This window comes from Malania oleifera, chromosome 4 (genome assembly GCF_029873635.1).
Source record: "Malania oleifera isolate guangnan ecotype guangnan chromosome 4, ASM2987363v1, whole genome shotgun sequence".
Lineage (NCBI taxonomy): Eukaryota > Viridiplantae > Streptophyta > Magnoliopsida > Santalales > Ximeniaceae > Malania > Malania oleifera.
Genome location: NC_080420.1, coordinates 102,478,485 through 102,622,663, shown reverse-complemented (window position 1 = coordinate 102,622,663; position 144,179 = coordinate 102,478,485). Strand labels below are relative to the sequence as shown.

The 144,179-nt window shown below is 34.7% G+C and overlaps 2 protein-coding genes, 2 long non-coding RNA genes and 1 other non-coding gene across 9 annotated transcripts; 3 read left to right on the top strand and 2 right to left on the bottom strand.

The window, feature by feature from the left end:
- Nucleotides 1-31,572: 31,572 nt before the first annotated feature.
- LOC131154467 (uncharacterized) lies at nt 31,573-73,503 on the bottom strand. 4 transcript variants are annotated; one of them, XR_009136445.1, is made up of 9 exons: nt 73,122-73,503; nt 59,374-59,643; nt 58,824-58,950; nt 37,697-37,758; nt 37,336-37,566; nt 36,829-36,950; nt 36,256-36,394; nt 35,609-35,951; nt 31,573-31,883 (listed from the first exon to the last, which is right to left on the bottom strand). XR_009136445.1 is itself a non-coding variant. In XM_058107270.1 (8 exons), the coding sequence occupies exons 1-8, from the start codon at nt 73,479-73,481 to the stop codon at nt 35,907-35,909; spliced, it is 1,356 nt and encodes a 451-aa protein (XP_057963253.1). In that variant the 5' UTR covers nt 73,482-73,503; the 3' UTR covers nt 35,453-35,906. The 4 variants fall into 4 exon arrangements, 2 of the variants coding, with proteins under 2 accessions (XP_057963253.1, XP_057963252.1); XR_009136444.1 differs by having other exon boundaries at nt 35,609-35,947; XM_058107270.1 differs by lacking the exon at nt 31,573-31,883 and having other exon boundaries at nt 35,453-35,951.
- A 15,257-nt stretch (nt 73,504-88,760) lies between these two features.
- Nucleotides 88,761-90,047, top strand: LOC131154057 (uncharacterized). The gene is made up of 3 exons (XR_009136316.1): nt 88,761-88,813; nt 89,246-89,309; nt 89,950-90,047. It is a non-coding gene; the product is annotated as an uncharacterized LOC131154057 (long non-coding RNA).
- Nucleotides 90,048-90,133: 86 nt separating this feature from the next.
- Nucleotides 90,134-90,834, top strand: LOC131154056 (uncharacterized). The gene is made up of 2 exons (XR_009136315.1): nt 90,134-90,189; nt 90,712-90,834. It is a non-coding gene; the product is annotated as an uncharacterized LOC131154056 (long non-coding RNA).
- An 8,508-nt stretch (nt 90,835-99,342) lies between these two features.
- LOC131154669 (small nucleolar RNA R71) lies at nt 99,343-99,449 on the top strand. The gene has a single exon (XR_009136585.1). It is a non-coding gene; the product is annotated as a small nucleolar RNA R71 (small nucleolar RNA).
- A 19,501-nt stretch (nt 99,450-118,950) lies between these two features.
- Nucleotides 118,951-124,183, bottom strand: LOC131153110 (protein WVD2-like 2). 2 transcript variants are annotated; one of them, XM_058105167.1, is made up of 7 exons: nt 123,992-124,183; nt 121,410-121,925; nt 120,677-120,765; nt 120,470-120,563; nt 120,307-120,378; nt 119,998-120,108; nt 118,951-119,456 (listed from the first exon to the last, which is right to left on the bottom strand). In XM_058105167.1, exons 2-7 carry the CDS (start codon nt 121,863-121,865, stop codon nt 119,154-119,156), a joined length of 1,125 nt encoding a protein of 374 aa, XP_057961150.1. In that variant the 5' UTR covers nt 121,866-121,925; nt 123,992-124,183; the 3' UTR covers nt 118,951-119,153. The 2 variants fall into 2 exon arrangements, with proteins under 2 accessions (XP_057961150.1, XP_057961149.1); XM_058105166.1 differs by having other exon boundaries at nt 121,410-121,869.
- Nucleotides 124,184-144,179: the final 19,996 nt, after the last annotated feature.

The following is a 144,179-nucleotide window of genomic DNA, read 5'->3' as shown; positions in this document are numbered from 1 at the left end:
TGACAAAATTTAGAGCAGCCCGAAACCTTCTCTCGGTATTTTCTCGTCGATGAACCCCTGTATTCGTTGACGAAGTCTACTGCCTCCTTCTGTTCCTGTTTCCATTTTCCTCCCTTTTATTATTAAAATAATATTATTTTTTGGGTCACTACATAGCTCTACTTGGGTACTGAAACTAAACCTCAACCCAAATGTTTAACAAGCTTTTCTTGAATATTAAAATCAAGCTCTAGATTGGATATGAAGAAAAAAGCTCTACCTGGGTTTATAAAATTGAGTCATGGGTCATATGGAAGAATCAAGCTTCAAATCGAATGCAAATATTAAGCTTTGCTTAGATTAAAAGCTCGAGCTTTTGCATGGAGTAAGGCTTCAATCTCGAGCCTAAGAAACAAAGCCCATGGAATAGATGGAAGAATCAAGATTTAGCTCAGATGCAAAAAATTGAGTTCTTCTTGGATTAAAGGCTCGAGCTCTTGCTTGGAGCAAGGCTTCAATCTTGAGCTTAAAAACAAAGCACACATTAATTGTGCAAATGAGAACATTGTAGATACACTCTTGAATTCAAACGTGCATTTAAAGCTTAGAAATGGAGGGCATTTGATGGATCCAAAATCAACACCTGTGCAATGAGTTGGAGGGGAATCGAAAAGAGCATCCTTAAAGCCTATGAAAGTCATTGGTAATGATCATAATTAGGGGAGTAATCTACCTATCAATGTGGGACATCATGAAGATGAAATTCCCTAAATGTTAAGGGTCACTTTGCAACAATTTTGGTTATTCAATCCCTTAAAAGAAGCCTATAAAGGGACACCTAGAGATCATATTAACAATTGTCATTTTTCTTGTACTATTACGACTTCTAATTTTAAACTAATAAATTCTTACATAATAGTTACTTGGGAATAAAGTTCGAAGTCACAAAAAACAATACAAACATGCAAACACACACTTTGCATTTTCAATAATGAATATGAAAATTTAGGTTTTAAAAATTATTTGGATTTACATTAAATATAATTTGTTGAAAGGAAAATTCGGGTCAAAAAGGTTATTCCCATATAAAATAATACAAAAATATTTTTATCCATTTACATACATAGATGGACAGCATGTTAGTGTGGGTCAAGATTCTCTTCTTGGTAAGGGTTGTAGAAGACTATCCTCTATATACATATCCATAAGACACATTTATAATGATTGGTCCAACAATCGGTGGTAACCTTATTAACATTCTATAGTTTATCCCAAAATGCTATGAAAATTAGCATGCTAATGTGGGCCAAGATTCTCTTCTTGGTAGGGGTTGTAGAAGACTATCCTCTATATCCATAAGACACATTTATCATGATTGGTACAACGATTAGTGGTAACCTTATTAACATTCTATATTTTATCGGTGATCATTGGATCGCCCATGATAGAAATATGTCATATAGGTGTTGTGCGTCTAGAGCTTCCTTTTGCACGCCTTACCAACAAGAGAATTCTTAACTTGCTAGCGTGTATTATGAACTCTAGGTATTTATTGAATTTAAGTGAAGTAAGAGGAGAGAGTGGCCATTTAGAAGTTTGAGATATTGCAAAATCCAAATATGATGAATAGAAAATAAGAAAAAGAATAAGAAAGTAGAACAAATCTTGTATTATGGAACTTTCAATATTTTTAAGCATAAGGAAAGTTAAAGTCATTTTTGAATATTATGAATTATTTTCATTGCAAAATGACTTTTTAAGGATTTTGAAGGAATCTTTTCATAAAAGAAAATCATATGAAAAAAAAAAAAGATTTTTGATGGTTTTTGGCAATGTTAAAATGAAAGAAAGGGATTTGAACGCTTGTCGAATTTTTAAAATGAAATAAAATCAAGTTGGCATTTTGGGATTTTTATGGACATAAATTTAATGCCAAGAAAACTAGTTTAAATTATTTCGTACAAATTTTAAATCAAAAATTGGAATTTCTGCTAATGAAATTAATTTGGCTATTTTTGAGCATTCTAAATGCAATGTGTGTGTGTGTACACACAATAGTTTTTTTTTGGATGTTTTTACATATATATATATATATATATATATATATATAAATGTCATTTATTCTATAATAAAGTAAAGAATTTGAAATAAAAGGAAACTGGTGAAAGAGAGGTAAATAAATCTCATAAACTAATACAAAATAAATATAAAGATCGAGATGCGATTTCAAAATTTTGCTAGGAATACATTGACTAACAACTTGTCTAGAGAATTAGAAAGCATAACGTTAATTCTAAGGGGAAAACCTCTTATCGTGTACTACTTAATATGGTTTCTAATAAAAAAAAAAAGAATTTATAAGATTGTAGTGTAAAGTCTTGTTAGGTGTACGATGCTTTCAAACCTTCGTTTCTTTGTATTTCATGTTTCTTATGAGAAATCTCAAAGCCGATTTAGTGTTAGTACTAATACTTTTTAATCGTTGATTCCATCATTTTGCTTTCAATGACTTTATCTACTCTTAAAATTTATTTGAAATCCCTATAAGAAAAATATGAAAATTGAAAAAGATAAAAAAGAAAGTAATAAGGAAACTCATTATTATTATATTTTCTCTTTATATCAAATACTATTAAAAATAAAAATTAATTCTAATATGATTAAAAGTTAAGAAAAAATCAAATGTTAATAACGTGAAAAAATAATTTTTAAAAAAATTTATATGATATAGTTTTTATTTTTCTTTTCACTTTCTTTGTTAGTGCTTGGTCAAAATGAGTGCCCAACCACCTTTTAGAGTCATTTATTGAGGTGAAAAAAGGTTAAATTGGGATCTTATGCCTACCTCCTCGGGGTGCAGAATACTAATACCAAGTAATGGGGTCTTACTAGATAAAGGCAATGTGATAGAGAATAAAAGAAAAAATAAAAAGGAGAAAATGAGGGAGGTGATCAGAAATTGATTAGAAGAGATAAGAAGAGGAGAGAAAGAAATAGAGATTAGGATTGACCTAATTAGTGTAATTTCAAATAACTTTTTTATTATAAAAGGTCCCTTTCTATGCACGAACTTATTGTGAGTTTCACCATCCATGGTTTTCTTTTAATAACTCCTTTCCTTTTAAAAGCTCCGTACAGAACATAATTCTACTCCCTGGTTGGGTGATTGAATCTGTGCAGTTTCTTTCCCTAGGTCAACTCTTTCAATTTGGGTGACCTAGGTAGATTCAATTGCTCACCCTAACTATTTTTATTGGATAGAGCCTCATTCACTTTGAAGGAGAATTTCAACTCATCACACTTATCAGTCCTATCTCACTTTTTCGATTTATGTTTGTAGAGATCCGGAGGATTTATAGTAATTAAATAATAAGAAAAGGAAAGAAAGAAAGGGAAATTTCACAAAAAGGACAGAGTCTCATCAACGAATTATCTTCTTGAGTTCATCAACGTGGACGCGTGTCTCGTCGACGAGAATTTACCAAGAGATTGTTCTCAGGGCTTGAATTTCGTCAACGAGAGCACTGTCTTTGTCGACAAACTGCCTTCATGGACTTGTTGACGAGGCCACGTGGCTAGCTACCTATAAATACGAAGAAAACGAGTTTTCAACGGAAAATTTCTCTCTCTCTCTCTCTTTGGAAAACTGTTTCTCCCACTTCTCTCTATATTTTTGGTTTCGATTCTCCCCATTTCGACGATCAGAAGCTACCATGGTGATCCTGGGGAGTTTCTCTACAACCTAACTGGAGCGAAAATTCAATTTGAATAGTTTGGGAACCATCCCAAAATTTGGGTAAGTAGATTTTTAAGTATTTTCAGTATTATTTGGGGCCATATTTTGTATTATATGAGGATATGCTGGTGTTTTGTGAAATAAATTTGGAGTGTTATATATTTTCAGGAATAGGGTATTTTGAGCCCCATAGTCATAAGTCGAGGACCCCAGCAAGTACCTGTTCGTGAGCCTAGGTCAATTATAGTTCAAGAAATTATGAATAGACAATTTTAGGAAATATGAGTGTATTGATTTACTGGAGAATTGGTACATGTAAATGCAGGTTTATGGGGTTGGTACACCGAGACTGCGAGAGTTGAGTAGAGGCTAGCTTCCCAGTCATATAGGTAAGGGAAATATGCTATGTTAGGAATTTTAGAAAGTTTATCAGAAAATTATGTATATATATCAATTTATTATTCAACTTTTTCCAGAATATTATTATTATATTAAGAGATGCAAATTTTAGAGCATGAGATTTTAATTACTTAATTGTGTGGCATGAGTTCATAATAGTTTAGTATAGTAATTATACAGTTTTACAAATATCATGTTTTACAGTATATTAGCAGAAAATATCAATGTGTAGTTTTCAGAAAATATGATTTATAGTATTTTTCATAATGCCATGATTTTAGAACCATAACACTCAATTATTTCGTTATTCAGTCAGATATTCAGATTATGCAAATCAGTTTAAAAATATTATGGTTATTTCAAAATCATGGTAAAAATAGTAAGATAATGATAAGTATCAGTACTAAATAGTATCAGACTCTGATGAATTATTCATTCAGATTCAGACAGCAGAGCACGGTACCGTTGTTATTTTCAGATCAGAGTGCAATCACATATCTCAGATAGTATGTGGATTCCGTTAACTGTGTCTATGGAGAGATTGCAGTCTCCCTAGTGTTCAGGGTTGAGGAGGCTAATTTGATGAGGTAGAGACTAGTTATTGTGCCCAGAGAGATTGGAGTGGGCCAGATTGATGATTGGTAGAGTTTCAGATTGACTTACTTGGTGGGCCAACCAGTGTTAAATTCCGCCTACAGGCCGCACAATCCTGTCATAAGAGGTTAAATCACGACATTCAGATTCTAGGGTATTATCACAGTTGTTTCTATATACATATATTTACAGTACAACAACAGATTTATTATAATACTAGAATTATGTGTAACTAGAAAACTCAGATATACAGTTGTATTTTAAATTATAATAAATGTAATCTGTATGATATACTAGACTATCAGTTTTACAGTTTCAGTATTATATCAGTATATTACATGTGTAACTTAGTTGCCACACACTAGTAATAGCAAATCACCTCTTACTGAGTGTTGTCTTATATCAGTGACTTAACATTTTTCAGGTGATCCAGTTTGGCGAGCAGATCAGACTTGCAGGTAGAGACGTTCTTGCGCTGCCCTTTTTGAAGGGTGAGTGTTTCCTGGGTATTGGTTATTTGGATAGATTCTAGGGTTTTGATGGATGTCACTGGGAGTTTTGTAATGTATTTGGTCCTTTTAGATTTCTGGTATTGTAAATATAGTATACAATTTTATGTTTACTGCTGCTTAGGAATGTAATGTGTACAAAGTTTCCTCAGTGCTCCCTTGGGCCTGAGATGTTTTTAGCAGATAATACAGGGAGATTTGCTATATATGTTTAAGTGGAAAAAAAATGGCATGAAAAATTAGGTCGTTACAGTGTTGATAATTTTAATATCATTTCTTTGTATAAGTGTACAAAAATGACATCTCTCGCTCTTTTGGGTTATATTAACCATCTTGTTGACTTTTTGGTCACATCCCTATTTTGATTATGACAAATCACAGTATCTCATTTGTGTGCTTTGAGTATTTGAGCAGGTTTATGTTTCAGTTAGCACATATGCAATTTGGAAGCCGTAAAGAGCACCTAAATAAGCATACCTTGACATATTCCATGGAACTGCAAAGGAGTAGCGCATGAAGAATGAATTTTTTTTAAGTTGCATTTTTATATTTATCTTTCCGATCTGTAATAATAATGTAAGGTCTATAATAATTAATGCATCTGCATGCATGGTAGGACTATAAGCTCAACAATAACTGTAGACAGACCATAGGTTTATCAAAGACCTTAGACGAAGGTCGACCGATGCTAGGTTTTTTAGGCTAAATTAAAGAGTCTTGAACTTAGATAGACCCTAGGTCCCTGCATGTAACTTTAAACTCAAAACAAGACCTAAAACTTAAAATTAAAAGGGATTCGGGGGACCGAACCAGGCATGTTAAAAATGCCTTGGTTGACTAAATGGTTGAAAAGTCAGAAGGTTGACTTGGGTCGGGCGACCGAACCAAATTGAACTGAGCGTCCTTGGTCAACCAAACATATAATACTAACTTTTCCACCTTCCCTGGGCGCCCAAACTTCTCGTTGAAATTAACTTCGGGCAATCGAATCCTCAAGTTTGGTAAACTGAACTTAGAACCATGCGACCAAACCTCGAGTAGTTTGAAAATCGCCTTGGTTCAACCACCCGAAGTTCTCATCGGGCACCCAAACTTCAAAATTGCACTTTTCGTCATGTGTTTGTTCGGGAGATCGAACCCAAGTTTCAGGCGACCGAAACTCTCGTGTTACCCAAATTTTACCGTAGGTAATTAAGGGTAAATTAGGGTTATTTTGATTAAACATGTTTAAAATAATTTTAAATATTACCCTTATGTCCCCAACGATTATTTTTTTTTGGGTATGTCTATAGATATGAGCTCATTTGCAAAATTAAGAAAAGATTAGGGAGTTTGATTAATAAAATATCATCTGAATTTTTGAGAGCTCCTTCTTCACACTTAAAGCCCAATACTCATTCTTTGATCATTTTTCTACAAAACCTATTTGAGTGAGAGTATTTTAAATCATCCTACACTACTTAAACTCTCATTGTTGTGTTCATTGTTGATTTTCTAAAAGAGAGTTAAGCAAAAAATTTTCCCCATAAATTTAGTTCATAAATTTATTGTGTGGGAAAAATCTTGCTAACTTGTGAGCCTTTGCATTTTGATTGCAAGACTCTTAAGCTTGTCTTGTGTTGTGAAGCAAATATTTTTGACAAGTTTGGTTTATAAAATGTCTTTTGTGCTTAAAGTTTTTGAAAATCATTTTAAGATATTTGATTTTTCTCTTGAAAATCTTTAAAACTTTATTTGTGATTGATATATTGATATGCATTGTTTCAAAGATATTGTTGTAGCACACTCTCACACTTTGATTGCATATTGACAATATCTTGAGAGTAGGTTCACACATCTTCACTAAGCTTATAGATGTATCATTTGGAAGTGCATTGATTATTGCATGTGTGCATTGGTACAAATTTGCTTGTGTTTAAAAGCATTAGAATTGTACACAAAAATTTGATACTCATTGTTGTATTCCAAGCGTGGCCTGAAGGGGTGTTGGTCTACCCCGTAAGGATCGATAGAGCCTTCTCCGCCCCGTACAGAGAGTTTGTAAAGGTTCAGGTCAACCCTAGGAATTTGATTTGATTGTAACCGGTACCGCTCCACCCGTTAAGTGAGTATTAGTGGAATCCTCGGACTTGCGAGCTGAGGCGAGGACGTAGGCACAGTTGGCTGAACCTCGATAACATTTCTTGTACCTGCTTTTAATTTCCGCAATTTAAATTTCAACACTTGAATGTTTATGATTTATTATTGTGAATGATTGGATTTATAATTGTATAAACAGATCATAAGTTGTGTTATATTGCTGCTGGACGTTAAACTTAGGAGAAAATTTTTAATACCCAATTCAACCATCCTCTTGGGAATGCACCAATTCCAATACGTCTTAATTTGATTCTTCATATATACGTATAAAAATGATAAGTAAATAATCAAAAATAGAAATATAAATATATATATATATATATATATATTTGTGAGGGAGGACAAAGCATTTTCCTCTTTGCGTTGAATTGATTGATTGCCAGAAAAGCATTTTCCACCTTTTTTTTGGGTACACTTTTGAATAATAAATTAGTGCATTATGGGGATTGTCTCCTTTTTACTTTTTAATTTCTAGGTTTACTTTAGGGGGGAGCCAACCTCATTCTGTGATGAGTGCTGCTGTAGGACTCTTTCTACTTTCCATTTTTCACGCGGATACTGAAAAAGAAGTAATTGTCTAAATCAAGGAGGGTTAAAAAAATTTATAGGATGAAGAGGTAAGGTACTCTATGTTGTGTAATCTAAATTTAATGTGAGTTTTAATTGATAATAAAAAAATTATTTGAATAAGAATACTAATTTTCTAAGAACTTTGTTAAAAATTGTGAGTCTTTCATAAATTTTTTGAATTTTCAAAGATTTTTTTTGAATTATCAATATTTAAGATGCTTATATTTAATTTACTATTAAATAATCAAATGAAATTTTAAAAATTATCTACACTGTCCCCTTTATTTGTCTTTAAGATAATAACAATGATTAGAAATTTATTTCTACTTTCCTAGCGGGGAGTATATACTATTTTTTTTTGGGGGGGAGGGGGTATTACACAATTTTGATTGAAAAATATACAATAAAGAGTTTTATTCTCCTTCCCCTCCCAAATTTTATGGTTCGTTTTTCAAGATTTGCATAAATTTCTAGATATAGCTATGTTGTTCCACGTGTCAAGAGTAAAAAATGAGCGCAATGGTCAATTTTTTTCTTTTTAAAATTTTTTTAGTTACTTGATGGCAAATTATTAAAAGACGTATGAGTGTCCAAGAAAACAAATTAACACAAAGGGCATAAGCGTCCTAAAAATCAAATGTTCAAGAAAGTTTGTGTTGCCTCTAAAATCTCGAAAATATTTGTGTTTGTGTCAATGTTAAAGAGGTGTCTTTTGTCATAGTTATTTTTATGAATAACTTTTCGGCCCTCTTTCCTTTGAAATATTACTTTCTTGCGTAGTTTTTTAAAATCTCAAAAAAAGATTCATGTCTTTGTCTTCGTGCCAAATATTAAGGTGTTTTTCGCATTAGTTATTTTGTAAATATCTTTTTCCCCTCTTTTCTTTAAAAGGTTGTTTCTTTATGTCGTTTTTAAATTCTCAAAAAAGATTCATGCCTTTGTGTCAAATAATAATACCGAGAGGGTGTTTGGTAAAAATAAGATTTAAGTTCTAAATATTGAATTTAAACATGATTTTGTGAACCGGTTTTGAATTGAATTTGAACTGGTCATTGAATCTAAAATTTGAATTATTTTAACTGTTTGTAATCAAATATCTGAATATATGTTGTTTTTCAATTTTAACCTTTTCAATGCTTAGAAATATAAATATTTGATTAAATTAATAAGCAATAACATGAGCTAAAGTTTTGAATTTAACAAAAAGTAATTTTTTCTTGTCATATACTTTACTAATAATTATAAATAAAAATAATATGATTTATTGTTGTACAAAAATAAAATTTATTATGTTAATTTTAATCACTTGGTTAATAAGTTTTTTACCATTTCCATTTTATGTAAGGGATAAAACTAGAAAAGAGACCTCTCAATTTGAATCAAACATGTTTTCATGTTTGGCTTTATGGAGAAATTTTAAGAAAATTTAGAATTGCCACTAAATGTTCTAATGTCTAATCAATTCACTTATTTAGTGAATCAGTTTAGACAAAACCTTTATTCAGAAGCCATTCAGATCAAACAAACGCCTTTTGAAGAGGTGTTTTTGTCTATTAAATAAATGGGTTGGATTCGAATTAACCCGATTATAAATGGATTGTAGACATCCCATTTTGTCTGGGGCTCTATATAACAAAAATTAGACTTACCATTTTATCAACCATTCAATTCAAATTCATACATTATCTTATAAATATTCATTTGTACCATTACAAAAAAATAAAAAAAATATATGAAAAATGAGAAGAAAAAAAAAGGACATTTTGGTGGGCTAACGTCTCTATGCTTACACCTACACACAAGAAAAGATTTCAATTATGGATTAGTAACTGCAAATAAAAATTAAAACAAAAAAATCAATCAATTTATTTTTAATTTGATTTAACAATCATAGTTAATTAGGTTGCTTTCCTCTGGCCTTATAAATAATGATCTTTAGAAAGTTGAGGGGGAAGAAAAATTAGAGAAGAATTGAACAATGAAATAGTGAGAGAAGAAAAAAAAAGCTCAGAGATTGAGAGGTTGAGATTTGAAGGTGAGAGAAGCTGGAAGGTTGATACATTAGGAGTTCATTGGGCTTTGGATTTTAGAGTGAAGAATAGAGAAAGAATATTGGGTAAAGACAACAAAACTAAAAGGCTTATGGAGGCTTAAAAGGTTAGTACACTTTTCTTTTAATTTTGTTTATTTTAAGTTTGTGTTTAAATTGTTTATGAATAATTCAAGAATGGGTTCAAAACAGTTTCAGTAAATTCAAAATTTGAAGATTAAAAATTCAAATTGAATTCTTAAAATTTTGAAAAAAAAAATTCTGTAATAATCCCCAACATCATACCCTAATATTTGTCTTGGATTCAAAATTTTTACCTAAGACCCGAATACCCATATCCAAATCTAAGATTCGAATACCTAAGATCCAACCTGGGGACTTGGGTCAACTTGATCTAGGTCCAAGTCAATTGACCCGTTTACCCAAGACCCAGGTCAACTTTGACTTGGGTCCATTGATCTTAGACCCTGACCTAAACTGACTTAGTCCATTGATCTTCGATCCTAGAACCCAAACCCATGTTTCACTAACTTAACCTTATTCAAATCCAGACCATTCATAAACCCAAACTGAATCCCATTGGGCCCTACCCAATTGGCCAAGCCTTATTTGACTTAACCTAGCTCAGCTAATCAAGCCCATGAAGCCCAATTGGGCTTGACCCAAAAGCCCACTATTACCTAGCCACCTTAGTCCATTTCCACATAAGCCCACTCCTATATTGAGTCCCACTAGGCTCGACCCAATTAGCAAGGGCCTCATTTAACTTAACCAGGCTAAAGCCCATAACCTAATAAACTGAAACCCTAAACCCAATTTGACCCCTAGCTTAAACTAACCCAAGTTAAACCCTAGTTTAACATGGTCACCTAACTTAGGATTAACCCCATTCCCAAAATTTTTTGTTTCAAAAGAAAACACAGGAAAATGTAATTAGTTTTTAAGAAAATAAAAAAATATATAAAAAGAGATAGTAGAAAGGGAATTGAGGGCATAATGGTTTACTTGCTTTGGACCTCCTTGTGGATTTGAGGATCGAAGGGATAGAAAGAGAGCTTTAAGCTCTCTGTCACTATGCGTTTTGGCTGAGACCTGCAAAGAAAATAAGAGAGTTAGAAAGAGAAAGATTAAGAGAGAGAGAGAGAGAGAGAGAGAGAGAGAGAGAGAGAGAGAGAGAGAGAGAGAGAGAGAGAGAGAGAGAGAGAAATGAGAGTGATAAAGAGAGAGATTTGTGAGAGGGAGGATGAGATAGAGAAAGAGAAAGATGCTAGGGGTAAGAGATCAATCTGTGAGAGGTAGGAAACAGAGAATGAGATGAATAAAGAGAGATAAAGAGAGAGCTGTGAGAGAGAGAGAGAGAGAGAGAGAGAGAGAGAGAGAGAGAGAGAGAGTTTGGAAGGAAAAAAAAACAAATAGTAATATAAAACTTTCAAAAAATAATAGTGGGACATGTGTCACTATATGGATGGTGACATGTGGCGTAATTAGGACTGTGCATTTGGGGGGCAACATGACACATTCCTGACCATCCAATATGTGTTTTCTTTGTACAATTGTATTGTTGCCACATCAACAATCCATGTTAAGTCCTTTGCACCAACTAGCTTTTGCCACTTGTCGGATGACGTCACATTGACGTCACCCTACCATGTGTCACTTTCATATTTTCAAAAGAAAAAAAAAAAACTATTGTTTATGGTATAGATCTTATACTTGGGGTTTATAAACAATGGGAAGGAAAAACATATGGATGCTTCTTGGTTTGGTGTAGTAGCAGGGACTCGTCGACGAGTGTCTTGTGCTCATCGACTAGTAGATACTGAGAGTCAGAAATTCTCAGAGTTGAAGACTCGTCGACGAGAGGACAGGCTAGTCGACGAGTGGTCTTCTTTGGTTCGTCGACGAATCCCCTATACTCGTCAATGAGTGTGCCTGGGCTGCGAGCAGTTTTTTGGATTTTGAATTTGAACGTTAGGGTGGTTGGGTAATTGGAGGGAAACCTCTGAGAGACTTATATATAAGTCATTCTGGGCATGTATTGACAGTGTCAGTGATCATTTGTGAAGTGTACTGTGTACTTTGATATTTCCTTAGTGAAATTCTTGTGCCATTACTTCCGTGGATGTAGGTTTTGCCGAACCATGTAAATCTTGTTGTTGTACTTATTATTTCTTGTTTACTAGTTGTGATTGATTTGCTTGTTGCATTTTTATTTCGCTGTGCATCTTATTTATCCTATCCATATTACAAAAAATTGGTATTAGAGCGATTGTTGTTATGGCATCAGGATTGCCTTCTGCAAGAATTAACATCGTCAAATTTGATGGAACCGAGAAATTTGGTTTATGGTAGAGGAGGGTGAAGGACATTCTTGTGCAACAAGGAATGGGAAAGGCATTACTTGGTGTTCAACCAGATGGAATGGATGAGGCAACATAGGGAGAATTGCAAGCAAAGGCCGCTTCTACAATACGCTTGTGTTTGACTGACGAAGTACTCTATTGGGCGATGGAAGAGGATTCTCTAACGGCTTATATGGCGAAAGTTAGAGAGCCGGTACATGCCAAAATCTCTCAATAATAAACTTTTTTCTTAAGCAATGTTTGTGTTGACTTAAGATGGTTGAAGGATCAAACTTAGATCAACATATTAATGCCTCCAATCAAATTATTAGTGATTTGATAAAAATTGATGTTAATGGGTATATAAGAAGAATGAGGCAATTTCAGAAAAGGAAGGATAGAAATTCAAGGCACGTTTGGTGGCAAAAGGATACTCATAGAAGAAGAGGATAAATTATAATGAGATCTTTTCTCCAGTGGTTCGACATACTTCTATCATAGTTGTGTTGGGGCTGGTAGCCCATTATGATTTTCAAATGGATGTGAAAACGACATTTCTTCACGGTGACTTGGAGGAACAAATCTACATGGTATAGCAGGAGGGATTCATTGAACTAGGAAAAGAAAATTTAGTTTGTAGATTGAAGAAATCTCTTTATGGGCCGAAACAATATCCAAGGCAATGGTATAAACAATTTGATTCTTACATGATCAAGATTGACTACAAAATGTGTGAGTATGACTGCTGCGTATATGTGAACAAACTTGAGGATGGTTCTCTTATTTTTGTATTACTATACATTGATGACATATTGATAGCTGCAAAAGATTTAACTTAGGTGAATCAGTTAAAGGACTTGTTGTATAAGGAATTTGATATGAAGGATCTTGCCTTGGCCCAGAAAATACTTAGGATGGAGATTCGTCGTGACAGAACTGCAGGGAGACTATGACTATCTCAGGGTGGTTATATGCATAAGGTGTTGGAGAGGTTTAGCATGAATGATACAAAACCAATTTGTACACCTTTAGCGAATCATTTTAAGTTGTCTACTGCAAGTTGTCCAAGTACGGATAAGGAAATCCAGGACATGTCAAAGGTCCCCTATGCTAGAATTGTGGGGAGTTTAATGTATGTCATTGTGTGTATGAGGCTAGATTTGGCTCATGCTATGAGCGTGGTAAGTAAGTTTCTCTCTAATCCAGGAAAGCAGCATTGGGAAGCCGTTAAATGGATATTCAAATACTTACGGGGTACATCGGGATATGGCATCATATTCGGCAAGCAACAGGGTTGTCCTTTAGTTATGGGGTTTGTAGATGCTAATTATGTTGGAGATATGGATGACAGAAGGTCTACAACGGGATATGTATTTACCCTTGTAGGAGGACTGGTATGTTGGAGATCCATGGTAGAGTCTCTAGTAGCATTATCTATGACTAAGGCGGAATATATGGCAGTTGCCAAAGTTGCAAAGGAAGCCTCATGGCTTACCGGTTTAGTCAGAGAGTTAGGATTATAGTAAGATGGAGTGGTGTTGCATTGTGATAGTCAAAGTATTATTTACTTGGCAAAGAATCAGATATACTATGCTAGAACCAAGCACATTGATGTGAGGTTCCATAGGGTTAGGGAATTGATCGCTTCGGGTGAGCTTGTGTTGGAGAAAGTTCACACGTCTAAAAATGTAGCAAATATTTTGATGAAATCGGTTACTTCTGAGAAGTTCAAGCATTGCTTGGACTTACTCCATGTCTCCAATTGATAGAAGGGAGACAAACCCAATTGAGCGATTCAAGTTCAAGGTGAAGCATTTGAACATGTTTTTCAGGATTCTCCTAAGGGGCGTATAATCGCCAAGGTGGAGATTGTTGTTTACGGTATGACTCTTATACTTGGGGTTTGTAAACAAAGGGAAGGAAAAACATATGGATGCTTCTTGGTGTGGTGTAGTAGCCAAGACTCATCAACGAGTGCCCTGTACTTGTCGACGAGTAGATACCGAGATTCAAAAATTCTCAGAGTTAAAGACTTGTCGACAAGAGGATAGACTAGTTGACGAGTGGGCTCGTTTAGCTCGTCGATGAATCCCTTATACTCATTGAAAAGTGCGCCTGGGTTGCGAGCAGTTTTTTGAATTTTAAATTTGAACATTGGGATGGTTGGATAATTGGAGGAAAACCTTTGAGAGACTGTTATATATGTCATTCTTGGCATGTATTAATAGTGTGAGTGATTATTTGTGAAGTGTATTGTGTACTTTGATATTTCCTTAGTGAAATTCGTGTGCCATTGCTTTCGTGGATGTAGGCTTTGTCGAACCACGTAAATCTTGTTGTTGTACTTGTTATTTTTTGTTTACTAGTTGTGATTGATTTGCTTGTTGCATTTTTTTTTTCCACCGTGCATCCTATTTATCCTATCCATATTACAACAAAAACTTCCCGTTGCCACATGTTGCATTCGATGGCTAACACGTGACAACCCCCCTTTTAGCCTTTCCCAAAATCGGGTCAACTTGGTTTGACCCAAGCCAACTCATGTTGACCCATTGGCCTGGTTTAGATCGATTGAATCGATCTGACTCCTTTGAACCACCCGTTTTATTTTTGAAATTATCAATTGGTTTTTAATTTATTTTTAAATTTTAAAAATTATAAAAAAGTAAAAAATTAGGATAAATAAATAAAATTAATTTTAACCATTTTTGGACCGGGGAACAAAAAAAAGTAGAAAAAATACCAAAAAAAAAAAATAAAATAGAGAAAATTTTCTAAAAAAATCCTAGAAAATTGTAATAAAAATCTTGAAAAATTTTAGAAAATTCTAGAAAATTTTTGGAGCTTGGAGAATGTTTTGAAAATCATTTTTCCCTTAAGTATTTGCATGACTATTTTTGCATGTTCTATAACTGTATATATCATGTTTTGTGTGCATGTGTATATGTGCGACTCGATGATAAAATAAAGGGTAAAGAGGTGTTTCAAACCTCACCTATATAAGTTCAGAGGGGGTTTATCTAAGAAGATCCCCTCCTTCGAGATTTTATTAGACATTCCTAAATCGAACTTGATTTTACATCTTTTTTTTTATAAAAGATTCTAATGTTTATTGGTTTGTTTAAGAGTTAATTAAGGACTATTTGATTTAATTTGGGATTATTCATGATTAATTAGTTACCTTTACAATGGGTGTATAGAGGGTGCTAATAGCTTCTCCTCGCATAACTATACTTTCAATCCCAATTTTGGTAAAAGCAGATTGAGACTATTGGTTTCTTGGCCTTATGATTAATTTAGACCAATCAACGAGTAGTAATTAGGTGAACTAGCCGCACCTAAGAAAATAATAGGTTAGTGGCGATTCCACCAAACCAATATTATTATCATCCCTTGTCGTAACGTCTCGGAGAAGGGTCCGGACATTACGACGGGTCATAACATGAAGTTACATTCCGGAACCTTCTCCGAAACGTTACATTCCGGAACCTTCTCTGAAACGTTACATTCCGGACCCTTCTCCAGGATGTTACATTTCAGACCCTTCTTCGGATGTTACATTCTGGATCCTTCTCCAGGACATTACGACATAGATCAATACCTTAAACCCGAACTTCTTTTAGATGTGTAGGTCATAAATATGTTGGGCATCGTCTTGTTTTGTCACCCCTATTGACCCTATCCATCTTCTCCAACTAGGTTGGTTGAACCCTTCTCTCTTTTGTTATTTTAGTTGCGCACATCAGAATATAAGGACATGATTTTTGCTCCCTTAATCACTCCCTTAGTCCCCTTTTCATTTCCCCCTTTTATACTCTCTCTCTCTCTCTCTCTCTCTCTCTCTCTCTCTCTCTTCCTACCTATCCAAATTTCTCTCATTTGCAGATTCAAATCTCGCTCGTAGTTCTCTATTTAGTACATGTTTTAATATGACAAATCACTCCTACACCTTAACAGTTGACTTCTACTCACAACAGATAAACTGTTAATCTTCCAATTCATCATGACCATCATCATATGTATGATGATCATCTAATTGAAATTTAAGTGTTAGTGTTGCTGATAGATTCTTATAAGTCTTCAAAATTAAGATCCTACACATCAAGAGGTCTATTGTTGAACCTACCTCCTTTCAAGAGTGACAACTGCCAAAGTAGGTGAAATTACCGCCACAACCTCCTTTCTTCAATAATTTGCTCATAGTGGTGCCCAATTTTTTTGTCTCTCCACACATTCAGGCTTAGCTTCCCCTGCTAAGCATTATACCCTTTTCCTGAACTAATATATATATATATATATATATATATATATATATATAGAGAGAGAGAGAGAGGGCCAAAAATAAGATATGAGGAGATGCAAAGATTGGGAGAAGAATCATGTAGAGAAGAGGAAATGACAAGAAATGGAAAGGTTGGGAAAATAATTTTTTGGAGAAGAGGAAAGGGTAATAAGGATGAATGTAAGTGTAATTAAAATTGAAATTTTATTAAATATTAAGGACAAAATATATATTACAAATTTTGTCACAATGGACTACCAAGAAAAAGGTTTTGTGCTTGTAGAAGTAGAATTAATTTACATGCTTGATGAAATAAGAGTAGAAAATTTGAGTATTTTTTAAAAGTATTATAAATTTTATAAAATATTTTTATCTACAAAATTAAGTATTCTTATAGAAACATATGGATTTAATTTGGTGATTTTTGAAGCTGGAAAAGATGGCTTTTTTATTTTTCAAAGTAAGTGTTGAATTCTGGGATGCCCAATTCAATTAGTAGAACTAAAAGTCAATTTTAAAAATCAAATTTAGTGGCCAAATGATATTGTATGGATACAAAATTTGTCTCTAAATTTTATGCATAAAACACAGATCATTTTGAGATAAGTCTCATACTTTTTTGAATAGCGGTTTATAAAATACAAGTGAATTTAGGATTAGACCCTTGAGGGGGTTCAAAGAAAAATTAAAATTCATTTTCTAAATCATGGATTTGTGGTTATCGTGTGATAGGTTAAGGATTTACTAGGAAGTTTTCAATTTCTAGAGGAGATCAAGGTAAGTGAGTTTGATTATGTTAGCATTTTATAAAATATACCTGAGTTTATTTTTAAAGAAAAATATTTTAATTCGCTCAAGTAATTTATAGCATTATGTTGTTCTATTGAAAATAAATATTTTTAGCATGAAAAACATGTGACATGAACTTATTTTTATTAAAGTGCATTACATGTTTTATGAAACAATGAGCAATGATGATATTTTTACGATGCTATTTTTATTGTATGATATATATATATATTAGTATGTTTTAAAAACCCTTATGATTAAGAGATTACAGAGCTACAGATGTTCAGTACTGTAGTGTTGGCTTTTTTAGTCCGATATCTGTTTTGATGCTGACAAACACAAGTGTCTCTTATGAGTGTGTTTTAGTATGTGAATAAGTATTATTCAGGTCACACATAAGATTAAGAGAACATGGAAGCTAAGACAGGTCTTAAAGCACAAATCTGACTCATTCCACGATGTCAAAGAGCAAAGGAGATGAAGAAAACATGTTTTGAATTGTAATTGCATTTGATTTTATTATTTGGTCTGTAATAATGCATGCATCTGCATGATATGAATTGAATGCTCAGACAAAACCGTAGAATGATCGTAGGGAACCAAAGGCCATAGATTGACCTTATGGATCGGTCGACCGTCAGATTTTTGGGGTTAACTCAATGACCATAGATTGACTTTAGGTCCCCATAAACACTTCATGAAAAATCTCCTTTAACCTAAAGTTTATACCATATGTATCAGGGGTAAACTCTAGTAAGAATCAGGACCTAAAATAATATTTGAAAGGGTTTCAATCGACCAAACCTAGCCAGCTATATTCAGCTCAGTCGACTGAACCATTTAGGAGTCAAAAGTTTGACCAAGGTTCAGTCGATCGAACGTAGTATGAATGTATCTTCCATAGTCGACCGAACTGACTCATGTTTGACACCCAACTGTTTGATCGGCCGAACTTCTAGTTCATATATGATTAAGTCGACCGAATCATATAAATAGTAGACTGAATTTCAAAAATAGTCGGCCATACCTCGAACGTTCTCAAAATCACCTAAATTCAATCGACTATATCTATAGTTCAAAAGTTCCTCGGTCGATCATAATTATCAATGTAGTTGACTGAACTTAAAATACAGTCAACCGAACCTCTCGGGTTAAAATTTGTTAAAAGCGCTAAAACGTAATTAACTTTTAATTAAACTTTTTCAAAATACCGAGCGTGCCCCCAACGGTCATAATTTTTGAAAAATCTATAAATACCCCCTCATAACCTCAAATTAGCAACTTTGATTAATTCTAAATTTCTCTCTAAACCTTTGTTAATCAAAATTCTCGCAAACCAATTTTTATTGTTAAAATCTCTTCTTTGAGGCAAAATCTTTTAAGTAAAACTCTCAAACTTTCTTCCACTCTTTCATTTTAAAATTACTCTTGAAGTGTGATGACCCAAAAATATATATATATATATATGATTAAAGTACAATAATAATAAAATAATAAAAATAGTCATTAAGTTAATATCAATACAGAAGTGTTTTTCTGTAGGATCCTTGATTCCATGTTTGATGCCTAAGAAAGACCTTGTCTTAGCGAGTGCTCAGAGACCATTGCGGCTCAGTCGCTCCCTGGAGGTCGGCCTGGTCAAAATGGAATTTCATAGGATAAACAGGATAGACACTATTTGTACACGTAAATAAGTATATATACATAAAATAGTGTTTTGACAGACATAATTTGTCGAAATACATAATAAGATAATAATAATATAGGTATCATATGTGGGGCCCACAAGACTATGTGGGGTCCACATGAGCTCGGAGCCACAAGACACTGTTTATATACGTAAATAAGTACATAAAATAATGTTTTAACTGATATAATTTGTAGAAATATATGATAAAATAATAATAATATAGGTATCCTATGCGGGGCCCACAAGACTGTGTGGGGCCCACATGAGTCCCGAAGCCGTATGGAGGTTTTCATAAGTCTCAAAGCTATGTAGGATGCATAAAATCGTATAAGAGTTATTCGAGTTACGTAGGATCCATTCGGATCTCGAAGTTGTGTGGGGCCCACAAGACCATGTGGGGCCCACATGAGTTTTTAAAATTTAAATTTAATTCTTGTTCAAAAATAAATAATAAAATAAATAAATACTAAAAGTAGTTTAAAATTATTAACAATGATAATAATAATGATTAGAAAAAAAAATAATAAAATAATAGAATAATTAATTAAGTTATTGATTAATTAATTAGGTAAGTAATTAATTAAAAAAAAAATTATTTAGTGGGAATGGTGGCAAGCACTCCCACATGGCTTCCATCCCTATCCCATACTCAACCCATACCTTGCCCATCTCTCGCCCATTCTTTAATTTTTAAAAAAAAAAAATTATAATTTCACCCATCTCCCCACACTTTTATAAATTCTATTTCTTCCCCAAAATTTTCCTATAAATAGGGAGCTCTCAACCTTCATTTTTCACAACAATTTTCTAAAGAAGAGAAGGATTAGTGAGTGAAAGAATTTGTGGTGGAGAGAGAATTTTTGAATAAATTCTCAATTACCCACTTTTTCCGATCTCATTTCTTAAAGATAATTATTGTGTTCGTAGCACACGGTAAAAGAAGAAGGTAAGTAAATTTTGATTATGTTAGTTTCTTTTTATTTTAAATTCATACCCGAGTTTATTTTGTACGTAAATTTTAATTATGTTATTTAGTTCCACAAAATTTCCATGAGTTTATTTTTACGCATATTTAATTATATCAATTCTATCTTTAATATACTTGCACCTATTTTTGGGTTAAGAAATGTTCTAATCCCCTCGGGTAAATTTTCAGCATTTCTTTCTATTCAAAAGTAAAATTATATATATTTTTAACACAAAAATTGTGTGGCATGAGTTTATTTTTACGTTACATTTTTATGAAAATATAAGTAAAGATGAGATTTTCACGATATTATATTAAATTGCATAAATTATAATAAGATGATTTTAAAACCCCTTATGGCAAACGAAAGTTCAAAGTTACAGATGCTCGGTACCGCAGCTTAAAGTTTATATGGATCAGAGTGCACCCACACTGTTTACAGAGTGGTTATTTATGTTAGTGGATTTCTCCTGAGTGCACACCTGGTTCCGGACCAGGACTTAATAAGGAAAATCTCACTTAAAGTTTACGTATGTTGATTTAGTTTGGTCGGCCAGCCAGCTAAGTCCAGTCTTCGAACCGCACAACCCAGTCATGGGGGTAAACATGACTTACGGCAAACAGGCCTAAGGGTGGTTTTTACAATATATGTTTATACATATTTAATTACGTGTACAAAGTTACTGATAATTTGAAGGAAAAGTGTAAGTTTACGTGAAAAGGATCATTTTGGTGCTTATATGATGATCTAAGGAAAACGTATAAGGAAAAGTATATGTATGTTTATCATTAAATATTTTTACAGTTTTAAAGTTAAAAGTTTAATTTAACAGTTATAGTATATGATTTAAAAATTTACTGTTGAAATTGATGACAAAAGTTTTATGTAGAAATTGTTAAATTTATGTTTATTCTAAAAGAAATCTTGAAGTTATAGTATTCATTATTGTTTTACGAAATTCTTTAAAAACTCATTTTGACCACACACTAATAATAATCTTATTTACTTACTGAGCGTCGTCTCACCCCAATCATATTTTATTTCAGATAACTCTGAAGGACATGTCGGAAATCAGGCTTAGCAAGCATGCGGGTGGGGATTAGAAAAATAAAGATTAATTAGAAACATTAGTATGATTTCAGATATTTACGTTTGTGTAATTTTCTTCTTTTGAAATAAGTGATTGTAACATGAATAATTAGCGCTCTGGTTTAATAAGAATCGAGTTTATTTGCTTCCGCTGTAAATCAGTAGTAAAGAGTTAATATCCCAGGCCCCTCGGGGTCGGGGTGTTACATTTGGTATCAGAGCAATAGGTTATAGGTTCTGTAGACTTTAAAGAAATAATTTTACCAGAGCATAGGATATAGGTTCTGCATAATCTAATATATAAATTTTATCAGAGCATAGGTATAAAATATGATTTGGGTAGGATTGAGTAGTTTAGAATATTTATTTTAGTTTGTTATATTATTATGCGTTAATAATAGATTTATGATTTTAAAATAACATTTGATCATTATTTAAGAATGGATCCTAAAGATAGTAGCATTTGAGGAAATGAGATTTACATGAAGGCTCCCAAAGACAGGTAATAATTATAAATTCTCTAAGAAAAATAGTACTATTATTGAAGACACGTTAATTAATTTAAATATGTTATTTATGTTTGTAGAAACACGTACCCATATTGATGATTCATAATTAACTGTCAAATGCAATTAATAATTTAAATTTTTTTTTATATATAAATATAATAATAATATCTGAGATTTAATTATTTTTACTGTTGTTATTTTCACTAAATTTATAAGAAATAACCTATTAGACCCTACTGAATTTAGAAGTGCTACACATACAAATAGATATGAACAAATGGTCTATTATGAAATCTGAATTTACCCAAAATTTCTTTGCATGTATAAGTTGGATATGAATATGTATTTTTACATTACATATTCAGTTATCAACAAAACATTCAAGCTTAATTTAGGAATATATATTTTGACAAAATCTTTAATTTTTATTTCATATTAGTATATAAGGAATTAAATATCATTTAAATATTACTTATTATATTTAAATTCAATATATATATAATCCCTTAGCATGTGCAAGTTAAATATGTATATCTATTTTTTTTTCCCATTACATATTCAATTTCCATCAAGTATCCAAGTTTAATTTAGGAGTACAAATTTTGATGAAATTTTTAATTTTGTATAAATTTATAAAAGTTAATACAACTTAAAATTTTCTATATAAATATATATATATATATATATATTTTATGAAAACAATATAAAAGTTTACTAATTTCCTTCAAATAACTAACCAATGTCAAATCATCAATCGGCTAAACATGCCCAACATTTATTTGATCTAATAATAATAATAATAATAATAATACTAATGTTAATGGAATATATATATAAGGGGTACTCTTGTAGTTATAAAAAAAAAAAAAAAAAAAAAGGGGGCCTCATGGGTGGAAATCATCGGCTATAGCTCACTTACCCCCGAAGCAAGGTCAGGGCATGAGACCACTTGGGCGTAGTGGGGACTCGAACCCGCGATCACATGGATGCACGGCCGGTTCCTTACCACTAGGCCACCCACCCAAGTGGTGATCTAAGGATGAAATTAATTATAGTTAAAGCATTAATAAAGATGTAAAAACATAAAAAGAACCTAGAGTTTGCAAATTTTGCAATATGTATCACTCGCTCAATTTCCGCGACACATGTCGCTATCTCTCGATTTGTGCAAAACGCGTTGCTCAATATCTGTGACACGCGTCGCTCTCTCTCGATTCTTGTGACACACGTCGTTCTCCCTCGATTTGTGCAAAACGCGTTAATCGATATCTGTGACACGCATCACCCCCTCTCGGTTCTCACGACACACATCGTTATCCCTCGATTTGTGCAAAATGCATTGATTGATATCCATGACACGCGTCACCCCCTCTCGGTTCTCACGACACACATCGTTATCCCTCGATTTGTGCAAAATGCGTTGATTGATATCCATGACACGCGTCGCCCTCTCTTGATTCTCGTGACACATATCGTTCTCTCTCGATTTGTGCAAAATGCGTTGCTCGATATCCGTGACACACGTCGCTCTCTCTCGATTTACACAACACGCGGTCATCCCCTTATAAAAAGGGTACGCCCTCCTCGAACTCTAAGCATCACAGTTTTCTATCATCTTGAACAATCACATTTCGGTTTGTAGTGATTAGCTCTTCCCAACTTGTCTCTTAGTTGTCTCATTACTCGAAAATGTTGCCAAATCACCCAACTCCCGAAGTTGCTGAGAGCAGCACTAGATCGTCGATTCAAAGATGGAAACCCGGTAAGGCACAGCTGGAGATTCTAGAGGAGGTCTTCCACAACAGTCAAGGGGAACTCCCTTCAGTGGAGCAGACTATCTTGCTTGCAGCACAACTCCGACGGTATGGTCCAATCGAGCCGAAAAATATACGCTTTTGGTTTGAGAACCGTAGGCGTAGGAGGGGATCAGTTGGAGAAGCCACTATTTCAACTACTGCCCCAACAATTCTCCATATCACTTCCTCCGCCACTACCGACCCAAGCAGTGCCCCTGCCATTCTTCCAACCCTCTTCCCTATCGAGAATATTCCGACTGTGAAACTTACAACTAATATCTCACCAATGAGCCATATCCCTTACAATGGCAATATCGCAGTCACCACACTAAGGGTTTCGGATAATGCTGGCCTACTTCACCATTTCAAGGAAACCCGATTCGCAATGAGACTCATATATGGGCCACCAATAACTCGGGAAGAGAGTAGCTCTTCCTCCTTCGCCGAACAAATGGGCATCCTCTCCCTTTTTCCGACCCAAGCCGGCGACATTATAAGAGGTCAACTCTGCCAAAAAAGAACACAAGCGGTTAGCAGTGACACCGCTAGTACTGCGATAGATGTTGACGTTGATCTAAGGCTCTAAAGGCCAGATCTCGTATATTTTTTATTTATTTATAGGACATGTATAATATATGTACATATATATAATTATCCTTTTCCACATCTTCTGAATTTCTTTTCCATTTCAACCACTATTAGACCGACGATTCACACTTCAATTCCCAAAATAAAATACTTAGTCAAATTGACCCTCAATCTATTCTAAGACTTAATTAAATCATTAATCAATTTACTCTTTCTAATAGCGCAAACCAATTATACAGTACTCATTTCAAATTAGCAAATTTCGAGGACGAAATTTTTATAAGGAGGAGAGATTGTGATGACCCAAAAATATATATATATATGATTAAAGTACAATAATAATAAAATAATAAAAATAGTCATTAAGTTAATATCAATACAGAAGTGTTTTTCTGTAGGATCCTTGATTCCATGTTTGATGCCTAAGAAAGACCTTGTCTTAGCGAGTGCTCAGAGACCATTGCGGCTCAGTCGCTCCCTGGAGGTCGGCCTGGTCAAAATGGAATTTCATAAGATAAACAGGATAGACACTATTTGTACACGTAAATAAGTATATATACATAAAATAGTGTTTTGACAGACATAATTTGTCGAAATACATAATAAGATAATAATAATATAGGTATCATATGTGGGGCCCACAAGACTATGTGGGGTCCACATGAGTCCCGGAACCACAAGACACTGTTTATATACGTAAATAAGTACATAAAATAATGTTTTAACTGATATAATTTGTAGAAATATATGATAAAATAATAATAATATAGGTATCCTATGCGGGGCCCACAAGACTGTGTGGGGCCCACATGAGTCCCGAAGCCGTATGGAGGTTTTCACAAGTCTCAAAGCTATGTAGGATGCATAAAATCGTATAAGAGTTATTCGAGTTACGTAGGATCCATTCGGGTCTCGAAGTTGTGTGGGGCCCACATGAGTTTTTAAAATTTAAATTTAATTCTTGTTCAAAAATAAATAATAAAATAAATAAATACTAAAAGTAGTTTAAAATTAATAACAATGATAATAATAATGATTAGAAAAAAAAATAATAAAATAATAGAATAATTAATTAAGTTATTGATTAATTAATTAGGTAAGTAATTAATTAAAAAAAAAATTATTTAGTGGGAATGGTGGCAAGCACTCCCACATGGCTTCCATCCCTATCCCATACTCAACCCATACCTTGCCCATCCCTCGCCCATTCTTTAATTTTTTTAAAAAAAAAATTATAATTTCACCCATCTCCCCACACTTTTATAAATTCTATTTCTTCCCCAAAATTTTCCTATAAATAGGAAGCTCTCAACCTTCATTTTTCACAACAATTTTCTAAAGAAGAGAAGGATTAGTGAGTGAAAGAATTTGTGGTGGAGAGAGAATTTTTGAATAAATTCTCAATCACCCACTTTTTCCGATCTCATTTCTTAAAGATAATTATTGTGTTCGTAGCACACGGTAAAAGAAGAAGGTAAGTAAATTTTGATTATGTTAGTTTCTTTTTATTTTAAATTCATACCCGAGTTTATTTTGTACGTAAATTTTAATTATGTTATTTAGTTCCACAAAATTTCCATGAGTTTATTTTTACGCATATTTAATTATATCAATTCTATCTTTAATATACTTGCACCTATTTTTGGGTTAAGAAATGTTCTAATCCCCTCGGGTAAATTTTCAGCATTTCTTTCTATTCAAAAGTAAAATTATATATATTTTTAACACAAAAATTGTGTGGCATGAGTTTATTTTTACGTTACATTTTTATGAAAATATAAGTAAAGATGAGATTTTCACAATATTATATTAAATTGCATAAATTATAATAAGATGATTTTAAAACCCCTTATGGCAAACGAAAGTTCAAAGTTACAGATGCTCGGTACCGCAGCTTAAAGTTTATACGGATCAGAGTGCACCCACACTGTTTACAGAGTGGTTATTTATGTTAGTGGATTTCTCCTGAGTGCACACCTGGTTCCGGACCAGGACTTAATAAGGAAAATCTCACTTAAAGTTTACGTATGTTGATTTAGTTTGGTCGGCCAGCCAGCTAAGTCCAGTCTTCGAACCGCACAACCCAGTCATGGGGGTAAACATGACTTACGGCAAACAGGCCTAAGGGTGGTTTTTACAATATATGTTTATACATATTTAATTACGTGTACAAAGTTACTGATAATTTGAAGGAAAAGTGTAAGTTTACGTGAAAAGGATCATTTTGGTGCTTATATGACGATCTAAGGAAAACGTATAAGGAAAAGTATATGTATGTTTATCATTAAATATTTTTACAGTTTTAAAGTTAAAAGTTTAATTTAACAGTTATAGTATATGATTTAAAAATTTACTGTTGAAATTGATGACAAAAGTTTTATGCAGAAATTGTTAAATTTATGTTTATTCTAAAAGAAATCTTGAAGTTATAGTATTCATTATTGTTTTACGAAATTCTTTAAAAACTCATTTTGGCCACACACTAATAATAATCTTATTTACTTACTGAGCGTCGTCTCACCCCAATCATATTTTATTTCAGATAACTCTGAAGGACATGTCGAAAATCAGGCTTAGCAAGCATGCGGGTGGGGATTAGAAAAATAAAGATTAATTAGAAACATTAGTATGATTTCAGATATTTACGTTTGTGTCATTTTCTTCTTTTGAAATAAGTGATTGTAACATGAATAATTAGCGCTCTGGTTTAATAAGAATCGAGTTTATTTGCTTCCGCTGTAAATCAGTAGTAAAGAGTTAATATCCCAGGCCCCTCGGGGTCGGGGTGTTACATGAAGAGAGTATATTTATTTTGGGCATTTATTTTTACATGCTTACGCTCACTTATTATTTATTTTTGAAAATCTTTTTAAGAGTACAACTCTGGTTTCTCCTAGTTATTTCCTTGATGAATATTTTTGGGAGAAAGTTATTTATTGCACAAATTATTTTCTTGAGCTTAAATTCCTAAATTCTCCAAATATTCTTTATGTTCAAAAATATTTATAGGATAATAATAATACTTATATTTCATATATATTTTATTTGTGCAAAATTATTTGATAGCACCCTTACTCTACTGAGCATAATGCATATCATTAAAGAGTGCATATATTTTATGAGCTTAAATATGTACATCTCGGCTTATTGTTTGAAGCATGTAATATGTACAAAAATGTTTTTATTGCATCGGTTGGTTTTAGTCTAGAATTGAACTGGAGAGTCTCAACTCCATAAGTGAGACTAGTTTGGTTCAGCCCGAAAAATGAACCGGGGAGTCTCAGCCCCGTAAGTGAGACAAGTTGGGCTCAGCCTTGTAATTGAGCTGAGGTTTTCCTCGCCTCATAAGGAGAGGATGTAAATGGCTTTTGCTCCGCCCATTTAAATGAGCAGGTTTAGTGGAATCCTTAGGGGGTATGCCCAAGGTGGGGACGTAGGCTGGTTTGGCCGAACCTCATTAAGAAATATCATGTGTACTCTCTCCTTATCTCATTTAATTTATGCACTTTAAATTCAGCATGTGTATGCTTGTTCATTTATGGTTATAACAAATTGCATGTACACATTATTTTAATTGAGATACACATGTATGTTCACACTTATAATTTAATCATTTTTCATATACGTTATTATATTGAATGGGATATGATATGTGGTGAATCGGCGTAAATATTTAATTTAGCCAAAATATTTTAAAAACTCAATTCACCCTCTCTTGGGATCACACCAATTACGACACGTAGCTTACAGTTAACAGTTATAGAGATCAAAGTGCACACATACTGTTCTATTGAATGGTTTTTAGAGCAGTAGATTTATCCCGAATGCACACCTTGTTTCGGACCAGAACTTAATAGGGAAAATCTCACTTACAGTTAAAGTTTGACTTAGTTTGGTTGGTCGCTGGTTAAGTCTAGTCTTTGGACCGCACAACTTTGCCATTGGGGTAAACATGACCCACAATAACATGCTTATGGAATGTTTTACAGAACAAGTATCAGGGAAAGTATATATATATATATATATAAGTATTACAGTATTAAATGTTTTAAATTTATAAATGTTCTATAGTTTTACAAATACAGTTTTGAAACTATAGTATTAAATGTTAAATGTTATAGAATTATGGTATAGTAAAACTCATTATAGCTACACACTAATATAATCTTTCTTCCTTACTGAGCGTTGTCTCACCCAATTATTCTCCTCCTTTACATATAGCTTTGAGGAGCATATTAAGAATCATACATAGCAAGCACGTAAGCGGGACTAAAGAGAGCATTTTAGAATAAATACTAGTACCAATTGGAAACACTTTTATGTTATGGAATTTTTAAGAATTTTAATTTTGATGTTGGAGATACTCCTGTAATACAGTTGTTTAGAACTTTGGTAGAAAAGTTTATGAGGTTTTTATTTACTTCTGCTATTCCTATTTTTTTTTTTTTTTTGTCACCTGTTCAATATTTATAGAAAGGCTCACCTTAGACCCTACGGGTTTGGGGCGTGACATTCACCATCCATGATTTTCTTTTAACAACTCATTTCCTTTCAAAGGCATCGTACAAAACATAATTCTACTCTATGATTGGGTAATTGAATCTGTGCAGTTTCTTTCCCTAAGCCAACTCTTTAAATTTGGGTGACCTAGGTAGATTTAATTGCTCACCTAATTGTTTCTCTTGGATAGAGCCTCATTCGCTTTGAAGGGGAATTTTCAACTCATCGCACTTATCAGTCCTATCTCGCTTTCTCGGTTTATGTTGATCATATTTGATAGAATTCATAATCCAATACAAAAAGGAGAGAAGGGAGAGAGAGACAAAGATTGCAAAGAGGGAGAAGAAGAGTTGCGCACAGGCAAGCCTTCATAGTCTACAGAGCACACTAACAAAGAGCAAAAATACATAATAATAGAAACCTAAACCTAATATATGTACAAAGACTAAAATACCCCTAGTGAAATATATATTATCTAACATCCCCCCGCAAACTCACGATGGTGCACCAAGAAGCATCGAGAGTTCGCCGAGTAGAAACTGGAAGTGACCAATAGTGTGAGACTTTGTGAAGAAGTCAGCCAGTTGCATGGTAGAGGAAATGAATGGGAGAGAGATGGTACCAAGGTGAAGATGATGACATGTGAGATGACAATCAATTTCAATATGCTTAGTGCATTCATGAAAGACAGAGTTATGAGCAATCTGAATAGCACTGATGTTGTTTCAATACGTAGGAGTGAGTTTAGTAAGTAAGACACCCATGTCAGCAAGTAACCAACACAACCAAACTATTTCAACAATAGTTGAAGCCATGACATGATACTTTGCCTCAGTAGAAGAACGAAAAGTTAACTATAAATTGCTTCTTGCTTTTCTAGAAAATGAGAGAGTCACCAAGAAAAATACAGAAACCAGTTGTGGACTTGTGGTTTGTAAGATCTCCAACACAATTAGCATTAAAATAAGTATGAAGTTTCAAAGTAGATGTAGAAGGAAGTAATATACTCTGATACAATGTCCCTCTGATATAGAGCAAGATACAGAGAACAACAACCCAATGAATCGTAGTGGGGGAGGAAACAAACTAACTTATAATATGAATTGCATATGTAATATTAGGTTGAGTGATGGAGAAATAAAACAAACTACCAACAATAGTACAATATAAAGTTGGATCCACCAATGGAACCCCATCAGAAGAGGTATAATGAACATTGAGTTCAAGAGGAGTCTCCACATTTCGAGTATCAATAAGACGAGTTTTTTGGATGAAATTAGCTGCATATTTAGACTGAGAAAGGAGATGACCTTTAGAAAAATAGGCTACCTCAATACCAAGAAAGTATCTCAGGGGTACCAAATCTTTCATTTTAAAGTGGTGGTGTAGCTCGGATTTCAATTTTGCAATCTCATATGTATCATCTCCAGTTAAAATCATATCATTTACATAAAGAAGGAGAATGATACGCCTAGAAGATGTATAACGAGTAAACAAGGCAAAATCATAATCATTTGAGCGGAAGCCAAATGAACAAAGTACTTCAGAAAACTTCTCAAACCAAACCCTAGGAGCTTGTTTAAGACCATACAAAGCTTTTTTTAGTCTACAGACCTCCCCTGGACGATGAGAAACACCAGGGGGTGGAGACATAAACTTCCTATTTGAGATCCCCATTTAGGAAGACATTCTTTACATCTAGTTGTGAGAGATTCCACTGGTTAATAGAATCAACCGCAATCAAAGTACATACAGATGTCATCTTAGCAACTAGTGCAAATGTCTTCTTATAATCAAAACCAATTTGTTGAGTAAACCCTTTGGCAACCAAACACGCCTTACATCTTTAATTAAACAGATCCATTAGACTTAGTTTTGATCTTGTAGACCCAGCGACATCCCACTACCGTTTTACCAGGGGGAAGATGTACGAATTCCCATGTGCTGGTCTTATACAAAGCAACAAGTTTTTCATTTATAGCCTGTTGCCAAAGAGGGTCAAGAGCTGCTTCCTTATAGGGAGCAGGTTCACAATGAGAATGAAGAGAAACTAAAAAAGTAGCAAAAATAGAAGAATAACAAGAATTAGATGCAAGAACATATGAATCGAGATGAGAAGGGGGCTTATGCAATCGCGTTGGATAACGAGAAGATGTAGGGTCCACAAGATCGGAAGATGAAGAGGAGTCCGTCAAGGAGGATGGGGGATCTGTAATTGCAAAAGAAAGTGAAGAACAAGGATGAGAAATAGGAGCAACTGGGGAAGACTCTAAATCAGTATCACAAGCAAAAAGATCAATATTAATAAGTTCAGACTCATTCAAGATGCTAAAGCTAGTTGGAATAGAGAAGAAAGGAATGTGTTCAAGAAAGGTAACATAACGAGAAACATAAAGTTTTTGTGTTGCCAGATCATAACAACGATATCCTTTTGTCCATCACCATAACCAAGAAACACACACATATATGATCGTGCAAACAACTTAGAGCGCTCAGTATGAGGACAAAGGACAAAGCATGTGCAACCAAACACTCTTAAACGAAAATACTTTGGGGCCTTGCCATACAATTTCTCATGAGGAGAGACTCTCAAATTAAGAGCAGTAGGAATTCTGTTAATCAAATTTGTGGCAATAAGAATAGTCTCTCCCCAGAAAACTTTGGGAACATCACCAGAAAGAAGAAGGGAGCGAGTTGTCTTAATGACGTGTCAATGTTTTCTTTTAACCACACCATTTTGCTCAGGAGTGTTTGTGCACAATGATTGATGAATGGTGCCATCAGAGGTAAGTAGAGAGAAAAACTCAGTAGAAGTAAATTCCCCTCCCAAATCGCACCTAAAACATTTAATGACAACTGAATGTTGTGTTTGATTCGAAGTATAAAACATTTTATAGATGCTAAGGAAATCAAAACGTTTCTTCATAATATATATCCAAGTAAAACGAGTATAATCATCAATGAAAGAAACATAATATCGGGACCTTCCTTTTGAGACAATAAGAGCTGGTCCCCAAACATCAAAATGGATTAGATCAAAGGGTGAAAGAAATACTGATGTACTTTTATTAAATGACAAAGCATAGAATTTGCAAGCTTACAACCACTACAATCAGAAATATCATGAGAAGATAAATTTCTTAAGACACCTGTGGAAGCCAAAAATCTCAGTCGAGAACTAGAAACATGTCCAAGGCGTGAATGCCATAAATAAAAGGTAGAAGAATGGGAACTCAAACGAAAAGAAGAAAAGTCAACACTAGAAGCAGCAAATTCCTTGAGTCGAAGCTCTTCTAACACATACAGTCTCCCCTTCCTATGGCTTGTCCCAATCAACTTCTTAGAATGTGGATCCTGCACAAAACATGAGGTTGAAGTAAAAGAAACATTGTATCCAGAATCACAAAGTTGGCTAATATAAATCAAATTCAATGAAAGTTAAGAATGCAATAAACATCAGAAAGACACAAACAGGATGAAATGATAGAACCAGTACCTACCAATGGCATTGGGGTACCATTGGCAGCCAAGACATACGAAAGTGTCAAGGTAGAAGATATTGATGTAAATAGATAAATGTTATTTGACATATAATCAGTAGCACTAGAATCAAATACCTAAGTAGACGGAGATATACTTGAAGTGGATGAGGAGGACAAACCTATAGAGGAAGAAATAGATAAGACATTAGGTTATGATGTAGAAAGAAGCTTCTACAACTGTTCTGCAAGAAGAGATAGTGTAGGCACGGTGGGAAACGACTCTTCTAATGATGTAGTGGCTATAGTGTGATAATGCTTAACCTTCCAAGTTGTTGTTGTCCCTTACTTAGTAATAATGGACATTAAACTTTCCAACGTCCGTTTTGCTTGCAGCAACAACACTCATCAATGGCAACAACCATCTTCAAATGACAAATAGCACTGCACTTATTTATTACAAACTGCACACAATTTCAAGCAAACAGAACCCAAATGCTCTAGAACTAGCAAATGCTAATGCGGCAAGTCTTAGTTGCTACAAATTCAACAAATCTCCATTCCACATTGAACACTGCCTCATTTATACGATTGCTCCAACATGAACCCATCCAATCAGAAGGAAACCCCCCCACAGCTCACTCCAACGCTTTTAGCTTCCACCATAAGCTTCTCTACTCCTCACTGTATATCAAAAAAACACAAAAGAAATTCCGATTGATTGCTAATTCCTGCAGCGTCTTCTCAATACTCCGAACCCTCTTCTGCAGGCTTCTCATGCATTGTAGTTGATAAACAAGATGCAAAACAATAAAAGAAAACCAAAAATTACAAACTCCAAACAAATAACGTTGTTTCGATCTGAGGCCGACTAGCAAGACGACACCTAATTTCCGATTGCCAACAGACAACGTTGTTTCTGATTGCCGTCGCCGACTCGTCGATCTGCGACTCTGCGTAGTGTTAATCCGATCTGAGATTGAGAGACCAGAGACGAGACGAGAGGGAGACGAAAGTAAGACCCACGGTGCAGAACTCCAACCGAGACCAGAGACGAGACGAGACGAGACGAGACGAGAGGGAGACGAATTGCAGAGATGCAGTATTCGGAGAAGCACGACGACGGCGTCTGCAAGAGCTCCGAACGACCACGATGACGGCTTCAGTGCTGGGAGGAAGGTCACGACCACGACAACGGCTTCAGTGTTGAACGACGACGTCGCCTGCGAGAGCTTCGTGCTTCAAACGACCACCTATCAGCGAATATTCACGAAGAAGATCGGCTGCTCTATACCATGATAGAATTCATAATCCAATACAAAAAGGAGAGAGGGAGAGAGAGACGCAAAGAGGGAGAAGAAAAGCTGCGCACAAGCAAGCGATCACAGTCTATAGATCACACTAACAAAGAGCAAAAATACATAATAATAATAATAATAATAATAGAATGACAAACCTAATATATCTTCAAAAGACTAAAATACCCTAGTGAAATATATACATTATCTAACAATCTTAATATCATTTCTTTGGATAAGTGTACAAAAATGACATCTCCACCTTTTTTGGGTTATATTGACTGTCTTATTGTGGTTCTTATATATATATATATATATATATAAATTCCCACTGTCTCTCTCTTTTACTTTCTATTTTCAAGGTTTTCCTTAGGGGGTGGCCAACCTCATTCTGTGATGAGTGCTGCTGTAGGAATGTTGCCCTAATCAGGGACTGTTGTAGGAATGTATACAATATTAATTTATATTGGCGGTTATACAAATTTTTAATTCAACTATCAGAAACTGTAAAAATTAAATTCTAAATTTTTGTCGCGACGATTTCAAAATATTAATTTTTAATTGATATGAAATGTCTTTAAATTACATAATAAATAAAAACAAACTTTCCACTTATTTTATAACTAAATATTTATTAAAAAAAATGTGGCGATGGCTAGATTATAAATACAAACTCAACAATAGCATTTTGCATAACTTAAGAACAGAATAGAGATTAAAAATGCAAAGCTATTATAATTATGAATTTTGTATGTGCATTATAATTTCCAAGTAAATGTTCTATTTAATCTCTTGAATATTGATCCAAACAAATTGAATAAATGACATCAGACTAACATCCCTTTATCATCCTCTTTACACAAGATCGCCTATACATTTAAATCTTAAACATTGATAAATCAGATAGTGAAAATTATATGACATTCAAGATCAGAAGTTTACAATTGTATACAAAATAAAAGACTAAATTTTAAAGTTTGACAAAAGAACGATTTATTGTGCTATAGCCTGTCACATTCGATCGAAAAGAAGATAAAATATAGCACATATATGAAGCAATGATCCATTATATGATTTATACTAATAATACAATGCATAGAGTTAGCAGATGCAAATAAATAATTGTTGTTCTCATAGTGATAAATTTACAAAAGGTGAAGGTTACAAAAATTTTTTTACTCCAATTGTGATTCGTGAATATAGAAAATCTTAACTCTAATCATTAGTTGTTATAAAAATTAAATTACTAATTTATTTTACAGTTTCATAATATTAATACTTCTATTTATAGGTTAGTTTAACAATATTAATTAGCTTACTAAATTATAAATTTATTGAATAATTTCAAATTATTAATAATAATTTTTCAAAAACAGCCCAACGCTTCCACCGAAGCCGGATGTAAGAAAAATATGGAATATGTTTTCAAAGGTTTGAGGTATATATCTAATTACATGGTAAAATTTCATGATTTAATACATAAAAATAAAATTTTGTATATTTTTTTTTTCAATAAACTCTTATATTTAATAATCATTTTATAGATTAAATCATAGAATCTGCTAAGTTTCTCTTCTAACAATTCAACAAACCAACTTTAATTCAATAGGAAGAAAACCACTATGCATATGGATTGAGCTGCAACAAGTAAAAAATTATAGGCCTTTTTGTATTGAGCCCAAGTGAGTGTTTGCCGATGAAAAACCTGGTTTGTATGGATCCAAATAAGAATTACAAAATTTCATTTAAGTTTTGTCCAAATCCATACAATCTAAATCTAAGGCGTAAAATTCATACTACCAAACACAAGCTTGTATTTCTCAGCACAATGCTACAATATTATTCATCAACTAAAGTACCAAGTTTCAATGAGAACTGCATTAGAAGCAAAAATGTTGAAATGAGGTACCTCATTATAGTACAGCCACTGATGTCCTAAGTCCCTCTATGGCTCTATTAAACAACAAATACTCCAGTAGATTTTCCCCCTCATTCATCCAACAATCTTAAACCACTATCCAGAAAGAAAAAAAACATATATATATATATATATATATATATATATATATATATATATATATAGTTAGGTCTTTTGCGAATCGAGATGTAAACATACTTCGAATAGAAACACCTGCAGCCGGTTGTATGTGTGTCACAAGTCACAACTAAAGGGTATCTCACATTATACCTAAGAAAGAATGGAAAATATTATGCAAAAAAACATATCAAGTACTGATGGCAAACTGCTGGTACTTCACAAAGAAAAAGAAGCATATTTCTAATGTTGCTGAGAAAAACAAACCTTCTCATAGGTTCCCCAGGGAAGCTTTTAACAGCCTCAAAATCTTCACGCAGCAGCAGCACATCATTCTAGTTGCTTTCATAACATGAAGCTCAGGATCTTTCTTAGCAATTAATGCAACTCCTGATTGCCTTTTTTACTAAATAATGCTGAAAATGAGCCAAAGCTCAGGACCTTTCAAGTGCTAAGTTGATAAGCCCGAGCCTCATTTGTTTGTTCTTTGGATTCCAACCCCAGAAATTGTCCGATATCATGTCCTTCAAGTGGCTGAAATTCATTATTTAAACCAATGGCAAACTCATCTGGACAGGCTCCACCACTCTGGAAGTAGTCTGCAATCTGACTTGCAAAACCCAATTCAGGCAATTTTCTTAATTAAATATAATCATGGTAATTTTTAAAAGCGTATAATTCTTAAAACTTTTCATTAATTCCAACATTGGAATCATTGCCTGATGACTGTAAATTGATTAACACAGTTTTCTTTTTTCCCTGCTGGGCCACAACAGCTAGATACACATCAGCACTTGAAGAGATGGCGTGCAGATTTGGATATTATGATGGACAGATATCTTTCATCATGGAACTTGACCATAGAGGAGCTATTAGTAGAAGAAAGATGGAGAATACGAGTCATAGGGACTTACATGATTGGCAAGAGCCATGCCACTTAGGGCTGCCGCTTCCATACTTGACCCTAGTAGCCAATCACCACAAATACCTGCTCTTCCATGAGGATCAAAAATGCAAGAGACAGCTGGAGTATTGGTGGGAAGGGCCGCACCCCTGCGTATCCAGAGGATGGGAACTGTGAGAAAGGGTTTTCCATATTTTTTAAACAAAATTAGTGAAAATAGCCAGAGTTAGACCCAAATTTTCCTTTTCATTTCAACTGTACATTCCAAAAAAAAAAATCCAAAGGTGGCTTAGCAACATATTACACCAAATGAATGAAAATTAGAATCTAAAATCAATAAATCTTCCATTCTGAGGAAAACAGACCAAGGATCCCACATTACAATTTTATAAGTTCTTTGAGAGGGCGCTAGCTTACCAACCTTTTCATTACAAAGTTTCTACTTGATCACTAAAAGTTCCAACAAATTTCCAATCCCAAATCACTCCAAACCACAGTTTATTGCTGGACCTGAATCCGCGTGATCCGGTTTTCATTCATAATGAAGCAGCTACCAGTAATATTAGTAAGATTGGTATCTTACCACAACTGCACTCGAGTATAGAAGGGCTTTTTCAGTGATCCTTCTGATAGTCCTAGTGCAATCTCAACACCCTTGAGCATGCTTGCCTTCACCTTCTCGGCTGTGGCAGTGGGGATATTTTCCTGAAGATGAAATACTGAATTAACAACAAAAAACAAAAATGAAATACAACCTCAAGACTATCAGTAACAGTGAGGCTACAATTATGTATAAAAGGTAAATAAATTACTACTATATTTGCAATAGCTGGGGCATTTTAGGCAATCACACCAAAAGGGCTCCAATACTCGAACAATTCTTCTCAACAATGCCACTGCCCACCTCACATTAACTAATAGCTAAATCAAAACTTGGTTTGCCAGTTGACTCTATCATATGTTTTACATTGTTATTCTTATGCCTAACAAACTACAACTCTATTTAGTCTTATATATGTCTTGGTCGAATACTCTGTTTTTATGAGCAAGTCTGAAGTGACTCTGAACATATATTTATGTCTTTACCAACCTGTGGAACCTTATTCTGCTTTCCAAAAGCTGCTGTGCTGAGAAAGGTCCAACAGTGAGGCCCACTGCTGCTAGAACCTGATAGTTTCATTGTGTTGTTTGCCATCCAGGAGAGAGAATCAACTCCTTCTACAAAAGCTCCTTCAAAATGCAAATTAGATGCACTGCCTAGGATAGGAAGAGGATCCTCAAAAGCAGCAAGAAGAGCCCATATGGAACTCAATTCCAGCCTCTGCAAGCATAAAAAATACAGAGTAAAGCAAGAAACACATCAAAACCCTTTTCTACTAATGGCAGGAAGCCAATAGTGTTTCAGTGTGATAGATTATTGAATAACAAAACTAAAATATCTTCGGATATACCTTCATCTGTCTTGCAATAAGTGGCAAGCCTGAAGAAGAAACCAAGCGATTCGCACATTTCCCTTGTGGTATCAAATCACATGCCACCCAAAAAAAGAAAAAAGATGATTAAAATCTATAGATTAAGCTACATAGAAAAGATCAGTGTCAACATAGAAATGTGCAGGCAGTGGATGAACGTACCATATATCAAGTGGAGAAACAAAAATTGGGATGTAGTAGAGGATCATCATCAGAAGTACAATTTGATTTGAGGACAACTCAATCATAGATAGATTCAAGAAACACTTTCTTTATCAGAAATTATAGCACAAATAAACACTTCATGCCTAATCATTTGATTATTTGAACTTGCTCTTTAAACTCCTCTCTCTCTCTCTCTCTCTCTCTCTCTCTCTCTCTCTCTCATGTTAGATTCTCTCCCTCTCCCCCCCCCCCCACAATTACTTCTCCCTTCCCATTCTCTCTCCTCCCTTTTTTCTTCCTCCAATTATCTCACTTTTTTCTTTTCTCCTCGCTGTCCTATATCAATTGGTGTCATGAGCCAAGCTATTAAGAGCATTATGTTTGCCTGTGACTGCTTATCTTGTGCACGTGAGATGGGTATCATGTAAATACTAGCGATTTTATTCATTTAGGATAAGGCCTTAGGATAAAGGTGATTATGATTCTCAGTCAAGATGATGTTTAATAGTGCTAGAGTTAGGTTTGCATAAATAAAAAAAACTCTTTAAAAGAGGACAGGTGTTCATAAATCATTGTATAACTCACTAGCTTCTGTAATCATGTTTAGCCTATTGGCTTCCTTTGCTCGACACGTTGCCTACGGAGGCTTGATAATAAGAGTTGTGCTTTGTGTATTTACCATTTGACTTGTGTTTACATTCATGTAATCATGTTTGTTTATTGTTTCCACTTACTTTGTATTCAACGATTTGTTCTTGAGGCGACTTACAGTTTACATTCAACTAACTAGTTAACCATGCATGATAGAACTAGTGTTGCACAATCTTTCATGGTGTGAAGTGTTCAACTAGTGATTGTTGTATCTCAGCTTGGTTAATTGCCTCATGATTCATTTGCCATCAAATTGTGGGATTGTATGAAGCGTTGGTGGGAGAAATGTGCCATGCACTAAGACTGAGAGATTGATGCACTAGAAGTGCAGGCTAAGATAGCCAACAATATGGCCATAGAGATGTCCTAACTTACGGAACGTTGATTTATTGAAGGGATCCCATAAAACATCAACAAAATTCCATTGAGGAATTAATGGAAGATTTCCATGGAACTGTAGAAGTGCTACAACATGAGCTTGCTGCCAAGATGAACATGATGGTTCGTGCTCTTGTGAACAATCTTAAATATCTTACATATTTCCTTTTTCGAATGTGATCTTGTTTAATAGTATAAGACAATGACTAATTCTTTAAACCAACCTAACGATGGATTCTCAAGGAAAATTCAATAGCACTTTTTAAGGGATTCTTGAAGTGGATCCTTGCCACCCAACTACACTAGTGGAAGGTGTTGCAAGGTGAGTCAATATTAAAGGAAACAAGATAAAAGTAGTTGCGAAGATAATTTATTTAAGTGATAATAATGCGGTTAAATGGTATCATTCATGGATAGAAACAATGGAGGCACTAATACCTTCACCACACAAAATTGTACTACCAAACCCAACTTTGTTGCATAGACCAAACCCTACAATTTTTTCATGAATCTAGGTTAAACATAGAATTTCATTTGACTTGGTACTTAATTATGTAACATAACCTCATCTAGGGACTAGGATTAAATAAAATATGAGTGGTCACTATAATAAATTGGAGATATTAAACCCAGATTCTATATTTTCTTGCCATTTGCCAAGTAAGGGTGGGCATGGTTCAGTTAAGCCAAATTCGAATCGTTGACCAAACCAAAGTTTTGATTTGCCAGAAAATGCGAATTGAAACCAAACCGTTTCAAATAGTTAACCAAAATTCAATTAACTAGTTTTTATGCAGATATCCAATAGGTAGCTAGACTAAACAAATATCCAATTTAAAATTTTAAAATTATTACAATTTAATGTTTTTCTTCCATTATATTCAAACTTTTATATTTTAAAATTCAAACATTAAAATTTGAGCATGAGTAAAAAGTCATAAATTTATAAATTTTAAATTAATATCCTACACAAGCTTAAAAACATCCAACATGAATTGAACATAAACAAAATCCACAATCCAAGTTCTAATTCTAGAAAAATAACATAAAAGTAACCAACCACATTCTAAATGGTTATTGAAAAACAAATTTTTTTTATTTAAAATATTAAAATATGATATAATAAATAATTATATAATATATTTTTATATTTTTACAATGACTTGGTTTGGTCTGATTTTGCAGTTTGGTTTGGCTTTTCGGTTTTTCTTGCCCACCCTTACCATCAAGGTGTTAGATCCCTAGAACTGTACATCACAACCAAAGCCTCCAATGTCCTTCAATAATGTAACAAGACCTCCAAATGAGAACTTGCTTCAATATCCAAATATAATGGCAAATCAAGTAACTGCATTATAAATCAAGTAACTATGCATCATATCCACATTTCAAAATTATGAGAAACATTTCATTGGATTTGGTTAAAGAATATGTGGAGGGGAAAGAAAATGGTTTTTTTTTTTTTTTGGATAGCAAAAGAAGGGATTTAATTGATAAGAGAATTTACAAAAGGAGAAAAAGACTTCTCCAGCCAAAGTACTGGAAAAAAAAAAAAAAACAAACTAATAAAACAAAAAATAGGAAAAAATTAAAACATCAAATTTAGAGCAGAAGATTCCTTGTTTTGCTGAATATCCAAAAAAGTAACTCCCTTAGAGAAATTGAATCCAATTCAATTCTCTTCTTGAAAAAATACGTGCATTAACTCCGCCTGTGATGCACTTAATGTCCTAGTTTTTTCACACACAGTCGGTCCCAAGCCTAGGTAAAGGAGAAGGGTTGCATTAGGTAGCTGACAGCCAACGTAAAATTTGTCAGATCACTATGATATGAATCCTTACCGAATATTTGTTGGGACGTCCCCTACGAGTGACGCGTTGCACTTGTACCACCAGGGTGTAGCGAAAAGTGGGCGAGGGTGGGCTAGGTCGTTGCCTTGAAGCGACACGCCGTGTCGGTGCCTGAGTACGGTGTCAAATATGCAATGGCTCCTGCATCATTCTGGGCGTAGGCAGATAAAGATGTTAGTTCAAGAAACTAGGATTAGATTAGCAACTTGGAATATAGGGACACTTACGGGTAAAAGCAAGGAAATTGTGAACACAATGATCAGAAAAAGAATTAATATAATTTGCCTTCAAGAAACTAAGTGGGTGGAGGAGAAAGCTAGAGAAATTGATGAATCAACATTTAAACTTTGGTACACTAGAAAAGAAAAACATAAGAATGGAGTAGGAATTATTATACACAAAAACTTAAAAAGATAGCGTTATTGATGTAAATAAAGTAGGGGATAGAATTATAAAAATCAAGATGCTGTTAGGACAAGAGATAATAAATATCATTAGTACTTATGCTCCTCAAGTCGGCTTAGTAGAAAATCTTAAGAGACAATTTTGGAAAGATATGGATAGTATTATACAAGGCATACAAGGGACTGAGAATATATTTATAGGAGGAGATCTGAATGGACACGTTGGAAGGGATAATAAAAATTATGAGAGGATACATAGAGGATATGGATATGGAGACAAAAATGAGCCTGGGGAGATGATCTTAGACTTCGCTATGTCATATGATTTTAGTATAATGAATACTTGCTTTAAGAAGACAGAAGAACACTTAATAACCTTTAAACGTGGACAAAATAGAAGTCAAATAGACTTTTTTTTTTTTAACTAGGAAGGTAGATCTTTTATCATGCAAGGATTGAGTTATTCCAGGTGAAAGCCTAACCACACAACATAGAGTCTTAGTGTTAGATATATGTATTAAAAAATGGAAAAAAAGTGATAAAATAAACCAGTGCAAGAGAACTAGGTGGTGGAACCTAAAAGGAGAAAATATAATAAAATTTAAAGATAAAATGATCAAAGATGGGGATTGGACTGTAGAGGATGGGATAGATACAAATACTTTTTGGAGTAGATTAGCTAACTCTATTAAAAAATAGCAAAAGAGATTTTAAGTGAATCAAGAGGAAGATTCTAGAATAGCAAAGAAAGTTGTTGGTGGGATACAGATGTACAAAAAGCCATAAAGACAAAAAGAATTTGGTATAAAACATGTCAAAAATGTAGAAACAGTGATAACTTTGAAAAGTATAAGGAGGCAAGAAAAAATGCAAAAAAGGTCATTAGTGAAGCTAAATACAGATCATTTAATAGTTTGTATGATAGATTAGATACAAAAGAAGAAGAAAAAGATATATTTAAACTTACTAAAGTTAGAGAAAGAAAGAGTAAGGATTTAGAAATGTAAAATGTATAAAAAGTGAGAATGATATTGTGTTGATTAAGGACGAAGACATTAAAGAAAGATGATGAAGTTACTTTAATAAATTGTTTAATGAAAACCAAATAGAAGGTTTAAACTTAGAATTGTCAAATGAGGAAAAGACTAAAAATATGAGATTTATTCGCAAAATTAGAGTTAACAAAGTTAAGTTTGCACTAAAAAAGATGAAAAATGGGAAATCTATGGGATCAGATAACATCCCATTTGAAGTTTGGGAATGCTTAGGTAAAAACGGAATTATATGGTTAACTAATTTATTTAATGCAATTATAAAAACTAAGAAAATGCTCGATGAATGGAGGAAAAACACTTTAATACCTATATACAAAAGTAAAGGAGATATTCAAAATTGTAATAACTATTGTGGAATTAAATTTATGAGTTATACGATGAAATTATAGGAAAGGGTAGTCGAACAAAGATTAAGAAAAGAAAAACGAAGGTATCTGAATCCCTAAAGCCAGGCTTTCCGCTTCTTTCCCCCTCTCCCAACCACCCATCTGCCATTCAATCTAACATTCAAAGAGGAAAATAAATATCGTACCTTGAACTTCTGTTGGACGAAGCTAAAAAAGAAGGATTCACTCCTTCGAAACCTGAGAGTGAGATCAGATCTACTCATCTACGCCCTCAAGCAGTCGCATTCGCAGCCTTGCAGAAGTTGCAGACTTGCAGCAGCTTCGCGAGTCACTGGCGATAGCCGTGCAGCAACTCCGTCGCCTCTGTGAATCGCCGATAGCCCTTCAGTAGCTCCCTCCGCTAGTCGTTGCCACACGCCACCGGCCAACCCTTCGATTCAGCTACAGAGCTTGGAGTCATCGACTGTTCGTGCTTCGACTCCTTCGAGGCTCCTCTCTCAGTCTCAGACTCTCTGCTTAGCACTCCACTCTCAAGACTCAACTTCTCCACTCTTCAGCGCACGAGATAAGTTTTAAGAGTCAATTAGTCAACACCCACTGGCCACTTAAACTTTTCACTATATTTTTCTTTTAAAAAAATTATATTTTGTTGTAAGTGTAACTTGTATTATGTATGTTAAATTGAATTAAAAAAAAGTAATTTAATAGAGTAAAAAATTAGAAATCAATAATAATCATATGTAAAATAAATTTTTCTTAATTTATGAATATTTTAATTGTCTTATTTTTTTGAAAAGTAATTATGAAAATCTAGTTCCATCACATAAATCTTTACATGATCTATTTTTTGCTTTTAGTTATCAAATAAAGTAAAAATTGATAACTTAATAAACAAAATTTTAACTTAATAGTTAATATATTAATAATTCTGATTTTACTACTAGAATTTCTAGAAAAAATTTATTTTAATCCATATACTAAGAAAATGCTTAAAAGTTAAATAGTCAATTTGTATTGTATGGATTTATATTAGTGATGTATATGAAAGTAGAGCTAAAGTCTTTTTCACCTTTAAAATTACAATGTTAATTTCTTATAGTTTAAATGAAAATAAAATCAAGTTAAAAAAAATAATGATAATATCTTAATAAAGATAAAGGAATATATTTTTTTTGTAATTATTTACACACTTTAAATATATGTATTTATTGAAATCCTTTCAACAAGAGAACACATCCCTTAAATATATGCATAAACACTCTTATTTTACTAATAAATAAAATATCTAATATTTTATAATTTAGTTTATTTAAATATTTGAAATAAACATTACTTATTATTTTTAATCAAATATTATATTTTATTTTTACGTAATAAGTATTTAAAATTAGAAGGACTATTTAGTACTTACTATTTAATTTTTACTAAATTACTAATTATATTATACCTGTCATTTTTTTTTTTTATAAAGGTTGTAACTTTGTATTTTCTCTATGTTTTGTGTAGAGATAATCAAATCAAATCTATTAAGATGCCACATGAGAGAGGAAATGAGAACTTACCTAGTGAAGATATTGGATGACATTTTGGTACTACGGTGGAAGGTAATAGACATGTTATTATGTGTAAGTTATGTGGGAAGATAATTAAAGGAGGCATTAAACGCTTGAAACAACACTTGGCACATAAAAAATGTTAAGTAACTGGATGCTCAAATGTGACCACACAAGTAAGAGAACAAATGATGAAACATCTACAATAGTATGCTGAGAAGAAAAGAGATAAATAAAAAAGGCAAGATGAAGCAGAAGTCCAAATTAGAGGAAATTTTGAGAATTTGAGCAATAAAGAAAACTTTGAAGAAGAAAGTATGAGATTTGTTCGACAAAAAAGCACACAATCACAGCTACAATGAGAAGAGAAACAAAGATTTCAAGCAAGAACAACTAGAGGGGGTAATATTTATGAAGAGGGAGGTGGCTCAAGCAATGGTGCTACCAGTGGTTTCAGTAGAGCAGGAGCTTGATCTTATAGAGGTTGAGAAGTTGGAGGTAGTGGACGACAATGGATCAATCCCGATGCCCCTGAAGTTAGACTAAAGGCAATAAAACCAATTTTAGAAAGAAGCAAGAGTGCAAAACAACCAAAAATCAACACTAAGTTACTGAAAGGTTTAAGAAGTAAATTAGGAAAAGCAGTTGGAAAATTCTTAATTTATAATCGGATTCCAGCGAATGTAGCTGACTCTTCATTTATGCAGCCTATGCTTGATATTGCTACAGAGGTTGGAAAGGGGGTGAAGGGTCCATCATCCTATGAGGTATCTGAAATTTATTTGGAGCAAGAGTATCAAGAAATGAAAAATTATATAACTTCTTTTGCTAGAATTTGGAAGGAGAGAGGTGTAACCTTTATGTGTGATGGTTGGTTAGGACCAAGTAGAAAAAACATTATAAATTTTTTAGTTTATTGCGATAGAGGCACTGTATTTCATAAATCAGTTGATGCCTCTGATGTGTCAAGTAGAACAACTAAATATTATTTCAAGTAATTTTCTAATTTTAATTGTATATGCAAATAGTATTATGAACTTGTATGTTTTTAATTAAGTAGTAATAATTTTTGAATATATAATTTCATTTCAGATTAATGGACGAGGTGGTTGAAGAAATTGAAGAGGAGAATGTTGTCCAAGTAGTGACTCATAATCATGGTTCGAAATCACGATCACGGGTAACGTCGCGTAACGGTCGCGGGAGACGCGAGTGTTACATAATGGGAAGCAGGCATAATAGTCGTGAATTTTTTTCACACATGCACAACCTTGCCAAAATCGAAAAATAAGCATGAAATCCATTAATACATGATTTTTAATGAATTTTGAAAGCTTTCATTCAACCTACAAATGCTTTTTAATAGGTATTATGATTTTTATATTAATTTTAGTGCGCTGTTTACAAAAAAAACATATATTTTTAATAGTTTACATTACTTTAATGAGTAAAAAGATGTAGAAATGTAATTAAAATGAAGACTCAATTAATTAAAGACATAAAGTTACTAAAAATGAGTCAATAGACTCAATACTCAATATATACATTACACATACATGAATTTAAAAAGTGATTGATATCAAATATCAATAAATAATTGAAAATACATTAATACAATATTACAAATTTATAACATAACATGTCACCACCAAAAAGAATGACATGGAGGATCTTCATAATTTGCATTTGTATCTCGAGATTGGGATTAAAAATTATCTCCCCATCCTTGTGGAAATACATAGCTGAATAAATCCAAATTTGCGTCATTTTGTTGTTGATCTTGAAAATATACTGGTAGTGAAAATTCAACTAATATAGGGGGTGCATAATCTCCTTTTTGACCATCTCCTGAATAATGTTCATAAGTTGGGGTTGGGACTAGCTCTAGGTAGTGTGTAGAAGAAGACTCACTAGATCCTAAGATTCCTGATCCACTAGGATAAAAACGCAAGTCACAAGACGTATAATGTGGATATGCTGGATGAGATTCATATGATTGTGATGATGAACCATCTAAACCAAAGTCGCCAAAACTACAAACCACACCATATGAATCTTCAGCAGAATCACTAGGGTCACCATGAGCACTCCTTCTCCTGGGTTGTGAAGATTGGTTCCCTGGAGGAATACCCAAGTCATAATTTTTAGGTATATCATGTAGTCCATAATAATTAGAAGGATATATATCCCTTACAAATGATGTCCCTGTGTCATATCCATAATTATATTCTACATCGCTGCCGCCACCCTCCCAACCCCAGCTCCAGCACACACCATCACTTGGTGGGCTCAAACCAAGATTGTCATCACTTTGCGTTTGTTCAGGGCTTGAACTTTAATCATCATGCACGTTTATCGGTGGTTGATCACCTCCTTTTGCAGTACCACCAACTTCTTCATTTAACCAATTTGAATTGTCTTGATCGTCGAGTAGTGGTGTCTCTCTCTCCTCTAACCATTGACTCATAACCATCGACTTAAATGATCATCTTCTTCGCAAATGTAGTCCAAATTGATAGGATTGAAACCATCTTTAGTTTCCCGTTGGCTTCTTCTCATTGTACATCTTAACTTTAACCTCATGTTGTAATGTACGAAAACAAGTTTTTATAGTCTCATCTACTTTAATCTATTTCTTATTTTCGTATGGATGGGGCTAAAGGTGCTCCAATTACACCCACAGTTTGAAGCTGATGTGGTCTGACTAAGAACTCCGATTGCTATTCTTTGGAGCTCAAGAACACACAACATAATGAATCCACCATTCGACTGCATGAATAAAGAGAGAAAATAGAGTCATTCATCCATTATTTAGCTATATAGCCCATATTTACAAGGATTTGTTTGTTTCACTGCCATTTGAGCCAACGGGGTTCCAAACGTCTCCTGTCTATCTTGATATAGCAACAACTAAAAAAGGATGATTGTGAAATATAATTAATTAATTAGATGTTTTAATAATTATTCTAGAAAGTATTACAGAATACTAGAACAATACATTATTCAATTTAATGGAACCAATACTTACTTGATTAATAGCCCGAATTTGAGTATCTATATCGGGTACCAACTTGATTATCACTTTTTTAACCTCATCCATGACTTCTCTAGTAACTTCAGGTGATGGTGAGGCACCATAAAGAAATTGTGGGTTCAAAAAATATCCTACTGTTGACCTTATGGGTCATACCCTGTTTTGATTATGATAAATACTCAAGTATTTAATGTCTGCCGAGTTGATGTGCAGGTTTATCTTAGCAATATCGTTTGATGGCACTTGGAGACTCGGAGAAAAATGAAGACCCTAGTCGATCTTTATTGTTGTAATTCTTATACATTTGGGTCTGTAATAGTAATATAGGAAAAGTCAGTAATATTTAATGTATATCATGCATGTAGGAACTACAAGCTCAAAGACCTTAGAACGACTCTAAGTCCCTACACATCACTTGAAAATCAAATGACCTTAGACAAGACTTTGATCGACCGACGCTAGATTTTTTCGGTGTCCTCAAAAAGACCTAGACTGACCTTAGGTCCCCCATGCATGCATAAAATAGTGCCCTATTAAAATTAAATTAATCATCATATGAATAGGGAAAATATTTTAAAAATAAAAGGACCGAAAATGCCGAAATTGGCACGTTCGGTTGACTGAACTCCCACGGGGTCAATAGGTTGACCTCTCGGTCGACCGACCAAATATATACAGGCAAGCCCTTGTCGACCAAACCTCCCTGGGTCAACAAGTTGACCGCTCAGTCGACCGACCAAAATTATATGGGCAACACCTTGGTCAACCGAACCCCCACGTGGGAATTGCCAACCTCCCGGTCGATCAAACCCTGTAGTTCAAATTGAACTAGTCAATCGAACTGCGCGGAATTGGAAAATCGCTCTTGAACCATGCTAGTCTGGTCAACCAAACTCTCAGTTCATTTTTTGCACGATTGATCGAACTCTCTCACTTGCTCAACCGAACTTTAAGTTCGGTCGACCTGTGCTCTCGGGTTGGACAATTTTTTATCGAGGTTAAAAGTTTTTAAACGGGGTTAACTTTGCTAAATTGTTTTAAAACAATTCTAATAATTCCCTATATGCCCTAAATGGTCATAATTTGGCCTTTGTCTATAAATATGAGTTCATTTATGAGGATTAGAACTGATTAGCAAAAATCATTAGCCAAAATCCTATCTATTTCAAAATCCAATTTTGCTCAAATACTCTCATATTCCCATTCCCTTGATACATTTTAGTAGTGTGAGAGCATATTGATTGCCTAGATTGTTTATTGATATTGATTTTGGGGGAGTTTAGTTAAAGTATATCCCACAAATTTGAACATTATAAATCTTGTGTTGGGATAGACTAACAAGCTTAAGGATCTTTGCATAGTCATTGCAAGATTCCTATAGCTTTGATTTTATTGTGCAAAATATTTTTCTACAAGCTACAATATTTTTAAAACTACTCCTGTGTTCATTTCATTGAAAGAAATCTTTTGAGGTAGTTTGAATATCTGCTTAGCATCTTTGAAACCCCAATTTGTCATTGAGATTCGACATAACTTGTTTCAAAGATATAACTTGTTTAGAACACTCATGAACATTCTAGTGATCATATCTTGTTGAGTATTGTTTGCACAAATATTCACATCACTGAGGTCATAAATCCTATATTATTGATGTGCATTGATTGATTCGTATTGGTACATATCTGCTTATCGGAGAAGCATTATATTGTACACAGTTTGTATTGTAATTCGGTTGTATTCCAGCCACGGCCTGAGGGGGTGGGGATCTAGCCCGTAAGGATAAGTAGGGTCTTCTCTACCCCGCAAGGAGAATTTGTAAAGGTTGAGGTCAGCCTTGTGCTAATTGACCTGATTGTATTAGGTGTCGTTCCACCCCTTAAGTGAGTCTTAGTGGAATCCTTACACTTATTAGCCAAGGCGGGGACGTAGGCAGTATTGGCCGAACCCCGATGACATTTCTTGTGTCATATTTAATTTCCACACTTGAATGTTGTCATTTTAATTATGGTGAATGGTTTAGAAATACTGAGATTGCTTCAATTGCTTTACATTCTTGCTCAGTTTGATTTCTGCTAAATTGGTTAATGGTTAGAAGGACCCCATGTTGGGAAATACTGATTATGATTTTAATTTAACCTAGGAAAGTTTTAAATTTCCAATTCACCCCCCCTCTTGGGAATACACCAAAGCCAACACCTACAATTAAATTTAGAAACATATTAATCAATAGTTTTTAATGCAACTATGTATAATTTAAAACTTAAAATAATAAGAAATTGTATTTGATTTACACTTACCAACAGCGTGCAAATCTTAGTGCAATTGAAAACTCCACTGGTTGTCAATAATTTTCCAATAGTCTTTGCAGAACCGACAATCTTTTTGAATGACCAACTTCGCCCTATCAATTGCCTCGTATATGAAACCCATGGTTGGTTTTTCATCACTATCAACCAATTTAAGAACTTTCACTATGGGTTTCTGCACTTTAATTATATCGGAGGTATTTTGCCAAAACGCTTTGCCTAAGATAATCTTCTTCGAATCATATGCTTGGCCTGATTTTACCATCCCAAACCTTGAGTTTTTCCAAGCATCAGATGTAAACATTTCCCTTAATGCTTGTTTATGCCTGACAATAGTCTCCAAAGCAATGAAGTTGGTGGCAAATCAAGTGATGGCAGGGTGAAGTAACTCTTTATTATTTGTGAATTTCTTCATGAAATTCACTGTCCATATGTATACATATGTCAAGTTTTATGAACTCACATTCTTCTTGTGTAGTCCTTATAGTGAATTCTCCATCATCCCAAGATTCCTCACTTTTATCATCATTTGAGACTTGCATACGGCCAGCTCTATCAAGAACATCCAACTACCTTCCATTTGGGTAGAAGAGTAGGACTTCTCTTTTGTTACCGATTCATCATCAAATGGGATATCAACCAAACACAAATTCATAGCTTTAGAATCAGCCTTGCCTTTCTTTTAGCTTCAAATTTTACATACCAAAAACCAAATCATTCATCCTCTTTTGGTGTAAATGATTTTTCTCTTTGTATATACCTACATAAGTACACAATTCTACTATAAGTTACAAGATTATAATTCAAAAGTTTTTCATAATCTTAAATACTACATAAATTTTAATGCAAATAGATTCAAAAAGTTAGTCGTTCTTACCATCTCAAATTTCTCTGGCACCCAAACGAACTACATGTCAAGCTTAATATTCAGATTGCAAGCCTATTCAACTCAGGACACTCATCACCATAAGATTCCCACCAATCACTCGGAGATTTTTCGTTCATTGTTGTTATGTCGATTCAATGCCAAAGAGTCCACTAGCATTCTTGAATTTATCAAGTTGCATATTTATTTTGACTTTTTCTTTAGGAACATGCATCACTCTTTGGAGGCAATTGTATAGGCCTATCTTAAGTTGGGCTATAATGATAAATGGGGATTCAAAAAGTAGGCTATAGCATGTAATGACCTATGGAGTTGAAGCTCCCATCTCTCATCAATGATGTCCCAAATTGGTTGATAACTGCAACAAAAGTTAAAATAAAAACAACTAAAATAATAAACTTAACATTTGAAAAGTACTCTAGTTGTATATTTAAAACAAACCAAAAGATGCTTGAGCAACCTCCTTTGAACATTGTAGAAGTTCATATCAAATTTTTATTTTTTGCACAATCCATTTGCTCATAAATAAACTCATTTCCACTGTTGCATACGAATCTACCATCCTCAACACCTTGATTAGTGGGAATGCAGCTTGTAGACAAGAAGTGGCATGAGAACAAAAAATTTGAGCGTCCAACACAATTTTTTGAATCTTCTTCCCTTTTGTGAAGCTGCAATCCAACTAGAGGTCCACTTGTTTGAGGGATTTCTACCTTTTATGTGCACAAAGGCAAGATAAAGTCAAGTCTGCAAGGACAAAACGTGTCACAACTGGTCTAATGAGATTCATCCCTTCGGTAAACTCCTTCAACCAAGCAATTAGCATGGTCCTAGAGCTCACCTCGAGCTCTAGCCTCTCCCAACACCTAGCCCTCTGCGACTTTGCACCTCAACATTCACATCCATCCTCATCGAACCACCCTCATCTCGAGCTCTTGCCTTACATGACACTCAGCCTTCTGCGGCTTTCCTCCTTTGTTTTCAGGAGACGATTGAAATTCTAATTCAGTCCCTTTAATTAAGCGCATCACAGCTGTGGTGCAATGTTCAAAATCTATAAAGCAAAATGAATTTAAAGGGCTGGCTTTGAGTGGGCCCTAACATACAGAGGACAAAGTGAGAAGGGCTTAATAAGCCAAATTAATGTGGGTTGAGAAAACAAGGACCTTTCTCCTCAATGAGACCCAGAAGGTGTGATTCAGCTGTCAACATGAAGCACACCAGATCTGAAGTTGGAGAGATGGACAAGCAAGGTCATGATAGGATGATTTGTATGGTCGGGCAGTAGGAAGTAGCAAAAGGAAGAGGGGTTAATTGAGAATAGCTCAGAGATTCTTGGTACCTCTCATAGTAGGGAGGAAAAGCTATATTCAGAAAAACAATTTCGGTTTGAACTGCAGGAACTCTATTGTATTTCGAATCTGCAATGTTCTCCTAAAAAAGCATGGCTAGAGTTACTAAAGTAGTGTTTGGTTTACACTTAAATAAGTACTTATTTCAAAAAGTACTTTTCTAGACAATTTTTTTTTTAGAGAAAGACAAAATATGTGCTTTTTGAGAAGTGGGGATTACTCATTATAAGTGCTTTTTTAGATAAGTACCTTTTCTAGAAAAGTACTTTCTTAAATAGTACTTCTTTAGATAAGCACTTTTTTTCCGAAAAAGAACATTTTTATAAGTGATTCCAGACAACCCTTAAAGACAAGTCTAAGGGCTCATCATGCATAGAAAACTTATGGCACATATCACTAAATGGTTAGAAAATTGTGCAGAAGTAATATGTAAATCATTCACGTTATCATGATACTGAACTATGCAACAATTTGCATGAGCACAACTACAAGTGGAATAAATATATCCCAATGATTTTTGTTTCAAGAGTGCTTTGACCACAGTTAATTACTGAATGCTTTGAATTTAAGGTCTTGTTCTTATGATAAGATAACCGGAGAAATCTCTCAGCTTCCAAAGCTATCTTGACCTTTGGTGAATGCACTGAAAATTTCCGTTCTCTCAACCATATCATACCTAAATATGAGATCATTAAATTTAGAAAAATATTTAGACACATTAAATTACAATTATTTAATGTTATGCAATTGATCTACTAATTGTCTTAAAAAAGGAGGGATAATTTCTCTTCCAAAATGTATTTCATTTCAGATTAAAAGTGGAAATAGAAGGCTCAATAAAATGCTCGATGTCCTTTTCAATGTTTTGCCAAACCAAAAACAAATAGGACGCGTTGTCAACAAAAAATCCAAGCTGATCAAAATAGCTCTCTATGCTCAACATCTTTTTCAATATTTTGTCAATCCAATAAGTCTTAGAAAATAAATAGGATGCATTACAACAACAACAAAACCAAGCCTTAAGTCTCACTAAGTGGGGTCGGCTATATGAATCATTTTCCTCCAATTTATGTGATTATGGACATTTCTTTTGACAAATTCAGGACTATTCAATTTTTATTCACTATCTCATTCCAAGTTATTATAGATCTACGGTACCACTATCCCTTCTACTGCTCCCCACAGTAACTAACTCACTTTTCCTCACTGGCGCACTATATGACCTACGTTGCAAGTGTCCCAATCACCTGAGTCGTCCCTTCCTTATCTTATCTTCTATAGGAGCTACACCTAACTTACCACGAATATGTTCATTCCTTAATTTATCTTTCAGTGTTATACCACACATTCATATAAGCATTCTCATCTCGGTAACTTTTACTTTTTGGATATTTTGTTTTTTCGTCACCCAACATTCGGATTCATATAGCATAACTAGACTTATAGCCGTCCTATAAAACTTTCCTTTTAATTTTAAGGATATTCTACGATCACAGAGCACACTTGAAGCACTTCTCCATTTTACCCAACCTGCTTTAACTCTATGCATTACATCATCTTCAATTTTTCCTTCAGCTTGCATAATAGATCCAAGGTATTGAAATCTACAAGTGTTATTTATTTCTTCATCATCAAGTTTAACATTTTTTTCAATTTTCCTCCTCCCATTTTACTGAAATTATATTTCATATATTATGTCTTATTTCTACTTATCCTAAAGCCTCTAAATTCCAAAAGCTTCTCTCCATAATTCTAACTCAATCTCTACTCCGCCCATAGTTTCATCAATCAATACAATATTATTTGCAAACAACATATACCATGGAACCTCATTTTGAATGCTCTTAATCAATTGGTCCATCACTAAAGCAAAAGGACAATGGCTCAAAACAGATCCTTGATGCACACCTAAGGTGATTGAAAATTTTCTAGTTTCTGCATCTATAGTCCTTACACTAGTCATTACTCCATCGTAAATATCCTTAATGACATCAATATATCTACTACATACACAATTTTTTTCTAAAACCCACCATAGAACTTCCCTAGGTACCCTATCATATGCTTTCTCTACGTCAATAAATACCATAAGCAAGTCCCTCTTCTTTTCCTTAAACTTTTTCATTACTTTTCTTAAAAGATATATAACTTCTGTGGTAGATCTCCCAGGCATAAAACCAAATTGATTTTCTAAAACCTTCGTTTTAAGCCTTAATCTTTGTTCAACTACTCTTTTCCACAGTTTCATCATATAACTCATAAGTTTAATCTCACGATAGTTATTACAATTTTAAATATCTCCTTTATTTTTGTATATAGGTATTAAAAGTGTTTTTCCTCCATTCATCTGACATTTTCTTAATTTTTATAAATGTGTTAAATAAACTAGTTAACCTTATAATTATGTTATCACCTAAGCATTTCCAAACTTTAATTGGGATGTTATCCGGTCCTATAACTTTTCCATTTTTCATCTTTTTAGTGCAAACTTCGTTAACTCTAATTTTGCAAATAAATCTCATATTTTTAATCTCTTCCTCATTTGTCAATTCTACGTTTAAGCTTTCTAATTGGTTTTCATTAAACAACTTACTAAAGTAACTTTGCCATCTTTCTTTTATGTCTTCATCCTTAACCAAGACAATATCATCCTCACTATTTATACATTTTACATTTCTGAAGTCCTTACTCTTCCTTTCTCTACCTTTAGTAAGTTTGAATATATCTCTTTCCCCTTCTTTTGTATCTAATCTATCATACAAACTATTAAATGATTTTTGTTTAGCTTCACTAACAGCCTTTGTTGCATCTTTTTTCGCCTTTTTATACTTTTCAAAATTATCTATGTTCCTACATTTTTGCCATATTTTATACCAAATTTTTTTTGTCTTTACGGCTTTTTAGACATATTTATCCCACCACCAACTTTCTTTACTATTCAAGAATCTTCCCTTTGATTCACCTAAAATCTCTTTACCATCTTTTTAATAGAGCTAGCTAATCTACTCCAAAGAGTATTTGTATCTATCCCATCCTCTATAGTCCAATCCCCATTTTTGATTATTTTATCTTTAAATTTTATTATATTTTCTCCTTTCAGGTTCCACCACCTAGTTCTCTTACACTGGTTTATTTTATCATTTTTCTTCCAATTTTTAATACATATATCTAACACTAAGACTCTATGATGTGTGGTTACGCTTTCACCTAGAATAACTTTGCAATCCTTGCATGACAAACGATCTACCCTCCTAGTTTAAAAAAAAAATCTATTTGACTTCTATTTTGTCCACTTTTAAAGGTTATTAAGTGTTCTTCTCTCTTTTTAAAGCAAGTATTCATTATAAAAAAATCATATGACATAGTGAAGTCTAAGATGATCTCCCCAGACTCATTTTTATCTCCATATCCATATCCTCTATATATCCTCTCATAACCTTTATTATTCCTCCCAACGTGTTCATTCAGAACTCCTCCTATAAATATTTTCTTAATCCCTGCTATGCCTTATATAATACTATCCATATCTTTCCAAAATTGTCTCTTAATATTTTTTGCTAATCTTACTTGAGGAGCATAAGCACTGATGATATGTATTATCTATTGGCCTAATACCATCTTAATTTTTATAATTCTATCCCCTATTCTGTTTACATCAACAACACTAGCTTTTAATTTTTTGTCTACAATAATTTCTACTCCATTCTTATGTTTTTCTTTTCCAGTGTACCAAATTTTAAATCTTGATTTATCAATTTCTCTAACTTTCTCCCCCACCTACTCAGTTTCTTGAAGGCAAATTATATTAATATTTCTTTTAATCATTGTGTCCACAATTTCCATGCTTTTACCCGTAAGTGTCCCTATATTCCAAGCTGCTAATCTAATCCTAATTTCCTAAACTAACTTCTTTACCTGCCCATGTCCAGAATGATGTAAGAACTCTCGCACATTTGACACCGCACTCGGGCGTTGACATGGCGCGTCACTTCAAGGCAACAACCTAGCCCACTCTCACCCACTTTTCGCTACAACCGGGTGGTACAAGTGCAACGTGTTACTCGTAGGGGACGCTCCAACAAATATTCGGTAAGGATTCATATCATAGTGATCTGACAAATTTTACGATGGCTGTCAACTACCCAACGCAACCCTCCTCCTTTACCCGGGATTGGGACCAACTGTATGTGAAAAAATTAAGACGTTAAATGCATCACAGGTGGAGTTAAAACAAAGAGGATGCATTGTTAATAAAAAATCCACGCCAATCAAAATGGCTCTGTATGTTGACTAGCTAATCTAAGAAAAAATGAGGGTCTAGACAACCATCAAGTCAATGGGACGCCTTAGTTTTCAATCACTCATTGAAAATATAAATATAACAAATAAGTCAAAGTGACCCATTTTTTTTTCCTTGGAATACATAAAGAATAAAGGATAGGTTTGAAGAGATAAAAATGAAAGAGAAAAAATTAAGATTTGGTGCAAGAAGCAAGGAAATAAATTCATTTTTCAATACTGAAGAACAAGAATGACGAATACACTAGAGAATGGAGCTCATAAAAACTTTCAAGCATAACAATTAGATAAGAAATATTGAATTAATTTTCAAGGGAGTACAAGCACATGCTGAGGTCCATGCAGCCTTACCAAAAGATCCTTAAGTTGTTTTCTTGTAATTCAAGAATCAGATAAATTTTGCAGCAAGTTTTTGATTTCTCAAAGCAATCTTCAATTTCTCATTGGAACAATCCAAAATATTGTGGAAAAAAACTCAAAATGATGCTGGCAAGATTAATTTCTCTTAAAAGTTCTTTAAAATTGGTAGTGAAAAATCAATTTCTCTTCAGATCCTTCAAAATCTCACAGTAGCAGTCTGAATATTACTCTCAACTTAATGTATAGTGGATGGACTAAGCTCAATTTCTCATGATTGATATCAATCTCTCAAAGGTGGTCAAAATTTCTTCTCTTCGGTCAGCAATCTCAGTTAGGCTATTTGGTGTGGGATATAGATTGGATAGATATAGATAGAGGTATGTGTAAATGGGTTAGATTATAAAGGGAATTAAATGGCTCTCCAAATTCCCAATTGCAGAGATCAATGTTGTTAAATAACTTAGGGCTAGAATTGCAACAAAGGGAAAAAAAAAAAAAAGAAACAGCAGAAGGGCTGCAGTAATTTTTGTGTGTGTGGATTGGGGGGTGTTCAGGTGACGAAGGAGTGTAAGTGGGAGTGGGGCAACAAACCTGATACTCAAGAGGAGCATTCAAACTCACAGAAGAGGGGCTGCAATGGTGGTAAAATTGCACCGGTGGGAGGGGCTACTGATGCGATATGGGCTGTTGTTGTTGGTTATAATTGCTAGCGATGAGATATGGGTCGTTGTTGGCAATGCATCAACAGTTGCATCCCTCTCCTTTTCCTATGTAGTTCAGCAGTGGAATCAACAAATATCTTTATCCTTTTTTTAGTTTTTTCCATGCTTCAGCTACTGCTTCTTCTTTGCAGCAAGAATAATTTTTTTTTTTTTTTTCCCTGTTGGAGTAACTTTGGGTTGTGGATTTAAGGGGGAGATTGCAACTGGACAGTGATTGGTGGTGGCAATTGGAGGACTCGAAGGTAGAGCGAAGTTTGCACTCAGACTAATTTGATGTAGGAAAGCAAGGGGAGAAAGAGACAGTAAAGAGAATGAGGAGAGACAATATAGAGAGCAAAGAAAAGAAGATGAGAGAGAGAGAGAGAGAGAGGATAAGGAGAGAAAATATAAAAAGATGCAAAATAAGAAGAAGAAGAAGATAGGAGGGAGGGGGTGAGGATAAGGGCTTGGGAAAAAGTTTCAATAAAATTAATAAACACACAATTCAATAATCCCTTGCATCCATAAGTCTATATTCATAGGCAACTAAGAAACTCTAAATATAAAATAATAAAAATTACAAAGACCCTCAGTGTAAGTAAAAAATTTTCAAAATAACCTAAATTAAATAAAAATTCCTAAAATAACGAATTTCCTAGACAAAGAAAAATCCCTAATTTCCAAACATCTGACTAGAAGTATTAAAAAAATAACTCGCAAACTGAGCCAAATATTAATTTATTCAAATTTGATCATGATAAAACAATTGAGCTTCTAAAATTTTCAAAGCTTGACTTGAGCTTAAAGGAAATAAAAAAGTGAGCTGTCCTCAGACAGTTCTTAATGAGGCATCATATGCAATAGTATAACATATGTTTCTGACATCATATTAGACTGTCAAATGTCCCAAAAAAATTGTTACGAGCAGAGCAATCTTTTGCAAACTATTATATGAAAAGGTGTAACAATGTAATATCTAACATGAACATCTCATTTGTTTTTTTTTAATTGGTTTTCTGCATTGCATGAAATATCCAGTTAATGCTTTCCCCAAATATAATCTGGGGCAACAAACAAAGTAGCCATAATTCAGTTCAAATAAGGAAGCGCATTCAACCTAAACACGCCTGGCAACAGAGAAAATGTCCATATCAACATCATCCAGCTCAGCATTTGCAGCTCACTTGTTCGTAAACTAAACCTATTTTCCTACCTTTCTTTTTAATTGATAAACCATCAGGAAACAAACAAGAAGTTTAACCATCTTTCAAATGAGATCATGAATGTTCTTCAGATCCCAGAAGTTCAATTGCATAGAATGCTATTACTAAGCACATATGTTCCTGTGACATCAACTGCACATTAACTCTATAGATCATGTACCATAAAATTTATCTGAATGTTTTCTATCTATTTATATTACTAGTAATAAATACATGACAGATTGAACAGAGAGAATATAAATTACAGGTGCATAACTGATATAAAAATTGTGATAATGAGGCGAATAATTCAGAAAACTATTTCCCAAAGATGAACACATTTGGAGTTACTGACAACTATATGCTCACTCTATAACAATTCACGTTGCTAATTATACTAGCTTTGTTTTATAAGATTCTGCAGAAAATAAAGAATCCTTTATCATGTGAAGTGATAAAGGAAATAAATACCATGAATACTAATAATTTAATATTATGAGAATATATCTGTCACAAACAACCATACTCATGAGTTCAATGGCAACAAGGGGGTAAAAAGTTACCATTATGTGCAATGGCGATTGCATCAAACTGCCCACGAGCTTTCCTGTTCTCACTTAAGTGCCACACCCCGTTAAATGGCTCAAAATTACTTATCCAGCAAGGTCTCACGACATTAACCATACAAGTCTGCAAGAGGTACCAAATTTATTTCATCTAAAAAAGAAAGGAGCCAAAAACACATAAAAGAAGGATAAAGGAGTAATGCTAAATCCAATCTAGAATTGACACAAGAAAAATATATGGCAGATATAAAATTAATCCAAGAAAATTGAAAAGATGGAGTGAAAAAAAGGAAAACAAAATATGCAAACGGTTCTTTGAGAGTCAACATCAATCCATAGGGTCCCTAATGGAGTTTCAAATCCAAAATTTCCTTCAAAAGCAAGCATTATAAGAAGTTATCAACAGAACTTCTAGGCTCTAGCCCCCTCTGGATCCTATAATGCATTTCAACTTCTGGTATTATGTTCTTTTTGTTTCTGACTTGCATAGAATTTTCCCTTACATACCAAAATAAAGTGAGAAAAGAAAAAAGAGGGCATTATTCACCTGAGAAAGTATTGAATCCGCAAGGGGGCGCATCCCATTGACACCTATATATCTGGGAAGAGAAGAAGGAAGTGGCACAAAGCAACCACCCGCTTTAAGCTTTCCAATTGCGCCATGCCACTGCCGAATCAGACCATTATTTAACCAAACATCAACCAACTCTGCAAAATGTGGATCACTAACGGTGAAGAACTGAGCTGCATGATCAAATACCAACGGCAGGGGATCAATTATTCTGGTTCCCATTCTCCCTCCCAATCCATGAATGCCCTAAACATCAAAGAAAATGTCAAAGCCCCAGAAATTATGATTTTATAAAAATGTGTGTCCTCTCAGTTTGAGTTGAACAAATACTCCCAATTGAATTACAAAGTTGCACAAAAGAAAAATTGAACTTATAATCTCAGAACAGCATTGTCAAACTCAAGTAGGCATCAGATTCCAATTACTGTAATCATTCCTTTTCCTATGTGATGTCAGCATCATGGAACTATAGCCAAGAGAGAATTAGGGAGAGAGAGGAGAGGAGAGAAGAAGGAAGAAGGAAGGAAGAAGGAGATATAATTGGGGGCAAACCCACGTTAAACTTCTCAATTCAAATTCATCAAAAACTAATATGACATGGCTTTCACATCCTATTTATAAGAAATCTTAAATTACAAGAATTACACATAAACCCTTAAAGATACATGAAATTATTTATTAAAAAAAAATCCTAAAACACATGCGTTAAAAACAAACCCCCAAATATACAAAATCCTACTAATAGTTAAACAAAAAACACATAATAAAATAATTAACTAAACACAACAATCCCTTGATCCAATTCTTCTAAATTAGTCACCAACAAGGGTCTGCCCATTGTCCAGCTTCTTGTCCTACATCAAATCTCCCCCAATTGGAAAAAATTCAACCTCCAATTTTGAAATGTTGGAGGAACAAAAGTAAGAAGCAATGAAATTGGACTCCTTGAAATCCATTACTCGAGTGATGCATGATGTAGAGACCCGGGAAATTTTAAATGATAAGGAAAATAAGAAAAGGAGGAAATTCAGTTTGGGAAGCCCAAACCGTCGACGGTTTGGTGAGGGTCGCAGAAAACCGTTGACGGTTTTCATTTTACCGCGGGCTGCTAACTGGGTAAACAGTAAAAAGGGACGGGTTAAAGCCCAAACCGTCAACGGTTTTGTGAACAGTGCAGAAAACCGTTGACGATTTTCTCTGCAGTGGGCATTATAAGAGAACCTACGAGCCTCATTTCATTAATCAAATAAAGTTCTTCTCTCTCTCTCTCTCTCTAAAACCCTATGAAACCCCTCTCCTTCTCTCTTCAATTCCGACTCCGTTAAACCCTGGATTGACGATCAGGAACCACTAAGAGGTTCCTGGGAAGATTCTCTACAACTTAGGTGGAGCATATTTTCAATTTAGGGTTCCAGGGCACCATCCCAAAACAGGTAAGAGGGGTATTTTAGAGTTTTAAAGTTAATTTGGAGTATATAGAGCTTAGGGAATATTAAATGTTAATATTGTGGAGGTTGCGTTAAATAATTTGGGGAAAAATGAATTTCAGGCTTTTGAACTACGAACGCTGAGGAGCGTATGATTTAGGGTGTTAGTGGACCTCTCAGTAAGTTAGGTAAGGGGAATAAATTATAGTAGTCTTTTCTGAAAATTATTGGTTAAGAAATATGAGAAATGGGAATATGATATTTTACCTGAAATTATTATGATATGAGTATTAGATGAAAATTGTGTGGCATATGATTTATACTGAAATGTATTTGAAATTGGGATTAATGGTTTACATTGAGAATAATGAAGTTATGAAATGTGTACTGAAATATGAGATTTGAAATGTGAAAGATGATGAAAAGTGATATGTACTGAAAAGTACCTTCAGAGAAATGATGAAATATGAAATGTGGAAATGTTTAATTAAGATACGTTGAATAACATGAAATGAGATATGTATATGTTATTATGAGTTGAAATGAGCATTGAATTGATGAAATATTATTGAAATGACGAAATGAGTTGAGAATTTTGCAACGTAAATCTTGAAATGAAAATATTGCAATGTTAATGCGGCAATAAGAATGATGAAATGTAAATACTACAATATGGATATTGAAATGTACATACGAGAATGTGAATATTGCAATGTGAATACTGCAATATGATTGTGAAATGAGAATATAGGAAATGTGAAAAATTGCATTGTGAAATACTGCAATTGTGAAATATTGAAATGTGGAAATGAAACCCTGATGGATGGATGTATTATTGAAATGAGCACGGTACCGTTGCTAGTGGTGATTAAGTGCAACTACACGGACTTGTGGAACGTGTGGCGTGACAGTCCGAATGAGCCAATGTGAAGGGTTGTTTTGCCCCCTAAGTCCGGATCAAGGTATATGGCAGGTCATTCGTACTATAGACGAGTATATGGTAGGAGTATTTTGATCTAATCGGGTAGGCCAACTATGGTTAGGTCTAGCATTCGGACCGCACAACCTGGACCATGGGGGAAGCATGGCATGGAGTATGGAGAGTGACCTCGACCATGGGGTGAAGCATGGCGTGGAAAATATCCTCAGGGCAACCATGAGTTACAGACGCGGATGTATTGGTTACCAAGGACACTCATGAGCTAGATGTGAAATGGAAATGAAATGGAAGTGAAATGGAATGGAAATGGAAATGAATATGGAAATGAGAAATGAAATAGCGTGAGTTAATAATATAAATAATGAAAGCGAATTAAAACATTCCACCTAAGGGCTTACTGAGTAAGGTGAGTGCCCTGATAAGTATCAGTTGTAGTCGAATCCAACTTAATCGGGCAAGGATACAAACGATATCAGAGCAGAGGAAAGCTACATGTATAAGCGTGTAATCTCCCCTATTCTCGGGAACTTCGCTAGTAAACATGAGTGGCGTGGAAATGAATTTGGAAATGGAATTAAAGCTTGTAAAAGCTTGTGTTTTATATTTATATGATTATGAGTAGAAATGGTATATTTTCTCAGAAAATATTATCACTGAAATGAATATATGTTATGATATAATGAAACTCATACTGCCACACATTGTAGATAATTTATTCCGTCTTATTAAGATGTGTCTCACCCAATCATTTAAATATTTCAAGAAACCGAGATAGATCAGGTGATAGAACTCCGAGATAGAGGGGAGCTGATACCCTGAGTAGATAGGGTGAGTGTTCTAAGCTAGGGATGGAGGATTCCCCTAGAGCATTTTGTGTTTCATTTTGGGAATGTGTTAGACATGAATATGTGGATGAATTAACACTTAGGTATATGTATTCGCTGTGGTATGCATATATATAATGACTTCCGCTGTTAGGTTTGTGTATATGAGAATGGTTGTGTACCTGGTACCCACTTCGGGTCAAATTATGTTTTAATGGTATCAGAGGTGTTGATGTGTCCGATATGTGACTAATATGTTTTATTTATTTTGAAAAAAAAATGGTATGAAAAAATTGGGGCGTCACACATGAAGCCACGTTCCTTTGTGTCACAAGACAAAAGCTTCAAACCTCATGAAGGGTTGTGTGGCAGAAGTTATAGCAATTGCTTAACTAGTCAGCCAAAAGTGTACTGCAGTTTCACCACATGAACAAATTCTCAACCATAGAATACAAAGTTAAGCTGGAGCAATAAACAAGTATGCAAGTATACGAATCACATGGAAAAATGCAAAGTGATGTAATTCATTCTTAACACACCTCCGCACACAAGATGTGTTTAGCAAGGAAGGCAAGTAGGCTAAACACGTTTACAATAGCTAGTTAGTTTTAAATGATTGATAAACACACACCCTCCCCTACAGAGCTTTCTATGCTATTCTAACTTTGACACAAGGAAACATCAAACCGATTGAGGAGTTACACTCCCATTTTATACAAGGCATAATCCTACTAAAGGAATAGAACCTACAATACTCTTTATATGAAAGTTACCCATCCCATGTACACAAGACCAGTGGTCGCACACAAGCATATGCCTTGAACAAGCTTGACTCGTGACACTTTGGTAGCACAAAAGACTTGAATTGAGAATCGACATCAATAAGCACATCAGGAATGGCATTTAACAAAAGGAATGTTCTGAAGATTTTTTATGTCTTCAAACACATGCATTTCCTTCTTTTTGTGTCTTTAAGAATGTTACCAAGAACATGGAACTTTCTGGATCATGGAAAAGAAATGGGATCATGGTAGGAAACATGCTTTAAAATATGGAATGCTAGGGCTACACTTACGCAGATATATTGGTGAAGAATATGTAATGGCACTTGTGTATTTTTGGAGGATGTTGAAGTGTTTCAAGATCTAGAAGAGATTTTCTTCGGTGAAATATATAAATAATGAATTACATTATAATGTGATCATTCTCCACTTTAACTAATAAAAGTTAGATGAGTTGAAAGCTGTGAAGGGATGGTGTTTGGCCCACCTGTTCTCCACCAAAAGGAAAGAAAAGAAGAGGGTTGATGGTGGTTGAGGGGACAACATGTCATTCCATTAATTGACTCCTACACACATTTGTACTTGAAAAAATGAGTGTCTTTGTATATCTTGTTCGTTTGTTTGGGGGAGTAATTGGAAATGGGTTATTCAAGATTTCATTTATTTGTATTTGTGGTCAAGTGTTTTTTTATATTTTCTTTGTTTGCCTCATGAACAAATTAGAATTGGGGATATTTGCAGCCTTTTCTAACATTTTTCAATGACACATTTCACGTACATGACAAGTGAAGAAGCTACTCTACTCAACAAGTCCGACGTAAAGATTTCAGTACGAAGATTTTCCTTCTTTCTTATGAAGATTTGAAGCACTGCAAAATTTCGTTTAATATGAAAAAATAAAATAAAATAAAATTATGTTTTACAATTTTACATTTTTGACACATAATTTTCTGTTTCACTCTATTTTAATTCCATTCTTGCATACCAAATATTAAATAACTCTTTAATTGAGAAAGAAAAAATAATTATCTATTTGAACTAACAATGATTTGTTTAGTCATTATGATGAAATACAATTAAAAAAAATTCAAAATAATTATTATCATTTCTTATCATTCCATCATAAAATTAAAAAATAACTATTAATTTTATAAAGATAAAATTTTAAATAACTATTAATAAAAAAATATGTTATGTGAAATATATAAATATATATTTAAAATTATAGCAAAAAGAAGAGATTTCATTAGAAAGAGAAGAATTTAAAAATGGGAGAATAAGACATCTCCCATCAAAATTCTGGAAACATCCATATAAAGAACGAAACTAAACACACACATGAAAAAAAAATTACTTTGAAACATCAAAGCAAAAAATTTCTCCAATCTCACTGAATTTTAGAAAAGCTTGCTCTCTTAAACAACCAGAGCCAATGCACCATGGAGAAGCCAAATAATGAATCTTCTCCCAAACCAGCTGCTTGCTCAATTTTATCCTTGGAAAAATCCGTGCATTTCGTTCCAACCATAAACCCCACAGCATTGCAAATATTCCACACTTCCACAGAGCAATCCTTTTTCCTTCTGAAGCCCTCAAAAGAAGTAGCCAACATTCTATACACTGTCACTAGACAAACCCAAGCTTCTCCCAACACGCCAAATAAATTATTCCAGATGCTCCAAGCAAAATCATAGTGTAAGAACCAATGAGAAGCCGACTCAGAATTCAAATAACAAAGCGCACAAACATCTGGAGATAAGGCCTTCAAAAGTCTCCAGATTTGCAATAGAGTATTAGTATTGATTCAACTAAGCATAGTCATCCAAATGAAAGCCTCATCTTTGGAGGAGCATCGGGTTTCCAACTACATGAAAATAGAGGAAAACAGGAGTTGGAATGGATCAAAAATTCGAAAGAAGATTTACAAGAATAAACCCTCAAAAGATCCAAAGCCCAAGACCGAGTATCCCTATTTGAAGAAAGATGACAATTATTCAATAATGACAAGAAGGAGGAAAGTTCCATCATCTCCCTATTATTAAGAGATCTTCTTAAATGAAAGTTCCAAGGGAACAAAAGGCTACCCAAGTTGACCACAAAAAAAGAAACCATACTATTTTGGACTAAGCTCAATCAGAAGAGGTGTGGAATAGACATGGATAGAACATCATTCCCCAACCATAGATCTTTTCAAAAATGAATCCGAGAACCCCTCCCCACAACAAAACTAATGCGAGGAGTGAACAAGGGATAAATCTGAGAAATAGATTCCCATGGACTCTTCGAAGAACATCACAAACTAACATTGGTATCCCACCCATTCACATCCAACCCATACTTACTTTTAATCACTTTATGCCAAAGGGAATGATCTTATAAAGGAAAATACCATAACCATTTAGCGAGGAGAGCGATATTTTTAGACACCGGATTTTCAAGACCCATCCCTCCCTCCTTTTTAGACCTGCAGATCTCCCCCCACCCAACTAAATGATACCGAAAACCCCCAACTCTTGTCCCTCATTATTTTCTCAATCTTATTCGCAATCCCCATTGGAAATTTAAAAATTGACAAATTATATAAGAGAATGCTAGATAAACAAGCTTGAATAAGGGTAATTCTTCCCCAAAGGGGGAAAAGTGTCCCCTTCCAACCATCCAACCTCTTGGCCACTCTTTCCACCACCGGATTCCAAAAATATATGGATCTAGGATTGCCCCTAAAGGGACCTCGAAGTAAGTCAAAGGCCACTCTAAAAGACCACACTCCACCTCTAAAACTTAGGATCATTATATTTAGCTTTCTCAAATGAAAATGTACCATTTTTCAGAATGTTTGTACCAACACTTGGTTCTCATCTCACAAAGGTGCAGAATTTTCTACAACTTTGATCAATCAAGTTGAGTATATTTGACAGGATCAATATTGTCCAATTCTTTGTTTGGGTTGGTTGGTGAAGCAGGCTTCAAAATGATCTTTTTACCATTATAGTGAAAGACATACGTTCTTGTGTCCTTGAGTCACACCCAAATCATCCAACCAAGGAGAATCAAGGAGTACATGGTCAGTATTCATGGGTATGATATCACATATATTATCAAGATAGTTACCCCTTTAGGTAAAAAGAAAATTGAAAATCTTCCACAAACATGTTAAGTAGAGATATCAATCCAAGATATCTCATAAGGCTCTAGGTGCAGTTACGGATGAAGTTGCATATGAGTGACCCCATTTCTAGAAACTGCATTCACAGGGCATCTTTTCATCAATGATGATTTTGCAAACATTTTCTCCAAACTTAGAAAGGTATGGAATGGCTAGACATTGTGCTGAGAATATGACAAAAGCAGGTCCTTTTTCTAGTAAGTTGTCACCATGTTGCTGGATACTACACCATATATCATCAAAAGCTGTTAACATAATTTGCCCACAATGCTCAATCTACTCATGCAAAACCAAACCACAAACTTGACTCCTGATTTCTCAAGAATTTTTTCAATTTCTCCTCTACTATGTATTTCATGAAAATTAAACAAACCTTCATAAACAACTCACAAATGGCAGAAATTTGATTTGATCCTGATTTTCTACACGAATATTCAACTACCAGTACTAGATTTCCAGGAAAAAAAAAATCAAATTAAAGCCACTGTCACTGTGTTTCAAACCCCACTTTTCCAACACCTTCTTGTGACACCTCCACCACCACCATTAAAAACATAACCCCTCGCCATCCCCTGAAATTTCATCATCTTATGCTGTTCGGCAACATTTGGTATTAGAGCCAAGAGAGAATTTGTGAGAGATGGAGGAGAGAAGAAGAATGAAAATAGGAGGAAGGAGATACTTTTTTTTTTTGGGGGGGGGGGGGGGGGAGGAACACAAGTTAACATTTTAAATTCAAATTTATCGAAAACAATGCTTTAAAAGATGAAATTGTTGGGGCATAAGCCTTTTGAGATTTTTATTTTTAATAAAAATATGTAAATGCATTACATATATTTTAAAAATAAAGAATAAAATTAAGAAAAACACAAATATAATGTAGAAAAAAATTAAATATAATTTGCAAACTACTTGTTGGCCTTTCAAAAAATAGCTAAATTGAATTCACTACATAAATCATGAAGAGAGATAAATGTAACATTACAAACAAAGTTCAAATTATTTTCAAGATCTAAAATACAACTCACATTTATTTTGGAAAGGTTGAGGTTCAAGAGTTCTAGAAATTAACTTATATTATGACATTCCTTCTATGCAAACATGGAGTCAAAATTTTCTAGCCAAATCTAACTTGAGAATCACATGCCCAAAATGCATAAGCCTTGAGTAAAAGGCACATTGCACAAATGCATAAGCTTCAGTGTATAATGCGTCGGTCTTTTTGGGACCTGGTATTTAGAATTAGCCTCAAGGTGTTTTACACAAAACATTGTCAAAAACTAACTCTTACACAGATTCATACCATAATTATAAGAAAGCTGAGGGGTTGTTTGGTATCACTGTCAAAAATTAGAGAAACGAAAACCAAAAACCAGAAACAGAAACTAAAAACTAGAAACTAGCAACCTGTTCCGTTAACATTTATAAAACTAAAACAAATTAAAAACTAACTAAAACAAATGCTCATTTTCATCTTTAAATCAAAATATTATTAAAATAATAAAATTACAAATAATAAACATTAAAAAAATTACTATAATAAAAATAATATTTATTATAATTATTTTACTTGATTTTTCTACTTTCAAAATTTACTTTACAATAAAAATTTTATCAGACGTGACAATTGAAAAATAATAAAAGTATTTTGTAAATGGCTTTATCATTATTTTTTAAAATTTATGTACATTTTTATTTTAGTTATATTTAAATTTATATGATCATTTAATTTTGATTTTAATTTAAAATGTATAAAATGAATAATTTAATCCAAAAAACTATTTATGGATGTGAACATTTCTAGCAACAAGTTGCCAAAACAACTGATAACCACAAAATTTTGGTTTTCAATTTTTTTGCAAATACCTAAAAACCAGCAACAGAAACAGAAAATTGAAAACAAAAACAAACGCATTTTTATAATCTGCTTTTTCAATGTGGAAAAACAAAAACAAGAAACAAGAAACAACAACTATACTAAACAAGCCCTTAAATAACAAGAATTACACAAACCCTTAAAGATATATTAAATTTCAAATAAACCTCTAAAACACACATATATTGCAAACAAACTTCCAAATACACATAATCCTAATACTAATAAACTAAACACACACAATAAACTAACTTAGGAAACAAAACAATCCCTTGAAGCTTGATCCAATTCTTCTAAATTAATCTCCAACAAACGCAAAGGATTTGATTGATGGGAAACAAGACGTAGGACCATGGTAAGACCCTGAGACTAATCCAAAAGAGTTGATCTAGGGATTGTAGTGTTTAGTTAATCAGTTTATTACATTTGTTACTATTTAGTTTAATTAGTAGTACATCATGTATATTTAGGGGTATATTTGTAATATATGTGTGTTTTTACGGTTTTATTTATAATTTCACACATCATTAGGAGTTCGTGTGTAATTCTTGTAATTTAGGCTTTATTAGAAGCAAAGTGTGAAAGCCATGTACGAGCTAGTTTTTTATGATTAATTGAGAAGTTTATAACTTGATTTTTCTCCCAATTGTATCCCCTTCGTCCTCTCTTCTTCCTTCTTCCTTCTTCTCTCCTCAACCTCTCCCAAATTCTCTCTTGGCTTCTACATCACACACCTCGCCAGCGCACAAGGCATGTGTGCTGCTGACAAGGCTCCAGCAATGATTTTCAAGCTCATAGTAGAACAAGGATGGTTGGGTTCATCATTTGGGAGGTGAATGAGGGTCATCATAGAGATTTTGTGGATTTTATTATCCACAAGGGTTACAAGTTTAAGTGTACAATGTATGCATGCTTTGCACTTCTTTTAGAGATATCTTAGTTTGGGAGTTGCATGCCAGTGGATTAGCTGCTGGGAAGGGAAAAAACCATCGCCTTAATTGAGGATAGGTTTTCTTGACCTTCCATGACGAGGGATGTTGCTAGGATAGTGCCTTAGTGTTGTACTTGTTAGTTAGCCAAATCTAGGAGACACAATGATGGGGATCAATATGTCATGCCCCTTTCTTTTGCTAATTTGGTGACACATGGACGACCTCCTGATGTCCACTCCTTTGCTGAGATGGTGACACGTGGACGACATCCAAAGGTCCACTATTGTTTATATCTGTTTTTCAGGAACACATGGGATCAATTGAAGATCGTTTACTTCTTGTGATTAGAAGACTTTCTTTTATTGAAGACTTTGTTATCATGTTGACTTTATATTTTTCTTGGATATGTTATTTCAAGATTCTTAGGTGCTTGAAGACCATTTTTTAAGACCCAAGTGAAGTATTGAAGCAAAGTCCAACTTAAGACCCATGTAGGCTCCACACGGCTTGTGAGCCCCACACGGCCCAATGGGCCCCACACAGATTTGGCCTTCCTTTTTGGTACATGTTTTAGTTTCAAATTTGAACTGTAATAATGTAAAATAACTAAGCTTGAGTTGTGTGCCTATGAGTTGGAGTTCCTTATTTTTTAGTAAGTATTAATTGTGTTAGGTTGAGAGTTGTTGAAGAGTTGTTGAGAGTGTTTAATGCTTTGTCTTCCAGGCTATGCCTATAAATAGCCTTCTCATTGTGAGAACAAAGACATGAAGTTGAAGTTGAATATAGAAGAAGCATTTATTTGCTTGAGCTTCTAAAGCTTGTTCCTCTCCTTGTGAATGAGTAGTGTGAGACTAAGGCGTTCTTTTCAAAGATCAAGTGGTGAGAGACCACTATCTATCCAACGATTCCATCTCCATCTCCTCCCTCTCACATCCTCCGTCAACACCACACGGCCACCATCAACATACACCCCCATGGCCATTCTTTCTTCATTTCATTGTTGTGTCCATTTTGGTGACTCAAAGCTTGTACGAAAGGACTTAAGGCAGGTTTATCTCGTGTTGAACAACGTCAAAGTCATCCAAACCATTCTCTTGATAACTCAGTCCTTGTGTCAAATCTTTGTTATATTTTGTGAACCTTTGTTGTTAGATTAAAATCACATCTCTGAACAACCCATTGAATCCATAGATTGCAACATTGGTACTTGCTAGCTTTAAATCAATTAGATGAATATTAGTTTGCTAACATAGAACTTATATTCTTGAATCTTTGAAATAACAACTTTTCAGCATATAATTTGATTCCTTTGTAAAAGAACCAATTAGGACTTATTTTTTGGACAAACACGTACACCTTTTCAAAATACAACATGTGAAAGATAGCATGATTTATGGTGTTTATGTTTAGTTAATTGAATTCTTAATCCAAAGTGTTTTGATTGTATGTGCTTGTGTGAGGGTTGAACCGTAGGGCATAGGTCTACCATCCCGTCCTACATCACACAACACTAATCTTCATACCTCTCTTCTATTACCACACATACCTTGGAAAGACCTAAGTATGGATTTTGTTCTTGGATTCCCTCAAATAGCCCGGGGACATGATTCCATATTTTTTGTTGTTGATAGGTATTCCAAGGTGGCACACTTTATCCTATTTAATAATACTTTTGATGACTCTCATGTGGGTAAAATGTTCTTTAAAGATGTTGTTAAATTGCATGGTTTGCCAACTTCCTTAGTGTTTGATAAGGACATCAAGTTTTCCAGTTACTTTTGGAAGACACTTTGGAAAATGTGTGGACTCACTTGTTTTCTTCTACTTGACACCCTAGACTGATGGACAAATTAAGGTCGCGAATTGTAGTTTTGGTGACCTACTAAAGTGAGTAGTGGGAGAAAAACAAGCATATTGGGTCTTGGTGCTAACTGCTGTTGAATTTGCTTATAATAATTTTTTGAATAGGTCCACAAATAAGAATCCCTTTGAGTGTGTGTTTGTTAACAAAACAAGTGCAGCTAATCATCTTAACAACTTTTCTACCAGATGTGGATGACCTACTAAGGTGTGTAGTGGGAGAAAAACAAGACAATTGGGTCTTGGTGCTAACCACTGTTGAATTTGCATATAATAATTTTGTGAATAGGTATAGGTAAGACTCCCTTTGAGGGTGTTCGTTGACAAAACAAGTGCAGCCAATCATCTTAACTTTGCTATTAGATGTGCATGTTTTAGAGCCAAGTCTTTTGTTCATCACATCCATGAGTTGCATATTGACGTTGGTGAAAACTTGCCATAAGTAATATGGATTACAAACTTGTTGTAGATGTGCATCATAGAGCTAGAAATTTTAATGTGGGTGATAGAGTCATGGTTTGGATTAGACCCAAAAGCTACTCTAAAATCATTTAAAAAAGCTCCATGCCCATGCCATTGGCCCTTTCTCCATCCTTAAGAAACTTGGACCTAGTGCATATTAACTTGATTTGCCTACTCATACGATCAATAGTCCTATTTTTAATATGGAGGATTTGAAACCCTTATCAAGACACCTTTGAGCCTCCATCTTTGTAATCTAGTGCTCATGCAGTAGTTGCTCCTTACATTTCTCATTACAAGACACAGTGGAGTCTATCATGAGTTCATGATGTCTTCTTAAGGTTGTTTTTAGTGGCATTTGGTTCAACAGAGTGGTCATCCCGCTTCAAATGCTATATGGCTTACCTAGTATGCTACTCGTGAGAGTGCTCCCAAGCTGTTAAGAGTCATATTTACAATCTCACTCTCTAGAGCAAGTTCCTTTCAATAGGGAAGTATAATGGAGGGCTACCTACATCTATTAAGCCGCTTATTCAACATACTTATTGTGGGTGAAGAATTAGGAAACTGTGATTGTATTACATTATTTTGTGTTCCTCTAAATTGCTGCTATCTTGGGGTTTTCATGTAAATGTGTGTTTTTGTTAGTTGTGGGTATAAGTGGTTGGCAAGTAAGTTATTTGGATTGGTTATCAGATTTGAATCCAAGTTTCCTGTTTTTTAATCTCTCTCTCTCTCTCTCTCTCTCTCTCTCATCCCGCCTCTCCCTTTCCTTTCCTTCTTCCTCTTCCTTTCTTCTTCTTTCTTCTCCTTCTGTTCTTCTCCATTCTGAACTTCTGTTTCTAACTCTCTTCAGTCTTTCTCTGTTTCTAATCCTTCTGCTCTCCCTGTCCTGCCTCTCTTTTCTTTCCCCTCTATTTCTCTTCTTTATTCTCCGTCTCTCTTTTAATTCTCTCAATCTCTCTCTCTGCTTCCTGACTTTTTATTGGTCCTACATCCTGTCTTTTCAACAATCTAATGTGCATAAAGAAGACACCACTACATAGAAGCTAATAAAAAATAGAAAAAACGCACAAAATACATTGATTAAGAACAAGCAAAAATTCAAATATTAATGTGAATTTGGGGAACATAAATTTCCATGCCTTAAACAGAATTTGACAGGACATTAGCCCATTGCAGAGATGTTTCGTCGTTGAAATGATGAGTGCAAATACATAGGAATAATTTCATACTCATCAAGTATAATTAAATACGCATTTCAAATAATTCAGATGTCATATATCCGCACAGTATTAATGAAAAATTCAAAAACACAAAACTTTTACAAACTACTAAACAACATTCTCAAATCATGGACAATGTACACTCTACGGCTTCGATTAAAATTCACTTCAAGCAACACCCATCAGCGTAACATCAAATCGATGCAAAAAAGGTAAATAACTGACCAACCGTATCGAACACCGTCGACCGAATCCCTCTATTCCCCAAAGTGAGAGCACAAATCATCCCAGCCATGCCTCCACCGACAACTGCAACGACCGGGTCATCGGAGACCGGACCGGAGAACATCACCTGCTCTTGGCTGAAAGTTTTCTTGAGAACTGACCTCCTGGAGGTGCCATATGAAGATCTTCGGGGTTTTCTGGAAGCGGGGTTCTTGTTGGAGTTGAATTTAGGTTTATGCTGGGGTTGGGGATGGGCATTGCAGAGGAGGGTCAGGGTTTTGGGGGGACTGTGCTTCGAGGGTTTATGGGTTTTGAGGGGTTGGAGAATCAAGGAAGAGGTAATGGAGTTATGGCAGAGAGTCATGGCTTTGGGAGGATGAAGGTGATTGGACATGGACGAGGATGATGAGCAGCATGCTAGTCGTGGGTGGGGCTCACCGTAGTCAACTTCATTGCCACGTGTCACGGTCTCACAGCATATAGGAGATTTTGCAGCAAGAGAGTTGGGTTTCAACTAAATAAAACACTTTTTATAAGACAAATCCACAATATTAGTAAGCTAAATCAGATAATAACTTACTAGAGTTGGATTCAGAATCGTTACATTTGATATCAGAATCTTTCTAAGGATATTATCATATGAGTGGACCTGCCCTAAGAGTATTATCATGTAAGTGGATCCTACGTAAAAGTGTAAGTCACTTTGACGAGGACGTCAAAGATCATACAAGAGGGTTTGTCGCGGTGTCACATCGAATATGCACTGGGAGATTATACTGACAAAGATGTCATAAATTGAATGAGAGAGTCTGTCACGAACTCACATCGAATGTGTACTAGGAAAATCACACTGAGGACATCAAAGATTGGATGGGAGAGTCTGTTACAGTCCTACATCATATATATACTAGGGAGATCTTAAACTTATAAAGAGGGTTTGAGTTCCAACTAAGCGAGACACCTTTAATAGGACAAACCTATAAGGCCAGTGGGCGAAAGTGAACAATATCTCACTGAGGTTAGGCCCAGGACCACTACACCATGTCTTTTCTTCTTTTTTGAGGCCTGTTGGGCCTTGGACGAAAAGAAGTCCGACCTTATTTGAAATGATAAGTTACGCTCACACCAATATTCGCTCCTTTGGTTTGACTAAATAATTATTTTTAAAAATGAGATAAAATATAATTTAAAATTTAAAATTAAGAGAATAGTTATTTCTCAAATATTTTAAATTATTTTATTTAATAAATAAATAAGTGTTTTCATAATAAATTTGAAATTAATTATTTCATATTATTTTCTTATTATGAACTTATGAAAATATTTCATATTGTCATTTGTTATATAGTAATAACAAATATCTAATTAATTCTTGACAATAGTCAGTTTGCAAAGTAAACATTATTGAGAATTTTCACTTATGAGTTTGTCTCACATTGGAAAATTTGAGTAAATGATGAATGTTTATATATATGGTTAGGTCTCAATAGGCTTAAACTTTTGAATCAAGTTGGCACTCACCTATGTGTATCAAGTCTACCTATAGACTCCTCTAGTGCTAACAACTAACAAGTGGTATCAGAGTCGATAGTTCGTAACTCATGGTGAATGATATCATAAAGTCGAAGTGTGAAACTAATTCTCTTGACGTGCTAACAGTTGGAGGACTAAGTCTGTGACCGGGGCCAATAAGGATAATCTAGGTCTAAAAAATGGATCCGAATAGGGTCAAGACGTGGGAGACATGATTGGTTTGGAGGCACGTGAAATGCAATCTGAGGCACATAAGAAGTAATAGTAAGGCCCACTTGAGCAACTGTTGGAGAATTAGACTTTTTCCCATGAGAGAGACGATTTTCATTCAAGGGGGAGCATTGAAGCTCACAAGTGAGGAGGAGCTTGTTGAGAATTTCTACTTGTGAGCTTGTCCCACATTGAAAAAATTGAGTGGATGATGGGTGCTTATATACATGGTTGGGTCCAAAACCCAATAAACTTAAGTTTTTGGGTCAAGTTGGTGATCATTCATGTGTATCAAACCTACCCATTAATTTTTCCGGTGCTAACAAGAGGAAAAAAAAAAAGATACTAGGTGTCACAGGCTGAATATTTCACATTCGTGCGACACTAGCTAAAACCACTCATGTTCAACTAGTCAATCTATCATTTACCACAATTCACTAATATAACACTTTCATTGTCATTCAAGTAAATGTAAGCGAAAGCAGTAAGTAATTTATGAAAGTTATGGCAAGCAAGCAGTGAACATTGAAGCAACACAATTCATTAATCAACCCCTCCATTACCATGTGTGTTTAACAAGAAAAGCAAGTTAGCTAAACACGTTGACAATATAAATGCATATATAGACTAATATACATATATCGTAATACATATACATTCTTATATATACATATCCATGTAATACACTTACATGCATGCATATTAACCCATGTATGGACTACCAATCTACACATGCATTAACACACATGCAAACACCCACTCACATGCATGCATGCAAACACACACACCCACACCCTCACGCATGCGTACACACTCCTGCACACATTCACACACACCAATATGCATACACATTCATGCATTCACATATATGCATGCACATGTAGTTATACACATCACACATATTGATGCACTGTCTTCCTTGCATGCATGCATGCACATAATTCATCCACACTCATATGGACATGCATATGTTTACACATACTCATGCATGGGACACACTTGTATGCATGGAAAACACACACACACAACCACACACAAAACACACATTCACGTGCATGATTATGCACTAATGCATTCATGCATAGAATGACACACACATATGCAATCACACATGCCATCACCCACACATGCATGCATCATTCACAAACACATACACTTATGCATGTAATCACCGACGGCCACACACATGAACAAACACATGCATGCATGGAAATGCACATATCATACACATACACACTGCCACACGCAGATCACGCACATGCATGCAATGAAAATACATATCATGCATGTACACACTCATTGCCATATACAAGCACGCGCGCGCGCGTGTACACACACACATTCATGCATTTCATAAACATATGCACACACATGCACTCTTGCATGTCTACATAGATCTACACACCCATATCATGCAGGCATTCACACATGCATACACACACAAATGTGTGAACACACATGTACTCAGACACACTCAAACACACACACACAGTCAAAATAGAGGAAGAGAGAGAGAGAGAGTCCCTACTAGTGCAATTTAAGCCTCCTCTGTAATCTTGTTATTTGGGGGTTCTATAGACTAGAATAAGGGGGGGAAGAAATAAAAAAAAAATAAAAAATACTAGAATGAAAACAAAAGGTGGCAAATCTGGTGAGCTGGCTTGGTGATGGAGGCAAGTGAGATTTAAGGGTGATGGTAGTGTTTGGTTTATGGGGATTTGGTTGGTTTTTAAGGGCTCAAAGAGCTAGAAAGGGATGAGGCTGTTTTGGTGGTGACAAGGATGGCTAGACTGTGAGAAACAATGGGAGAGGGGTCCCACCGGTAACAGTGGTAGAAGACCCATTGGGGAACTCATCGAAGCTTGCAAAGAAGAAGAACAAAAAGAGGGGGAATAAATGACGTCATTTTTTTGTTCCTTTTTATTCCTGTTTTTATTTTTATTTTAAAAATTAATGAAACAATGTTGTTCCAAAAAAGGCATGAACCTACTTTTTTATTTTAATTTTTTTAAAAATATAAAATGACATCATTTTAATTAAGTTGTGCATGTATCATTTTAATTAAGTTGTGCATGGGGGCATCCACATTCCGGCGTGTGTGGCCATGCGTCAAGCTTTTTTCAAGGTTGAAGTATGTTCTTTTGTATCTGTCGGCCTATGAGTGCGTCTAGAGGGGGGTGAATAAACTATTTTTGAGATACTATATTTTTCTACAAAAAAATAAAACTTGGCTCGAAACAAGTAATTTATCTCACAATTATTGGCAAAGTAAATAACACAAGTAAATAAAGTAGATGAGAGAGAGGAGAGCTTAACAACGTGATTTTAACGTGGTTCGGCACCTAACCTACGTCCATGCCTTGAGACTAACTCAAGGATTGCAAAATCCACTATGTAATCTCCTTTCAAGACGGAAAAGTCTTTACAACCTGGGAACAAATCCCTGATGTTCACCAAGAGCTAATTCACGAAGTTCACCAAGAACCTCCTTCAAAATGGTTCACCAAGAACCTCTGATTCACCAAGAATCAATTAACAATCACAATGAATGAAGAGAATACAGAGAATACTCCTTCTTGAGCTGATAATACAATGTAAATACTCACACTACTCTCTTGAGCAAATGATATGTAACAAGAATAAAAAGCAAGAGAGTTTTTGAGCACAAATGATAACCTATAATGAATGCAACAACCAATTGATTACATATCAATGTGTTTAATAAATTCAACTAGCTTGTATTTATGTGAAAAGGGACGAGCTTGCCGTTATTTGATCGTTGGGCATTTAATGTGATAAGACAAAAAAAAAAAAAAATAGCCGTTTTAAGCTCGTTGTTTCAGGTTTCTCGATGTAAATTGTCGACTAATTGCATCAAATCGTTGACGAGTTGTCCCAATTCGTCGATGAATTACCTCTAATCTTCGATGAGTTGCTGGGTAGAAAAACACAATTAGCTACTAGAAAAATTCTTCAACGAGTTGCTTCAATTTGTCAACGGTTCACCCCAATTCATTAACGAATTACTCCTAATCATCGACAATTTGACTGGGCTAAAAATTCATTTAGCTTCTGGTTTAATTAGTCGACGAGTAGGGTCAATTAGTCGACTAATTGTCCTGTTTCTCAAACTAATATGCTTTTTGACAAATTAAACCAAGTTAGGACAAGTGTGTATGAAATATATTAAGTCTAGTGATGACTAAAACTTGTCCTTATGAACTTCCGATAGATTATAAGATATCTTGTATATGATAATGCTTTTGAAAACTCATTTTGATATCTTATGCCTAGTATGAATTAGTATGCAATTCACCTTATCCTTGTGCTTGCTCTAGTATTGACCCATTGTCCTGTACTAAACTAAAGTGCACAGATTAGTTAACCTGAGGGTCACGAATGGGTTGTTATCATCAAAACCTACTAGATTGGGATACTTTAGCCACTAAGGCTAATAGTATCCATTCCATCTCAAGGTTCTAAAGCTCACCAACGAGAGATGGCTCGTTCCCGGATTGAGATAATGGATTGGTGGCTAGGATGCAAAAAAAAAAAGTAGATTCCATTGCTTTCGATGACCTATTGACCCAAACAATTCCTTCTTTCAAATCCAAAGGAAGGAATGGATGAAAGCTCAATGCTAGGAAGATTGATAGTTTTGGTTCCAGACCTCTGAAAATAAATGAACAGATTTTGTGGTTGATTTTTAATAATTTTAATATTTATTTATTTTTTTATTATTTAACATGATGCTATTTTTTGAAATTTCTTTTAATTTATGAAAGTAAGAAAAACAAGTGGAGTCTACCAAAAATAGCCAAAATTTTGAAAAATGTAAAAAAACTAAAGAAAAAGACTTGATTTTTGCTTGATTTTCATGCACAAAGTCAAAAACTCTATTAGAATCCTCTCTCTCATTTCGAATTTGTCCCATTGTCCCAAATCACCTGGAATTGTCAAAAATGGCAAAAAAAGTGCATAAAGTACAAAAGGTAGAGTTTTGCTTTGATTTCATGCACAAGGTCAAAAACTTTGCTAGCCTTACCATTTTGAATTATTTTGGATCACTCGGCATAGTTAAAAATGGCAAAAAGAGAACAAAAAAGCTAGAAAAAAAAAAAAGATTTTGCCTCCATTTGTGCACAAGATTAAAAACACTTTCGAACATCTCATTATCATTTTAGATTATCTCGAATTACTTAGTATAGTCAAAAATGCTGAAAAGAGCGCAAAAAATCTAGAAAATGCAAGGTTTTGCCTCAATCTCCATGTGCAAGGTCAAAAACTTTGTTAGACCCAACCTTATCATTTTGGATAGTTTGGAATCACTCGATACAGTCAAAAATGGTAAAAAGATAGTAGAAAAGGAAAAAAAAATTTCCTCGATTTTTGTGCACAAGGTCAAAAATATCGTCGGACCCCTCATTAACATTTCGAATTGTTGCGAATCACGTCGTATGGTCGAAAATAGCAATAAGTGGGCAAAGTTAAAAAAGATAGAGTTTTGCCTCAATTTTGTTACAAGAGATTAAAAACTCTATCAAACCTCTCCTTATTATTTCAGGTTGTCTCATATTACCCGGTGTAGTAGAAAATGACAAAAGTGGGCAGAAAAGTTAGAAAAGACAAGATTTTGCTTATTTTCATGCACAATGTCGAAAAATCTGTCAAAACCTACCTTATCATTTTGGACTGTCTTGAATCGGCTGGAATGGTAAAAAATGACCAAAAAAATAAATCGGAAAAGCCTAAAATGAATAGCGAAGGCCAAAGAGAGGGAACTAGGGTTACCAATCCTAGTTTCGATCATTTGATCAAAATAGCCATCGATAATCTACAACATCCCATATGTTTTTTTAAGTCAAAGAATATTTGCATCTATATTCCCCAATGTTCAAAATTTATTTTTTCATAAGATCTTAAAACTATTGACTGAATCGATGTCATCTTAATTACCATGCTCTAATACCAAATATGGGATCCAAACAATTAATTCATCAATGATGAATATTTCATTAGAATAATAAGGAACAATTTCTTCACAAATACATAGAATGGCCACCAAGAATTAATGCAAGCACATATACAAGACTTTGTAAATACTTAGGATTTCCTATGCACACTAGACAATATGGAAACCTATGTAACAAATAAAAAAACTCTTGGGTTCTTCTGAATACAATACTAAATATGAAAATTCATATGACAAATAATAAGAAACTTGGTTTATTTCCTACACTATATCTTTCAAGTCTTTGGACATAGAAAAAAAAGAGATTTTTTTTTAAAGTGGGGGTTCTCAAGTGCAGTTCTACTCTTTTTTTTATTATAGTGTGTGCAAGCTTCAAGTTTATAATTATATTGACACTCTTGAATGATGAACAAAGAACTTTATTCCACATTATTTTTATTCTTGTTCTTGCATTGTGTATGTAGCCCCTCTTGCAAGAAGGATATGTAACGTCTCTAGGATTATCTTCAACAATCTCAAACAACAAACTAAAATAGATATGCCCTAAATAATTCTTACATTAGATCAAACAATAAAGCTCAATCTTGAGTTTTTAGATTGTCCATTTGAAGATCAACTTTGTAGAGTACTAATAAAGAGAAAGATGCGTTAGAAAACAAAGAAAGAGAGAGTGTATGATTAAAAAAAAGGATGAAGGTGTTTTTATTTTTAGATTCTAAGTTGATTTTTTTTTTAAACCACCTTCCTAAATCAAAAGGGAAAAGAGAGAATCTCAATTTAAAAGATAACGAAAGTCCTTTTCTTTAGCATTTATGAAAATCTCAAGCAATCAAAATTTAAAATATTGTTTAATAGAAATTAGTAATACATGCGAGTTTAATTGGGTACAAATCAAAAATACCATTATGCTTGATTTCGAACAAAATTCTTCATTTAAAATATATAGGGTCCACAAGTAAAGAATACAAAGCAATTTAAAATACAAGTCTTACTATAAAAAAAAATATATTATAAAGTTTTAATATGAAATGTAGAGAGAATAAAAAATCATACAGTACATTGAATCCTTTCTACATGCATAAGACTCTCCATGAGTTATCTTACGGGTTACGGGTATTCAGACAAATATTCATGCACCTCTTCTTGTACAAAGTCAATATGATCTAAGTATGTATGTAAATTCATCACATAAACACGAACAATGACAAATCTTATTTTAGGAATTATCAAAATCAACAATCATGAAATATAGTGGAGTTTGATTCACAATTAGTAATTCACATGGGCACATAGTATGCACAATATATTTCAACAACAATCGTTATTTTGACTATTAGTTTTTAGCTTTTTGGAACCTTTTTTAGTTTTTGTTTTGAACAAATTTTGAACGTAAGAAAATTATTCCAAAAATATTTTCAAATAATTATGAAATGATTTAATTAGCCAACGTTTGCTAAATTTGTGCATTTTTTCTTATTAGAATACAAAAGAATATTGATGTGTGTGTTCAATAAAATAAAATAAAAAAGTCAAAAGAGCTCAACATCGGTTTTAAATAATGTTATAAGTATCCTTCACCTTATTTAAAAGTGATAGCATATATATGAGCCTCTTCAAAATTAAAGCAATGTTCATTTAGAATTTTAGGATCGAAATAATGGAGCACATATGTTTTATGTCATTGTTTAAATCTTTGAGAGATGATGGCCCTCTTTAGCTTGCTTTATCCATTATCAAACTAGATATGGATGGAATAGGAGAAGGTGAAAACAGAGATGATGTACATTAAAGAGACTTCACAATCTTTGTTATCATTATTTTATTGGGTTAAACTATTAGTCTTTAGTGATCCTCAAAGTTGGATTATAAGGGTCACTGTGCATTATTTTAAAATTTTGCTTATATATAACAAATTGCATTTGAGGTGGAAATAGGCACTATTTATCAATTTTGAAAAAAACAAAAAAGAGGGTTTGAGAAAAAAAAATTTTGAGCAATGAATTCATCACTGTACTTCAATTAAATTGAAAAATAAAGAGGGATAAATTACTTTTGCCTAAGGAGAGATTGAAAGAGATCCTTTCTAGGCCTTACTTTTAAATTTCTATTGGTTGAACAAGGTAAAAGGTGTTTTCTAGACAAAAGAAAGGATGAGATGATGATATTCAACATCTTGATACTACTTAATTGGGGTACTATCGCTCCTTAATAATCTAAAATATGGATTACAAATACCTATAACTTGGGGAAAGAGGAAAAAAAGATAGTATCCAAGATTGACTTATCAAATTTGTTTGTGCAATCGTTGGGCTTAGAGTAAAAACTTAAGAATAATTTTTTTTATCGATTTAGTAAAATGCCCAATTGAACAACCAAACTCCCTTCAGATTGAACCACCAAGCTAGCCAAATTGGTCTATTCAACAATGCAAGAGACTAAAATCAAACAATTTGTTATTTTTTTCTTAGAGTTCCTATGTGAAATGAATTATGAGTTCTCTCTTTTTTTCTTTTTTTTATACTTTTTTTAGTTCATTAGAACAAGAAATTTGTTTAAGAAAAAGATTGCAACCTATAGTTGTGTTGCATGTTGAACAACCAACATTGTAGATTCTAAGCCCTAGAAATAGGAGTTGAGAGGAGGATAACAATTAACATTCTAGATTCTAAAACCCTAGGACTAGGAGGACTAAAGTAGGAAGGAGCAAGGGATTGAGAGTTGAGTCATCAAGGAGGGACTCTAATCCCTAACTACTAGGGCATGAAGAATTAGAAGTTTGAAATGAAGATACTGGCTAGGCAAGAAGGTACTGAACCACTGAACTATATATTTCACCTTTTTTTTTTTTAACTTGTTCCCAATGAAAAAATTTTTTGGTTGGTTTCATGGCTTACAAAAATGAAATTGAATTGAACATTATTCAGTTAAATAAAAAAATAACCAAATTGAATTCTTTCAAGACAAATGTATCACGCCAAGCGTCATTTTGGTGCAATTCAGGGTGGTGTCATACCAATTTCAGTGAATGAATGTACATGCAACACAACCATACCCTTTCACATACATGAATATCACCAAATTACACACAAACTCATTCATACCCAATTCACGCAACTCCAAAATAAGTCATTCATGTAAGTTTCATCATTATATAGTCATTAAGCACATTATACTCACATAAGATTAACCAGCAATCACAATTGAGAGTTAATGTAGTCATATAAACTCGAGTATAAATAGGCGAAATCTCGAAGCATGTGTAATGTGTATGACTCGTTACACCCAGGAAATCTGTGGTCACCTACAGTACTGTCACTTTGACTCAACCTAACTAGTATACCCTAAAAAACACTCAAAAATGATGGTTTCGCTCGTCGTATGTGAGGAGGAGTGTCATGATCAAACATTCCACATACTGCAAGAAATAAATACTAAATGTACGGAGTGGACTAGTCTGAAAAAGGATCCAACCTATTTACGAGGTGTCGGGTCCTTTACCCTAACATCTTTTCACCTACTCGCCATATCCAACCAAGGTCACCCTAGATCAACTTATTCACAAACCAGGCGTGAATGCATCTGAGGCATTGGGCGGGTGAAGAGTCTTCATATGTGGAGAACATGTGTCGTGTCCCTGATTTTTGTTGTAGTTGTGTGGAGTAGGTATTAATCTTTCACTTCTTCTAGGGTATTTCTATTTCTCTTTTTCTTTCTTCTGCTCATTTTTCAATTTCTTTCTTTTCATGGTCAGTTAGGACAATCATAACACTTCTTTTATTGCTTTCATACCACCCATGTGCATCAAGTTCGAACAAGAGTCCATGAAATAAGTCTATTTCTAAGGGTGGCTCAGCCTTTACATCTTAAGTAGGCTATAAGACCTAAATTTCTATCTCCCCACTAAATTTCACCTCTACGCTAGCAATTCAAAAACCAAGACTAGTGTACAAAGAATACCCAGAAAAAAAAAAAAAAAAAAGGAAAAGTTGAGTTTTATGAACTCTGAGTTGACGTCAAAAACTCAAAAGAACGATAAATGACTCAACAGTATCTCACAAGGTATCACAGTCGCCACGGGTGCTCTCTCAGTGTTCATAAGGAACCCTAAGTGTTACAAATCGCATGAAGGTATATTTTTTTAAGCCTCAAGAGATACCATGTGTAACAACCTACTACTTATATCATTTTTTGTTATATCTGTCTGTAATGCTACTGCAACATCTCAGGCCCGAAAAGCACTGAGAAAACTCTGTATACCATACATTCCTAAGCAGCGGTACACAAGAAACTGTAAACATCCATATACAATACTAGAAAACTATAAGTCCCAAAGTATATACACATATATATCACAAAATACCCAGTGACATCATCAAAAACCTGAGATCTACCCCAAACCACTGGCACCATAAAAACACGTACCCTTCCAGTAAGGGCAGCGTCAACAGTCCTCTACCTGTGAGCCTAATCCGCTCGCCTAACTGGATCTCTTGAAAAATAGTAAGTCACTAGGATGAGACAACGCTCGGTAAGAGGAAATATGCTATTACTAGTGTGTGGCGGATGAGTTACACATTTGATATACAGATATAATACTGATACTATAAAACAAATATGTTGGTATAATATGCTGGTATATTGTACTAAATTCTCGTAATATAATTTAAAATATAACTGTGTCTCTGAGTTTTCTATGCATACATACTTATAATATTATAATATATCTGCTGCTGTGTGATATATCTATACATAAGAACTTCTGAGATAATACCCTGGGATCTATATGTCATGATTTAACCCCTCATGACAAGGTTGTGTGGCCTGTAGGCCGGATTTACTCTAGTTGGCCTACCAGGTAAGTCAATTTATATCTACTATCAACCGCCAATCTAGCTCATTGCAGTCTCTCCGGGCAATCTTCAAATCTAACTCGTCTAACCGGCCACCTCAACCCAGCTCGCTGGGGAGACTACAATCTCTCCTGGCGTGGTTAGACAGGATCCATATACTATCTGAGTTATGTGGTTGCACTCTATTTGAAATAGCAACGATACCGTGCTCTGCTGTCTGAATTTACCTAAAATTTCCATAGGGATCTGTTACTATGTAATACTAATATATATAAATATATATTTATCTAGTTGTTTTAACATGATTTCGAAATAACCATAACATTATAAATCTGAACTAAGATATCTGAAATATCAATAATAACTGTCTGAAATATTTGTAATATTTGTCTGAAATATCTGTAATATCTATCTAAAATATTTGTATTATCTGTCTAAAATATCTGTAATATCTGTCTGAGTGTTATGGTTTTAGAAATCACGTCCTTCTGAAAATTACTATAAATCATACTTTCTGCTAATATCTATATAATTGGATATCACTGTAAATTGTTTAATCATCATACTGTTTTGTAGTAAACTCATGCCACACATTTGAGTAATCAAAATTTCATGCTCAATTTCTATAATTATACTGTAATACTAATAATGATAATATTATGGAAATACTGATCAATAAGCTGTTATATATACATAAACATAATCTTCTGACATACATTATAAAATCCCTAGCATAGCATATTTCCTTTTCCTGACTACTGGAAAGCCCCTAATATAACTGGTCCTACAACCGCACGATTCCCCATTAAACACCCTGAAAACAACATCCTCCAAAACAAAATTTCAGTATTTCTCTGTGTACTACATTTCTTATAACTATGGTAAAGACAAATATGAAAAAAAAAAAAAAAAAAGGTCTTACCTTGAATTTGGGTTGAAATCCAAGGCAGCCCCACCAACGATCCACTCTAGCAAACTTGAAGAGAACTTTCTTAGGAGAGTCGTGGTGACCTCGGATCATCGAATTGACAAGCCCAAAAACTTAGAAAGAAGGTGAGAGACAAACAGGAGAGAGAGAGAGAGAGAGAGAGAGAGAGAGAGAGAGAGAGAGAGAGCGAGAGAGAGAGAGATAGGGGATTTTGTGCGTGATTTTCAGTTGAAAAAATGAGGTTTAGGCTATTTATACATTGGCCTTCGTTGACGAGTCATGTCACTTCGTCAACGAGGTCAAGAAGGAAGTTCATCGATGAATGCATATTATTCGTCGACGAAATTTAGAACTGAAATATAGCCTCTCGGTATCTTCTCGTCGATGAGACATGTCCTCGTCAACGAGCCCCTCATGTGTGCTCGTCGACAAATCTCTTGTGTTTGTCGACGAGACCCTGTTTAATTTTTCAATTTTAAATTCTTCTTCTTTCCTTTTCCTATTATTAAATTACGATAATTATTCAAGTCTCTACACCGTGTAGATACAAGAGTTACGATTCCTAGTTTGGCCATATAAATAGAAACTACATATAAATGACCCAAGTGTGTACTCCTAGGTTTTATGCAAGTATGCGAAGGCATAAGTAGTGTCACTCATGGCCTGATCATCCATATTCACACTTTTTTTTTTCAATGTTATTCAAAAATGAGAAACAGTGAAGAAAAGGAAGAAACTTCCTTGGCTTTTTGGTGAATCCGTCGAGGAATTAAATTTTCAGCTTTGTACTCGTGCCAAATAAACCTGCATCAAAAATCTAAATTAGTCAAAAGTGAATAGATAAATAAATAAAGTAATAAATATAAAATAAATAAATAAATAAAAGAAAAACTCTTTGGGTTGCCTCCCATAAGCGCTTGTTTTAACGTCTCCAGTTAAACTTTTCAATCTTCATCAACCAGGATCTCCAAGAGGAATAAATGCACAGTTCCTCTCCATTTGTTCTCCATAGTAGTGCTTCAGTTTTTGACCATTAACTCTGAATATTTTCCCTGTCTTGTCCTTCAAGTATATCGCTCCAAAAGGGAAAACTTTGTCAATTGTATAAGGACTTGTCCATCTTGATCTCAATTTACCCACGAAGAGTTTTAATCTTGAGTTAAAGAGTAGAACCTGTTGTCCTGGGGCAAACTCACGCCTAAGAATATGTTTGTCATCCCACTTCTTCGTCTACTCTTTGTAGATTTTTGCATTTTCATACGCATCACCTGAGAATGCATAGCGAAGATGCTCAAGGAATTGCTTTAACTCTAGAGATATAGGTTGCTGCATCTTTTCTTTAGAGATTACAGAATCCGTCTTTGCTACCATAGGTTCTAGGCTCCCCACATGCTGCTATGTTGTAATTTGTTGCAAGGATCGTTCTAGGTGATCAGCTGGTACGTCTTTTTGAAAGGCTTTTTCTACACCTTACTGAATGACATCTACCCGAAAGCAATTGCTTGGATCTTCTAGGAATCTCATGTCTTGGTAGATATTGAACATAACCTCTTCCTTGTTTACTCTCAATGTGAGCTCACCCTTTTGAACATCAATTAATGCCCTTACAGTGGCCAAGAATGGTCATCCAAGAATTAGTGGCACTTCTTGGTCTTCCTCCATATCTAACACCACAAAATCAGCAAGAAAAATGAATTTATCCACCTTTACCAATACGTCTTCTATGATTCCACGTGGATACTTGATGGATCGGTCTGCTAGTTGCAAAGAAATGGCTGTTTGTTTCATCTCTCCAAGTCCCAATTTTCTGCAAACATAAAGTGGCATAAGATTAATGCTAGCACCAAGATCATATAAAACTTTATCAAAAAATGAATTTCCAATAGTGCAAGGCAAAGTAAAACGCCCCGGATCTTTTACTTTTTGAGGCAATTTCTTTTGAAAAATAGGACTACACTCCTCGGTAAGCTTCACTGTTTCAAACTCCTCCAACTTTCTTTTCTTTGAAATGATGTCCTTTAGGAATTTGACATATTTTGGCATTTGTTCCAAGACATCTGCAAAAGGAATATTTATGTGAATTTTCTTAAAAATATCCAAAAAACTTAAAAAATTGCTTATCTAATTTTTGTTTTTGAAAGCATTGAGGATAAGGAAGTGGAGTAGAGAGAATAGGAGGATTGTTTGGAAATGAAATTGCTGGAGGTATGTCCGTCTCTCCTGGTGTATCATCCAAAATCTCCTCTTCTTCCCCTTTATTCTTGCTTCAGCCATTATTTTCAGTTGTAGGTGTGGACATGGTTCCTTTGCTAGTGACTTCTCAATTTCTCTTCCACTCCTAAGTGTGATGGCCTTGCATTGTTCCTTTAGGTTTACCTCTGTGTTGCTAGGAAAAGTTTCTCTTTGTTGGGAATTTATGGTCGTGGCTAGTTACCCAATTTGCATTTCAAGATTCTTCATAGTGGCTCCCATATTGTTGCAATGAGTCTCGATGTTGTCCAACTATGAATCAGTCTTTTTAAACCTTGCTTTTTTCTCCTCAACAAAAGATATCATGGCATCTTCAAGTGACATCTTCTTTTCATCTTGATGACTATCAAATCTTGGAGGAGGTTGCAACACATTCCTTATATTTTCAAAAGACAAATTCTCATGATTTTGAAGCCCTAGATGGTAATATTGTAAAAACCCCAAAAAGATATATAAAAGATTAGCGGATTGATTTCCAAAAAAAATAAATAAATAAATAAAAATAAAAATAAAATATTATTATTAATTAATTAATTAATCAGATTTTAAAAGAAAAAAATTAATTAAAATTATTTTTATTTTATTAATAAAATATATTATTATTAATATTAATTAAATATATTATTATTATTATTATTATTATTATTATTATAACATTACCTGAAGCTTGAAGCTTCAGGAAAGTTCTCAGAAAGTGCGCAGGCCCCCCCCCCCTACAGCATCTTCTTCTTCTCTCTTTTCTTTCTTTTCTTTTCTTTTCTTTATTCTTTCTCTGCAACTCCTGCAATCTCTCTCTCTCTCTCTCCTCACGTTCTCTCTCTCTCTCTCCTCGATTTCATGACGGATTTTCGCCCGATCGAAAATCCGAAGATACCACTGGACTCCATTCGCCACTGCCATCATTTCTACTGGAGCGGATCGGTGGTAGGAGCGGCGTAAGCGTATTCCTTGGGGTAAGCCTTTTCCCCCTTTTTCTTTAATTTCTTACAAAATATAAGCCCAATTGACGAACGGACACCACCACGAGAATCTAGGGATGATTCTCTACAAGTCTAGTGGGACGGAATTCTCGTGGGGGTGTCGGGCCAAAACTCTAAATTTGGGGTGTCGCGATTATTAAGGGGCTTATTTTTAATTAATTAGCATTAATTTAGAAATGCTAAAATATTAAGCATCTGAAACTGAAGTAGGATTTCTGAAATTTAGGGTTCGGGTGAGCGCCGCAGGTGTAATTTTGGGACCCGCAAGCAAAATTTAGAAAATTAAGTGGGGGTATTAAATAATAATTTAAATATTAATTTGAGATATATGGAGTCTAGGGAAGGCTAGATGGGTATTATTTTAGAGAAATAGATTAATTAATTTGGGAAAAATGTAAATTGCAGGAGTTGAATTTCAAACGCCAAGGGCGTAGAATTTGGGATTCTAGGGAGACTCTCAGTAAGTCAGGTAAGGGAAATAAATTATAGCAGTGTTTTTAGAATTATTATTTGAATGAATATGTGAAATTGAGCATATGATATTTTGTCTGAAAATTATTATGATATAAATATCAGATAAATTGTGTGGCATTTGAGTAATTGTAAATTGTGATATTTTGGAGTGTAAATTATAATAATGTGTAAATTCTGAGAAAATATTGAAATGAGAATTACTGATCTGATTAGTAAAAAATAATGTAATATGGTATTATTATATGAGTAGAAATGTTTTGCCTGGAAAATGGGATTTTGTGAATTATTGATATTGGAAAATAATGAAATGTGGTATTTATTTGTGAGTGGAAATTATTTGCATGAGAAATGAGTATTTTTGGGAAAATGTGAAAAATACATGAAATATGATATATGATATTACGAGATGATGAAATGTGCACAGAAAATGATGAGAATATTTATATTGAACTGAATTGTGATATACTGGAATATAATTGATGAAATGTCAATACCGCATAATGATTGCGGGTATGTGATGGTAAATCCTGTTGGATGGTTATGATATTTAGCACGGTACCGTTGTGAGTGGTGTTAGTGCAACCACACGGACTCTTGGAGCGTGTGGCGTGATAGTCAACTGTGCCATTGTGTAGGGTTGTTGGGCCCCTTTATTCCGGATCAGGGCATTAGGCCGGCCAGTCGTACTACAGACGCGATATGTGATATGATATTTGATCTAACCGGATCGGCCAACCGCGGTTAGATCCAGCCTTCGGGCCGCACAACCTTGACCATGGGGGGAAGCATGGCGTGTATAGAAAGATCCTCAGGGTGGCCATGAGTTACAGACGCGATGTTGGTATTTGATACCGAAGATACTCATGAGCTGAAAGGTAAAGTGGAAATGAAAAGTGAAAGAATGATAAAATTGGCTAAAATGAGAAATGAAAGAAAGAATGGAAATTGAGAAATAAAGAATGATAAAATTGAGAAATGGAACAGTGTGAGTTAATAATATAAATAAGTAAGGCGAAGTGAAACTCTCCGCCTGAGGGCTTACTGAGTAAGGTGAGTGCCCTGATGGGTATCAGATGTGGCTATACCTGGCTGCATGACGTGTTAGGGCAAAGGGAAGCTACCTGTATGGGCGGGTAATCTTCCCTATTCTCAGGAACTTCGCATGTAAATATGTGTTGGAAATCATTGAATTTGATAAATGATTTTTAAACTTATAAAAGCTTGTGTTGTATATCTATATGACTATATGTATGTGAATATCAGTGTATCTTCTCAAATGAAATGGTGATTTGAAAAGTAAAGTATATTATAATTGTACTCATTTGGCCACACACTGTAAATAATTTATGCCTTCTTACTGAGATGTGTCTCACCCAATTTATCTAAATTTTTTTCAGGGAAGAGAGACCGGCCGAGTGATAGAGCTCCGTGATAGTAGGGAGCTGAGACCCTGATACACAGGGTGAATTTTTGGACTAGGGGAGATGTAATTCCCCTAAAGTTGAATAGTAATTTTTAGTATGGGAAGGTAGTGTGAATATTTGTATGTATATTGATACTTTGGGTATTGTATTCTAACTGATATGTGTATATTGTCTTCCGCTGTTAGGTTGAATATAATAAACACTTTTTACCCGATACCCAATGCGGGTCGGGTTGTATGAATGGTACTAGGATTGTTGACGTGGCCGATTTGTGGATGTTGTGGATTTATGACGTGATTATTTATTTATTAAAAAAAAATTTATACGAAAATCAGGGCGTCACAGTTTGGTATCAGAGCCTAGGTTGCTAGGTTCTGTAGACTTTAGTAGACAGCGAAATACAGTACCAAAGTATAGGAGTGGATTTTGAGAGAAATAGGAGATGGGTAGATTGAAATGTGAGTTAGTGGTTGTTAGAGGATGAGGTGAGAATTTAGGATTCTATCTTGCGGCCTAGAGGCAGGAGTACTGAGGTTGTTTCTATGTTTTTCTTGGAGTGACGAATTCAAGAAAACCATGGATACTACCGCTGGGTCTTGTTTCTGAGTGGTAGGACTGAATCTTAAATGGGGATTAAAGATGTGGATAGAAGAATAATTTATAAGTTATTGTATTGTATGGGTTGCGTGATAGTGATTGTATGCTAAGATTAGTTGTTTCCTTTGTAGGATGGATCAAGGAAACAATAACATGAATGCGGGAGGTGATGGAGCAAGACCTTCTAGTATGGGTGGTACAGACCCTGACGCAGTGATACGTAGCGTCACTCAGCAAGTGATGGATCGAGCAATTCACACGTATGCGACCCCCATCTTTTGCTGGAGGAGCGGACCCATTGGTAGCAGAGAACTGGGTTCAGGACATAGAAGACATTCTGGCAGTCCTATCGTGTACAAATGAGCAGAAAGTATTATTTGCTACCTTTAAATTGACCAGGGAGGCAAAGCACTGGTGGAGATCAGTGAGAGTACTGGAGGAGCAGAGGCCTGACCCTGTAGTGATGACGTGGAGTCGCTTCAGGGAGATTTTCTTCGAGTAGTACTTTCCCGCTACAGTCAGGAGTGCAAAGGCGTTGGAGTTTCTGTATCTGACGCAGGGGTCTATGACGGTGCAGCAGTACACAGCGAGGTTTGTTCAGCTGTCCCGCTTCGCCCCGTATATGGTGCCAGATGAGGAGAGGAAGGCGAGAAAGTTTGAGGAGGGCTTGAGGCAGAACCTATATGAACAGGTGGTAGATTTTCGAGCTCAAACTTTCTCGAAGATAGTGGATAGGGCTACGGTGATTGAGAGCAGCATACAGTGAGGCGCAACAGCCCAGAGCCAGAGGAAGAGGCCCGCGCCTTCTGATTTTCAGGCAGGGCCCAGTCGTGGGCCATGGAGGAGATATGATACCGGAGGAGGACGACGACAGGGAGGAGGAGAGCGAGCAGTACAGGGCAGACAGATGCTCCCTCCATGTCCCAGATGTTTGAGGAGGCACCCAAGAGAGTGTCGAGCGAGAGAAGTGGTCTACTATCAGTGCCACCAGCCTGGGCATATCGCGAGAAGCTGCCAGGCACCACCAACGGTAGCGGCTGCTCCTCGACCATATAGAGGAGGCTACCAGGCACCTCGAGGTGGACAGCAGAGGAATACTACGCCGACGTGAGTTTATGCACTGACGCCTGGAGATGCTGAGGCGGCGGGAGATGTGGTGATTGGTACGGTTTCAATACTGTCATTTAAAGCTACCATTTTATTTGATTCTGGGTGACGCATTCATTTTTCTCTCGGGATTATGTAAAATTGTGTGGGTTTAAGCCTCAGCAGTTAGAAATTAGTTTGTCTGTTGCTACGCAGACTGGGGCCGTAGGGGTATGTAGAAAGGTACTCAGAGACTGTCTAGTGGATATTCAAGGGAGGTATTTATTAGCTAATTTGGTGGTTTTAGATATGTATGGGTTTGAGGTAATCTTGGGCATGAATTGGCTAGCTGCCCACTATGCTAGCATTGATTGTCATAAAAGAGTTGTAGTTTTTAGACCTCCAGAGGGACAGGAGTACAGATTCATGGGATCACGTGTGCGCACCCTACCTCAGTTATTATCTGCTATTCAGGTGTGTAGATTGCTATCAGAAGGTTGTCAGGGATATTTAGCCTATGTGAAGGCTGTATCAGAAAGGGAACTGAGGGTGGAGGATATCCCAGTGGTGAGAGATTTTCCTGATGTATTTCCAGAGGATTTGCCGGGACTACCTCCTGATCGTGAGGTAGAGTTTGTTATTGATCTGGTTCCGGGGACAGCGCCAAATTCGAAGGCGCCGTATACAATGGCACCGGCAGAGCTGAAAGAATTGAAAGAGCAGTTGCAGGAGCTGTTAGATAAGGGGTTCATTCGGCCTAGTGTGTCACCCTGGGGAGCACCGATTTTGTTTGTGAGGAAGAAGGATGGCTCGATGAGATTGTGTATCGACTATCAAGAAATAAATAAAGTAACTATCAAGAATAAATACCCGCTCCCGTGTATTGATGATTTGTTTGACCAGTTACAGGGGATACAAATCTTTTCGAAGATAGATTTATGCTCCGGGTACCATCAGGTGAAAGTCAGGGCGGAAGATGTTCTGAAGACGGCATTTAGAACACAGTATGGTCACTATGAATTTCTAGTTATGCCGTTTGGGTTGACGAATGCTCCTGCAGTGTTTATGGATCTTATGAACAGGGTTTTTCACCAGTACTTGGATCGGTTTGTGGTAGTATTTATTGATGATATACTGGTGTATTCGAAGAGTCCAGAGGAGCATGAGGAGCATCTGAGTATAGTGTTGCAAGTATTGCGAGAGAAGAAGCTTTATGCGAAGCTCAAGAAGTGTGAGTTTTGGCTGGAACAAGTTACCTTCCTTGGACACGTTATATCCAAGGGTGGTATTTTTGTTGATCCAAGTAAAATTGAGGCGGTAGTAGACTGGGTACAACCAAAGAACGTGCACGAGATCAGGAGTTTCCTGGGATTGGCTGGGTACTACCGCAGGTTTGTTGAGGGCTTCTCTCAATTGTCAGGCCTGTTGACTAGATTGACTAGGAAAGGAGTGAAGTTTGAGTGGTCTGATGAATGTGAACAGAGCTTCCATGAGTTAAAGTAGCGACTCATCACTACGCCTGTGTTGACGATTCCTTCAGGAGAAGAGGGGTTCGTAATTTATAGTGATGCGTCCCATAAAGGGCTCGAATGCGTGTTTATGCAGCGGGGGAGAGTGATAGCCTATGCCTCACGACAGTTGAAAGAATATGAGAAGAACTACCCTACCCATGATCTAGAGTTGGCGGCGGTTGTTTACGCACTGAAGATTTGGAGGCACTATCTATATGGGGGTAGGTGTGAGATATTTATTGACCATAAGAGTTTAAAATATTTCTTCACGCAGAAGGAATTGAATATGAGGCAGAGGAGATGGCTGGAGCTAATAAAGGATTACGAATGCACTATTAGCTACCACCCAGAAAAGGCTAATGTGGTTGCTGATGCTTTGAGTCGAAAATCAGTGGAATCATCTGTATCTACAGTGGAGATTCAGCATCCGATTCAGATGGATCTGGAGAGGCTCGGTGTGGAGCTGGTAGAGGGTGATCACCAGGCATTCATTGCTGACTTGGTTTTGCAGCCGACTCTACAGGAGAGGATTAAAGCAGCTCAGAGGAATGATGCAGAACTAGTAGAGCTTATGGGAAAGGTACAGGATGGTCAGGAACCAGAGTTCAGCATTTCAGATGATGGAGCCCTGAGGTTCCATACCAGGTTATGTGTTCCTACCGATCCTGAGATCAAGAAAGTCATTCTGGAGGAAGCACATCGATCCCTATATACTGTACATCCGGGTAGCACTAAAATGTACAGGGATCTCCGAGAGTCCTTCTGGTGGAGCAACATGAAGAGGGAGATAGCTCAGTTTGTGGGTCAGTGTTTGACGTGCCAGCAAGTGAAGGCTGAGCATCAGAGACCAGCGGGATCGTTGCAGCCACTCCACATTCCTGAGTGGAAGTGGGAGCATATAGCGATGGATTTCGTCTCAGGATTACAGCCAGCATTACATGGACAGGATGCTATTTGGGTAGTGGTGGATCGATTGACAAAGACTGCCCACTATTTGCCGATCAAAATTAGCTACTCCATGGATAGATTGGCCGAGTTATACATCCAGGAGATAGTTAGACTCCACGACGTCCCAGTGTCCATAGTTTCAGATAAAGACCCACGGTTCACATCTCATTTTTGGAAGAGTCTGCAAAGGGCCATGGGTTCTCAGTTGTCGTTCAGCACAGCTTTTCATCCTCAGACAGATGGACAGGTAGAGAGGACGATACAGATTTTGGAGGATATGCTGCGAGCATGTGTGCTAGACTTTGGAGGTCGTTGGATGCAGTATTTGCCACTGGTTGAGTTTGCGTATAACAACAGCTATCAGACCAGCATTGGGATGGCACCGTATGAGGCACTGTATGGCAGGAGGTGCCGATCCCCATTGTATTGGGATGAAGTTGGAGAGAGACAGGTATTGAGGCCAGAGTTGATACAGCAGACTTAGGATAAAGTCAAACTCATCAGAGATAGGATCAGGACAGCACAGAGCCGGCAAAAGAGTTATGCTAATACTCGTCGGTGAAAATTGAAGTTTGAAACAGGAGATCACGTGTTCCTGAAGGTGGCACCGCTGAAGGGTGTTATGAGGCTCGGGAGGTAGGGTAAGCTGAGCCCTAGGTATATTGGACCATTCGAGATTCTTGAGAGAGTGGGTCCAGTTGCCTATCGTTTGGCATTACCACCGGTCCTATCTAGGATCCATGACGTATTCCATGTTTCTATGCTGAGGAAATACGTCCCAGACCCCTCCCATGTGATTAGATATGAAGCATTGGAATTAGGTGATACTTTAGCTTATGAGGAAGTGCCAGTGCAGATTCTTGATTGGAAGGAACAGGAGTTACGTACGAAGAAGATTCCACTGGTAAAAGTTTTGTGGCGCAACCATGCCATTGAGGAGGCTTCTTGGGAACTAGAGGATCAAATGCACTAGAGATATCCGCATTTATTCAGTGGAGTTTAGAGCTGAGCCAGTCATGTGAATGGAATAGTATTGTAGTTTTTATTTGTATAATGTAACGTAAGATGGATAGAGTTTTTAGTTTTGAAACGTGAATAGTTTTTGGGAGAATTTTGAATAATTGTAATCTCCTAGAGCCCTCGTTGTAACCACGGTATTCCTCCGCCATAAATGAGGGCAATCAATAAAAATTGAAAGTGTTTTCACTAAGGAATGGAAACAGGGGAATGGCAAATTTCGAGGACGAAATTTTTATAAGGAGGGGAGAATGTAAAAACCCCAAAAAGATATATAAAAGATTAGCGAATTGATTTCCAAAAATAAATAAAAAATTTAAAAAATATTATTATTATTATTATTAATTAATTAATTAATTAATCAGATTTTAAAAGAAAAAAAAATTAATTAAAATTATTTTTATTTTATTAATAAAATATATTATTATTAATATTAATTAAATATATTATTATTATTATTATTATTATTATTATTATTATTATTATAACATTACCTGAAGCTTGAAGCTTCAGGTAAGTTCTTAGAAAGTGCGCAGGCCCCCCCCCCCACAGCATCTTCTTCTTCTTTCTTTTCTTTTCTTTTCTTTATTCTTTCTCTGCAACTCCTGCAATCTCTCTCTCTCTCTCCTCACGTTCTCTCTCTCTCTCTCTCCTCGATTTCATGACGAATTTTCACCTTATCGAAAATCTGAAGATACCACTGGATTCCATTCGCCGCTGCCGTCATTTCTACTGGAGATGATCGGTGGTAGGAGCGGCGTAAGCGTATTCCCTGGGGTAAGTCATTTCCCCCTTTTTCTTTAATTTCTTGTAAAATATAAGCCCAATTGACGAACGGACACCACCACGAGAATCTAGGGATGATTCTCTACAAGTCTAGTGGGACGGAATTCTCGTGGGGGTGTCGGGCCAAAACTCCAAATTTGGGGTGCCGTGATTATTAAGGGGCTTATTTTTAATTAATTAGCATTAATTTAGAAATGCTAAAATATTAAGCATCTGAAACTGAAGTAGGATTTTTGAAATTTAGGGTTCGGGTGAGCGCCGCAGGTGTAATTTTGGGACCCGCAAGCAAAATTTAGAAAATTAAGTGGGGGTATTAAATAATAATTTAAATATTAATTTGAGATATATGGAGTCTAGGGAAGGCTAGATGGGTATTATTTTAGAGAAATAGATTAATTAATTTGGGAAAAATGTAAATTGCAGGAGTTGAATTTCAAACGCCAAGGGCGTAGAATTTGGGATTCTAGGGAGACTCTCAGTAAGTCAGGTAAGGGAAATAAATTATAGCAGTATTTTTAGAATTATTATTTGAATGAATATGTGAAATTGAGCATATGATATTTTGTCTGAAAATTATTATGATATAAATATCAGATAAATTGTGTGGCATTTGAGTAATTGTAAATTGTGATATTTTGGAGTGTAAATTATAATAATGTGTAAATTCTGAGAAAATATTGAAATGAGAATTACTGATCTGATTAGTAAAAAATAATGTAATATGGTATTATTATATGAGTAGAAATGTTTTGCCTGGAAAATGGGATTTTGTGAATTATTGATATTGGAAAATAATGAAATGTGGTATTTATTTGTGAGTGGAAATTATTTGCATGAGAAATGAGTATTTTGGGAAAATGTGAAAAATACATGAAATATGATATATGATATTACGAGATGATGAAATGTGCACAGAAAATGATGAGAATATTTATATTGAACTGAATTGTGATATACTGAAATATAATTGATGAAATGCCAATACCGCATAATGATTGCGGGTATGTGGTGGTAAACCCTGTTGGATGGTTATGATATTTAGCATGGTACCGTTGCGAGTGGTATTAGTGCAACCACACGGACTCTTGGAGCGTATGGCGTGACAGTCGACTGTGCCATTGTGTAGGGTTGTTGGGCCCCCTGAGTCCGGATTAGGGTATTAGGCCGACCAGTCGTACTACAGACGCGATATGTGATATGATATTTGATCTAATCGGGTCGGCTAACCGCTGTTAGATCCAGCCTTCGGGCCGCACAACCTTGACCATGGGGGGAAGCATGGCATGTATAGAAAAATCCTCAGGGTGGCCATGAGTTACAGACACGATGTTGGTATTTGATACCGAGGATACTCATGAGCCGAAAAGTAAAGTGGAAATGAAAAGTGAAAGAATGATAAAACTGGCTAAAATGAGAAATGAAAGAAAGAATGGAAATTGAGAAATAAAGAATGATAAAATTGAGAAATGAGTGTGAGTTAATAATATAAATAATTAAGGCGAAGTGAAACTCTCCGCCTGAGGGCTTACTGAGTAAGGTGAGTGCCCTGATGGGTATCAGATGTGGCTATACCCGACTGCATGACGTGTTAGGGTAGAGGGAAGCTACCTGTATGGGAGGGTAATCTTCCCTATTCTCAGGAACTTCGCGTGTAAATATGTGTTGGAAATCATTGAATTTGATAAATGATTTTTAAGCTTATAAAAGCTTGTGTTGTATATCTATATGATTATGTGTATGTAAATATCAGTGTATTTTCTCAAATGAAATGGTGATTTGAAAAGTAAAGTATATTATAATTGTACTCATTTGGCCACACACTGTAAATAATTTATTCCTTCTTACTGAGATGTGTCTCACCCAATTTATCTAAATTTTTTTCAGGGAACAGAGACCGGCCGGGTGATAGAGCTCCGTGATAGTAGGGAGCTGAGACCCTGATACACAAGGTGAGTTTTTGGACTAGGGGAGATGTAATTCCCCTAAAGTTGAATAGTAATTTTTAGTATGGGAAGGTAGTGTGAATATTTGTATGTATATTGATACTCTGGGTATTGTATTCTAACTGATATGTGTATATTGTCTTCCGCTGTTAGGTTGAATATAATAAAATACTTTTTACCCGGTACCCATTGCGGGTCGGGTTGTATGAATGGTACTAGGATTGTTGATGTGGCCGATTTGTGGATGTTATGGATTTATGATGTGATTATTTATTTATTAAAAAAAAATTGTACGAAAATCGGGACATCACAAATATTATGGCAAAGGATCACCACGATAATTGTAGTTCCGATTGTTGATGTATTGAACCCGTTCTTGACTCGCTCCATTGCTCAGATCTATCCTACTTGTAGCTACCACATATTCTACACTTTGTGGTATCCTTTGGGTGGTCAAAGCTAGAATTTGATGAGACATAGAAGCAACTTGAGCTGAAAGTGCAGCAAACAACTCCAATTCATGAATCCCAGCAACTTTCTTAGTCATAGTTCTTTCGGTTGGCCATTAATAGTTATTTGAGGCCATTTCTTCCAAAAGAGCAGTAGCGCCTTCAGGTATCTTTGACATCAAAGTTCCCCCAGATGCAGCATCAACTAAAGTTCGAGTTTAACCGTTTAACCCATTATAGAACATCTGAATCTGTAACCAATCCGGTCATCCTTGTTGTGGGCAACATCGAATCAAATCCTTATACATTTCCCATGCTTCATAGTGTGATTCAAAATCATGTTGCTTGAATTGACCAATCTCACTCATGAGTTGAGTTATTTTTGTAGGTGGAAAGAATTTAGCTAGAAACTTTTCTTTCATGTCCTACCAACTAGTGATACTCCTTGGTTGTAGAGACTGTAGCCAACTTCTTACTTTGTCCCTCAAAGAAAAAGGGAACAATCTCAGTCTAATGGTGTCTTCAGTAACACCATTGATCTTTACAATGTCACAAATCTCTAGAAACATAGCCAGATGGATATTGGGACCATCAAGTAGTGATCCACTGAATTGGGCCTGTTGCACCATGTTGATCAATGCAGGTTTGAGCTTAAAATTGTTGGCATTAATAGGCTGGCGTCTGATACCCGAATAGTTGTCATTCACAACTGGTCGTACATAATCCTTCAAGGTGTGTGGCTGCGCATTATCTTATCCCTTCTCCATGGTTAGTACCTCTTTTTCCTTAGTACTCTAATCATTCTTTCAATCTCTAGATCAAAAGGAATAATGGCACGTGTTCTAGCACAGGGCATCCAATATAAAAAACACACCAGAAACACAGAAAAATAAAATAAGATAAAAAGAAATAAATAAAAATATAAAATAAAATTCTAAATTAAAACCAAGATTACTTTGTATCGATATTGAAAAAAATAAGAAAAACTCAATCCCTGGCAACGGCGCCAAAAACTTGATCGGTGCAAACTGCAAGTGCACAGTACATAGTTTTATAATATAATGATGTGTAGAGTATCATCCTCAAGGATTAATGTCTTAATTTTACCAAGTACCGAAACTTTACTAACCTTGATTTTATTTAGAAAGATTAATAATTCTAGACTACAAAATTTAAATAAAGCTACTTTAAATAAACTATTCAAAAGAATTTAAAATTGAATGCCGCGTATCAAATTACTAATGGTGAAAACTTCTAGAAAACCGATTTCACCTAGTTTCTCACTATGCTTTAATCATCTAGCCAATTCGAATTTGTATTCTCTGTTTGTTAGCAAATCTCCAATTTTTCCAAAAGCCTCTTTCGATAGCCAATCAGAACTTATTCTTGTTTATTATTTAACATAAGATTATGCAAATTAATAATGCAAGAACGCAATAAGACCCTCGATTTTTAATGCTATGTAGGTTTATGCAAGTCTTTCGATCTCTATATTTACCTACGCTGAATTATCCAAGATCTATCCTATAATCCCCCCTTTCGGTAGCAAATCATAAGACTAATAACTCAAACAAACATAAAGGAAAACTACTTCAGATTAGCATCAACGAGCAAGTTTAGTTTAAAACTGTGCTACATCATTTTCCTAGAATACAAAAATTAGTTCATTATGAAAATTAAATCCAACAATAAAGATTTCACCATGTTTTCTTCTATTTGGAGAGTAGAGGAAAAATCAACACTCGCAGTACCGCCATTTCGCGCCGCAAACATCTCGAGCACTGTCGTTGTTCGCCGCCTTCCGATTCTGAAAAGATTTTAAATTTATGTGTGCCGCCAACTCTCCTTTGTTGGCCTAGTGTGTGTCTTCGTAGCACCAACTCTCAAAGACTCCAAAAAAAATCCAAAAAAGATGGCTTTTTTTTTTTCTCTTCCAATCTGTGTGCTCCCCCAAAGATTCCTTATGCGTGTGCGGCCTCCCAAAGAAACCCCTCTCTTCCTTCAAAAAATATCCTACCATTGCACCACCTTCTGCCCCCCTCTTCAAACCTTCTGCCCGGCTCCCTAACAAGAAAACCTTAAAAAATGTCTCCTTTTCACTTTTCCCCCCCAAAATCCTCACCTTTTCTTTTGAATTTTCTTTCTTTTCTTTGTGTTGTACCCAGTGCCTCACCCAGTGCATGCTAAGATGACCCGGCTGCATGGCCAGGTCACATCATCTTTAATATTTCTTTTTTTATTTTTTTTCTTTTCTTTTTTTCAAAAGCATACGATTTGTCCTCCACCTTCAAGCCCGATTTCGCCCCTCCTACAGCCCGTAACTCTCAAAACTCAAAACACGGAAGTTGTAGAAATCTTTCTCATATTTCTCCCAGAATTTTGAACCATCTCGATCGGAGCTCGTACAAGAAAGTTACGCCCAGATTACAAAGAATTGTCGAAATAGTCCATAAAACAACGTATGGTAACTTCACGTCTGATTTCGACCTTGTTGTAGCTAGTATTTCATAAAACACAAAACATGAAAATCATAGAGCATTTTCTTATATTTCTACGGTATCCTGAATCATCTGAATCGGAGGTCGGATGAGAGAGTTATACACAGATTACAAAGTACCATCGGTTTTTAGCTTCCAATAGTTGCCGTGCAATAAAAAATACAAAAATTTCATCAATTACTCAATAAAACCCAAATATTATAAATAGAACACAATGTTAGAATATTGAGAGTAATTAGGCATTTAAATAAAAAATATAATTCGTAATACATGAATTAAAGCACATAATTACGCAATTTAAGCGCGTAATCAATCATGCAAGAGATATATAATGTGATCCATCATTAACATTGTAATGCCCCGGACCTGCCACGTGGGGCCTAGAGTGTTATGAGAACGACATGTGTCTCTGATACCAATAACGCAGTGGAAAATAATAATAAAATAGCCTCGGATATAATATACCATAGTTCTATATTTGTACATCATCAAACTCATTTCACGCATCTACGTTCTCTATAATACAAAACTTGAAAGAAATTTAATAATACATAAAAACTAAGACATAACTGTTCCAGTTTACTCACAAAACTACCCCTGCCCTAGAGCTATCTAAGCTCGATCTCCTGGATAACCTGAAAAGATTTAACATTTGACGGGGAGACACCTCTCAGTAAGGAAGAAATAGTTTATAAAAGTGTGTGGTCAAAGTGTTTATAATATAATTTAAAATATCCATCTCAATTGTACACACAGTCCACAAGTAACCCAAATATCATGCCCATAATCACACAATGGTCAACGTCATTATCATCCATTCACATTTTCATAACTAGCAGTATTTTATCGTTAATTTCCGAGAATAGGGAAATCCACCCGCTCATACAAGTGGGTTCCCTCTGCTCTAGTGTTAGCACCATGGGCGGCCCTGCCTTTAGGCCATTGAGGCAGGCCCCAAATTTTTGGGGCCCCTCAATTTTTTTTAATATAATAATATTATTTTTGAATTTCAAAATTTTTTTAATTAAATAATATTAATATTATTTATTATGCTCTATATCCATAATTGACTTCCCAACTAATTAATAAATAATAAAATTATATTTTAAAATATAAAATAAATACAATGTAATTCTTTTTTTTTCAAGTCTTATATTTCTCAACTAACAACTTTATTGTATTTCAAATTATCTATTATTCCCATCTTTCTCTCTTAGTCTCTCTAAAATTTTTTTTTCATCTCTCACACTGTCATCTCTTGGTTTCTCTATGATTTTTGCTCCAACTATTGTGTTCATCATCTTCAGGCCTCCAATTCTATGTAATTTTCATCAACTCTAATTTTTATTTCAATGTTTGTATATTATTTTTCTATTATTTTCACTTTGAATTTTTTTTTTCTATTTTTTTTTTAGATTTTGGAAGCTTTGAGATTATAGCGTTGTATCCGACAAGAATCTGATATCTCTAAAGTCTTACTCACCGATCGATTTGTAATAATAATAATAATCAGGTTATATTGTTTCAATATACTATTTCTATAAATTTATTAAATTTATTTTTATTTGTTTACATAATTTGTCAATTTATAGTTAGTGTTAATTTTGAAATTTAATTATGTCAACGAGAAAATATGACTCTGGATATGAAAAACGAAGAAAGAAAAAAAATAAGAAGAATTAGTGTCATCTCAAAAGGGAGCTCTTGATAAATTTATTTTTAGTTTTAAACAAAATATAAATGAGTAAGATAAAAATCCCCCAAAAAACGAGCAATCAATTCCAGAGACGGAATTAGAATATAATAATAATAATAATAATAATAATAATAATAATAATAATAATAAAATGGAGAGAAACATGATAGAAAATGGCTTATATATTCTAAAGATTTAGATAGAGTATTTTGTTTTTGTTGTAAGTTATTTTGCTAAAAATTAAATAACCAACAACTAGCTAATACTTGAAAATCTTGAATATAAAACTTTAATTAGTGATTTTGCATCTCAAAAAGTTAAAAAAATTAATTTTAAATAAAAATAAAAATAAAACAAAATATTAAGGGTCCTTGAATAAATTATTCGCCTAGGGCCCCATATTGTCAAGAGCCGGCCCTGGTTAGCACCAGGGCACTCACCTTTCTCAGTAAGCCATCGAGTTATGTATTTAGGTAAAGTCACCGAGAATAGGGAAGATCACCCACTCATACAAGTGGCTTCCCTCTACTCTGGTACCCACAATTAATTACCAGCGTACTTGTCTTTCTCAGCAAGCCCTCGGGTGGAGTAATATACTTTATCCTAAATACTGAATTATTTAATAGTCGTACACAGCCAACACAATCGCTTCACAGAATTTCATGCATACACCCATATCATAATCAATCCACACAGGATCAAATCACACAACATCAACATCCACACAGGACTGGTACACACAGGACTAATCAAATCACACAACATCAATGTCCGCACAGGATTGCTCAAACTACAACACCAACATCCACACAAGACTGGTCCACACATAACTAATCAAATCACGCAAATTATACGGTCCACACAGGACTAATCAAATCACGCAGATTAACAAAAACAACAACTTTGTTCATTGTAAATAGGTAAACAATCTCCTCATATCACTTCCAATGTTTACCTCCCAATATAAACGTCCATAAAACGACCTCCTCATACCACTGCCAACATTATATGACGGTTATACCAGGTACGATACAACGACCTTCTCATACCAATGCAAACGCTATATCGTAATTTACATGAACCACATTCCAAATCAACATCATCCAAACAATCAACATATCCACAATTCTACCACAATATACATCACATCAGTATCTGCAAACAATCAGTATATTTAACTAGGCAGACTTCACAGCCAAAAAAAATTTGCAGTCTCAATAATTCCTCATTCCACATTAATCATGATCATTTAATTATCAAAACTGATTTCAACCACACGATTTTTCCCAATATAATTTATCTACCTAAAAACATTATTTTCATACCAGCAAGGTTTAGAAAATTATATTTGTATGTATATAAGAATTCATACTCAAAACTAGTCGTTTTAAAATTATGAAAAAAAAACCATTATAAAATATTTCCCCTTACCTGCTCCTCGAAATTCGACCCAAAATCAACAAAACGAGACCCTAAAATCCAAAATTCCAAGTTCCTCAAATCTTAGTATAATACTCCTATAATACTTCCTAAGCTCCAAAGGACAATATTTGTTAAAGAAATTCCAAAATAATTCACTTACCTTGGTTTTGGGATGTTTCCCAAACTACTCAAATCAAAGATCACCTATATTGTAGAGAATCTTCCCAGGAGTAGCGTGGTAGCTTTTGATCATCGAACCGAGTTGAATCCGGCCTGGAATCAAAGAGAGAAGGTAGTATGGCTGAAATTTCTAGAGAGAGAAGGAGAACATGCAAAAAATCGCGCTGAAATAAAAATAATTCCACTATATATACACAGAGATTCGTCGACGAGTCCTGTACAAAATTCAGTGAGGAAATAGTGAACTCGTCAATGAATTTTAGTTCATGAAAAACCCCCACTCTGTATTTCCTCATCGACGAGACACATACCCTCGTCGACGAGCTCAGAAGAACATTCGTCAACGAGACCAATCCGTTCGTCAACAAATGATTGCTACCACCTTTTCGAACTTGTTCTTCCTTCCCTTTCTATATTCTTTATTATCTTAAATTATTTAAAATTTTTCGGGTTGTTACATTCTCCCCTTCTAAATAGAATTTCGTGCCCAAAATTCGTTAGCCACCCATTTACACACCATTAAAGCTAATTAACCACATTCACAAATCCCAAGCAATTCTAACATGTGTAACATCAAATCATGCAAAGTAAAACAACATTAACACACATACTAATGTAAACATATTACACATAAGCATATTACTTGGGCCTTTAGTGTTGCCCTCTTCAGGTGTACCCAACATATAGATGCGCGCCGGGCCACCGCTGCAGCGAGGCACCGAATTGTTCCTTTGGTTCTGATTATGGTTCGAGGCTGGTGCACTATTCGGCACTTCTCGACATTCCCAAGCTATGTGACCTTGTTTGCCGCACCTGTAGCATATAACACTCCTACCCTGACATTCTCCCCAATGCCACTGATTACATCTAGGGCAATGGGGGCGTGACGAGTTGCCTTGCTATCCCCGATCACTTCTTTCTGACCCCTGACTTGCTGCATCTCTGTCTCCCCTCCATGACCCTTGTCTGACATTTGTTTGAGATCGTGGAAACACAGGCCTCATCCTTCGTTCTACTGCCTCCGTACCTCTTTTCAGACTTGACTCTGCCACCATAGCTTTCTCCACCAACTCCGTGAAATCCTGAATCTGCAAACACGCCATATGCTCGTGGATCCTCTTATTCAGGCCCCTCTCAATCCACCTCACCTTCTAATATTCATCAGGAACCATAGAAGGTGCAAAACGAGATGACTCCAGAAATTTAGCAGCGTAGTGCTAAATAGTGAGGCGTCCCTAAGTCAAGCTGAAAAATTCTTCCACCTTTGCATTTCTGGTGGTGGCAGGAAAATATTGGTCGTAAAATACCTGCTTGAATCGAACCCAAGTCATTGCTATAGGCACTGCTCGTTGTTCCTCTAATAGTTTCATTACATGTCACCACCGTTCAGCTTCTCCAGCCAATTTGAAGGTGGTGAAGAGGACCTTTTGCTCCTCGGTACAATTCAACACGGCAAGAATTTTCTCCATTTCTTGCATCCACATCTCATCCTTTATTGGATCGGTGCCACCCTCAAAAGACAAGGGTTTCAGACGAGTGAACTGGTCAATGGTGCAACCTTGGTGCACTAGTGGATAACTTGTTCCCCCAAAATCCTATCTCATTTCTTCCCTAACCTGATGAGCTATTCCTCGTAATAGTCGAGAGGTGTCAATCTCATCCTCATTGGAAGCTCCCATTTCGCTTCCTCCTCCTTCATCCACGCCCTTGCCTCTAGGATCCATCCCTGAATATAAATGTACAAAAAAGGCAATTTAGAATCTCCACATCTTTATATATTTGACATACACATCATAATGGAAAACCAAATTAATATCCATATCCTCAATTAAATATCCAACACCCATTTATCCATAATCATTTGAACTTCCAATATTTAGATTCCAAATCTCAGTTTCACAACTTAGAAACATCACCGTCAATGGATTTACCATGGTTTTATGAAAACATCGTCTAATTCGGAAAATCACAGAAGTTCGTCAAGGGATTTCTGCCTCTGAATTATGAAACAACCTCAAACTCCTGTCAATACTCTATTCTACCCATTCCGACCCTTATTCAATTCAAACCTATACTCTGGTATTAATCCTCCTAAAATCCGCAAGACTGTTATGCTCTGATACCAACTATAATGCCCTGGACCCACCACGTGGGGCCCGGAGTGTTATGAGAACGACACGCGTCTCCGATACCAATAATGCAATGGAAAATAATAATAAAATAACCTCGGATATAATATACCAGAGTTCTATATTTGTACATCATCAAACTCATTTCACACATCTACGTTCTCTATAATACAAAACCTGACAAAAATTTAGTAATACATAAAAACTAAAACATGACTATTCTAGTTTCACTCAAAAAACTACCCCCACCCTAGAACTATCTAAGCTCGATCTCTTGGATAACCTGAAAAGATTTAACATTTGACGGGGTGAGACACCTCTCATTAAGGAAGAAATAGTTTATAATAGTGTGTGGTTAAAGTGTTTATAATACAATTTAAAAAATCCATCTTAGGTGTACACACAGTCCACAAGTAACCCAAGTTTCATGCCCATAATCACACAATGGTCAACGTCATTATCATCCATTCACATTTTCATAACCATCAATATTTTATTGTTAATTTCCGAGAATAGGGAAATCCACGCGCCCATTCAAGTGGGTTCTCTCTGCTCTAGTGCTAACACTAGGGCACTCACTTTTCTCAGTAAGCCCTCAATTTATGTATTCAGGTAAAGTCAACGAGAATAGGGAAGATCACCCGCCCATACAAGTGGCTTCCCTCTACTTTGGGAACCACAATTAATTACTAGCGTACTCGCCTTTCTCAGCAAGCCCTCAAGTGGAGTAATCTACTTTACCCTAAATACTTAATTAATTAATAGTCGTACACAGCCAACACAATCGCTTCACAGAATTTCACGCATACACCCATATCATAATCAATCCACACAGAATCAAATCACACAGCATCAACATCCACACAGGACTAGTCCACATAGGACTAATCAAATCACACAGCATCAACATCCACACAGGACTGCTTAAACTACAACATCAACGTCCACACAGGACTAATCAAAGCATAGTATAAATGTCCACACAGGACTAATCAAATCACACAGATTATACGGTCCACACAGAACTAATCAAATCATGCAGATTATACGGTCCATACAGGACTAATCAAATCACGCAGATTAACAAAAACAACCACTCCGTTCATAGTAAATAGGTAAACAACCTCCTCATACCACTGTCAATGTTTACCTCCCAATATAAATGTCCATGTAACGACCTCCTCATACCATTGCCAATGCTATATCATAATTTACATGAACCACATTCCAAATCAACATCATCCCAACAATCAACGTATCCACAATTCTACCACAATATATATCACATCAATATTCGCAAACAATCAGTATATTCAACTAGGCAGACTTCATAGCCAAACAAAATTCGCAGTCTCAATAATTCCTCATTCCACATTAATCACGATCATTTAATTATCAAAACTGGTTTCAACCACACGATTTTTCCCAATATAATTTATCTACCTAAAAACAATTATTTTCATATCAGCAAGTTTAGAAAATTATATTTGTATGTATATAAGAATTCATACTCAAAACTAGTCGTTTTAAAATTATGAAAAAAAACCATTATAAAATATTTCCCCTTACCTGCTCCTCGAAATTCGACCCAAAATCAACAAAACGAGACCCTGAAATCCAAAATTCCAAGTTCCTCAAATCTTAGTATAATACTCCTATAATACTTCCTAAGCTCCAACGGACAATATTTGTGTCACGCCCGGGGGTGAGAATGTAACCTAACCTGTCCTTGTATCATACAAATCATCACAGTTACAGTACAAAGGAAGAGGGTCCGACCCCGTGGGGTTCCCAAGCACCCTAAACACATCCAAACACAATCATATACGCAGTGGAAAAATCATACATACATACATATGCAGTACCATACCATAGTCTATACAAGAGCAGACACAATGCTCTATCACAAGATACAAACGAGTGCCCAGCACATCCTAAAATGGCAACCCACCAAAATTACAGTCCTAACACTTACCTAGCGCTAAATGTGGTACACCGAACACTACGCTCCCTACACCAGGAAACTAGTTCCGGTTACCCAAAGGACATGTAAAAATGTACGTACAGCAGGAGTGAGACACCTCTCAGTAAGGAAGAAGGCAGGTTATATATCAGTGTGTGGCATTTGAGTGTTATCATGATACACTACATGCATGGATCAATAGTCAAAACAATCAAAACAATTCTAGTATTTTCACAAACCCAAGCAATACAATCTGGTGTCGTCACACCCTTCGGCTCGAAGTCGGACTGTTTGGTGGTATTTCACACCCTTTAGTAAAAACTGGTGATCTGGTGGTATTTCACACCCTTCAGCTCGAAGCCGAACTGTCTGGTGGTATTTCACACCCTTCGGTAAAAACCGGTGATCTGGTGGTATTTCACAGCCTTCGGCAAACGCCGGTGGCCCCGGTAACCTGGCATAGCATCAGCGTTGAACCGATGCAGATCTGGTGTCCACACACCCTTTGGCTCGTAAGCCGGCCAATCTAGTGGTATTGCGCACTCTTCAGCAAAAGCCATATTTTCAACCTAGAACAATTTGGAACCTCGTTCCTATTTCACAAAGATACAACATATGCATGCTCATATAACCAAACAAACTACACCTATTTGGTAATCTAAATCATGGTTTTCAAAAAAAATATAGTTTAAACAAAGTCAAGGTACAGCCATCCCAATATCACAGTATAAATCAACATATACCCACGATTTTCAACAAAACCAGGGATGCAGCCCGTCGCCCCTTTTCCCAAAACTGTAATAATAAAAAATCCATAATTTTCTCTATTAGATCCCCCTAAATGAGTAACCAAAACACACACAAGACAGTGAACCATATTTTCACCGAGTCTAATTTTAAAAATAACCAATATAACACAGTTTCCCCTTACCTTAACCCCGTATACCAACTCCCGAACTCCAAGGCCCCTAAACAGCGAACCGAGTTCCAAAATCTATAAATCACAATACAAAATATACTCACAAAACCATCCTCTACAAAACTACCGAATCAAAAATGAAAACTGAGCCTTACCTCGATTTTATGCCGAAAACCCAAAACTCCGAAACGAGATTCCAATCCATAGAAATTGTAGAGAATCCTTCCACGACCCTCGTGGTAACTTCAAATTTCCGATTCCATCAACGATCGGCGAAGAAATCTAAAGAGAAGGAGTGTAGAGAAAGTTTTAGAGAGAGAGAGAGAGAGAGAGAGATCTTCTAAGTTACTTAGTGAAGAAGAAATGAAAATTTCCTTTTATAGCCCTTTGACCCGGCCCAATTTCATCGACGAAATGGTGCCTTCGTCGACGAATCTTTCACTGACTTCGTCGACGAATCGGTGGCCTCGTTGACGAATCTGGTATCTCCAGTTTTTCCAAGACTCCTCGGCTTCTCCTCGTTGACGAGTCTCCGAATTTTGCCGATGAGAAGAACAAAGGCTTCATCGACGAAATCTGGCTTCGTCGACGAAATCTGCTCTTTTCCAAAATGTCCCTCTCTTTAAATATTTAAACCCAGTTTTCACGGTTCGGGTTCTTACAATTTGTTAAAGAAATTCCAAAATAATTCACTTACCTTGGTTTTGGGATGTTTCCCAAGCTACTCATATCAAAGATCTACTCCGCCTATATTACAGAGAATCTTCCCAGAAGTCTTGTGGTAGCTTTTGATTGTCAAACCGAGCTGAATACGGCCCGAAATCGAAGAGAGAAGGTAGTATGGCAGAAATTTCTAGAGAGAGAAGGGGAACATGCAGAAAATCGCGCTGAAATGAAAATAATTCCACTATTTATACATAGGGATTCGTCGATGAGTCCTGTACAAAATTCGGCGACGAAATAGTGAACTCATCGACGAATTTCAGTTCGTGAAAAACCCCCTCTCGGTATTTTCTTGTCGATGAGACACATACCCTCGTCGACGAGCTCAGAAGAACATTCGTCGACGAGACCAATCCGTTCATCGACGAACGATTGCTGCCACCTTTTCGAATTTGTTCTTCCTTCCCTTTCTATCTTTTTTATTATCTTAAATTATTTAAAATTTTGCGGGTTGTTACATGCATGTAAACTGATATGGTCAAGAATTAATTTTATACTCATATGTCAATATCATATCAAGATTTATGCTTCATAATGATGCTCAATAATTTCATGCTCAAATTTACAATATATAGTGAGTCATAAATCATCAATATAAGTCAAGTCATTATCATGTCTATGGAAATATCAAGATATTATACATGTTAGCATTTTAGCATAGTCATAGCTCAGCATTTAGTTCATATTATCATATCATTAGTATCTCACCACATATGCATATCAGAATATCAACATATAACATGTTAGTATGTAGCATATCAGCATTTCATATTAGCATGGAGCATTTTATTATCATTTGTGCATTGTGCTACAATTTTGCTCAAATTGTTCTCATGTTGCTTAAGTATCTCTCATTTTGCTCAAATACCTCTCATTTTGTTCAAATATCTTTTCTTAATCAAAATACTCATGCAATAAGCTCAATTTGCTTCATATATTCTTTCTATGGATTTCATATGAATTCCCAAAATTCATATCACTTTTCAAATCTTAATACTTTCTAAGTTAAGCCTTGTACGAATCATCCTATGATTTTGGCCAACAATGTCATTTTTGTTTTTATTTGTTTCAATGTTATAGTCATCAATAAGCTCTTAAACTCTTCTTTGAGATTTTCCATTTCAACTAGTTCAATATCCTTGTATTGAATTGGATTAAGTAGCTTTCTTAATTTCTAAAAGGGAATGACTAATCCTAATATTTTTGGAGTCCTTAGTTTTTGAACTAGACTTTTTATCTAAGTACTCATACTTTCTTGGGTCCGGATGGTTTAGAAGAAATTGATTCTTTTATTCTCCAAACTTGTCTAATTTTCACATTTTTCCTCTTTAATGGACATTCGAACTTAATGTGCCATTTCTTCTTACATAGAAAACATGTAGTGTAATTATAAGCATTAGAGGAGGTGCTAGCATAGTCTTTGGAGACTTTCGTAAAGTACCCCATATAGAGGTTCTTTTTCCTTGTATTTTCAACTCCATTGAACCCTATGCCTTCTTTATTCAAAGACATTCTTTGTGTACCAATCATTCAATCAAAGTTCTCTTTTCCTCTAGTGAAATTATAAATTATTTTAGCTTGATCCTCATTTTTCCTCTTAAGATCACTGATTCTTGAGTCTAGAGTATTTTTACCTTTTTCTTGCAGCTTTTCTTGGTTTTGAGACATCTTGGTAATTTTATTTTCTAGTTCATAAATATATAAGTCTTTTTCATTATCCATAGAAGTTTTGAACTTTAGATCTTTTAGTTCTTTTATCACCTTCTCATTCTTACTTTCTAATCTATTGATTTATAAATCTTTTTCTCTTTCAGTAAGTTTTAGAGATTCCAACTCTTTCATTACACATTCATTCTTATTTTTCAATGATGTATATCTTTTAGTCATATTGACTAGAATCTTATATTCCTTGAATAGCTCATTTTGAAGTTCTTCATAAGAATACATATTTTCATCATTGGATTCTTCTGCTGAGTCATCACAAGAATTATTAAAAGATTTGGATGAGGAACTTTGTTTTTCATCATTATCCCATGCCATAAAACAATCAACCTCTTAATCACTTGATTCATTATCTAAACTACTTGTACTCATATTATCCCAAGTAGTTGTTTTCATTGCCTTTGTCCTTTTCTTTTTGGAATCTTTCTTAAGTTGTGGACAATCCAATTTTATATGTCCAACTTTCTTACAATTATGGCATGTTGGAGGTTCAGCCTTTGTTTTCTTTTTACTAATTTCCTTTTCTTTTTCTTCATCTGATTTTGAGTTCTAGATTTTTCTTGTAAATTTATTCTTCCTTCTAAGAATTTTTGCAAGTTTCTTGTATATGAAGGCTATTTCATTTTCATCCATCTCTTCTTCATCTTCATCACTAGAGTTTTCATTTCATGCTTTAAAAGTAATCGATTTCTAAGCTTTAGATTTTCCACTTCTTTCATTCATAGTCATCTCATACGTGAGAAGGGATCCTATGAGTTCATTTAGTGAGGTAGTCTTAAGATTTCTGCCTTCCGTTATGACTGTAACTTTTGGTTCCTATACGGGTGGAAGTCCTCTAAGGATTTTATGTATCATATCATAGGTAGAATATGTTTTCCTCAAAGCGTTTAATGAGTTTATGATATGTGTAAACCTTGTGCACATGTTTGTAATTGATTCATCGGGATTCATCCTAAAAGTTTCTTATTCACTAGTCAACATATCAATTCTATTGTCTCTAACAACTACTGTACCTTCGTAGGTTACCTCAAGTTTATCCCAAATTTCCTTTGTCGTTTTACAAGCCATGACTCTATTGAATTCATTAATGTCAAGTGTACAATATAGGGTGTTTATAGCACTAGAGTTGACTTGCAGCATTTTATGGTCTATTTCGGTCATCTCTTTTTCTTCCTTAGGAACCTCTTTTCTGTCTAATAGTTTGGTAGGAATTAAGTCACCGTTTATGACAACCTTCCAAGTTTTCCAATCCTTACTTTGAAGATAAATCCTCATTCGTTGTTTGCAAAAGGTGTAATTAAGTTCACAAAAGATAGGTGGCCTAGTTGAGGATTGACCTTCTCCAAAGGGAGCTACACCTACATGTGCCATGTATATCTTTATATAACTACTTTTTAAGATTTGTTATAACACGACTCTAATACCAATTGAAAGTTAAGGTATAGTCCTAAAAGGGGGATGAATTGGGTTATTAAAATTTTCTTTTAGCTCTTATTACAAATTTGCAACCTTTTTGTTAATTTAGTAAATACACAAGTTTGTTTTAACTTCTAATGCTTAGTCAGATTAACCACAACTTAAATATCAACACAACCCAATAATTCTCAACAATATCAATTACACAAACATTAAACCATTCAACCACAATATCTCAATCAAGATATGATATGTAGTTCTTTTGCAGTTTTTAGCTTTTACAAGATCTCAAAGTAGAGTTTGTTTTTCACCCTGTATATATGAATTTGATTCAAGCCCTATATGAATGGATTGTGTTTCCTCAATACAAACCCCAACTTAAACTTCCAACAACTCAAACTTTAAATAAACTTTTAGTTAATTTGTCTTGGGTGTTAACTAATCAACGTACTCTCTTTTGATTTCCGCAATCCCAAAAATAACGTAAACCTTGATTTATTTAATTTTCAATCCACGTAGTATATATGATCAAGAATTAAAATCCAACCACGCAATTAATATAAACAAGAAATTAAATGAGAGTAGGGAAGAGAGTGAGACCAAGATTTTTTACGAGATTCGGCTTATACCCAACCTACGTCCTCGCCTTAGGCCAATACCACCTAAGGTTTCCACTATACCACTCCTTTCTGGGCGGAGCAAACCATTACAATCCCTCCTTTATGGTGGAGCCCCCTCTCCAAGCGATACCCCATGCTCGGTACAACGATCCAACAACCTGGACCGTAAAAGAAATTACAAGACAAGAACAAATTCTTTGTGCTCAATTTCAGTGATTAAATCTCAGCAATACTCAGTAACAAAACTTCAGCAAGGATGTGTGCCAGAGTGCTTTTGAAGATTGAAAGCAAAGAGAGCTTGGTGGCTGATTTTTAATTCTTGGTGTGTTTTGATTTCATAAACCATGTATTCGTGCTTCCCAAGATTACTTGGAGTGTCCCCAAAGTTTTTAGAAATTTTGGGGCACAAAAAACTTAAGTTTGAATTTTAAAACATTTAAAAATTTTAACCGTTAACAGTGTTCAATAGACTGAAGTATCGAGTTCAGTCTTCTGAAGTTCTTTAAAACACTAAAAAACTAATTGGAAACAGGGTCAGTCGACTGGGCAGACATGGTTCAGTCTTCTAAACTTCAGGTTCAATCTACTGAAGTTCAGGTTTAGTCTACTGAGGATACACTACCTCTTCAGAAATTCATCCAGAAATTCTTTAGTAGACTGAATGTAATCTTCAGTCATCTGAGGAAATTCTTTAGTCTTCTGAGATTAAACTTCAGTCGTCTGACAACTTCAACCCCCCTTCAGTATTTTGGTCATAACGTTTTCTATACAACTCCAAATTATACATTCTTGGTATCAATGGAAATCTAAGAGAAAATACCACAACTTTTATGTTGAACACTTTTTAAGACAAGGAGTTTTTGATAGAGAAAAATGTACATCAATTCGGATATAGAAAAAATAACAAAATTTGGAAAATCCCGTTTTAGTGCTTTTCATTCCAAAAATAATTTTAACCTTTTTGAAATAAATTTTGACCTTATAAAAATATTTTCCAAGTATTTTAAAAAGTATCTAGGTTCAAGAAATTAACTTAAGAGCTTCATGTATCCATATTAAAATTATTTGAAGTACTTACATAAAGACTTCTTAAGACTTTGACATTCTAAGCACTTAAGTCTTCATGCTTGTCTTTCTTTGACTCCATCTTGTCTTCAAGTTTCAATATACAATATTCATGCTCTCATGATCTTCTTTGAATCCATGCCTTAATATTCTTTAAGTTTCATTTGATTATTTTTCTTTGGAGTATAAGCTTTCAATAATATTTGTGAGCACTTGACCTTATATTCACATACTTGGGTCCTGAAATATCATCACTTAACCAAATATGTTAAGTTTTTTTGATTTGTTATCATTAAAACAAGATTTTAAACCTTATAAGGCTAACAAAAACTGTAATAACTATCGTGGAATTAAGATTATGAGTCATATGATAAAATTATGGGAAAATGGTAATTGAACATAAAAAAAGATTAGAAAATGAAAATTTTAGAAAATCGGTTTAGTGAAAAGATGAAGGACTTGCATATGGTTTTTATTGACCTGGAGAAAGCTTATGATAGAGTAGTGAGAGAAGTTCGTTAGTGGGTCTTAGAAAAGAAGAGAGTTTGCAGTAGATATATAAAGGTCATTAAGAATATATATGATAAAGTAGTGATTAGCGTTAGGATTGTAAGAGGAGAATCTAGAGACTTTCCATTCACTATAGGTGTACATCAAGGTTTTACTTTGAGTCATTATCTTTTTACTTTAGTAATTGTTGAACTAACTAGGAATATCCAAAATGAGCTCCTTTGGTGTATGTTTTTTGTAGATGATATTACGTTGATTGACGATAGTAGGAATAGAGTGGAATCTAAGCTAGAATTTTGGAGATCCACATTAGAGTCTAAAGAGTTTAGATTAAGTAGGAGTGAGACAAAATATATGAAATGTAATTTCAGTAATGTAAGGAGTAGCAATAAAGAGAAGATTAAACTTGATAATCAAGAGATTAATAGCACTGATAGATTTAGATATCTTGGATCTATTATGCAAGAAAAAGGAGAGATTGAAGAAAATGTAGTAGATAGAATTAAAACAGGTTGTGTAAAATAGAGGAGTGTGTCAAGCGTGTTTTGTGATCGTAGAATACTCTTAAAATTAAAAGAAAAGTTTTATAAGACAGTTATAAGGTCAGTTATACTTTATCATTCAAAATGTGAGGCAACTAAGAAACAAAATGTACAAAAAAATAAAAGTTGTTGAGATGCGAATATTAAGGTAAATGAGTAGTTTAACATTAAAAGATAATGTAAGAAATGAGCATATATGTAATAAATAAGCATAGCACCAGTTGAAAACAAGATAAGAGAAGTGTAACTTAGATGGTTTGGGCATTTGAAACATAGGCCTAGTATAACACTTGTGAGGAAGAGTAAGTTAGTTATTATTTCTAAAAAAAAAAAAGGGTGGGGGGGTGTAGGGATAAGCCTAAAATACTTGGAATGAGGTAGTGTGAAAGGATTTAATAACCCTTAATCTAATGGTAGAAAATGTTCTTGATCGGGTAAACTAGCAGAAAAGGATTCATAAAGCTTACCCCACCTAATGGGACTTAAGGTTTGTTATTGTTGTTTTTGTTGTTGTTGTGTTTGTCTTTTCAAGGTTGGGATGCCTTTGGTTCTTTTCCTTTTTTTTGATTTTTCTTGAATTCTTTTCTTCAGTTGAACTTCTTGCTTAGCTAACATGGCTTCCCTGCACATTGCAATACTTCCCTAGTCCCTTTAAGAGCTTGATAGTGACTTTTGGAGCTTTTTTGAAAGGGAGAAACTGAATTTATATGGTTGAAGTAGACATTGCTACTCTGTAGTCTAGATGAGGTACCTTAAATTCTTTAGCACTGAAATGCCTAATGTAGTCTCGCAAAGATCCTCCTAGCCTTTTCCTAATCTTCATAAGGTTGGTGAAATTCTCTAGTATCCTCTTACTATTAATAAATAGTTGAACATAAATAATGAACTATTATAATAAATATGTCGATGTTGGCCTCAGGCCTGAGTACCAAGTTTGGAGCGACTTTTTCAAGATTGTGACAATCCTATAAATAAAGGGATTTTCAAACTCTATGGAGCACAATCGATGCTCTAAATTAAAGGCTTCCAAATGGCCAAGTTTCCTTAGTTATTCTTTAGGTGAATAGTGTTCTTTATAGGAGGATAAACTCTGGATCTAAGGCTTGAGACTTCAACTACACAATTTGACTCTTAAGGTCCTTTTCTCTAGCTACTCTTAAGGTCATTTTCCTCACAAGCTCCTTAGCAAGCTTGCACTTTGGTAGGTTCTCCAATGAGGACTCACAAGAAGCTTTCCCTCGAGCACATTTGGGAAATAGAGTGGCCTTGAGTTGGTTAAAAACTTAAAAGGGATTCTAGCTTTGGTTGCTAAATATTGCTAATATAATGAGTAGCTTTGTACCCTTATTTAGATTTGCCAGTGAATAGATAATTACAATTAGAGATGTAAATAGATCTTGGTTTGTGGGTATCTTGGTTGATCTAATCCTATGGGAAGAATTTGGTAATTTCTAAATGAATTAGGGATAGTGGTTGAGCTAACTTTTACGGTCTAGGGTGAGTTAAGGATAATAAGTACAAAACGTGTTTTCCTGCTCTACCTTGAATACCACTACTCTTAACCAAAACTCATCCTGAATTAAAAAAAACCAACAAATGCTTGCGCGTGTGGAGGTGGAGGTGGCAAGTGGGGACGAGTGTATAAATATTGTATTTTCATTGTTCGTAGTTTATAATGTATTATTTTTACTTTATTTTATTTTATAGTATTCTCTTAAAAAATATGTTTGGTCAACAATATAATTATATTAAAATAAGATAGAATAAATTATTTTAATAATATAAAGGCATGTGTATTTTTTATCTTTTTTAAAATTTTATATATTTTAACTTTTATAGGCAAAGCACCCAATGGTAAGGGAGCCCCTAATGAAAAAGGAATGGAGATGCAAATAATGCTCACAGACAGATTTGGAAGGGCGGGTAAAGTGAATTTGGCCTATGCCCACCTCCTCCCAATCCACTCGCATACATCCCTAATTCACAAATACTCTTAAGACTTCTCATGAAAAGCATTTCTATTTTAAGATTCCTCACACCACCGAGGCAATTGTTTTACCTATAGGCTATAGCAAGGACAACCCCAATTCCTACGACCTAGCAGAACAGGCACAAAAGATTGTTGCCAAGGGATGGTTCTTGAATCCACTTATAGAAAGTCCAAACTACTCTGAAAAGGTATCTAAAAAAGTAGTCTAAAATTACTTATTATATATATTTTTTCAATTAAGTACTTTTTAGAAATATAGATATATATATATATATATATATATATATATTCAAAAAAAAATTATTAAAAAAAAAAAAACAAAGCAGTTTGGAAAAGTAATTTTTTAAATAAGTAGTTATTTAAGTGACAAATAGTTACAGGTCTTAAAAATAAGTAATTATACAATGTAATCAAGCAACACAACCAGAGTACAAGCATGTGCACCATCAGGGAACAGTCACTCACCAAAAGAAAATTTGGTTAATGTTAAAAAGATGACTCTTTTCATATATAAATACCATATGTACCAATATAACTTACAGAAGATATACAGTTCACATTAATACAAACCATCAAACAAGTCGCAAAAGGAGAAGAAAATGAGCCTTTTTCTTTCAGAACATCCACATACGACAAACTAGAAAATTCAAGACTTCCCCAGTTCGAATTAGAAAACTAGACACTTAGGACTGAACAGTGATGTCTGCATTCACCTGCTCAGTCATGGTGTGAGGGGCTGCTTTTGTAGCTTCCTTGGCCTGCTTTGACCGGTCTTTCACTTTGTAAATGCCATTGCTAGACCGCCCGCTCGACTGATTTTTGTTTTTGGCAGTGGGGGTGGTAGCAGAGCCTTCCTTGTAACTGCCAAAGCTGTGGCGGTTTGCTCGTGTACAAACTTTTCCCTTTTCTTCCTGGGAAGAATTAACTGCATCACTGCAGCTCTTCCTCCGACCCAGTTTAGGTGACACTGCACGAGTCAATGGGAGCTGCATAAAAGCAAACTAGAAATGTAAATATTCTGATGTTTAAGAGAACAGCTTCAGGCGAAATGTCACTTGCAGAGGGTGAGCTGAACCCAGGAGGAAGAAGTAAAATTGGGAGGCAAGGGTTTTGGGGGGTAATGGGCAACAGAAGACAAGTCCTAGTTAGCTCCAACATTGTATTCTTTAACACTAAAACAAAAATTTTAAATGAAAATAAATTAAATCTGATAACGTGCTTTCCCAGAATCCTGCATATGTTTACAACTTATGTTCCCATCTTAGAGCTTCAAAAAAGCTCCAGTTCAGAAGAACCCTAGTTCTTCACTATATATGACTGGCATTTTCTTATCAATGTTCCAATGGGATTTTTTTTGAAAATATTAGGAAGAGAGCAATTTAAAAATAAACCAAAAAAAGGTACCAGCAAAAATCCCAATTTTCTATCGTTTGTAATTCACTGTGATATCTTACTGATTATGTACATACTAAAGACCTTCATTGGTTCAAACTACATATTTGCAGGAGAAAAAATTCCCAATAGTACCTTCTTGAGTTCAGCCTTTGGTGGGGGGCCCTCGTTATAAAAACTAGGCATTGGATTTGCTCTGAAGACCATGCTCTTTCTAAGCTGTTTGATGGCTGCTTCGCGCTCTTCCTAGAAATTTTACAATGGATAAAACAAAAGAGGCAAAGAGGTGCATTAAAGCTATTTCAACAAAACCATAACCAGGCATTCCTCACCTTCTCCCCCCTCCCCAAACTCAAAATAAATAAATGAAAACATAAAGGTTTACATTTATAAGCATATGACATATATACTTCAGCAAATGTGCAAGGAGACAAAATGATATACCTTTGTTCTTGCTTCAGCCTGGTTTTTCTCTGCCGCCAAAGCTTGGTGTTTTTGCTCTAACTTTGAGTAAAACTAGAAGAGGAAAACAAAGAAAGGAAAAGAATTCCAAAGGTCAGAGCAATAGAAGTAATCTTTGTATCCAATGTTTGGTTAAAACATATACCTCCTTCCGTTTTTCAGCACGTTGAGTACATCTAAAAGAGGGAGCTGTACCAACAGTTACCCTGGACTTAGCCGTCCGCACAGATAATGCAGCACTATACATGGCTAAGGATAGCTCCAGTTCCAAAATAATGAAACTAGATTTAGTAAATAACATATGGAAAAATAGACTCAAAAGCTAAACAGCTTAAAGTCAAGCAAAGGATACGAGGAAGCAACAGACCAACTATCTTCTTCATCATGGTGCTTCTTATTATCAGGTTGCAACGGAGTCCCTGACATTACAGGTGAGTTTGGCTGAAAGAAATTGAAAATTTGTCAATGTCAGCATTAACCCAAGTCAAATATGTTATGAAATTGGTTTATGAAAAATGCAATAATTTTTGTTGATTTCCAGCTGCCTTTTCGACCATACAGAGGCTTATTCTGCCAAAATGAGATATCCTCCAACTTCAAATCGAGCAGCTTTGGAACTCATTGTTCAAAATCCAGAATAAAATAGTTTATGTATTTTTAACCAGGCACACCTGGAAAGCAAAAGCACGTTTGCAGTGAAAAGCTAAGAGATAATACATTGGGCTGTATCATATTAGGCATCTCATTTCCGTCTGAATTATTATGCTGGATCCACCATGTCACTTTTTCACAAAAGAATTACTGTGCATGGAGAAAATAGGACATCACACCCCATCCCATTGAAAAGAAAAAAGAGAAAAAGTCTACATCCCAATTAAATAGAGGGGAGAACGCTCATTGAAAATGGCTTGAGATTTGTCAGCCTAACCTAATCATGAAACAAAGTGGGTTGAATTCATGTTGGTATAAAATTTGGGTTCTAGTTAATTAAATGCACTGTTTCATACTTTCTGCTGTCACCGCTTGTTACAGCATAAAGCATAGAAATGACATCATAACATAAAAACTGCTCGGGATTTAAATACCTGTGATTTCTTAGCAGAGCTGGGGGACTGCAGACCATTAACATTAGCTGAAGAGTTCACACTAGCAGTAGCAGTTTCAGCCCCAGCAGAATGATTTACACAGGAAGGACGCTTGTCAGTTGCCAGAGTAAATGGCTGTGGAACAGTGTGGTTTGTCCGCAAATTTCCAGTAGCAGGAGATTTTGATGTAGGTGAGCACGACTTCTGAGCTACTAATTTTGTTGCTTTTCCCCTGGGAGAGCCAGTATCAAAATTAGTGCTTTTAATTCCCAGTACATCTTGCTTCTCCTGACATTTTTCTGCAGTACATTCCTTCACCTCATAGTCTTCTGCTTCAATGCTTTCTTCAGAAATTTTGGGAGCGACATGAACTGTATTATGGGAGACACCATTTGAACTCACTACAATAGAATTAGGCTTCTTGTCCATGAGTGTATCTGTCAGCTCTCTTCCCATCACACTACATTATATTATTTAAGACATAAGGATCACAATGCTCAAGCAAATGGATGATATCTACAAAAAAGGAATGTGAAGTGATATTATATTCCAAGAAAAGAAAATAAATGCACTGGAATTACAATTTAAATAGTGTGTCACATCCGTAAATTTCCAACTTCAGTAATTTGAAATTTTATATGATTTTTGGAACATTATCTTCAAGTCCAGACGAAAAAAGTGTCATAATAGAGAAATTAAGAAAATAAACATAACAAGCCACCCCACAAACAAACATGCATCTAACCAACTATGTTTCTGTTGACAAATACACAACTCTTATTATTAATTAATTAATAATAATAATAATAATAATAATAAATTATTGTGGTGGTTGTTGTTGTCATCGTCATTGTTACTGCTATTATTGTTATTATCATCTGTATAGCAAGCCACTTTGGTAGCCTTCCTCAAAAAGATTCCTACTATTCTTGCTTTATTTATTTAAAATCTTTTTAGTAAAAACAAACAAAAGGGTAACTATTCCCATCCAGATTCTAACAGTCGCACTCTACAATCACTATTCCCAAGTATTCTAGAAATTATCCCCAAAAATATCCTCTCCATTTTCAGAAAGAAAAGTTCTCACTTCCTTGCCTGGTCCAAAACTACAGGCTGCAGTTCAAGTCTATGCTTAATTCAGCAACAAATGAACCACTATTCTACTGATAAATAACGGGCATAATAGTAAAAATAACAATAACAATAGCAGTAATGACAATAATAAGAGCAAGTTCACTCCAGTCTCTTTAAAATATATCCCCACAAATTATTCTCTCTACATGTTTATTGTGCTTAACATTTTATAAACTAAAAGAAAAAATAATCTGCAAAGACATAATTATTTAACCTAAGAGGTCAAACAAAACTCAGATTAATTAACTTAACAAAAAAAAGGAGCAATTTCTTCTTTCCACAATCAGCTTACTGCAATCAAAGTTCAAGGCTACAACTATGTGGATGCATTCGAAAGCAGACTCTCCCAGATCCATGGAATTTAACTCAGGAAAGGAGGTACCAGACATGAAGATCCATCCACACACACACACACACATAGTCTTCAGAAAGTCAAATTTTATATGGAAAAATAAGAGGATAAAACACAGTTATTGCTATTTAGTTATTCTAATAAGTGTAGTGTCCATTCAGTCACCTAAACCCATAATAGGATGAAAGCACATTAATTTTTGTCAACCTAAACTAATGCATCATACTTAGATAATGAATTCCAGGCTGTAATCTCATCAATGGAAATCAAACAACCAAGTAGAACTGCCCAAAGTACAATCCTGTGCTAAAAAAATAAATAGGGGGTATTATGGCCTTTATGCCAAACGCATCTGCACGCGCGCGCGCACACATATTATATAGTAATATAATGTCTATCCGAAGAAAACTCTCTGGATATTCGACCAGAATCTTCCTGTGAAATAATTTCCGCCCAAATGAATGGAAAGCTTTGCATCACTCTGCATCATACACAGTTAATCCATATGCAAATACATGGCGCTTGTACTCAGTAAGAAGGAAGAATAAATTCAACACCACAGACATGGAAAATAAAAGAAAAACTCAATGCAAAATCGCAGGTCATTAAAGTAACTAAAAAATTTCCCAAATCGGCCATTTTTCAAATCTCACAAAACAAACAAACAGCGAGAGAGAGAGAGAGAGAGAGAGAGAGCAGGAGCAGGAGCAAGAGCAAGAACAAGAGCAGCAGCAAACGCAAAAATCATTCCTTTCCAAGCGCACATTCTAGAGCAACAAAAATATTTAAAACATAAAAACCCAGAGAAATTTCACAACACAAAGACGACATAGCAAGGGTAAGAACACCAAAGAAATCAAAAAATTGCGAAGACTTTTCTCATTTTCAAACCCACATTCGCTCAACACAAACTTCGTTCCCTCGAGACCAGCCCAGAAAACCAAATCAAAGCACAGAGAGAGAAGAAAACCCAAAAAACCAGCATCAGAAAGATCCATTTACAACATTACAAATAAAAAACACATTGCTTTGAAATCACAAAGAGACAGATCAGATCAAAAACAAATTCCCTCGAAACTATCCCAAAACCACTCACCGTTCTCCTCCGATCTGACAAGATCTCCACCAAATCAACTTCAAAACCCCTCTCCTTCTAGCCCCTCCCTCCCTGCTCTACTTTCTCTCTCCTCTGTCTACCTTCTCTCTCTTCAATTTCTACGATCGGCTTTTCTCCAGCGAGTCTGGAACCGACGGACCCGTCTCTGGCCGCGCCGTTGGTTAAATGTTTCTCCTAAATAGATCGAGCGGTTTTTATGGTTTTAACGGCGTCTGGTAACCGTAAAACTGTTTTTCACTGCTGTTAACAGCGTTAAGTAACGGCGAAATTCGAATTCTCTTATCATTCGGGTCGTGCTCGGATCTTTGTTCGGGTCGGACAAGACTTTTTGGACCTTTGTGCCCTTGTCGGAGCCGGAGCATTCTCCGGAACCTACAACTTTAATTCAATGACAACTGGCGTGCGGCACGCGCGGCTCCAAGATTAAAGTAAGAAATATTTTATTAATATTTTCTTTTCTAATTTTCAGACAGCAATATTTTTAAAGAAATTATTCAGTAATTAACATTTTACAGAATAATATTTTGTAAATAAATGAAATAGTCTATAATATTTAAACTTAAAATTTATTGTTCGATATAAATGCTAAGGAATTGTATTTTATCTAACTAGTTTTATTTAAATATCCGAAACGGCTGTAAAACTACTCATAACTGTTTTCTTAATTAAATTAAAATATCTTTTAACTCTTATTTATTTTCCTTCCTATTATTTTTCTTCAAATTAAAAATAAAATTTTAGATAATGCCCAACATGCTAGTTATGCACTATGGCCAACTCATTTCTATTTTTTGTATTGTAAATATAATTTCAAAGTTCAAAATTCATACTCCAAAATGCAGCATAAGAGTATTCATGACAATTTCTCATAAGTGGGTGTTAAGAGGAGTTATTGCCAATTTAAAAATTAAATTCCTAAAATAATCCACACATTAAATTCGATCTCTTTTATATTAAAATAGAGTTTTTTTTAAAAAAAAAATTTGAGTAACATAAAAGTATCTAAAACTCGATCCATATTTGTTCGAGCAAATTGGTTATACTCCATGCTCTTTTTTCTTAATTATATATAGTAATCCTTATCTCGGTCATAGTTTTTTTATAGTAGTGAATTTAAAACTCATAAATTCAAGAAGGTATGTATAACAAAAAAAATATAGTTTTTAATTAATTGAATTATTAAAGCTCAACTGCCAAATTTGTGGTTTGAACTTCTAAGTATATGACTCAAATTCAACATTATTTATTTGTTATTCAAAGAGAATGTGAAAAGGTTAAAAGAAGATAAAAATCAATTAATTACATTTTGATAATTTATTGAAAACCAAAAAAATAAAAGCTTTGAAATTTTCTTAAAATTAAGGATTTTCAATTGTATACTCATTTTTAATAGGAGTGGAAAATGGCTAATTAATTAATTTAATTTTGAAAGCATTTATATTTTGTTTATTGTGTGAAGTTGATAGTTAAATAATATGTGTCACTAGCACTATGACCGACATAAATTTAGCATTTATATTTTTTTTATTGATTTGATTTATTATATTATAAATATAAATTCAAGTTGCACCGTTTAACAAAAGTATATTAAACTTTGATGTAGATTGACAATGAAGTGGAGCTTGGATTTATTTTGATCGATCTTTAACTTACACGGAAACATTTTTTTGCTTGTGCTTTTATAATTTTTAAATATTTTTTTAAAAAATTGTATCACCCCAAGAGGACTCGTCACGACTTTTAATCAAGGAGGTTATAAATGGGTGCTAAGAGAAAGTTTAAAAATTAGATTTGAACCCCCCACGGCATGGTGCAATGAAAAGACATTAGCAAGTAAGAAGGAGCATCGGAGGTTCAATTTTAAGTAGATACACTTACAAAATCAGCGGTACTTGTGGATGATGAGAGTTTATTCTGTGAGCCAGCGGAGATCGTGGATAGTGAGAGTCCGCTCTGTGAGCCAACAGGGACCGTGGATGGTAATGGAGATGTGTTCCAAGAATCGGGTTGGCCGAACGTTCAATTGATACACAGAAGTCGTGTCTGCATCCGGACTTTACCCTGATCAGTGAGACTTGGGGGCGGAGGACGTTGATTCGTAAGTTTGGTGCCGCACTAGGGGGTCCGAAGGGCTTGTTGGTGGTTAGAGTTCTTATGTAAATAAAAAAAAAAAACAAAATAGATTTGAAAAACAACTACATATTAAGTTCGATAGGTTTTATAATAAAAGAAAGAAATTTGGTATTTTACTTAAGAATCTACTTTAATCAAGTAATATAAATGTATGTAAAACTCCATTTGTACATTATAACAAATTTGTCTGACACCATGTACTTATTTCCTAATAATATATAATAGTCTTTATCTCGATCTTAATTTCTTCACACTAGAGATTTAGAAACTCACTAGTTTAATTAATTGGATTATTAATATTAAATTACCAATTTTGTGATTTGAGCATTTAAGAATTAAGAATGAACAAGAAGTTTATGACTCAAATTTTACACTTTATTTCTTTATTTGTCATTGAAAAAGAATGAGCAAATTCAAAAGAAGGAAAGAAATCAAATAAACTTGTTGGAATAATTTTCATTTAATGAAAATTTTCATTTTTAATAAAAATAAATTTCACATTCTAATATAGGTGATATTTTAAATAGTTAGAATCTCGACATTCTTAATTATTATGCTTTATCACATCTAGAATTATTATAGTCAATAATATTGTTGCTGCCAAAAATTGAGCAGCTTTTGTTAAATTGTCAACTTCGACCATGAACACCTGAAAGAAATCAAATAATAATGGCTTGGAGGACCCGAGGTGTACTTCGGAGGATCACTCTGAGATATCCTTGTTTGCTTCTTTTCAAGTGGTCACGGTCTAATTAGGACAATTTAACAAAGGCCGCTCGATTTTTGACAACAACAAATACTATTTTAAATTAGATAAATGAATCATATATCTAAATCTAACAAAATATAATTTTAAATTAAACCATAAAATATTCATCGAATTAACTAATTAAATCTAAATGAATTTTTTACTCAGTAATTAAACCATAAAATATTCAAAATTTACTGATTCAGACTTTTTTTTTTTTAGATATATATATATATATATATATATAAAATTAAAAAAAGGAGAAAAAAGGTTTCAACGATAACATTAACATTGTGGACTTTCCATTTGTTTTATTTAAGTCATGTCATTTAAGTATTTACTAAAATATCAATATATATATATATATATATATATATATATATATATTCATTTAATAACTAATCAACATAAGAAAGCAAATATATTGCATTTTAATGACTTAAAATATTTCAATTAAAATAAAAAAATCATTAAAAAAAACTAAGTGTCTTTTACTTGTGACTTAATTGCATACACTAAAATGACATTTATTTATAGAAGAATAAAATTGTCAGGTACATTAATTTTTTATGTCGTAATCACTCTGAATTATTCTATCATAATTATTAAAGATTCAATAAGTATAGTGTCATTTTTAGAAAATTCAAAAGGCGGAAGTAGTTTTCACTTTTTAAAATTTTTAAAAAATCGTGTCAGTATTTTTATTATTATATGTTTTTAATAAAAGTTAATTTCAAGAACATACTAAGAATTCAAAAAATTAGTCTAATCCAATTGTCAACCCAAATTATTTTTCTTCATATTCTCCCTCTCCCACATCATGTCAATTACTTTTTTCTTCTCTTTTCAAATACTACTTCCCTCTTTGCAATTTTGAATTGCAGGCATACTTGTGGTCCATAAGCATGGCATCATAATTTGGGTTTAAGAGTATGGATGGAGCAAATGCCCATATTTAAAAGCTTGGTTTAAAAGTATTGATGAAGATTTTAAATTTAAAGTTTTGTAAATTCAAATAAAAATTAACTATAATTTTATATTATTTTTTATTTAAATTTTTATAAATTTGAACTTTAGGTCTCGTTTAAATTTTAAACTTTCAAGATGATTTTAGAAGTTGTGAAAGTAATTTGATTAAATTGAACTAGATTCTAATAAGAAGTTTTACGGTAACCTTCAGTCACCTCTTCAATATCATGAGTGGTTATTTTGTTGAGAATTTTATTTGTGAGTTTGTCTTACATTAAAAAAATTGAGTGGATGATGGGTGGTTATATACATGGTTGGGCCTAAGGCCTAATTGGCTTAAACATTTGGGTTAAGTTGGTGCCCGCCCATGTATAGCAAGACTATCTATGGACTCCTCCGGTGCTAACATATTTAAGATTAATCAAGTCAATAGAAAAGGCCTCGGTTTCCTTTTTCAACATTTTTGCAATAGAAGTGATTTAAAACTACCACTCATGTTGCCAGTGACAACCATGTACTTAATTACTTTTAACACATAATAAGAACATTAGTCGATAAATATATTTTCATAATGGCTTATTTGATTCTGGAGATCTTTAAATATTCTTTACAACGTCAATTTGGAATATGTCTTTTGTCCACTAATATAACATATCGGGATTGGTGGATGCCAAATCATAGGTGGAGAGCCATTTTCTTCAAATGATTCTCATTTGAAAATCGTAGGTGTAAGATATTTGAGAATTATAATCAGGATTATTATGATAAACTTATTATGTTAACAAAATATGTTTGATGTGGGTAAAAAATCACCCTATGCTCTCTCACGGGCCGAATGTTTCACACCTTTATGAAAAGGACTGTGCGACGCTAACTAAAACCCTCTTGTTTAACTAACAAACATATCGTTTACCACAATTCACCCACAAAACACTCTAATTGTCATTCAAGTAAATATAAGTGGAAGCAATAAACAATTTAAGAAAGCAATGACACATAAGCAGTAAATATTGAAGCAACGTAATTCAATAACAACGCCTCCATTAACATTGTGTATCTAGCAAGAGAGGTAAGTAGACTAAACATGAAAAGGACCGTGCGGCGCTAACTAGAACCCTCTTGTTTAACTAACAAACATATCACTTACCACAATTCACCCACAAAACACTCTTATCGTCATTCAAGCGAATATAAGTGGAAGCAATAAACAACTTATGAAAGCAATGACACGTAAGCAGTAAACATTGAAGCAACGTAATTTATTAATAATACCCCCATTAACATTGTGTATCTAGCGAGAAAGGTAAGTAGACTAAATACGTTTACAATAGGTAGTAAGTTTTACAAGAGAGATAAGATTTTTGTACAACTAAAGGAAATGACCCATTTAAAACTTGGAAAATAATATGGAAAGGAAATGAAAATATGCATAAATTCAATTATCAAGAAAATGAGGAAGAAAATAAAATATATATATATATATTTATATTCTCCTTCATTTCATAAATAAAATTTTCGAAGCAAACAAATCCTAAGGGGCATAATTAATATAATCTATGATGAGGGCATATAATCCCTATTGATAAGATATTTTTAATCACCAAAACAGGATCGGTAGAGGAAAGGTAATGTACATTAGGGGTGCACATTCGGTCAGTTCGATGAATTCGGTTAATTAACCAAAAAATTTCGATTAAAAAATTTAATTAACCGAATCAGCTGAAATTCCATATTCAACCAAACTCGAAACCAATCGAACCGAATTTCGGTTAAATCGGTTAATCTATACATATAAAATGTTAATATATATAATATATAAAAAATAAATAAAATTTAATATATACATATTATATAAATATTTTAATATATTATTAATTTATACTATTCGGTTAATTCAGTTAATTGAATTATCCGAACCCAAAAATCAAAAATTGAAAACCAAAATTCAACGAAAGTAAAAATCGAACCTAACCGAATAAATTTTTAATCAAACTGAATCAATTGAATTTACTCGATTAACCGACTTATGCTCACCTCTAATGTACACTCTTTAGGGTTTGACAACGTGACTATAATTATTAATTACCTATAATTAGTTATATCCCTATCTCGAATGTCTCGAGTCTTTCAAAGATCCGGAGAGATGTGATTCTCTCAAGCTCTTTCTCTTTCCTTCCTTAAAGATAATCACTAAAGAATATTAGGGCATGATTTTTAGCCACAATAATGTACATTTTTTTTTCTCAATTATTTTTACAAAAATGGGCTGCACAGCTGGCCCACCTTTGACCAAACAATTATAGGGACCAGCAGATTCTCCTCTGAGAAAAAAGGAGGAGGAGAAAGTAAGCCTATGGAGGTGGGAATGCAGAAAATTTGGCCGCGTGGGGCATTTCAAATACTCCACTAACCAAATTCAAACCCCTTTGGCGGTTCTCTATCTTTTTTTAAGAGGGTAAAAAAAATAATAGGGATATTGGGAGAGTTAAAAAATAATATTTAAATTTTAAATCATTTTATTAAATTACATACATGTTTATGGTTAATTCGTAAATCTTATAAGATAGTGTTTCGGAAACATAGATTTTAGGATTTGGATTTGATAAAAAATTTAGGGGTGGTAAAACGGGTTGAAGAGTCGGGTTTGGGCGGCTCACAAATATGTGAAGATTAAATAACTTTAAATTAACTGGTTTGTTAAGGGGTAAATAATCTATAAATTCAAACCCACCCGTTTAATAAATGAGTCATTAATCGGTGGATCCATTAAGCATCCGTTTAAAAAAATAATTTATTTATTTTAAAATTTTCTTTAATATGTAATTAAAAAAAGAAAGAAAGAAAAGAAAACAGCTTAAAAGCATACAACACAAAGGCCAAAGGGCCCAAAAGCAAAAAAATAAAAATAAAAATGTAAATGGGTCACTCGGTTGTTACCCGAGCCATACTCATCCAACCTATTTATTAAACGGGTTAGATTCAGGTTTTGACCTATTTTGCCACTTTTGAAAAAAAAAATTAATACAATATTACACTACATTTTGTTTAAATTTGTACAAATTCAAATTGAAGGTTTGAATTTCGTAATTCTAAATGTATAGAAATGGACATTTTAGAAACAATGTAGAAAATATAATATAATTAACAGAGGAATTATTACTTGATTACAGAGATAAATGGGCTGTAATTGGAGCTTTTCACAAGGTGCAATCATTCACTAAACCTACCAGAGATGAAATAACAACTCATAATTCACATCAAATAGGCTGTGTTAGGTTGACTTTGATGGTATTAAATTATAATTATGTTGACCGACTGTTTGTATTTAGACTAAAGTTAATTTTATTTTCAAGTGGGTTCAGTCAAAGTCATGCAGGATTGAGCAAAAAGACTAGCTAGGGTTTGTCCTCCTACTTGTGAAAACAGCTTTTGATAAGATTGCAAAATTGTTTTTCTATGAAAAATAAGATTGTTAGGAATAAAAAATTGATCTTAGTATTTGTTCAAAAAATTATAGTGCCTCATTTTAAGAAATAGAATTCTTGTTTGAATAATTTATACTTAAAAAATTTAAAACATTTTATCAAATAAAATATCTGTTGGAAAAAGTTACGGGCGATTAGTTGTGAAAAATATTTTTTTCATTTTTTTCATATCAAGGAGATAGAAAATAAAGCATTGGTTTAGTTGCGCAAAATATTTTTTTTATTTCTAAATTTTAAAATAATTTTAAAAAATATTTTTAAAAAATTTTTAAAAATAATAAAGACAGTACTTGGTATCATGGATTTTACTGCTAGAATTTGGGCTTATGTAGATTTGGAATCAAAGTCTAAAATCCGAATTTCGTACTTCCAAACATAAAGTAAGAAATTAAAAATCTAGAAAATAATCAAAATATTTTTTTTTCCAATTCTCTATTTAATTTTATAATCTAGAAAACCTTTTATTGTTGTTCATTTAATTTTATAAAAATGTTATACAGCTAAAAAAATTAACTACTTTTTTTTATAATTTTTTGAAAATTTTAAATTAAAAAATTAATAGGACATTAACTTTTAAATTTAAAAAACTCAAAACAATAATTCTAAAAATATCTTTAAAAAACCTAAAATTAATTTTTTAACAGTTGAAAAGGCTACTATCAAACCTGCTACACCCAAAAAAGAGGGAAACCAACTCATTCAATATCAAAAGGTGATTGAATTTGCTTTAACATATTTGAAGAACATCTATGGATTAAAACTTTTCTAGTCCTTTGGTTTAAAAAAAAAGATTGAAGCTTTTTGAGAATACAAAGTTAGAAATCTTAATACCAATGATTCATTATGAGAATCATGCGTCGTACCAAATATTTTTTGAATTTCGTGAAATCTAATTTGGGTTTCCGCTAGAAAGATATCTTTTCTTGGGCATAATTCTCAAGAATATTTCGATCTAGCCAAATATCTGGTTAAAACTTTGGAGGATTAATTAATTGGAAGTATTCTAGGATTTGTTGAGTTGTATCATTTTACTTTTTTATATTTTATTATCCAAAAAATAAAAAAGTAAAAAATACACTAAATCAATGAAGAAAAATTTGATCTTACACATCATTAATATATTTTTTTTCTTTTTTTTTTTCTCATATTAGAATAATTTTTCATTTTTAATTATGTTTGCTATAGAGAGAAAATATAATTAAAAATGAATTTCTCTCTCATTTTTCTTTTCTTCCCTAACGATCCAAACCGACCCTCGTCTTCTCGTTTCTCTTATTCCTTTTGATTCTTTTCTTATTTTCCTAATTCATGGTATGCAACAATATGACCTAACTCTCGATACAAGTGATGGGCTAACTTTTTATTTTGCCTTTTTGGGGTTTGATTCTAAAGAAAAAAAAATATGTCCTCCTTTTAATCAAGCTTGACGATTTTGCCTTTAAGATAACTAGATTAAACTTCATTTGTTTTGAATCTTTTAAGCTTTGTTACATGTTATTTTTGACTTTTTGACTTTTGATGTGGCATTTTAATATAAATTTTTTATTAATTTCATGCACGTGTAATGTGCGCACACAAGTAAGATCACATAACGACAAGTTCCTAGTGACAGCGTGTCACACGTCTCCAACGTGGGAATTACTTTAACAAAGAAAGTTTAAAAACAAGAAGTCAAGAATTACTCTATTGGTACAAGTAGCCCTTCTCGAGGCTAAGTTTATAAATTTGAAGTTTACCCGACCTGTTCAACTAAAATAAAATAAAGATGACAAATGTACATGGAAACGCAATACCACAAAACTTCAAAAGACAAAAGGTCCTATCTTCGATTTTTAAATGAAACCCTTTTAAATTACTCGGAGCTAGTTATGATGAGTGCTAACTTTATTGATCATGACAATTTTCATAAGTAAATATATTTTCATCATCTATTCATCGTTCTCTGTTTGTCTGTTACGGGCCTATACTTTTTTGACCGGATCGAAATACATTCATCTTTAACTCATATTTCTTTTTATTCTTTTCTTACATTGGAATTAAATTCTAAAATAGGAAGCCTCAAAGTCGAAACCTTTTATTTTCCTTGTATGGCATTATATGTTCTTGAATGTAAGACCAATATTGGGTGGGCAAACACGGCATTATTGGATAATCCTTATGGTGGATTATTCCGGATAGTAATTAAACCCAAGGGGGCCAAACCCACTTGGAGTCAATTCCGCGGTTCCCTTTGTCCCTATGACTTTGAAAGCCCCAAGTTAGGCCTTGTTTGGCAAACATTAATAATCCTGGTCAGAGAATTCAATGTTCATCAAGACCCATATCAAGAAAACTGAAAATTCACCTAATCTTTTGAAATCCCCAGGCTCAAAAGTCATAAGTTCACCTACTTCTTTGGATGTATCTTTCTTTTAACAATTATAAATGTACATGCTGGCAATAAATTTTAACATGTACTATTTTTTTTTCAAGTAACAAATTTTTATTAGTTTAAAATCTACTGTCTCAATTTTTTAATTATCTTCCTAAAAACTTTAACACTATGCTTGGAAATATAGGTTTCGAGCATTTGATTTGAATTTGAATATAAATGTAGACAAAAACCAATATAAATTTATATTACACTTTATTTAAATTTGTTAAAATAAATGAAAATTTTAACTTCTATTCATATCTCTGAAAAAAAAAATTTATAGAGTACTTATATACACATTTCAATAACATAATTTACAACTAAAAAAGATAAATTAATAATATAATAATAGATCTATATCTGTTGTTTGCTGATATGCCAAGTGGGAAAAATGTTGTTGCTATGCCAACAGAAAATGTCGGAATGCAACCTTTGTTTTGCTAACTGAAAAGATCTGCTACAGGTAGTTAATGGAACTGAAACTAAAAATGAAGAATGTTGTTGCTGATTGCTATGAACTGAAAAAGGTTGATAATCTGAAAATGCTGATATGCCCTCTCAAGATGGTAGTGGTGAATAAAGATTCAACACGCCCATCTTGCGTAAAAGATGATGAAAAGCATTAGAGCCTAAGGCCTTTGTGAAAATATCTGCTAACCGGTGATGCGTGGAAACATGAAGAAGATGTAAAAACCCAGTTTGAACTTTGTCTCGAACCAAGTGGCAGTCAATGTCTATATGTTTTGTTCTTTCATGAAAACCAGGATTAGAAGCAATGTGCATAGCAGTTGGTTATCACAGAATAACGAAATGGGTAAAGAGACCGAGACGCCAAGATCATTGAGGAGAGTGACAAGCCAAGTGAGCTCACAAGAAGTACTTGCCATAGCACGATATTTAGCTTCATTAGAAGACCGAGAAATAGAAGTTTGTTTCTTAGATCACCATGATACAAGAGAGTTACCAAGAAAAATACAAAATCCAGTAACCGAGCAACGAGAGTCGGGACAACTGGCCTAATCAAAATCAATAAAACTAGTGAGTTTGAGAGATGAATGAATAGGAAAGAAAAGACCTCGTCTAGGAGAGGATTTCAGATATCGAAGCACACGATGAACAACATGAAGATGGGGTAATCGTGGCATATCCATGAACTGAGTAAGCATTTGAATAGAGAAAGCAATATTAGGTCCAGTAATTGTGAGATATAATAATCTTCCAACAAGACGTCGATATTGCAAAGGATCTGTAAGTAAAGCACCTTCAGACCGAGATAGCTTAAGATATTGAGTCATTAAAAAAGAGACAGGTTTAGATCTAAGAAAACCAACATCCTGTAGAATATCCAAAGCATATTTATATTGGAAAAGAAAAAATCATTTGGAGGAATGAGCAACTTCGAGCCCTAAAAAATATCTTAAGTATCCAAGATCCTTAATTTTGAAAATTGAATGGAGAAATCATTTGATGACATTGATAGAAGTCATACTAGAACTAGCAAGGATAATATCATCAATGTCGACCAAAAGAGCAGTAAAAACTGTAGCAGATTTTTGAATGAAGAGACAAGAATCAGACTTAGACTGATAAAATCCATAAGCAATTAGAGTAGTAGCAAGCTTAGAAAACCATTGCCTTGAGGCTTGCTTTAAACCATAAACACTTTTATGAAGATGACAAACCAAATCATGTTTTTCCTAAATCCTATAACCAAGAGGTAATTTTATATAAACTTCCTCCGATAAGTCACCATGTAGGAATGCATTGTTTACATCGAGCTGATGAACAAACCAATTTCTGGTTGCAGCAACAACTAATAAAAAACGCATGGAAACCATTTTAGCAACTAAAGAAAAAGTTTTCAAAATAATCAATGCCTTCTTTTTGAGTGTATCCTTGTGCTACCAACCGAGCCTTAAATCTTTCAATAAAACCACTGGAATTATATTTTATACGATACACCCACTTGCAGCCAATAGGTTTGTGACCAGGAGGTAATGAAGTAAGTGACCGGGTCTTGTTTTCCTCAAGTGCTTGTATCTCAGCATTCATGGCATCACGCCGTTCAGGAATTTTAACAGCTTGGTGATAATATTGAGGCTCGGATTGAATAGAAACATTTAATACAAAAGAACGATATTTAATACAAAAGAACGATAAGCTGAAGAAAGATGACAATATGATAAAATAGAAGATAAAGAATGTGGGTTACCTGATGATTGCTGAGCTGAGCTGTGAGGAGGAGAAGGGACGGAGGTAAAATTTCTAGCTAGAGAACAATGGTAGTCACGAAGATAAGAAGGTGGGTGTCGTGATCGTGTTGAATGTCGAAAAGGAACATAGTTGGAGTTAGATATAGTGGAAGATGAAGGTAAACTATTTGACAAAGATGGAGTGTTTGATGAAAAAATGGAAACATCAAAAGCAACATCTGTTGGATGAGTGGGAAAAACAATATCAGAAAGCAATGGGTAAGAAAATCAGATGGTAAAGAAGCAAAAGGAAAATCATGTTCATGAAAAATAACATTACAAGAAATGAAAATTTGATGGATTTGTAAATCAAATAGTTTGTAACCTTTGATGCCGAAAGGATAACCAAGAAAAATACAACGATGAGAACGAGCATCAAATTTATGACGATTGAAAGGAAGAGTAGAAGCGAAACAAAGCGCACCAATAACTCTCATGTGAAAATATGAAGGGGGTTTGCCAAATAAAATTTCGTAAGGAGTTTTATTTGATAAAAGAGGGGTAGGTGTGTGATTTATGATGTATGCAGCAGCTAAAACACAATCAGACAAAAAAAACTAATGGTAAATGAGCTTGAAAACGAATTGCTCTTGCAACATTAAGCAGATGTTGATGTTTGCTTTCCACAACTGAGTTTTGTTGAGAAGTAACAACATATGATTTTTAATGAATGATGCCATTTAAATGATAAAACTCAGACATATTAAATTCAAGACCATTATTAGTTCTTATGATTTTAACATTGGCCTGAAACTAATTTTTATTTAAAGTTAAAAAGAATGAAGTAACATGCGAGTTTCAGATTTGGATTTCATGAGGTAAATCCATGTGCATCTGGAATAATCACCAAGGATAGACAGAAACTAACGAAAATGTAAGAACCTGACCCGAGAAATGTGGATTAAATAAATAAGAAAAGAGAAAGGAAATTAAAAAGGGAAAATTAGCAGGGCTCTTCGACGAGGCTCCCTCTCTTGTCGACGAAGTCCCTTCTATAGCTTGGCGATGAAATTTAGAGGTTCGTCGATGACTGAATGCCGACGAGTGAGGGCCAAATTTATGCTTAACGGCCATGAGTCGGGTATGATATAATGGCCGAGGGCCGAAAGTCTATATGTCAGGTTTTATATGAAATGAATATAAAATATGGTTTTAGTACTTAAATTGCACGATATGCTTTAGGAACCCTGATGGACCATTATGTCAAGAGCACGGTACCATTGCTAGGATCTATATATGTGACCATGTGCGCTACACTGTACTGCGAGAGTGGTGTGGTGGTTTATGCTGATTAGCCTCGGTAGAGGGTGTATCATACTTGGAAGCCTAGACTTTTAGGACATGGTAGGGCAATCGAGGCACATAAGTAAATTGCGGATGCCTGCGTAATCAGAGTTATGATGCAGATGAATGTTGACTTTGTTTGGGTTGATCATCCCAGGCTTAGTCCAGCCTTCAGGCAGCAAAACCCTAACCATAGGGGTTTATACATGGCATTAGTCCCAGGAGGTGTCTTTCATACTTATCTGAATATTTATGTAAATGATGTTATGAAATGAACGAATTGTTTATGTCAGGAAAATGAAATGAGTGTTTCCAACTGTATAAGTACGTATGATGTAAAGACATCTATTTTTAGTTATGTGAAGAATGATGTTTTCTGTAAACACTAATGCATGCTGCCCACACACTGATGTTAACTTGATCACCCTTACTGAGAAGTGTCTCACCCCAATATACAAATCATCTTTTCAGGAAACTACAGGTATCGTGCTTAGTAGGATCAGGGGGTGGAAGTTAGAATAATTATTTTTTTAGAGTGTTTGTAAGAACTTTGATGTGGGTAGCTATGTTGTATGCCTCCAGACTTGTTTTATGGTTGTATGGACTAAACTAGTTGTTCAGTTTTGGTCGATTTGTAATATGGATGTATGGAAACATTTATGTATGGATGAACTTAGAACTCTCGTAATGTATGTATGGAGAATAGTTCTTTACTTCCACTACATTTATGTTTAATGATAATGGTATCAGGTACACAAACGTCACTAAAGTGGCAACTCGGGCCCACGAAGGGTACATGGCGTTACAGCAATAAAATTACCATAAATAAATAAACAAAGATACCATTAACATTAGGAAGTGAAAATAAATCTTGGTAGCAAGTTGTATCATTTTCCTCACTATCAGAAAGAATTCAACCTCCAGTTTTAAAATGCAAAATATGAAGAACAAAGACCACAAATAAACATGAAGGAAACCACAACTATTTTTCTTCCTCAACTAACTCTTTTCACTAGTTGACCTCTTTTGAATGAACCAGAAGGAAGGCTTCTCTTCTAACTAACAATGCTTTAGCCTAAAGAACGATACCCATTCAGAACCACTAAAATTTCCACATGGCCTCCCACCATTCATGAAATCTGAACAACCAGATAAGATCTCCTTCCAACTTCGAGATGACTGTTTGTAAATTGAGCCACAACTACTGTAAGAACCCAAACCGTGATATAAGGAATAAATAATTAAGATAAGGGTAAAACGGTAATTGTTCAGGCTTCATCGACAAAGTTGGAATTCGTCGACGAGGTCCCTTCTGTTGTTTGATGACAAAATGCAGGTGTTTGTCGGCGAGGAGAAGCGCGAGAGGTTTTGAAAAATTGGAAATCTCAAGCTCATCGACGAGGCCACTACTTCGTCGATGAACTCCCTTCGTTGGCTCGTCAACGAAGATGCCGCTTCATCGATGAGTTTGGCCGATTCAAAGGTGCTATAAATATCCATTTGAGTTGCTTCTTAGCTAAGAAATGAAAATCCTCTCTCTCTCTCTCTCTCTCTCTCTCTCTCTCTCTAAGAACTCGAACTCCACTTTCTCTCTCTAGATTTCTTCATCATATGTTACTGGAATCTTCAATCTGACATTTCCATGAGGATCAGGGAAGGATTCTCTTCAAGATTTGTGAAATGGATCTTCATTTCGAGCATTTTCGGGTAAGGTTCGATTTTCATTTTTGTTCCGACAGTAATGCAAGGAATAGAATTGTGAGTATGTTGTGTACTGTGATTTATAGGTTTTGGGAACTCGATTCGCTGTTTAGGGACCGTAGAGTTCGGGTTTGGATTTTCGGGGAAAGGTAAGGGGATTCTGTTTATGTCAATTATTTTTTAAATCGGACTCGGTAGAACTGTGGTTCACAGTCCTGTGTGTGTTTTGGTTACTCATTTGGGGAAATCTAACGGGTAAAATTATGGATTTTTCATGTTACAGTTTTGGGAAAAATGGGGCATTGGGTTGCATCTCTAATTTCGTTGGAAAACCGTGAATATATTGTGATATATATTATGTTATGGGGATGGTCGTGCCTTGACTTGTTTAAACTGTATATTTTTGGAAAATCATGATTTTAGATTACCAAATGGGTGTGGATTGTTTGGTTATATGAACATGCATGGTTGTGTTTTGCTGCTATGAAATTGGAACAGGGTTCCAAATTGTTCCAGGTTGTGAAAGAGTGTCCGACTCTATGTTCGAGGGAGTGAAATATCACCTGCCATATTTGGTAAGAGTGTTTGGCTCTATATCCGAGGGCGTGACCCTTACCAGTTGATCACCGAAGGGTGTGGATCCACAGTTGTACTGGTACGATGCCATGGGAGCCTAGGGCTACGCCATGAGGCATAAACTCAGGTTTAATGAAACTGTAATGTTGAGTATGCTCATGACATGGCGTCAAGTATGCTCTATGCTTGCCTCTAAGGAGGATCCTGCACATCAGAAAGGTTGTATGGTCCCCGTTGATCTCCTTTAGTAAAGCATTGGTTGAAAGACTCGAGTTCTCCTGTTGAAAATCCATGGGAAGGATTATGTTGGAGATGTGTTCTTAGATTGGTTGCTTTTCTTTGGAAGATCAAGCGGCTCCCGACTCTGTGTGGTATAAGAGCCATGTTTCTTGCCTGTATTCCAGAAAAGTTAAGATCATAGAAGTGATTTTAGAAGAACGAGGTACAATTAGCAACAGGGAAAACTTGTAAACCATGGATACACCCTCTCAAGATTCCAATTGACTTTCTTCTTCCATCTCTCTTCCTCCCTCCATCAAAAGAACCACTTATTCTAAAATTACCAACTTAGTTGAATAGTCCTATATTCCTGATCCTGCTCAGATCCAGAAAACTTCTCTTCCTATTGTTAACCCTTACAATATCTTCAGAAAAAAAAAAAATCCTTAACCAATCAAGTTTGTACTCTTCTTATATCCCATAATGGATCTCATGTCAAAGAATATGTTCAGACCACAGCTCTTGATAAGTTTCTGGTCCCAACTTCTTCTAGAGAACAATAAATTGATCTTGAGCTTGACCAAGATCTGATAAACCAATGAATCAGAGAAGGTTATACTCACCTCCACTTTGGTGCTGTACATCTTCTTCTCACCCTGCATGGCAGAAAAGGACTTCATGTTACAACAAGGATTACTCTCCTCAACACCACTTATACTCAGTATGAGCATGCTGCTATTGGAACTTCTCTCACTACACTTCAAGCAGGAAGTGTCTGCTTCACCTTTTTTCCAAACTTCAATATTCCTTTAAAGGATAAATATTTTAAGAATTGTATAAAGGTCCAGCTTCAAATCACTGGTGCTCCTTAGATATCCTCCGCTTATATGACTACTCTTCACCACCAGCTTATCTACAGACTACAAGATCATGCTATTGATCTTCTCTTTCCAGGATAGTCTGACAACACTATTCTCATTACTGCTAAAAAAGAGGATGAAGTGCCAACAATCTTGCAAATACCAAGACAAATTCCCAGAGATGAATTAAAATAGCTTATTCCTTTGGAATGGATTACCAGCTATGACCAACTTCACCAGCATTCCATACCAATTCATCTTTCAGATCCGAAATTTCAGAGACTTCCAGATGGAACTATGAAGACTGTGTTTGATCCAAAAGATGGTGCTTCCTCTAGCACACCTCCAGTTTTCCAATCCCTGATGATAAAGTCTGTTACTTTTAAAGAAGATATTCCCTTAAATAGTGTTGAAGTAGATGGATCTCCCATCTACACTAACAAAATTGAAGGACACTTTATCTAGGATATTGATCCTTTGATGTGTGATCCTGATTGTGATTGCCATATATCTCACCAGAAGGAAACCAAACCTTTTCCTCCTCATAGAAGGCATGATGATCCAAATAACTTATGGATAGGAATTCGACGTCCGGATCCTAAACCTAAGCCTTTATGGATCTATGAAAGAGCCCTTGAAATTCTTTGTCAAGAAGGATTACTTCCTTTAGAAGAAATTGATTCACTTCCGTACCAAAATCCAGTACCTAGCCAGACTCAAGCCCAACCTATTCCTTGTTTCATGGCATCCCCATATGATAAATATTTTCCACCATTGGAACCCAGGTCATATCCAGAATCAAACCTTCATTCTAGACCTTTTGTTCATACCTCTAAAGTCCAACCAGATGATTCCAGGAAACCACCCTCACAAGCTGAACAAGTCTTAAACTGGCAAACCCAAAATGCCAAATCTCAAAATACAACTTTATCTTCCTTTGATCATAAGGTTGATAAACTCATTTCTCAAGGTACTCAGATAACCAAAGACTTGATTGTCTTGATTCCAGACTTGATGATATGTACTCTGACTTGAAAAGGAAAATTAGTAGTTTTGATGTTGAGCTCAGACAGTACATTGACGCAGGATATTATGGTCCAATGTTCAATGAAAAAGAGACAGAGATTATAGACTCAAAGACCAGTTATCTCAGATGGAATAAGATCTCCATCATTCTCCACCTGTTCCTTATGTTCCTAAATTCTTTCCATACACTCTGTCATATTCCTCTTTTCCTGCCTAGTCACCACCATCTCCATCCTACTTACTAAACTACTCTAAGCATTTTAAATCAGCTGCTGATTTCTTCAAAAGACATTCTCTCATACCATCCAAAGCCACTTCCCCAAGACCTCCAGCTCCAGCTTTGACTTCCAAGCCTACTTCTGTTGATCAAAAGTTTAAAATACCAATTTCATCCCCAGATCAACCACCATCATTACTTGCTGACAAAGTTCCGTCCATCCCTGAACCATCCTCTAAGGATTATGATGGCAGTGATGCTTCCACTGAAGCATTATCAAAAACCCTATCTACCTCGGATGATGGGATTACAGATCTTTCACACATGCTAATGGCATCTCCCACTGATCCAGGATATTCCAGAACACAGGAATTTAATGAGCAGACTAAGACTACAACTCCTATTGTAGAAGAACCCATTGAAGTTGATTCAGCTACAGCTGACTCAGCCCCAAAGCAATTTGTTCCTCATAATTCCATAAATGGTTCCTGGTTCTCATTTGAAGGACTCTCACCCACAAAATAGAGAGACAAAATTGGAGAATTTGGTGCTTGGATTGATATCCAACTCTCTAAACCGGGCAACAATCTTGAAACAGTTCTTATTAAATTCATTTCTAGATTCACTGGAACATTAAGAGATTGGTTTCAAAGTCTTGGTGATTACAGACAATTACAGTTCATTAAATCACAGTCTCCCTCTCATGCTCTTGGAGTTCTTTATCGAGAATTCATTGGAGACCCTGATGCTTATACCAATGAAGTTAGACAAGAATACTTTGAGATGCATTGTTGTTCATTAAAGAAAAAGGATCTTGATTTTCATTATCAAAGAATGTCCAAACGATATTATCTTCTCAGTGGTCTTAATGATGAAAACCTCAGGCAGGTCTATGTTAATTCTCTACCAGAAGATATTCAGCCTGAACTTCAAAGGAGAATCTTTTCTCTCCAAAGATTTCTTAGAGATATCGCTCTTGAAGAAATTCATCAGCTTGCCTTGGCCTCTCTTGAAAAATTATGTGATGCACACCAACTATTCTCAAAGATGATGAAACAGAACCACAAGTTCACTAAGCAGTGCAAGAAGCCTTATCTTCAGATCAAATGCAAAGAAAAGGATTGCATCTGTAGTCCTAAAAAGAAGAAACACTTCAAAGATTATGGTTCTAATAAGTGTCTCAAAAAGAATTCTAGAAGAAAAAAGAGATTCAAATTCTTGAAAAAGAAGTCTCGACAAGGACACGATAAGTCTTCTCGTTGTTTCATTTGCAAAAAGAAAGGACATCATGCTAAACAATACCCTGCAAATCGGACAAAATTTACAAAACTTGCCCAACAGTTACAAACTAAAGATCTTGATACAGATATTGAATCTGTTCTTTTAGAAGAAGAAGAAATGACTGAAGAAACCATTCTTGTCCTTACTGACTCAGAAGATTCTGATTCAGATGATTCTCATTTAGATGAAATATTCAATGTCCAACCTCTTCTCTCTTCTGAAGAATCACAGATAAGTCCTCATGTTCAAATCCAACTCCTTCTTGAAAAATATGGTAAACCCATACATGCTATTGCATACATTGATAAAGGTTACCATAAGACCATGATTAATCCAAAAGTCCTACCTTCAGATTGTTGGTCTTCCCAAACTCAGTTTTTTAGAGCTGCAAATGATCAAATCTTCACTACCACTTTTGTTAGCTTTACCGTGATCCCAAGAGGGGGGGTGAATTGGTATTTTTAAATTTTACCTCCTAGGTATTCCTTTCTAACAACAGTATGTTCACAAGCTTAGGGTCAATCTAATGCGATTAATGTAAATATACCTGAAATTAAATAAGGCAGTTTAAACAATCATATAAGCACGAGAAAGTAGTAAAGAGTGGATGACATAGAGATATGTTATCGAGGTTCGGCCAACTGCCTACGTCCCCGCCTTGGCTAACCAGCACAAGGATTATCACAATACCTTGCTCACTTGAACGGGTGGAGCGGCACCTATACAAACCAGGTCAAATTACCACAGGGCTGACCTCAACCTTTACACCAATCCTTACCGGACTGGATTACCGCCCCCTCAGGCCACACCTGGAATCTCTCAGATATACAATCAAAGGTACAATACAAGAGTGCTTTCACGTAAAGCAGATTTGTACCACAAATGCGCACAAACACAAACACCACAGATGATTTAAAATGTAAGCTCTGTGTGGTCTAAATATGTCAACTCTCAACAATGTTTTCTATCTGTGTAGCAAGTACGTGAGAGTGTCAATAATAAT

Excerpts from the sequence above, each read along its gene's own strand:
- LOC131154467 (XM_058107269.1), bottom strand. The coding sequence starts at position 73,481 with ATGACTCTCTGCCATAACTCCATTACCTCTTCCTTGATTCTCCAACCC. Across the intron at positions 59,644-73,121 it reads GGTCGACGGTGTTCGATACG|GGCATTCATGGATTGGGAGG; the intron begins GTTGGTCAGTTA and ends TTTGATGTTTAG. Across the intron at positions 36,395-36,828 it reads TATACTCGAGTGCAGTTGTG|GGGTGCGGCCCTTCCCACCA; the intron begins GTAAGATACCAA and ends CTGGATACGCAG.
- LOC131153110 (XM_058105167.1), bottom strand. The coding sequence starts at position 121,865 with ATGGGAAGAGAGCTGACAGATACACTCATGGACAAGAAGCCTAATTCT. Across the intron at positions 120,564-120,676 it reads AGTTGGTCTGTTGCTTCCTC|TGCTGCATTATCTGTGCGGA; the intron begins GTATCCTTTGCT and ends AGCCATGTATAG. Across the intron at positions 120,379-120,469 it reads GTGCTGAAAAACGGAAGGAG|TTTTACTCAAAGTTAGAGCA; the intron begins GTATATGTTTTA and ends TTCCTCTTCTAG.